Source organism: Podarcis liolepis, assembly GCF_965112155.1.
Source record: "Podarcis liolepis genome assembly, chromosome: 5".
Lineage (NCBI taxonomy): Eukaryota > Metazoa > Chordata > Lepidosauria > Squamata > Lacertidae > Podarcis > Podarcis liolepis.
The window spans coordinates 38650611-38762506 of NC_139556.1; the positions used below are offsets into that span (position 1 = coordinate 38650611).

The 111896-nt window shown below is 42.1% G+C and overlaps 3 protein-coding genes and 2 long non-coding RNA genes across 7 annotated transcripts; 1 reads left to right on the forward strand and 4 right to left on the reverse strand.

Annotated features, from left to right (window-relative positions):
• Positions 1 to 20996: 20996 nt before the first annotated feature.
• On the reverse strand, positions 20997 to 22527 carry CH25H (cholesterol 25-hydroxylase). Its single transcript, XM_083504728.1, has one exon. It carries the CDS (start codon positions 22464 to 22466, stop codon positions 21504 to 21506), a length of 963 nt encoding a protein of 320 aa, XP_083360854.1. The 5' UTR covers positions 22467 to 22527; the 3' UTR covers positions 20997 to 21503.
• A 7640-nt stretch (positions 22528 to 30167) lies between these two features.
• LOC310706921 lies at positions 30168 to 39008 on the reverse strand. The gene is made up of 2 exons (XR_014526247.1): positions 37244 to 39008; positions 30168 to 31768 (listed from the first exon to the last, which is right to left on the reverse strand). It is a non-coding gene; the product is annotated as an uncharacterized lncRNA (long non-coding RNA).
• A 5255-nt stretch (positions 39009 to 44263) lies between these two features.
• Positions 44264 to 64888, reverse strand: LOC310706827 (putative lysosomal acid lipase/cholesteryl ester hydrolase). Of its 3 annotated transcripts, none has more exons than XM_083503162.1 (9): positions 64636 to 64888; positions 63590 to 63707; positions 58832 to 59030; positions 58218 to 58279; positions 54884 to 55023; positions 52447 to 52593; positions 51682 to 51753; positions 49792 to 49863; positions 44264 to 44598 (listed from the first exon to the last, which is right to left on the reverse strand). In XM_083503162.1, the coding sequence occupies exons 1-9, from the start codon at positions 64762 to 64764 to the stop codon at positions 44365 to 44367; spliced, it is 1173 nt and encodes a 390-aa protein (XP_083359288.1). In that variant the 5' UTR covers positions 64765 to 64888; the 3' UTR covers positions 44264 to 44364. The 3 variants fall into 3 exon arrangements, with proteins under 3 accessions (XP_083359288.1, XP_083359287.1, XP_083359289.1); XM_083503161.1 differs by having other exon boundaries at positions 58170 to 58279; positions 64636 to 64887; XM_083503163.1 differs by lacking the exons at positions 63590 to 63707; positions 64636 to 64888 and adding an exon at positions 63075 to 63521 and having other exon boundaries at positions 58170 to 58279.
• LOC310706900 lies at positions 56127 to 57442 on the forward strand. The gene is made up of 2 exons (XR_014526236.1): positions 56127 to 56663; positions 56744 to 57442. It is a non-coding gene; the product is annotated as an uncharacterized lncRNA (long non-coding RNA).
• An 11881-nt stretch (positions 64889 to 76769) lies between the features above and the next one.
• On the reverse strand, positions 76770 to 94358 carry LOC310706828 (putative lysosomal acid lipase/cholesteryl ester hydrolase). Its single transcript, XM_083503164.1, has 9 exons — positions 94108 to 94358; positions 93460 to 93577; positions 90942 to 91140; positions 90061 to 90170; positions 87263 to 87402; positions 83990 to 84136; positions 81407 to 81478; positions 79489 to 79560; positions 76770 to 77416 (listed from the first exon to the last, which is right to left on the reverse strand). Exons 1-9 carry the CDS (start codon positions 94234 to 94236, stop codon positions 77183 to 77185), a joined length of 1221 nt encoding a protein of 406 aa, XP_083359290.1. The 5' UTR covers positions 94237 to 94358; the 3' UTR covers positions 76770 to 77182.
• Between the last annotated feature and the right edge of the window lie 17538 nt (positions 94359 to 111896).

Consider the following 111896-nt stretch of genomic DNA (forward strand, 5'->3'; position numbering starts at 1 on the left):
CCATCCTCTCCCTGCCTGCCTCCTCCAGCAGCCTGGGAATGTGGCGCTGTCAAAACAAAGGCAGAAGGGGGGAAAGCCGCCGGCAAAACACTGCAGCTCCCACCCTTCCCAAGATGACTTGGGGTAGGTGGGAGTCGCAGGCAGGCGGCGAGCCAAATGTCACCCCCCTCAGTGATGACACCCAGGGCGATCCGCCCCCACCTTGCTCCACCCCTGACCAGCAGACTGCCAGATGGCCTTTCCAATGCTAGAAAAATGCAACCTGTGCTGCTGATAGAAATGGTACGACTCATGCAACACATTGGCGACTAATATACATACAATAATTACCAAAATAATTATACATTCTTTAGAAATCTTTTGAGAAAAATACAAAACCTTGTGTAAAGCCACAGAGACTTCTGAACAACCCAACTTAAGATGAAGTTATAATGTCTGGTTTTGATGGATTTTTCAAATGCTTAACTCAGTCTCTTGTTTTCTTTATATTTTTAGGTAAGTTCATAAAGATACCAACAAAGGGTAAGTTCGATGTTGTTCACAATACTGAGAGATGCTAGTGGAGTTGTAGATGGATGTTAATGAAGTTGTAGACAGGGTGCTGGCGTTTTGCACCTGTTTCACCCTGGCAGTCCAAGTAAGGCTGCTGTTCACCCCTGATGGGGCCCTTCTACTGGGGCTTGCAGGTAGCACAGTCCCAAGGTAGTTTTCCGGGCTTCTTCAGTGGTCTAATCTCAAAGCCTTGATATTCAATTTCATAAAGAATACTCTTTCTTGGCTTAAGCTTAAGAGATTGATTTGCTTAGCCTTTCTAAAGCTGACAAGTTCCACAGAGCTCACCAGCATGGGGTTTGCCATAGCATCTTCCAGCCAAAATATCCTGCTTTCTTTATTCAACCCATGAATTTGTTCAGAAGACCAGGGATACGAAAGTCTTTTTAGTGACTTAAGGCCACTTACAGAACAGGGGTTGGAAACCTCAGGTCTGGAGGCCAAACACATCCCTCTATGCCCCTGTCTAGCCCTTGGGATTTGCCCCAGGTTACACCTCCTCTTCAGCCACCCTTCTCCTTCCTAGGCCACATCACTCACCAGCCCTCCTTTGTTCCTTCATTGAGTCTTTTTGTCCTTGAACTCTGACCATGACCCCTGCCTGGATTAAGGATAGAGGGTGGTAAAACTAGCCTACTGTAGAAAGGTCAAGTTGACATTTGTTATTCTTCCCACTTATACCCATGTGTCCCCTGGAAGCTTGCCCAGAAGGAAACATGGCCCTCTGATAAAGATTCCCCACCCATGTTATAGAAGAAAAGGTTGCTTGGATCATGATGGTCACATGCTCCACATAAATGCTCACCTCTTTATAGTCCTCCTTTTTTTATTCAGCTACTTTGAATTATTCCACATCATAAATTCTTCCCCTCTCCGCCATTATTTCATGTATGCAACATCAGTAGGGTTTGTCCCAACATGTAAACTTCCTCAATAAACCACTTATCTGCAATAAAAGTCATCATGACATTGGGCTGTTTGTGCATAAACCCTGTTCTTGTCTGATCTGGCCACGGCCATGAGTGGGAACCTGGACACCACCCAGCTTGCAATCAGTAAGCTGTGGCAAACTTTTTAAAAATGCATTGTTCCGAAAGTCCTTGAAGCACTAAAATACTGGATTTGCTGTCAGAAAAATCACTATAAAAATGACTTTATGTTTTGGCCCTGGGACTTGTTTACTGAACAATACAAATAAAACACACATGAGAAAAGCATTGGCTTGGAGAAGCATTGGCACTGCTTTACTTCTCACATCAGCAAAGTTATCTTCCCAGGAGACTTTAGTGCCAGTTTAGGTAGGACTTTGTGCAAATGTCCTCTCGAAATCCTGCAGCTGTGGCAGCAGCCAGTCATTCCTCCTGAAGCCACTGCCCAAAGCTCTTTTCTTCAGGTAGAGTACAACACTGTGTGTGCCTTGCAGACTGCCCTGAGCCCTGTAAGCTATGCTGCTGTCCTCTGATCTGTTCAACTACCTGATCTGTCCAACCTGATCTGTTCAACCACCCATGTTGGAGTCAAGCTCAAATATCAGTCCAGACAACCTTTGTATGTGGAATGAGGGTGGGGTGCCATTTTGTCCTGGCAAAATGTCTTGGACCAGCCCTGCTTTTAGCTTCTGGCAGAGGGTAGGATATTGGGGAGCAAAAGAATACTACACATAGCAGTTAAATATTGTATAAGCAGTACTTTATCTTTTTGGTAAAAAAAATGAGGTGCCGGTACTCTTGATAAAAATGTCGTGTGTGTCAGCAAAAAAATAGGAGGTGTCAGTACTTTGTGCCATCACAAAAAAAATAGCATTGTGCAGAAAGGAATGGAGGTTTTAGTTAGAAATGGGGGCAATACAAGTGTGTCCCTATTTTTATGAAACACTGGAGGATGCAGTAGTGTATGGTTTCACATGAAAAACTCTGCAATTGGGGGGGGGGAGGAAAAAAAATCTCCAAACTTCCAGTTTGGGGAAGTGGGATTTTAATGAGGGGCTTTAGTGACAAGACACCTGTTTTGCAAGCAGAAGGTCACAGGCTGAATGCCAGGAATCTCCAGGTAGGACAGGGAGAGACCCCATCAGAAAAACCTGGAGAGAAACTGTAAAGTTTCATCAAGTCAGGGTAGACTATGCTGAGCTAGACATTCTGGTTTGGTCTAAAGCAGCTTCTTGGGATGTGTTCTTAAAACCAGAGTTAACAGCCCAAAGGTTGTTTGTGTGACGGTCATCAACCACATAATGATATCACATAATGACTTACTTTAGGCCTACTACAGCTCACATGCAAAGAATGTGTGTAAATTTCCAAGGAAGACGGCAGCAGCTTGCTTCCCGAGAAGAGCATCCATTTCCTGGTGGCAATTGCAATACTTCCCATCTGCTGTCTACTCCTCCACAGGCTGAGTAAGCAGAGGTCAATGGCTCCAAGGGCACGCGAAAGTTGGCAGACGCCAACCCCAACCATATGGTTCAACACACCACTTTCCAACTTATTGCTATTCTTTCACATTAATGCCCTAGGTCCTTTAGAGAGTTTATTTGCCAAGATTTAGGAATGTACACATTAAAAACCGTTCTAAAAAAAACCCAACAACCAATAAAATGGTGACAAATAATCCTAATGATCAAAGCAAATGAGAAACAACCCAAAGGGATTAGCTCTCCAAAATGCAGCAGGTTTTATCTTTCCTCCAGAATGTCACAAGGGAAGAGGATAAACAACAAAACCTCTGCTGCCATGACTAAAAGACCCAGCTTCTTCCACGCAGATTGGAAGAGGAAGCCCAGCTTTTTTCATAAACCTTTATTTTGGAGGAGGTTCATATGGAAGTTATTCCTGGCTTCCACCAGGCCACTGTTTGTTTGTTTGTTTGTATGTATGTATGTATGTATGTATGTATGTATGTATAGAATATTTATACCAGGCCTGCTAACCAGAAGTGGCTCCACTGTCGAGGACAGCAGCACGCAAGAGCAGCTCCCTGAACAGCACATACAAGCATGTGTTCGGGTCTGTAGGGGTTAACTGATTCAGGAACCAGAGCCATCTTGCCAATTCCCTTCCATGTCCTTTGCAGGACAAATGGACAGAATACTGCTTGAATAATTTACCTTAGTGAAGGGGCTAATCTCAACATTAAAATAATAATAATAATGGCAGGAGAGATGTATATTCCAAGAGGGGCTGGTGTCCCATTGACTCCCATAGCTATGGGTATTAAGCATAACTGCAATGAGAAGCTGTATTAGCCTCACTAAGGGCTCTCCCATACCATGTTTCTAGGCACAGGTCAGCATTTGTGTGTGAGAGAGCATTTTTTTTCCTGCACTGACACGAAAACCTGCTGTTTATCGCTGAAAGCTGCCATCTGTGTAAAACCCAAATTGCCGCTTGTTCTGATTCAGTGTTAAAGAGTAGGTTTTCCTGGTGAAAGTAACAGGGCAAAAAAATTAAAAAGTGCTCAGACAATAGAGGTTTGTTTTATTTTATTTTAAAAATAATTTTACTGGTTTTACAAATACAAAATACAAATAAACACAAACTAGTAAAAAACATATCTATAAAAAGAGATTCCCTGAATCTTAAGGCTCCCCCCCATTCCTTCCTTGGAGTTTTGTTTTAAGCATCTATACCTGCATATTCATCCATACTCCAATTTTTATATTAAACCATATTGTCCATAGTATTTTTTCAACCACAAGTGAGTCAAAATCCTGCTCTTGTTTCCATCTGCTTGCAGTGGTCTCCTGGGTATCTTTTAAATTTTTCCCATTCTTTTATAATTTTTTTCTCCTCTTGGTTTCTGAGTTTTCCCGTCAGCTTTGCCATCTCAGCATAGTCCATCAGCTTGATTTGCCATTCTTCTCTGATGGGGATTTTGTCTTCTTCCCAGCTCTGGGCTAATAGCATCCGAGCAGCTGTTGTTCCATACATAAAGAGTCTTTTGTGCTCCTTTGGAATATCGGTACCTGTAATTCCTAGTAAGAAGCTGCTGAAAAAAAAATGCTTAAAATAACTTTTGTTAAGAAACCAGAAGCTTTCACACAATAGAGGTTGAAAGTGTGACCTGTGCCTAGAAAGGGCTGGGTGAAAGATAACTGTGGATGAGCCCTGAGTGACTTGATAACTGGTGTTTTGTACATATATGGTTTTAAAAATGCTTAACTATTACATGCTGAGATGAAAACATACCAGGATTCCAATTGCTGTCAGTACATTGAATGACCTTGTCACAACCCTGACGAGGTTGTGCCGAGGGCAGCAGTGTCTCTCAGCCCATCTTTACTCTGCTGGGACTTTTCATCTTCAGTTGAAGACAAACAACTAGCGTCACCCATGCAAACATTAAATCAGTGTGCAAACTCAGCATCAGTCATCATTTTCTGGAGTTGATTTCGTTTCCAGACAGCTTTCAGAATGAGGCTATGAAGTGGGGAGGACGCTCATGGAACAAAGTGTGTATGTCAGGAAGGTTGATTTTGGTTTTTTGTGTGTTACTCATCTGATCCCAAAGAAATAGCTTCTGTTACAATATGTTATTACCTCAAAATGTCCTTGCTACAACCCTATGTCAGGGATGGGACTCTAGAGGGAGAGATAGACGAGGAGGAATGGTGGTCACATACACCCTTCTCCTGACGCTGCAGGAGAAGAGGGAGACAGCCTTGATTTGCAGCAAGGCTTTGAGGGGTTTGAGGGAAGCCACAGCTCAGAGAGAGACGAACAGAAAAGTTGGGAAGTGTTAGAAGAAGGGACCGGGGGGGGGGCTGCAGCAGGGCAGCCAGATGACACATTGCCACTGGAAAGTATTTCTGATCCCCCTTCTCCCAGAACGTGGCATTCGTTAAGAGTCCAGGGACAAAGGACTCAAAGACATTTGATCACAAGTGGCCACCGTAAGGCAAGATGCTGTTGCTAGGGAGGAGGGAGGAGGAGCCCAGTTTGGAGCAACGCCATGCTAAGGCTTGTTGCGTTCTTTGTCTCTCGCTATTAGGATTGAATAAAACTCATTAAAAAGGTCTCTCCTTGTTTTCTCTGCTCTTGCTGCAACCAGGGAGGAGTAGCTTTCCTGAAGCCGTGGCAGAGCCTTGACACCCTGCGATTTAAGGTAAATCAGTGAAGGCAACTGGGGCTGCATAAAGCAAATCCACCAGCCAAAGAATCCTGGTGACTGAAGTTTACCCCTGATGGAGCCATAAATCCCAGCATTCATATTCAGTTCAAGTGTCCTGTAGATGTTTTAGGCTACAACCCCACAATCCCCTGGGGCTGAAGGGCACAAGATTGTTGAAGGCTGCTTAAGATACTGTTCCAATTCCCACTGTTCTCTTCCTGTTCTGGAACAGGAAATTCTGTCACCTGCTATGTCCATGCATCTAAGACATTTTGGACCGATACATTTAAAATATCTGTTTGGGCAGGTCTTTTAATTGTATGATCCCATGCGCTCAAATACAGTAGGCACCAGCTCTTGCTGATGAATGTGTTTTATTCCACAGGTATCACACAACAATGATTCATAAAGGAAGGCTCAAATGGTGAGAGTAGGAAACAAAATTCAGTCTCGTGCCATTGTCAGGACCGGAGGTGTGGGATGTTGAGAGACAAAAGTAAACCACTGGAAATGATTAACTTGATTTGGCTTAGTAGCTCAGAAGTGAAGAGCTTATTTTATGAATATAATGGAAAACATTCGTAATGAGCTGAACCGAGAAAGAGAGAGCCAACTAGATTCATAATCTGACATCAGCTGAAATGTTGCTTGCTATACCAAGAAAATTCTGCAAAGAAATAAGTTCTGACTTCAAGGTATTGTTTATGCAATACTTTCAGCCTAAATAATTACTTTTTATCATTATCAGAAGTAATGGGCACTCAGGAAACCAAAAGACAGGGCAAATAGTAATCTGAGAGCAAAATTAACTAAACTGCATAAGCCGCCCAACCAGTTGCTTTGGGAAAGCTTTTATAGGAACCAAAGACGAGGTGGGCACTCTAGGAATCCTCAGTAATGTCAGAGAAGATACTGGAAGCAGATCCCTTGTGATGTCAGTGAGCAGGGACAGAGAACCTGTGGTTCTCCAGATGTTGTTGGACTTCAACATCCATCATTCCTGACCACTGACCATGCTGGCTGGGAGTTAAAAATAATTTCTGGAGAGCCCCAGTTTCCCCATTCCTATCAAAGAGAATGCTGGAACAAGGCTCAGTGCGACAAATATCATGAGCCGACTCAGGCTGAGAAACAAACAAAATATATTTCTACTCCTGAGTCATGAATTGCCAGGCATTTTGGTTCTGCCAATTGATTTACTTCAAAGCACCTTCCCTGCTGAACATCCGGCATTTGCTTCAAATGTATTCTTATTCTTATTATTCCAACAGGCTTTCAGCTGAATTTTGATTTTATTGTCTCAACTCATTTCGAGTTTCATTGTGTCGAGTCTCATGTGCAACACTTAGAGATGACAGTGATTAAGAAGTATACAAATCACTAAAATAAAAACAAATGAATTTAAAAGTGAAATACACATTGACTAAGTTCAGTCATAAAGGAAACATAGGAAGCTATTTTACAGTGTGGTGTAGTGGTTAGGAGCGGTAGACTCATAATCTGGTGAACCGGGTTCATGTCTCTGCTCCTCCACATGCAGCTGCTGGGTGACCTTGGGCTAGTCACACTTCTTTGAAGTCTCTCAGCCTCACTCACCTCACAGAGTATTTGTTGTGGGGGAGGAAGGGAAAGGAGAATGTTAGCCGATTTGAGACCCCTTCGGGTAGTGATAACGTGGGATATCAAATCCAAACTCCTACTCCTCCTCCTCCTCTTCTTCTTCTTCACTGAATCAGATCCTTGGTCCATCTAGTTCAATATTGTCTACACTGACTCGCAAAGGCACTCCAGGGTAGAGGGAATCTTTCCAAGCCCTACCAGGAGATGCCAGGTATTGAACTTGAAACCATCTGCATGCAAAACAGGTGATCTACCACTGAGCTATGGCCCTTCCCCAAAGAACAACCAAGCTTCTCTGTTACCGCACTGGCTTGGGACATGTACATCAATACCCACCTGCAAAGTACTTCTTCAGGTTCAGGGAATTAGCCCTTCTAGAACACAACTGGCTGGGGGCAATTTAGCTCAAATGTGCTAGGAGAATTATTTCCCACTGTAACTCTATTCCCTTCCTCCTTTGTGCATGGGGAGAGGAAGTTCAGAACGAGTAGTCTCAAACCATGGTTTCATGTCCTAGTTTTGGTAGCCCAACAAACTAAAGTTGTAAACAAAAACTGCTGTTTTCTCCAAGCTGGAAAAGGAAAAGGAGCATGTGAACCCTAGGCTCACCCTGGGACACTCTCATAATGGGAAGCCACATAGTCATTCAACTAAAGAATATTAGACCCAAATAATCAAGATTTTTAAAAGCACAACATGAAAATAGAGGAAAAAATGCCAAAAATTGTTTGGACAAGTGACATGGGGCCAAGAAGTGAAGGCTTTCCAGTTGGCTCCACTCACAAAACCACATCAAATTGTGCAACATACATCGTAATGCTGTCAACCCATTAAAGACCATTTTCTTGTAAGGATCATGGCTAGCAATCAAAGTTTTGCAATGCTGTGGGTAAATAAGCAGTGATGACAGCCAACCACAAAGATTTTAAATGGATGCAGACATTTCAGATCTAGACTTGTTGCTATATTTTAGGCTATACAATAGAGGGAACTATTGTAAGGTTAGCAAGCAGGATATATAGAAGGAAATAGCGTGATGATCACAACTCTCTGGGGGTGCGTTGAGTTGTTTTAGTTGTGGTTCAATGAAATTTCACAGTAGTTTTTTAAAAAATTGTAAGCTGTCTTGAGGGTCTGTGGTGATGGAAAAAATTAAGAAAAATGAAAGGGAGAAGTTAGACAGCAAGTGGTAGATATTTACGCCAGAAACTTCATTGCTGTTATTTCTATGGGAAGTACTGTGACCTTTCATAATCAACCTACATACTGAAACCCACATTTCTCTGGAAGCATTCAATTGCCAGGGGTAACAGGATCGAACAAGCAACGTGTTAGTCAAAAGCAATGAAAAATTCATTAGTTACATCCATTGTTTCTTCCAGAATTAATGTTGGAAAAACTTTTATACATATTCCAATGAAAACACAATTCACTTATCATATATGTTTCAATGAAAACATGATTCACTTATAAGTAGAGACATTCTGAGTCTATACTTTGAAAGCTCCCAAGGCCATAAAACACCCCAAAATCAAATGAACAAAGATGTATATTACAAGGAAACATTGCTAAAGTAAACCAGGGCCAGACGATTACATGACTCTCTGTTCAGGTGCATTATTGCCTGGAATCTTTATTTGGTTTTATAAAGTGCCCCAAAATAATGTGCTTATAATTTCCTAGGAAATTCCTGGGTTTTAAAATAATCTTGCACATAACAAGGGATAGGGGAGAAATTAAATTATTCTCTTATTTAAAGGAAAACCTACCAAATTTGCACTTCCCAAAACAATACACAAACCAAAGTACAGCCATCCTTCAAAATCCGCACTTATGGGAATTTTGCAATGCAACCAAGTAACGTGTACAAAGATGTATATACTAGGGTTATGAGTGCATGAAAGTGCACATATCAGTGAAAAACAGCATAAAAACATGTGTTATATTAGGGGAAATTATTATTATATTATTTTATTTTTATTTATTAAAATTCTTTTGCACAAATGGGTATATTGGGTCAAACAGCATTTAAGAAGTATGTATTAGAAATTTGCACTAAAGTGCTGATAAACCTTCAGAATGACTTTGCTTTAAAAAAAACAATGTAAATTGATGTGGAGACCTGAATTTAAGATGGAAAACTGAGAAACAGAAAGAACAAAAATTGACAATCTCACCCATTCCTAGACAAAAAAGCAGATTTCCTTTGTTGACTATCAATGTAGTTCTGTTATCTCAGAAATAAATTAAGATTAATGTCAGCAGTGGGCTGGTTTTAAGGTGATAAGGCACCACAGAAGCCCTGCTCAGGTATTGTCAGCTGGTGAGGTGAAAGGAGCAGAGCGGTGCTCTCCCTGACATTACACCCTCACACACAAACTCTTTACTCACATAGTTCTATGCACTCAAAAGTTTCTCCAGAATCTGGAATACTGATTGTTCAGGCCTCTGGATTTTGAGGTTGCCTTGGTGCATTCAGCTATACTAACAAAGGCCCCCTCCTCCTTCTGAATTGTTTGCTATGGGAGCAATGGATTCTGGAATAAGAATGTAAGATTAACCCTGCTGGATCAGGCCAGGGACCCATCTAGTCTGGCGCGGGGCCGTCATAGTGGCCAACGAGATGTCTATGTGAAGCCTGCAAGCAGCACCTTAGAGCAACAGTGCTCTGTCTTCATATTGTTTTCCAGTAACTAGATTTCAGAAGCTTAGTGCCTCCAGCTAGAGAGGTAGAACATAGCCATCAAGGTGAAGTGCCAAGTGGTTGTAATAGGGCCAGACTTTCTGCAGCACTAGGCACTTGAACATTTCCCTCTGCCCTTATAGCAACTGTAACAACATGGGCAAACCAAAGAGCAGGGCTGAACCAGGTAACTTTTGGCAAGGGAGAGTTGTGGTATGGAAGAATTTGGTGAGTCAAATGGTGGATTGAAGCCAGTAGGTCAGTGTGTGTGGTTAAATGTGGAAACAGTTTACTGAACTCACCCCGATTAAAAGTATTCAGCAAAATGATTGATGCTAAAGGCAAAGCTAAGCATGAAGATTGTGCACTGTCTCCTCACATTTTAAACTTTTGTTTCAATGCAGCTGCAGCAAGGCTTTGAATCTGATCTGAGCAGATCCAAGGGGAAGGGTTTTTAAGGCTTTTCCAAGATAGTTTTCTGATTAGAACTGCTCCCGCCCAGCTCTTTCTGTCCTCACTGGAGAAAATGTAGACGGACCCCAGTATTTCTCTCCTTATAAGCAGGAAAACAAGGACAGCGAACAAATGTTGATCAGAAAAATGATCTACAGAGAAAGGATTAAGCACCTCTTCCACACCCGTGCTTCAGTCAAATACACACACACACACACACACACACACACTGTATTAAAGTACAAAGCCAAACTGTCTAGAGATACTGCACATTTCTCCCTCACTACAAGTAGGTAAAATGAGCAGGAAATATGCCTGGTTGCTGGTTAACTTAGAAGCTGGTTATCTGTAGTTCCCAAACATTAAGCTGGTGTCAGTGTTGAACTTCTTCTCTTTGCTGTATTGTTAAGCAGAATAAACCACAAAAATCTTGCTCACCAAGTTTCCCAATGCTCACCAGCAGCTACAAATTATGAGGAGCAAAGACAGGGGAATTAGTTACATAATAAGTTCCGTGCTCAGTGTAGCAATACTGTACTCCTATAGAATTTCTCTGAACTTTGAAGAGAATAAAACAGCTGCCTATGGCCAGACAGAGCCCTAAGTTGAAGCCCCCTCAGAGCTTTTTATTGAGTCCAGATGCCTTGCAGAGGAAGAAGATGCCAGAAAGTTTTGGGTGGGAAACCCCCAACTCCTTGTAGCTTGGTTTTTGCCATCAGCCACACATGTGGTTCATTTGTTGCATTAGTCAGTATACAAAATAAACAACCTATTTGGCACAGCCTCAGAAAGGACTGAGGTTTGGGATGTCAGCCACAAACATGGTGAATAAGTAAATATGCCATAGGCAAACTGAGGAAAGCGCAGCAGATAAAAAAATAAGCGTGCAAATTCAGTCACAGTGGTTATCCACCTAACCAAGACTCATTCCTAAGAAATGCAAGAAACTCAGCAATGGGTAAAGAGCCATCATCATTAAAACCGTATAACAACCTGCTCTGAAGAACATATCTTATAAACGTGAATTCCTCAGCTAAAATGCCTCTACTGTTTCAACCCAAGAGGAAAGCATTTTTTTCTCATGATGGCATTATGTTCAGATCTGGTCTTGTACTTTGGTCCTGCTAAATGCAAAGCTCTACCGCTCATCAAACTCTTTTCCTCTTAGGTTGTGGCTGTTTCAGCTCCATGTCCCCAGGATGCTTGCACATCTTTTTGCTTCGTGTGCTTATGCAATCGCCAAGAGTGATCCATGTCCCACTATGATATGAACAGCCTAGGGCGATGACCTGAATGCTCTCATGCCCAAGGGTCCACATAGCTTCAGAGGTGGGAGTGAGGCTGAGCCACCCAGAGTTACATCACTCCTTGTTTGGAAGGTACAGTCAATTACTTCACAGCCACTCCTATTTCCTGCTGCTTCCAAATGTCCTAAATGAAAGCAACACCCATCTCTGTCAACACCTTGGCTTCAAGTTTCAGCCCTCGGGTTTGCTGAACACATTTCTTTGAGCACATTTTATGGCACCCGGATCCGCTGCACTTCATAACTTCACTCTTTGCTCTTGTACAAAGATACAAAGACACTTGTTTTGAGAAATGATCACAAATTGCCTATAGGCTCATCCAGACTTCCTATTGCACTGTGTCCCCCAGGCACAGGACTGAGGTTTAAAGCTCTGTGTCTTGAGTTGTGTGTGTGTGTGTGTGTGTGTGTGTGCGCGTGCGTGCGTGCGTGCGTGTTGGGCATAGCACTTTTCCAGGGGAAACCCATGTTTTACCACTGAATTGGAGCAAATGGCAATCAGCAGAAAACCCGGCTGCTGTTTGCTCTGATATAGCAGTTAAATGTGGGTACTCCTGGAGAAAGTGCCAGGACAATCAATCAATCAATCAATCAAGGCTCAGACATGAAGCTTTAAATCCCAGCCCTGTGCCTAGAAAGGTGGCACAAAAAGAAGTCTGGATGAGCCCTGTGTGTTTCAGCAGTCATCCAGGAACAGAATGAACTGTGTGAGAATACCTCCTCAATAGACCATTTACTTTTCAGGATTTTATATATTTATGTATTTCCAGAGTGGTGCATATTCTAGTTATCTCCCACTTGGACTACTGCAATGCGCTCTACGTGGGGCTGTCTTTGAAGGTGACCTGGAAACTACAATTAATCCAGATTTGTGACTGGGAGTGGCCACTGAGACCATATGACACAGGTCCTGAAAGAGCAACATTGGCTCCCAGTACGTTTTTGAGCCGAGCACAATTCAAAGTGTTGGTGCTGACCTTTAAAGCCCTAAACGGCCTCAGCCCAGTATACCTGAAGGAGCATCTCCACCCCCATTGTTCAGCCTGGACACTGAGGTCCAGTGCCGAGGGCCTTCTGGCAGTTCCCTCACTGCAAGGTTACAGGGAACTAGGCAGAGTGTCTTCTTGGTAGTGGTGCCCGCCCTGTGCAACACCCTACCATCAGATGTCAAGGAAATAAACAACCATTTGACTTTTAGAAGACATCTGAAGGCAGCTCTGTTTAGGGAAGTTTTTAATGTTTGATCTTTTATCGTGTTTTTAATATTCTGTTGGGAGCTACCCAGAGTGGCTGGGGAAACACAGCCAGATGGGCAGTGTATAAATTCTTCTTCTTCTTCTTCTTCTTCTTCTTCTTCTCCTTCTCCTTCTCCTTCTCCTTCTCCTTCTCCTTCTCCTTCTCCTTCTCCTTCTCCTTCTCCTTCTCCTTCTCCTTCTCCTTCTTCTTCTTCTTCATCTTCTGGTTCAATGTTCAACTAAGAAATCATCATTGGCCACTCTCTCATTTAAGATATGTCTTAAAGACTCCTTTATGTAAATTCAGGCCACATCTGCACTATTCATTTAACACAGTTTCTGAGCACTTTGAACAATCATGACTTCCCCCGAAGAATCATGGGAAGTGTAGTTTGTTAAGAGTGCTAAGAGATGCTAGGAGAGCTCTATTCCCCTCACACATCTACAATTAGCAGAGTGGTTTGGCAATCAGTGTCAACAAACTTCAGTTCCCAGGGTTCTTTGGGGGAAGGCATGCCTGTTTAAAGTAGTATGGTTATGTTTTAAAATGTATTACCTTGATGGAGGCTCATTCCCTTTCCTCCAAGGACCTCAAGGTGTCACACTTGGTTCTCCCTGCTCTCCATTTTATCCTCACAACAACCGTCTTTGGTTGGTTAGGCTGTGAGATAGAGAGTGGCTCAAGGTCACCCAGCGAGCTTCATGGTAGAGTGGGAAATTGAACTCCCAAGTCCTAGTTTGATACAACTAGGTGTTCAGTATTTCTTCTTCTTCCTTCCTGAGTCTTTGAAAGGTCATATGAAAGGGTGCCAATTTTCTCAAAGATGAATGCCAGCACAGGAAGTTTTCTTTTGTTGCTGGTTGGTTCTGTAGAAACTCCCACATTTTTGCTTAGAGAGACTTGTCTCCCCGCCAGCCACACCTTTCCGCCTCAGGATCACATTACAATATTCCTGCAGCCCTTATATGGCATGAGGAAGTGAACGCAAGCAGCAGGCACTATTAGAAGAAACCTTTAGGGTGCAAAAATCAAGCGATAACTGGAGTTCATAATTAAAGGCTTCAGAAAATTTTGACAGTCATAGATCACAAGAGCATTTGCTTTTGCACTTTATTCAACTTTCCTATAAGATTTAGGGCTCATCCAGACTTCCTTTTTTGCCATGTTTCTAGGCACAGGTCTGGGCTTTAAAACTCCACTTCTGGGCAGTGATTGTTGTTGTTGTTGTTTGACCCAGAGCTTTCCCTGAGAAACCCTATGCTTTGCTGCTGAATTGGAGCAAATGGCAATTGGATTTTCTGTGAGTGCCAGGGAAAAAACACTCAGACACGTGCAGCACAAAAGGAAATCTGGATGAGCCCTTAGAGGTAGCCAGGGATGGGAGTTAGGGTTCATTCACAGTTCTGCTTGTGCCTTTAGACAGATGCATTTAGATACTCTGAACTAGTGGCTGATGCCCATTGTGACTGGTAGGGCAGAAAACAGGAGGTAGAACCAGAGCCAATAGCAAGCAGAGACAACTCATTCTAGTTTTGCCACCTCGCTGCTGAATTCTACATGGGCAACACTGAGACTAAGGACGAAGGGGAAGTTGACAGGTGTTGTCAAGTCCTGGGCTGTCTGTATGCAGGCAGGCAGGCAGGCAGGGCTGGCTGAGGTTGGTGGGGCAGTGCCCTTATGTGCCCACATGGACCAGCCTCCACTGCTCTAAACTGAGACCCCCCTGTACACTCAGGCATGCTCCTATAATGGACCTACTTAATCAGACACTTGTGACCAATGCACACACAAAAGCTAGCATCTCATCTTCTTTGTCTTGTTGCATTTCCTCCTTTATGGACATCCATACTATTAAAAGAATCTTGCAGAGAAAAGCAGCAGCTGAAATATTTCCCCCTTCCCTGCTGAGTTCCCTCAAGTCGAATGTAATCACCATTGTTACCTGGAGGAAGTGTTGTCACCCACCATCTGTGCCTGATGTCACTGCTCACTGCGCCCCTTCCCTCATATATTTTTCCCCAACAGGATTTGAACTGCTTTTCTCTCTGTCTGTCTCTCTCTCTTTCTCTGATGTGGCTCAGATGTTGTTCAGCAGCGCATCCTGATTGCTTAGACAAACACACCACAAGCTCCAGTAGTGATGATCCATATAATCAGATTCTGACTTCCTGGTGCCCTTTACAATGAATGGCATTTAGGCAAAAGACACCCATTGAGATCATGGGCAGATCAGGAGTGATTTGTTCTAAAATTACATAGAAAATTACTTCTTGCAATACGTTTCATGTGCAGGTTTTGTATGTGCCCATGTGGTTAGCTTTCTGCATTACTAATTTAGTGCACAACTACTGAGTTAGCATCATGACTGCCTACCACCTGGAAACAGCCTAACTTGTAGCCCTGCAGATGTTATTGGACTACAGTTTCCATGTTCCATGACTATCAGCTGTGCTAGCTGGAGACTGCAGTCTCCACCGTGTCTTCAATTCTCCAACGAAGCACAAACCCCAGGCGAGTGCCTCGGGGCTCTTGCCACCACTTGGCAGAAAGTGTGTGTGGGGGGGGGGGGTGAACTCAACTTTTGTAACACTGTGATAACACTAGAATTATCACAAGTACTGTACAGTGTTTGAATGCACAGGAGTATTGTATTTTTCATTGTGAAAAACAACCATTTTTAAAATGTCATTGAAATCCTGGTAACCCAGCTCAGTTCTAAAAGTAAATATGAACTTTTTGCCCAGGTCAGCTGAGCCTGGGTCTCAGTCCCTAAATCTAATCCTGCTCAAAGCCCTGTGAAAAGTACTAGCTGCATGAAATATTCTAACAATTTTCCATTACCAGGCAAAGCATTTTCAAGGCTCCAGGTCTCGAAACTGTCAAAAAGAAGAAGGCAGAGCAAGATCAAACATGTTGCCTTTAACGTTATATAGATGGTGTGAACTCTCTAGGAGTTTTTATTTCTGATACTTAACTGGATTTGTTAAAAGTAGGGATATATTGGCAACAACAGCATAAGCAATCAAAACTCGAAATCATCGGCACACCCACCAGCTTTGCAGAAAGTGTTCACATTTGGTGAATGACTAGTTACTGAACAAAGAGAAATAGAATAAACTATTACTAAATCTCTGACAGCTTCTGGTTTAAGCATGTCAAACAGGAAGTACCATGCCTATGTGGTTTGACCTATTTTCATAATGTAAATCATTTTCCCCTTGATCTGAAGCTTGGGCATAGGGGAAGACCCATTGGTCAGCTTTCCATCAAAGCTGTGCCTCCTTCACTTACTCTGTGCCAGGGCGGAGGAACCCTCCAGATGTTTTAGGACTCTAACTCCCACCAACCTCATTCAGCATGGCAAATGATCAGGGATGGTGGAAGTTGTAGTCCAGCAGCATCCGGAGTGCCACAGGTTCCCCAGCTCTGCTCCATGTTGAACCAGAAGACACTGCTTTGAGGGAGACTTCAACCTTCTACATGGCAAGCTGTTCCTCCCATGGCTGTGGTATGTATGTGTGTGAAGCACAAACCTATGATGCAGTGGAAGAAGATCTAACTTGCTTTTACAGTAGTACCTCGGGTTACATACGCTTCAGGTTACATACGCTTCAGGTTACAGACTCCGCTAACCCAGAAATATTACCTCGGGTTAAGAACTTTGTTTCAGGATGAGAACAGAAATCGCACGGTGGCAGCACAGCAGCAGCAGGAGGCCCCATTAGCTAAAGTGGTGCTTCAGGTTAAGAACAGTTTCAGGTTAAGAACGGACCTCCGGAATGAATTAAGTACCTAACCAGAGGTACCACTGTACATAGATCCAGGAAGTCTTCCATAGATCCAGGAAGTCACCAACTGAGCAGCTGTGAAGATCAGTAGATAGCTATCTTAATTACTTCCACAGTCCATTTGTAGTCATAAGTGTTGGGTGTATAAGTGTATGTCCTACCTTTCAGTTGTACACCATCAATTAAAACAATATGCATTCCATAAAACAAAAAAGACCAAACCAAAAGAGATTTAAAAAACCAAAAAACAGTACCCATACATTGAAGAGGAAGAGGAATGTAAACCAAGTCAAAGTTGTGGCAGAACAAAAAGATGTTGGCAGCACACCAAAAGAGGGACCAAATGCATTTCCCGGCCTAGGCCCTGTCCTTCACTCCAACCAATCCGACCTCTGATGATGGTTGAAGGGTCTCTGCTGATGAGTGCAAGGGAGGGGCAGACTTGTGAGACAACGCAGTCTGTGTAAGAAGCCAGTAGATCAAAACAGTGATGTACATCGCTCTGTTCCCCCTAAGCCACACTTTATTTCTACCACAAAATTCATCTGCAACTATGAAAACTGTTTTTATTTGCCTCTCTTAGCCTTCCACCTTTACTCAAATACAAAAAAGTGCAACTAGCCGTTCAGTGCTTTGTATCCAGTCATCACTCTTCATGCCTAGGGCAAAAGGAGCTTGCAAGGCCTACTAAGTTTGTTATTGGTATGAGCTTTTGTGTGCATGCATACTTCTTCAGGTACAAAGAAGTGTGCATGCACACAAAAGCTCATACCAATAACAAACTTAGTTGGTTTCTAAGGTGCTACTGGAAGGATTTATTATTATTATTTTTTATTTGACTATGGCAGACCAACACGGCTACCTACCTGTTGCAAGGCCTAGGCAGAGAAAGCTGGGTGGGAATATGAAAGCTGTGTGTGCAGGTCTCCTGTGCCTCGTACAACTCTGAATGTGGTCTCTGATGCAGGTTTGGAAAACAGGGCTCTGGTGAGACCTTTCACATGGGTGCTGCACCCATGTTGCAAATGACTCAGGTCCCATCTATTTTATTTAAATGCTGCCTCCACCCAGGCAATTTTACAGGCCAGTTATACTTTACAGCCACCACTTAAACTTTGCAGCACCTTTTAGAGCTGTCCATGCAGAAGATATAATCACACATGGTGTGCTTTGGCTACTCATGAAGGTAACACCAACCCAGGCATTTGGAGTGAAATGGAGAAAATTGTGCCATCCATGTCAGGGGTGAGCCACAACACTAAAACAGTTAAAAAACATTCAACAGCTGCAATATGGCGCCATTCCTGAAACTTGCTGTACTAAAACAGGAGAAGTGTGTCTAAAGGTCTCATCATCTGATTTATGGCTTGGTGGCAGGGCATATGCTTTGAGATCAAAGGTCCCAGATCCAATCCCAATAATCTCCAGTATAGATGCACTGAGTCCAGTAAGGATATGTTCAGTCCCAGGCATCTCAAGGTAAGACAGAGAAAGACCCTTCCTTGTCTGATACCCAGGAGAACAACAGCTGCACAATTTAGATACAGCATGGAGCAAGATGGGCCTGTGGTCGAACTCAGTATAAGGCAGCTTCCTATGTTCCTAGATCTGGGAATTTCAAAACATAAAGGCTTGTTTTCTTGAAGAGGAACGGATGCATTAGACACTTTCCCATGCATGAGTCAGTGTAGTAACATACCCAGCAACTGGCCTGATAAAATCGGGGCATCCGGTTTTGGGGCACTGTGGGTCTCCAAAAATGCATGATCTTGGAGCCCAAAAATGAATGTGTTCAAGAGAATATGCCGGATCATGACCTTGTGTGAGATCACAGAGCCCCAAAACATGTGTTTTTGGGCTCCGTGATATGGCGTGAGGCTGTGATCCCATGCATTTTGCCCCAAAATGCGTTTTTGAGGCTAGGTGATCTTGCGTGGGTCACATGACTCACACAGGAACAGAGCCATGTCCCAGATATTGGAGGGTTAAAATGCTGGTGGATATGTAGTAAGTGGTTTCAGTGCTGGATTCTGATCATTGCTTCCAGTGGTCAAATCCCCACAGAGCTAGCCATTAACTCATATGAAAACAGCAAACCCATGTCTCCCTGGCTAATGTTTCATAATAAAAACTGCTGGATGAAGGGTGGTATACCATTTTTAACAACAACAACAACAACAACTGCAAAGAGGGGCATACAAACATATCCACCCATAAGTATGTAGATATAATGCCCACCACCCACAAATATCTCATTAGAAATAGAAATTGAAGGGCTGGGTTAATTACAATATTTGTTAATCATTTCTATAGGATGCCTTTCCCCAAACCTTCTACTGCAGGGGCTCTCAGACGTTCTACCCCCACTTGGAAAGGTTGACAAAGACTGAGAGCCCAACAGTCACAGAATTCTGGAGGCAGAGATTGCCATACTACAGCTGGCGGTTACTGACATTTTCTACTGATATCTGATTTGTCTTTGGAAATTATGAAATCCTTCCATTTCCACCCCACCCCCAAACTTCTCTGTCTCTCAGCCATCTTTACCAGCATGCAAGCACTTGCTGGTCCACCCGAAAGACATGGCTAGTGGGGATGGTGCAGGTAAATGAGGAAGCAATTTGTAGGCTGTGGCACTGAGACTCAACTGAAAGTGGCCCAAGTCCCATGTGTGGGTCTCAGCCCAATGTCTGAGAAATTCTGCTGCACTGGAAGTTTCCATTAATTTTTCTTCTATGTTCTGTTATGTTCTGCTATTGCCGGTCCTTTCCTTTTCTCCTTTTCTTTTACTGTTTTGAATTATTTCAGATAGATGATAGAGATAGATAGATAGATAGATAGAGAGAGAGAGAGAGAGAGAGAGAGAGAGAGAGAGATGATAGATAGATAGATAGATGATAGATAGATAGATAGATGATAGATAGATAGATGATAGATGATAGATAGATAGATAGATGATGATAGATAGATAGAGAGAGAGAGAGAGAGAGATGATAGATAGATCTGATAGATATAGATGATAGATGATAGAGATAAATGATGATAGATAGATATAGATAGATGATAGATAGATAGATAGATAGACAGACAGACAGACAGACAGATAGATAGATAGATAGATAGATAGATAGATAGATAGATAGATGATAGATAGATAGATAGATAGATAGATAGATAGATACATAGATAGATACATAGATAGATAGAGAGATAGAGATGAGAGGGGGGATACTGGAAGTTAAAAAGGAACTGTCCCTATAGAAAAATGCTGATTTGGCTTCACCACAATGCTTAGGACAGGTTATAAGCAGCTATATAAGCATCACTGCAACAGCGGTACACCAGCATCGTATGCAAATAAGCCAGCACAAATGTTTAGGAAGGAGGATATTTAGGAAGGAGCTTTTACTGGTTTTTTCCCTTCCTAAAAAGAATATTTTCCAGATTCTGCCACTGATGTAGTCTATATCCCTATGAATGAACTTTAAATGCAGTGTGATTAGCTGGAGGGGATGGCAGAAATCACAGTTTAGGAAACTGAGGATGCTTTTCTTCATGCACTGATCCAAGAGGATCCCATTGAAAATTCATGGGAGCTTACTTCTGAGTAAACATGCATAGGATTACACTGTGAGGCTTGATCTTCACATGTAGCAGAATGACACAATAAGGTTTCAAAGGGGTAGTTGGGCTCTTCAAATTCAGACTACCGATGGAGGGTGGATATCACATGATTTAATGCCCTCCTGAAGCTGCAGGTAGAAGATCAACACGGCAAGAAGTGGGCTGGTTATAATAGGTTGTGTTTTTGTTTTAATTTTAGGAAGCTTTTTCACATATGGAACCCATGCAGTCTAAAGTGGTGTGGTCCACCTTGCCACTTGAGAATTGTATCACCTCTTTCTGCTGTGTATGCAGACTATACATTTAATATGATGTATTTCAAAGAATTCTGGGACCTGTAGTTTGTTAAGAGTGCTAGATATGGTAATTCTGTGAGGCAGAAACTACAGTTCCCTGGATTCTTTGGAGGAAGCCATGTGCTTTAAATGTGTGTTGAATATCCTTTAAATGTATCATGTGGATCTACAACTGAAATCCTAGACACACGTATTTGGGAGTAAGTCAAATGGAAATAAATAAAGGTCACTTTTGGGTTGGCATGCATAAGACTGGGTTGTCAAATTGGTCACCTAGAAAAATCTATTCCATTACTTTTGAAAAATAGTGTGGAAAATAAACACAAAAGGGGAAAATGGAACAATATAAATATTTATTTTTCCAGTATAAAATAATAAAACATAAATAATTCTGACTGAACAAATTATAACAAATCGCATATCCATTAGATCTATTGACAGTCATCAGAAATGTTATCAGGTTAGATGCTTCTTCTTCTTCATTTTTCTTTGTGTGTCCATATTTTATTTCCAATATGAAGCCAAGATATATTCCATAGGAATCATAATAAGCATTCATTTGACTCTCACAACTCATCTTCTCATTTCAGCAAGCAGAAACTCTCTTACATACACATTGAGCATACACATTAGCCTTATAAAAGCTTGGATAGCCAAAAGAAAATGGACTCACAGTGATAGCCTCTCTCCGATGGCTTCATTAAAATTGCTTGTTCCAAACAACCATAGGGCTATGCATACTTCACAAAAACTGTTCCATAAATACATTAATATAAATAAATGCAGTGCAATGGTGTGGGTTTGTTTCCAGATGGTTAATCTGGAGAGGATGGCTGAACTCAGCTTCTGGCCAGCTTCTCTGACATGTCATTTTCTCCGACAGCATGGCTAAGTGTTCCAAAGAGACGGTCCCAGTGAGTAAAGTATGGGGCATAGTTGAATTTGAACTTCAAGTGATGGAGATCGTGGTGTGGTGCTCCTCCATACAGACCAAATGGGACCAGTCTGTGGGTCGACCACGGCAAGTCATAGCCAGAATGATCCTCCACCGCAAACCAGATGTTGGCAATGAAGAATGTCATCTCCGTCAAAGGATGACACTTCAGCAGCATTGGGCTGATCCCTGCAAAAAAACCCAGCCAAAGCAGTTCCCACATGCTGGCGTACTGGGTGGTGAGAGCAAACGTAGAGATGTGCTTGTGGTGGACCTTGTGGAAGGTCTTGTAGAGCCAAGGCACCCGGTGATGGAGCAGATGCCACAGGAAATACAGGAAGTCAAAGAGCAGCAGGCAGAGCGTTATGTCCAGCAAGAGCCTCGGCAAGGCAGGAGCTTTCACTGGCAAACTCACTGGTCTCCAGTACCAATGAGCGACAGTCACTGGGAAAATGCAGACCAGGTGGTGGTAGACGTTTTGAGTCATGCAAAGTGCCATCATACTCAGAGTGGGAGAACTCTGGGGCTGGATTTTGTACTTTCTCAAGGCTGGGACTCGAGTGCTGAAGAAGTCCAGAGCGATGAACGGCAGGCAAAAAGCTGTGTATAGCGTAAAGTTGAACAGCACTGGGAAGAAGGGTGACTTGAGCAAAGCCTCCTGCGTTACGATGAAGTCCCAGACCGGCTGCAAAGTCAGCGTGCCTTCCCTGTCCTCCAGCCCATCACAACTGAGCAGCTCTCTGTTCTGAACACTGGAGTTCATGTTGCCTTGTGCTGCTGCCGCCGCTGCTTGTCTGTCTGCTGCTGCTGCAGCTGCAACCGGGCTCCTTTTAACCAGCCTTCTTTCATCCACTCCTTCATATGACATCACAAAAGAAGGGGGAGGAAATTCCTTTAACTAACCCGTGCAGTTTCCTTTCTTTCTCAAAGTTAAAGAAAGCAAAACGTGTCAAAGGAATTTCCCCGTTGCTTATTTCACCTGTTTCCCATTGGCTGAGCTGCCCTTGGCCATGCCCCCTCTTCTGCACATTCCATTGAATTTTTTCCATTGGACGCAAGCCTGTATAGCCTGTTGCTTATCCAAGCTAGTTTGTGAAAGAAATGACATTCTGCAGGATGCAAAGGCATAGGGAAATAAAAGAGGAATGCATACACAACCTACAGGCAAATGAAATCAGTACAGTCTGACTAGGGTGTGTTTCAAAAACTGGGAAAGAAGTGAATCACATTCTCAGATTCGTGAGACGTATTGAAAGCACGAGAGTCTAAAAGCAAAACCTGGAAACTTAACTTCTGGCTTCTCAACTGTTGGCATGTACTAGAGCAGGGGTAGCCAATGAGGTCCCTCCAGCTATTGCTGAACTTCAATCCCTATCAGATAATAATAATAATAATAATAATAATAATAATAATAATAATAATAATTTATTTATACCCCACCCATCTGGAATAGGGATCAGCACATAACTAGGGCTGCTAGGCAATCGTGTCCATTTTTGTTTCTTTCCCCCATTTTTCCAGTCTTAAGTTTGGCACACTTCATTTCCACATTTGTTTGTGATTTTTTAAGAAAATAGTCCTCATGAAAACTCACCAACATTTTAGTGTGAATTTCTCCTAATTGTATGCAACGTTGCCTAATACAGTCATACCTCATGTTACATTAGGTTCATGTTGCGTCTTTTCGGCTTGTGAATGCGGCAAAAATACATGTGCGCTTCACCACATGGCACTTGCACAGAAGCATTCTGCATGCTTCACACATGCACAGAAGTGCTCTATCGTGCTCTGCGCTTGTGCAGAAGCGCCGCTCTAGTTGCAGACTTTTCAGGGTGCGAACGGCACCCCGGAATGGATTGTGTCCGCAACTAAGGGTACCACTGTATATGCATTCTGCAAAGCCATTTCCCCTGCTACAGTTTATTTTTGCATGTTTTAATTCATGTATGCATTTGTATCAACATTTTACTTTTTTGGGGGGTACACATTAGGCGGGTAGAGAACTGCATTGCAAAATTCGGAGAAGTGTGAATTCTGAAGGATGACTGTGTTTTGGAAAGTGCAAATTAGGTTGATTCACCTTTAAAGAGGAACTGAACTGGATTTCTCCCCCATTTATGCATGCAACCCATGCAAGTCATTCATATATAACACTCAAGTGGCAATCCCATGCACACTTAATTGGGAGTGAATTCCAGTGAACATAATAGGAATTACTTCTTAGTTGCCATGGATAGGATTTTAAAGGGTAATTTAGTCAGTGTGGTGTAGTGGTTAGACTGTTGGTTGAGGACCTGGGAGACCACAAATCCTGGGAGACCACAAATCAAATCCTGCCTCAGCCTGGGTAACTCTGGGTAACCTTGGGGCAGTCACAATCCCGCTGCCTAATCAACCTCATGGAGTTGTTGTGAGAATATGGTGGGGAGGGGGGAGAACCATGAACACCACCTTGAGCCCCTTGGAGGGAACGTGGGCTATAAATGTTAACAGAGACAAAATAAAATAAATCATAATAATAGTACTAGCAGCTGTAGTGCTCTACTGTACTAAGCACTGGCTTACAGTCAAGTTCATGCCACCCCTTTGAGAACCAATGTCCTCTGACAGTTCAAGTCTTCCAGAACTATCCCCACTTCTTATGGTTAAAGACCATAAACGAGGGGAAATTGTGAAGAGCCTTGTATCTCTCCGTCCTCTACACTTGAGGTTATTGGCACAACTGAATCTAGGGGTATATTGCGTCATCCATGACATGACTGTTGGAAGAAATTACCGGAACGAGGCACCACAAATGGTTCAAAACTTTAACTTCTGAAGGGACTGTGGAAATTAGGTGTCACTGCCATCTACTGGACACAATTAAATATGCAGGGCACTCCTTACTAGTGCACGCAGTGCTAATCCTGAGGGATTAGAAACTATTAATGAATTAAAATGATTCCCCCAAAGGGAATAAACTCTACCTTGTCCGTTGTAAGTGCTGTTTCTCACTTCCCTTGGGGCTATAGGAAATTAAGGATGTGTCAAGGATTAAGCACTTCTAATCTTAAAAATCCTCCAAGACACATAACACCTCTGTCATTTCAGGGATTCATTTCATCCAACTCATCACTACCTCCAAGAACTGGTCTAACACCTCAATTGGCTCTTCTTATTCAGATGAGACAGAGAGCTAGAGCTGGGTGTCATTTGTATATTGATGACACTTTATGCCAAATCACAGAGGCTTCCTAAAGTTGTTAAATAGCATGAGGGACAATATGGTACGCTGTGGTATCACAGGACAACTCTCTTAGTGCTGAACTGGAACCTCCCATGACTACATTCTGGAAGCAGCCCTAGAGGTAAGAGCAAAACCACTGATGTATAGGGACTCCAGCTCCCACCTCTCTGAGATACTTGAGAAGGACACTGTGGTACACAGTATTGAAAGCTATGGAGAGATGAAGGAGGACAAGCAGGGTCACACTATCCATAATTCTCACCTGATAAATGTCATCAACAAGGGTGCCCAAGGCAGTTTTAGTGCCATGACCTGGTCAGAAGCCAGACTGGAATGGATCCAAGATGTTTTACAAAGATTCAACAACTTAATGAAATTGCTAGTTCTATTAACTACATTCGTGTTCAGATGTTGTGTCTCTAAATCCTGGATCAGATTAGGGTTACCAGACGTCCTCTGTTCCCGGGGACAGTCCCTGTATTTGCAAATCTGTCCACGGGAAATGTGGCAGTGGCAATCTCAGCAGCCCGGAGCCAACCTGATAGCGCAGTTGGCTCTGGCTGGCTTCAGGAGCTGCTCGCTGCTCCACTGCTGAAGGGGAACCAGGGACGTCCAGCAGTACAGATTTCCTGCCCCCTTCCCCCTTTGTTTTGACAGATCGGGGGAGGCTTGGGAGTCACGGGCAGGCAGGCGTTGCCCAGCAGGGGCACAAGGTGTGTGGTTTCTCTGCCAGGCAAGGTGCAACGCCCTTCTTTTGCACGCTGTGAAACATAAATGTGCAGAGTTTTTTTAAAAAACAACAACTGGGCAACAGCCGCCCACCTGTGACTCCCAAGCCTGCCCTGATCAGTCAGAACAAAGGAGGAAGGGGGAGGAGATTGGGGGAGGCTCGGGAGTCACGGGCGTGTGGCGTGCTGTTGTCCAGTTTTTAAAAAACTGTGCATTTATGTTTCACAGGGTGCGAAAGAAGGGCTTTGCACCTTTATACAATATGCATGTGTGCTTGGGCCCAGGGTCTTTTGCCTCACCATCCCCACTACTGACTCCCTGTTGCTACTCAGCTTCATTCAATCAATCAATCACTCAATCAATCAATAAAAATCTGGTAACCATACCCTAGATGCTGTTGGACTCCTAGTCCCATAATCCCTTATCATTGGCAATGTTGACTGATGGGAGTTGGAGTCCAAAAACTCCTGGAAGGCCACTGGTTCCACCCTGCTGCAGAACTCTAAAGACGTGATGGGGAAACGATTTGGGTGAGCCATTAGATAATACTTTGTGGAAGAGAATCTGGGTAAAGACTGCCTTTAAAGCTGTTTCACTAAGAATCCAGGAAAATGAACTTGGGTATATATACGTCATTGAATAAATACGTCATTGAATAAAATGACGTATGAGCTATGTCAAAATAAATTTAAAAATAATAATAATAAACCCTGTCCAGTAGCACCTTGGAGACCAACAAAGTTTGTTCTGGTATAAGCTTTGGTGTGCATGCACACTTCTTCACGCTGAAACAGAAGTCACCAGACCCTTATATATAGTGGGAGGGTGGGGTGAGGTTTTTCTCAGAAGGGTAGTGGGAGATGGGTGATTGGCTTAACGTGCCTGATTGTGTCAGAATGGGAACAAATGCTGAAAATGTGGCCCTTCTGATGGGTGAAGCAACTGCCGCACCAAACATAACTTGTGAATGAGCTATTGTGTTCAGTAGGTGGGAGGAGATACATCCGAGATCTCAGTGCTTTCCTATAGACCGTGTTTACACACTTTGCTGCCACCTACTGGGTGTACCTGACATGATGCACACTATACAGGCATTTGTGAACAAGGCCCCAAGCTAAAATCTTGTTTTCTAAAAGGTCTTCTGTGTAATATGATTGCACTGGTGGATGTACCGGCTAGAGCTGATCCTTGCATGCTTTTCCATCTTCGCACAAGAACCCACAAATTATTGTCATTCTGCTTAAGCAATCACATTTGTTTTCTGCAAAAGAAGCTACATTAGGGGGTTGGCTAGATATTGGGAATCTTGCTTTCAGGCATTAGCAAAAGGTTTCTTTGTCTCTGGCTCTCTTTGTTTCTGTTTCTCTCTCTCTCTCTCTCTCTCTCTCTCTCTCTCTCTCTCTCTCTCTCTCTTTGATACATGTTGCAAAAGCAGCATCCTCCACCTAAAGATGTTACAGAGCAGTTACAAAGCACCATTTGTAAGAGCCACAGCTGCATCTTTTGATGGCAAATAGCATCAACTCACTTTAAATAGTAGCTTGTTCCAGGAAGGTATCCAAATTAAAGCAAAAAGTGGCAGCACTATGAGATTCAAAAAAGCAACAAAAACTCCTATGTCTAGTATCTTTAACTAATGATTTTGCCATTACAATGAAAGCTACTTAGTAAAAGGTGAAAAGTATATATGATCTGAATAGAAACCAGAGTTTAAGGATTAAGTATGTTGCTCTGAAGTGTCCATATTGTGAAATGTAATACAGGGATTTTAGAATATTTGTGAGGTTTTCTTTCTTTCTTTTCTCTCTCTTCTATGTGTCCTCCTTTTTCCCCTTATCTCTTTCTATACTTTCCCATTTCTTTTTTCTTTTGCCTCTCTCTTTCCTGTTTCCCCTCTCTCTCTTAGTTTTACCATATGCATTAGATAGTAAGAAGGTATACATTTTACCTGATAAGAATATATATGTGTGTGTGTATATATATGTGTGTGTGTGTGTGTGAAATTAAACAATGAGCGGGGGGGGGACCTGCAGAACACTTCCCCCCTTTTGTAAGTGCACTTGCTTGCTATACTGTGTTTGTTGGTACCACTTTTCCATTGGATCACTGCTGGGACAGCTAGAGGTTACATGGGCTAGGAGAAGGCTTAGGGAGGTCTTGATGAAATGGCACTATTGTATGGAGGTTATTATTATTACTATTACTATTATTATTATTTACACTCCACTCATCTGGCTAGGTTTCCCCAGCCACTCTGGGCAGCTCCCAGCAGAATATTAAAAACTCGATAAAAGATTAAACATTAGAAACTTCCCTAAACAGGGCTGCCTTCAGATGTCTTCTAAAAGTCAAATGGTTTATGTCATTGACATCTGGTGGGAGGGCATTCCACAGGGTGGGTGCCACTGTCAAGAAGGCCCTCTGCCTGGTTCCCTGTAACTCCACTTCTCACAGTGAGGGAACCGCCAGAAGGCCCTCAGAGCTGGACCTCAATTTGCTGAACGATGGGGGTGGAGACACTTCTTCAGGAATACTGGGCCAAGGCCATTTCTCAACCCATTTCATTCAATACAGATACATTACATTAATTAACTATACATTCCATCATAATCCCACCAATTTTCTATGGCAGAGGTTGACAGCAAGAGTACTGAGTTAATACCACCCCCAACTCAGAAATGCAGAAGGGTTTTCCATCCCCACCTCTGATTTAAGAATGCACAAAAGAGTTAACAGTGTGAGCTTAGCATCAGAATTACTGACATTTTCTAGGTACCAAAGAACATGTTCTTTACCAAAAACCTAGGTCAAGGAAACCTGATGGAGAAAATGAACAGGCAGTTATTTAAAAGGATGGGGAGGTTAGCAGGTGTAGAGTGGTTGCACAAGGAAATGGGCCATTGTGGTCTAAACCACTGAGCCTCTTGGTCCTGCCGATCAGAAGGTCAGCGGTTCGAATCCGCTTGACGGGGTGAGCGCCCCTTGTTCTGTCCTAGCTTCTGGCAACCTAGCAGTTTGAAAGCATACCAGTGCAAGTAGATAAATAGGTACCACTGTGGTGGGAAGGTAAATGGAGTTTCCGTGCACTCTGGCTTCTATCAGGGTGTTCCGTTGCACCAGAAACAGCTAAGTCATGCTGGCCAGATGACCTGGAAAGTCATCTGTGGACAAATGCCAGCTCCCTTGACTGGACCATCCAAGGATCATTTACCTTTACCTAATATTGATGCATAACAAGGCACAGGGATGTCTAAACACTCCCAAAAGTCTTCCTTTGTAGACAGTGGATCAATGTTTAGGAACTTCCAGGGACTGCCTGGATACTGAGGAGTGGACACTAGGAAATAACTTGCTACTATTTTTGTGTTTTTATGCTGTGAGCTACCCTGTGATCCTCGTATGAAGGGCAGTACAGAAATTTAATTAATTAATTAATGTAAAATAAAAACTCTTGGATCCAAAATTTAAACCACTTGTTCTGAATTGTCAAGCATTTCTGACACAACTGGTTATTCTTATAGACATTCCTGTCATCTGTTTTGAAATTAATGCTACAGAAATTCTGACATTTTGGATACCCAAGTAATTGCATTATTTCTCTCTGGTCTTGTACAGCTTCTTGCTCCATGTGGTTTTTGTGACTAAAAGTGATTGTCTGACCATCTCTTTTTTGGAGAGATCCTTCCAGAGTATCATATCTACAGGAAAACTTCTTCCTTCTTCCTTCTTCCTTCTTCCTTCTTCCTTCTTCCTTCTTCCTTCTTCCTTCTTCCTTCTTCCTTCTTCCTTCTTTTCCTTCTTCCTTCTTTCTTCTTCCTTCTTCTTTGGTGATCACTCGTAGCAGAGTAAGATTGTCTTCCATAAACACGGTTTTAACAGTGAGTCCGTAAGTGACTGTGGGGGCCAATTCTGGATCCATCCCAGCATCCTCCCAAACCCCCCCAAACCTAGAAACATATGCGGCCTAGGACCCACGTACCTACAGGACCGCCTCTCCTGGTATGCCCCACGGAGGACCTTAAGGTCTACAAATGATAACACTTTGGAGGTCCCAGGTCGCAAGGTGGTTAGATTGGTCTCAACTAGGGCCAGGACCTTTTCAGTACTGGCCCCGACTTGGTGGAACACTCTGTCACAAGAGACTAGGGCCCTGCAGGACTTGACATCTTTCCGAAGGGCCTGCAAGACAGAGCTGTTCCACCTGGCCTTTGGTTTGGACTCAGTCTGACCCTTAAGTTTCCCTCCCCTTACAGTTTTGACCTATGGGCTACTTTTAAAATGAGGCTGCATTTTAAATTGCATTCTAACCTGTATTTTAAGTTGCTTTATTTTTTTCCCCTATTATGTTTTTATTGTAATTTTATTGGTGTTAGCTGCCCTGAGCCAGGCTTTGGCCAGGGAGGGAGAGGTATAAATAAACTTACTTACTTACTTACTTACTTATTTTTACTATTATTATTATTATTATTATTATTATTATTATTATGCATAGTGCACAGGTTTCTTCATTATTTCATAACTGCAAGTATGGTTCCTGGTGGGTGTGGGTGTTTATATATATTTTTCTTTTCCCCCCGCTTTATACATTTTTATTAATTTTAAATTAATTTTCCATTGATTATACATATATACAGTCTAGATTACATAAATTGAATATAACATAGCTGTTACAAGAATCATATATATAGTACACAGTTGTTTTAGGCTCCGCAGAGCCTCGGACTTCCCTTCACTTCATTGGTAAGTATCAGATAATGTCTGAAGTTACGTGTTTTATCTCCTTTACATATTTGCCAAACACTGTTAGAGTTATTCTAACCCTGCCAGAGTCATCAAAGTTCTATACTTGTCTCTTATATATGTCAGATATTTATTCCAATTTTCATGAAACTTCTGGTCATCCTGGTCTCTTAGTCTTCCTGTTATTCTAGCTAGTTCAGCATAATTTATCATCTTGATCTGCCAGTCATTTATAGTATGTATTAATTCCGTTTTCCAGCTTTGGGCTAACATAGTTCTAGCGGCCGTTGTGGCATATAGAAACAGATTTTTGTCCTCTTTTTTGATTTCCTTGCCAACTATTCCTAGCAGGAAAGCTTCAGGCTTTTTGGGGAAAGTATATTTAATTTTTTTTTTAAGTTTGTTGTAAATCAGTTCCCAAAAGCCTTTTACTTTCCTGCATGTCCACCACATATGATAGAACTCACCATCCCCCTCTCCACATTTCCAGCATTTCTTAATCTTCAGTTTGTAAATCTTAGCCAATTTCACTGGTGTGAGATACCACCTATAAATCATCTTCCAGAGATTTTCCCTTAGTGCCGTACATGCTGTGAATTTCATATTTACATTCCACAATTCTTGCCACTTTACAAAGTCAATGTTGTAACCAATATCCATGGCCCATTTTATCATGGCCTCCTTCACCTCTTCGTCTTTTGTATACCAATCCAGTAAGAGGTCATACATCCTAGATAATGTTTTGTTTTTACCTTCTATGACTTCCACATTAAATTTAGATTTTTTATCTTCAAATCCCAGTTTCTTTTTATCATCTTTTAACAGATCATTCACTTGATGGTATTGCAGCCACCCCGTAAGTACATTCTTTACCTCCTCATAGGGCTTGAGTTTTATGCCCTGATCAGTTTTATTGATAAGTTCTTCATAGGTGGCTTTTTTCCCTTCCATGTTAGTTTTTTTGACAGTTAAGACATCTATTGGTGAGATCCACCATGGAGTTTTCTTTTCCAGCAGGTTCTTATTTCTTTCCCATACTTGAAATAATGGTCCTCTAATTATATGATTTAGAAAGCCTCTATGAACTTTCACCTTTTCGTACCACAGGTACGAGTGCCACCCGTATCTGTTATCAAAGCCCTCTAAATCCAAGATATCAGTATTCTCTAGCTTTATCCAGTCTTTCACCCACGTTAAACAAGCCGCTTCATAATATAAACTCAAATCTGGTAAAGAAAAACCCCCTCTTTCTTTTTTATCTACCAATATTTTCATTTTTATTCGTGATCTTTTCCCCTGCCAAATGAATCTTGCTAAGATCCTTTGCCAATCTTTACACTGTTTTAGTCCTTTCATTACTGGTATAGTTTGAAACAAAAATAACATTCTGGGCAGGACATTCATTTTAATAACCGAAATCCTCCCTAAGAAGGAAAGTTTCAATCTCTCCCAGATTTCTAAATCTTTCTTGACACCTGTGAGGGATTGATTAGCTGCTTGTGCGTAAAAACGTGCTCCCTCAGAGTTTGTGCAACCCCACAAACCTCCGTGTGTGACGGAGCTCCTCAGACATGTCTGCTCTAGTCACTAGTAGAGTCCGACAGTGGCTGTCTGCGGAAGCGTTTCCAGCAAAGGAGCTCCTTAACGGAAACGCGTCTCCTGGACTCACGGCGTGACAGTTTCCGGCGAGGTGTGGGTCTCCCTATGGGAGACTCAGATACCTCCCCACTGTTCTCGCTGGAAGCTTCCCTGAGCCCTCCCTCCTGCTCGCATTCCCTCAGAGACCCACTCCTCCCCCTGCTGGTCCCTGCTTCAGCTGTTGAGTCTCTTTCTTCCTCCCTGAGTCCCTCCACCACCTGATGCTCCGATGGCAGTTCCCTGACATCCACCTCCCCTCCAGGGCCCCCCTCACCCCTCCCATTTCCTCTCCCCTGGGAGGTGAAGGGCTAAAACCCCGAAACGAATCTTCCTCATCTTCCGACGTCTCGAACAATTCCCTCCATCGATCGTCGTCCTGGCTCGCTGAATCCTCTTCCTCTTCAGAATCTGGGAACCCCTCCAACTCCTCTTCCTCGTCGGTGGTGGCAAAGTATTCCCTTCGGAACCTCGCTACAGGCTGAGGTTTACGTGGGAACCTCTGATGAAAAGTCTCTATTAAAACTTCGTCATTGACATCCTCTGCCCTAACCCAGGTGTTTTCCGACTCCGGTTCCCCTTCCCACATTACCAAATACTCTACTTGATCTCCCTTCCACCTGGAATCGAGGATCTCCGCTACATGGTAGCTGTGTTCCTTCTCCTCCATTGCTGGTCCCCTAGTGACCCTCCCTTCACTGTCTCCTCTATACGGTGACAGCAACGACCTGTGAAAAACTGGGTGCAGCTTCATGTGGTTCGGTAACCGGAGCCTGAAAGCCACTGGATTGACCTGCTGCATGACTTCAAACGGACCCAGCCTTTTGGGTCTTAATTTCTTACAACCTCCTTTGAACGGCAACCCTTGGGTTGACAGCCACACCTGGTCCCCCACCCTGATGCTTTCACCTTCCCTTCGGTTTTTGTCTGCCTGCCTCTTATATTCCTCCTTAGCCCTGTTTAAGTTGAGTTGGAGCTGTCGATGGATCGCTTCCATTTCTTCAACGAACTGTTCTGCAGCTGGAACGCTCCAGTTCTCCCCCTCCCCCCCTGGGAAGGCTCTGGGATGGCATCCGTGATTAGCCAAAAAGGGGCTCATCCCCGTGGACACGTTCTCTGCATTGTTGTAGGCAAATTCTGCCAACGCCAGCTTCTCCACCCAATCATTCTCTCTGTCATTAACATAACACCTCAAATATTGTTGGAGAACCCCATTTGCTCTTTCCGCCTGCCCGTTGGTTTCTGGATGACGGGCCGTTGAAAAATTAACCTCTACATGCAGTAAGCTCATGAGCTTCCTCCAGAACCTGGAAGTAAATTGTTTCCCTCGGTCTGAAACCACCCTCAAGGGGGCGCCATGCAACCGAAACACATTCTCTACAAACAATTTGGCTGTTTCTTCTGCTGTGACCGCATGTGAGCAGGCTATAAAGTGGGCCATTTTAGTTAACAGGTCTACTACAACCATGATGGCTGTTTTCCCTCTAGACCTTGGCAGATCAGTCATGAAATCTATTGCCACTGCTTCCCACGGTCTTTCAGGTGTGGGCAGTGGTTCTAATAAACCAGCCGGCGCCCGCCTCTCCCCCTTGGCTCTTTGGCATTGTTCACACCCTCTCACATACTCCCGCACATCTTCCCTGACCTTGGGCCACCAAAATTCCCTGGTAACCAGCCACATGGTCTTGTGTTGCCCAAAATGCCCTGCTGTGGGGCTATCGTGCAGCTGCTTGAGTACCTTCTCCCTCAATTCCCCTTCAGGTATATATAACGCTCCCTTATAATACAATGCCCCGTTTCTCTCCTCAAAACCACCGGATTTGTCTTCCTCCCTCCTGAGATCCCTGAGTTTGTCCTGGGCGTATGCATCCTGCACCGTACCCTCTACCAATTCCCTTTGCCCCACCAAAGTCGCCCCACACACCCAGCGGTCCTCTGGAATGATATGGGTTTCTTCGGGTGCTCCCTCCCCCTCCAAATATTCAGGTTTGCGTGAGAGAGCGTCCGCCCTAACATTCTCTGGGCCTGGCACGTAACAAATCTCAAAGTTAAATTTGGAGAACTCCTGGGCCCATCTCAACTGCCTTTGGTTGAGCACTCGCGCAGTTCTCCAATACTCTAGATTTTTATGGTCCGTGCACACTTGCACCTTATGTTGTGCACCAACTAGCAGATGCCTCCATCTCCGGAACGCCTCATGAATAGCAAGAAGTTCTCGGTCGTACACCGTGTAGTTCCTCTCGGATTTGTTCAGCTTTCGCGAAAAGAAGGCACACGGTCGCCACTCTGACTCCTCCTTCCCCGGCTGCAGAAGAAGCACCGCCCCTATGGCTCTGTCAGATGCGTCTGTTTCAACCCTTAGCTTCTTTCGTAAATCCACATGCAGAAGTTGTTCTTCAGAGGCGAAGGCCCTTTTCAGCTCCTCAAACGCTCGCTCCGCCTCCGCCGTCCATACAAACTTCTTTTTACTGCTGAGACAGTCCGTGATGGGCGCCGTCAGATGGGCGAAGTTGCGGATGAACTTACGATAAAAGTTTCCAAACCCTAGGAACCTCTGCACATCCTTCTTGGTTTTGGGTGTTTTCCATTCCAGCACTGCCTGTACCTTGCCGGGATCCATGGCCAATCCCTTGTCTGACAGGCGGTACCCCAGGAATTCCACCTCCTTGGTATGGAACCGACACTTCTCCAGTTTGACCCACAGCCTGTTGGCTTGCAGTCTGCTCAACACTTCTCTGACGTCTCTCACATGTTGCTCCTCATTCTCCGAATACACCAACACATCATCTAGGAAAGCAACGCAATTCTTGTAGAGCAAAGGGCCCAGTACGTGGTTCATAAAAGATTGAAAACACGCTGAGCCTGCTTGTAATCCAAATGGCATAACGAGGTATTCAAATGCCCCCAAAGGGGTAAACATGGTGGTTTTCCATTCATCCCCTTTCCTTATGCGTATCAGGTTGTACGCCCCCCTTAGATCCAGCTTTGTAAAAATCTTTCCCTTCCTCACCCTGGTCAAAATATCATCAATTCTGGGCATAGGGAAAGCCACCGGTTCAGTCACTGCATTTAACCTCCTAAAATCGCATACAAGTCTCGGCTTGTCCGCGTTTTTTTTTGTCCACAAAGAACACTGGGCTACCCCCTGCTGCTTTGGACTCTCTGATGAAGCCTCTCTTCAGGTTCTTGTCAATAAACCCTCGCAACTCCTGCATTTCTCTGTCTGACATGGCATACAACTTGCCCACGGGAAGCTGTGCTCCAGGGAGTAAATTGATCTGGCAATCAAAGGGTCTATGAGGTGGTAGTTGGTCAGCTTCCTTCTCGCTGAACACGTCGCTGAGATCTGCATACTGTGGTGGTACCTTCACCTTCTCCATTACTTCAGTCCCTGCTAGGGTGGCTTGGGCCCCTGCTGAACCCTTTTCCCCTTTGCAGTGTTCTAAGCAATGTGCTGAACCAAAGGACACCACTCTTTGATGCCAGCCAACCAGCGGATCATGTAGAGCTAGCCAGCTCATTCCCAAAATAATGGGAGCGCCTCCCAGGGTGGCCACATTAAACGCTATCAGTTCTGTGTGCCTTGCCACCCTCATTATCATTGGGACAGTCTGCAAGCTGACTCCTCCTCCCAACAACTCCCTGCCATCAATCGTGGTCACCTGCAGGGGGTTGCTTAAAGGGATAGTCTGTATCTGGTGTTCAGCAGCAAACTCCTTGCTCATAAAATTGCAGGAGCTGCCTGAGTCCAATAGCGCCTTTATTTTTAGGGGGTGCCCATTTTGCAGCTCTAGCGACACTTCAATCACTAGAGCAGGTCGAGGAGCTTCTGGCACGGGCACTTTCACTGCTCTTTGGCCTGGCTGCAGTGCCCCGATTGTGGCAACCAGGCGTTGGCTTTTACCTGCTCCGTTCCCCCCTGTTCTCCCCCCTCAACAGCTCCCACCATCCCTTGCCATTCCTTCCTCTGGGGGCAGACTCTGGCAAAGTGGCCTGGCTGTTGGCAGAGATAGCATTTCCGGGGGCCCTTTCCCTCCTTCTTAGCCCCCTCGCTGTTTTTTGAAAATGCGCGCGCGCGCGCTGTTCCGATTTCCATCGGCTCTGCCGGCGGGAAAGCTGGCTCAGGAATGTCTGGAATGCGGAACTCCTTCCAACGTTCCCCTCTCCCTTCCCGCCTCTCCAAGGCTCTTGCCTCCTGCCGCGCTCCTATGGTCAGCGCAGATTTGGTCAGCTGATCCATAGACTCCGCCCTGGGGCTCCGTGACAGCTCGTCTTTCACCGCCGAAGAAAGACCTTCTTCAAATAGCATTTGAATGGGTGCCGCCGATAAATCCCAACTCAGTCTGTGAATCAGCATGGTAAACTCAGTCCAGTACTCACGGACAGATCGACTTCCCTGCTTACAAGCCATTAGCTGTCTGCGCACCGCCCCTTCCTCAATATCGCTGGAAAACATGATATCCATTGCACGAAAGAACTTCCTCGTGTCCTTTAGTATGTCATTGTGCGTTGCCATTAGGGGTCGAACCCAGTCTCTCGCCCCTTTCTCAAGATGCCTAATTACGAAAGCAACTCGCGATTCCTCATCAGGGAACTCATCGAACTGCACATTAATGGCATATTGCATCTCTGTCCTAAAGGCATGGTAATCCTTGGGGTCCCCCCCAAATTTTTGCACCAATCCTGGTACCTTTCTGGGGAATTGAGTGGCTCTCCCCTTCTTGTCTGCATCCTGAGCCCTTCTCTCCTCCAGCCTCGCCGTCTGCAGCGCCAGTTGGACCTCCAACGCTCGGTATCTATCTTCCAAGCTTGGACCAGCTCCAGCCCCCGCTCCTCCGGTTCCGGTTGGTTCGCTCATGATGCTTTCTCTTGCACAGGCAGCGTACAGAGACTGTCGGACTGCTGTGAGGGATTGATTAGCTGCTTGTGCGTAAAAACGTGCTCCCTCAGAGTTTGTGCGACCCCACAAACCTCCGTGTGTGACGGAGCTCCTCAGACATGTCTGCTCTAGTCACTAGTAGAGTCCGACAGTGGCTGTCTGCGGAAGCGTTTCCAGCAAAGGAGCTCCTTAACGGAAACGCGTCTCCTGGACTCACGGCGTGACAGTTTCCGGCGAGGTGTGGGTCTCCCTATGGGAGACTCAGATACCTCCCCACTGTTCTCGCTGGAAGCTTCCCTGAGCCCTCCCTCCTGCTCGCATTCCCTCAGAGACCCACTCCTCCCCCTGCTGGTCCCTGCTTCAGCTGTTGAGTCTCTTTCTTCCTCCCTGAGTCCCTCCACCACCTGATGCTCCGATGGCAGTTCCCTGACAACACCCTTCCAAGTAGCCTCATAATTATCTTTGTATAAGTTTATATTTTTTGCTGTGATCCACACTCCTAAATATTTTACCTTCTTAGCAACCGTAATTCCCGTCCTTTGTTCTAGCTCTACTATATCTTCCTTGGTTATATTTTTTGTTATCATTTTGGTCTTATTCCTGTTAAGCTTGAGACCTGCCACTTTTCCGAATTCTTCTAGTTTCTGTAAGGCTTCTTGTAGACTGTTCTTAGGATCTTCCAATGTTAATATCAGGTCATCTGCAAATGCTTTTATTTTGAATTCCTTACTTCCTACCTTAATTCCTTTAACCTCCGGTGTTGCCCTTAACCTTTTATTAAACACTTCCAACACTGTTATAAATAACAAAGGGGATAAGGGACAGCCTTGCCTAGTCCCTTTGGCAATATCAAAGGCCTCCGATATATTGTTGTTTATTATAAGTTTGGCATTTTGCTCTTGATAAATAGCCTCAATACCTTTTCTAAATCCTTCACCAATTCCCATCGTTTTTAAATTTTCCTTCATGAAACGCCAGGAGACGTTGTCAAATGCCTTCTCGGCATCAATAAAGATCAGCGCCGCCTGTTTGTCTATTCTACTATCCAAATATTCAATAATGTCTATCACATTACGTTGTCTTTCAATTGTCTCCCCGGGAGGAAACCCGTTTGGTCTTTATGGATTCTTTTATTTAAGACTTTTTTAAACCTTTCCGCCAGTACGTCTGCGAATAGTTTATAGTCGTTATTTAATAACGAGATAGGTCTACAATTTTTTACCTCTAAGCCATCTGTATCTTTTTTAGGGATTAAGGTGATATACGCTTCTTTCCAGGTGTTTGGAATTCTCCCTTCTTTTAATACATTATTCATGACTTCACATAGCACTGGGGAAAGTTGATCACTTAATATTTTATAATATTTAGCCGAGATACCATCTGGCCCCGGCGCTTTTCCTGTTCTCATTTTTTTTTATTACTTTCCTAATTTCTTCCTCTGTAATTGTCTGATTTAGATATTCTCTTTCTTCAGTCGTGATCTGTTGCAATTGGTATTTTTTCAAGTAATCTTCTATCTCATTATCTATCTCTTTTTCTCTTTTGTATAATTCCTTATAATATTTCTGAAATATCTTCTTTATCTCTTATGGGTCCTCCACTATCCTTTCTCCATCCCTTATCTTACATATCATGTTTTGTTTTTTCCTCTCTCTTACTTGCCACGCCAGGTATTTTCCTATCTTATTTGCTGATTCAAAGTTCTTTTGTTTCATCATTTTGATCCTCCAATCAATCTCCTGGTTCATTATCATAGAAAATTGAGCTTGTAGCATCCTTATGTTTTGTTTTATTATTTCATCTCCTGGTTTAATGGTTAATTGTCTTTCATTCTCCATGAGATGTAATAAGATTTCTTCTTTCCTTTTCTCTTTTTTTCTTTTTCGAGATGCTATTTTTCTGGATTAGGAAACCCTTCGTGACGGCCTTCCCAGCGTCCCACACCATTTCTAGAGATGTTTCTTTATTCAAATTCCACTTAAAATATTCCTCAATTGTCTCTTTTGCTTTATTTACTATCTTTTGATCATTGAATAGATTTTCATTCATTTTCCATCTTAATGTTCTAGTCTTTTCCTTTTACCTCCATATATACTGGATTGTGATCAGATAAGATTTGTGGGAGGATTTCAGTCTTAATTACTCTTTGCGTCAATTCCTTCGAAATCCAAATATGGTCTATTCTCCCCCAGCTTTGATTTGGGTTTGAAAAGAAAGTAAATTGTTTTATCGTGGGGTTTTTAAATCTCCAAGCATCAATTAGTCCCAAATTTTCCACTAATTCGAAGAAGGCTTTCGGTAATTTGCCCTCCCTCATTTCCTGTTTTCTTATTGATCTATCCAAGTTTGGGAGAACCACTCCATTAAAGTCCCCCATCAATATCAATTGTTGGTCCATCCTTTCTAACAATTTGTTACCTAGTTCAGAATAAAATGCTGATTTTTTGTCATTGGGTGCATATATCCCAACCACAATTATCTTTTCTCCTTGATGGGTGATCTGTACTACTATCATTCTCCCCTCTTCGTCTTTATGTATTAGTTTTGGATCAAGTTTTTCTTTTATATATAATACCACTCCTCTTTTCTTGACATTATCCGATGCTACAAAGTCCAACCCTAATTTCTTATTACTTAAAATTCTTTTATGTTTTCTTGTTAAATGAGTTTCTTGTAGACAAATTATGTCAAGGTACTTTTTAAGCAATACATGAGCAATTTGGTTTCTTTTATTTTTATTGTTGAGCCCGTTCACATTCCATGAGGTTATTTTTAGTCATTTTTAATGTACAATCAGTAAGTGGTCGAATCTAAGTTAGATCTACTGTTCCTTGTTATCTGTCTCTTCCTCTTCTTTTTCTTCGTCTAAGTTTTCCTCCCCTTCTCCCTCTCCACTTTCTTCACCTCCACCCCTCTCTTCCCCCATCTGCACCCCTTCTGGTTCCCACCCTCCCAACCTTCCCAGTTCCTTCTCATATCTTCTTGCAAATTTATCCAATTCCAGAGAGCTGGATAGTTTGAATCTTTTTTCCTTGAAATAGAATGAAATCCCTTCCAGGAACTCCCATCTATATTGGATCCTGTTCTTCTTCAGTTGGTTAGTTAGTTTTTTATAAACATCTCTCTTACGAAGAAATCTCGAAGGAATCTCTTTAAATATAATAATTGGCTTACCCTCAATACATAGCTTTTGATTATAGTTTAACTTTAGTATTTCATTTCTCATATCCAGAGAGTTAAACATAACCAGGACATCTCCTGGCAGTTTCTTCCCTCTGGCTTTGGCTGATTTTGTTTTCATCTGAAAAAAAATATGCAACTGAATATCCTATGTCTTCTTCCTTCATATCTAACCAAACTGCCAATTCTCTAACCAATTTAGATCGTTTATTTTCATTTGGTTCCTCAGGGATCCCCCTAAATTTCAGGTTTGATTGCTTCTGTCTCATTTGACTCATTGCCACACTATTCAGTAACACTTCCTGTATTTTATTTATCTCCTTCACCTCTGTCTTAATCCTGTCCATATCTTTCCTATTTTCTTTGGTATCTTTTTGAACCCTTTTCATTGAGTCTTCAACTACTTTGGATCTTAGAGATAAATCTTTTACTTTACCTGTTAGCTCTCCCACCACCCCTTCTAATCTCTTATTCAATGTGTTTAAATTCTTTCCTTATTTCAGCCATCAAATTATCATAGTCCTTAATTTCCTTCCCCTCTTTCCCATTTTCTTGTCTGGATGGTCTCCTTTCGGCAGGCGTTCCTGCCCCCTTTTTCATTTTGTATATCTATTAGTCTTAATTAACTTTAAAAAAGAAAAGAAAAGAAAAGAAAAGAAAGAAAAAGTTTTTTCCCACCCCTAGGGGTTGCTCAACTGTAATTTAGGAAATTTCTTTGTTTTCCCAATGTAGTACATTTCTGGCCCCACACAGTGGCGCTTTACTTGCATTCACCCTTTTAGTTCTTCAGTATGAAGTCTCTCTCCACTCACAACTAGGGGATCAGTTAGATGGATCGTTTACAGTCACAAAAAGCAAATGAAAGGGGAAGAAAGTTCTCGGGATTTAAATCCTAGAGAGTAAATAAAGTAGAGAACGTCAAGACACAAGGGGGAGAAAAGTAGATGGGAAACATCCAGCTCAATACTTTCCAGGAAGTAGGGATGAAGTACGAGGCGGGTTTCAAAGCCGGAGCATAAAAGATGGGGGGGAGTCAAAATTAAACCGAGAGATTGCCACGAAAAGGCAGCAGGATCTAGTGGGAACATAAAATCTTGCCAAGGTACTGTGTTTAAGTCTTCTTTTCTTTTCTTTCGACTTAGCCGTTTACTCCCCGTTTTCTGTAGTGATAGGTTAAATATTTAAGGTGCCAAGGTTATCTTCTCCTAGATGATTACAGCTGTGTGCCACTTTAAAAGAAAAACAGGAAATGGAGCACAATGGCGGCGAGAGGTTCCACTGTTTTCCAAAGTTCTCCTCTTACGGTTCACTTTCTCCTCCCAAACCTCTTGTCGTTTCCGCTCCTCTCAATAACAAACTCAGCTTTCAGTCAATTAAGCACCCCAAATAATAAAAAGAAACAGTTTCAGCTTGAACACATTAGGCGGGGGGAGGTATATATAAAATGCCATAACTCGGAACAAAGTCTCACTTAAATATCCTAAACTGGGTGAAAAATTACAGTCCCTTTTAGTCGCTGGCGTAGCGCGCTCCAACCAGGGCAGAGCAGAAATGTTTCTATCCGCTTTTCAAATATTCAACTGTTTTCAATCAGTCCATTGCCTCAGATTTTTACACTTTGTATCTGAGGTCTCTCCGCAACGCCCACTCGGCAGTTACAGTCTTACTCCCTCTCCTCTCCCAGTCTTCCGTTACACGCCAATTACTCTTACCGCTAAAGCAAATTCCTTCTTCTTTCATATCATAGTATCTTTGTTCCGCTGGTTTCTTTAACTTAAATTCAGTCTGTTATTGTTTTAGTTATGACCCAGCTTCTTAATTGTTGTTGGAGGCTTGCCGCTTTCACTCGGAGCCTGAGGCTTCACAACACGGGGTCTGTTGCTTCCCTTTCATGCTGCAGCTCCAATCCTGTTCTCAAACTTGATTTAAAATGTCCGAAAAACAGGGGAGCATCGGCAGCACCGCCAGGTACCTGTCCCCCAAGATAATCCTCTTGGGGTTTCGAGGTCCACGGAGCCTTCGTGACACCTCTAGACCCCCGCGTTGTTCGAGACCCCCTCCGAAGGGCAGCCTCGCGCTCCTTTCCTGTGGCTGCGGTTCACCGGAAGTCTGGGTGTGGGTGTTTATAGGTGTGTGGGTGTATATACTGTGTTGACCCGAATATAAGCCACACCCAAGTATAAGCCACACCTTTAAAATTCGGGGGGGGGGGAGAGAAAAATACAATACTCAAATATAAACTGCTCCCTTAAAATTCCACAGGCACTCACACTCATTCCGTTTTACCGTATGTCTGTTTCAGCAATCATACCGTAAAAGCCCATTTTTGTAAGCTTGCGAATTTAAGCTGTACGTTAACTTTTCACGGTCAGGATTTGGAAGAAAAGTGAGGCTTATATTCAGGCCAATTCAGTAGATCGATTGTAAGGTGTCATCACTCTGTTTTCATTGGTTGTTATCCAAGGTTCTAATGGTAGGGGTGGGGTGAAGTTGCTCTGAGAAAACAGTGTGACGGTGGGGGCAAGAGAGAGGCAAGCGAGAACAGGTTAATATGGCAATTTTAGTCTGCTGGTAATGGGTGGAAGGGAAAGAGAAGGAACTGGAGAAGAGAATAGTGGAACTGGCTGGGAGTCAAGGGGAAGAGAAAGCTGGAGAGGAGGCGGAATTAAGAAGGGGTCAAGTAGATCTGGAAGGTGGTGTTTCTAGCACTGAGGAGAATAAAGATGAGGCATTGGGAGGAAAGATGAGGAATATAGGTTGGAGGAAGGTTCTCGGGAGCAATTGTGCTTGTGGTAAATGGCTGGGGGGGTTAAAGGAGGGGCTATAGAAGAGAAGGAGGGTGGGAGTGGATGTCACTTTAGGCCCTTGCAGTGGCAATATTTACTGGACTGAATGTAGCAGCACTGCAGAAGAATTATGTGCCCCCTTTGTCTTCCTTGTTGCTTCCATGCTTCTCTTTGCATTTATGGAGAGTGGAAACTTCAGCCGTGGTCCACCGAGGACAACACTCAAATACATGGTCAAATCTTGCATTCCAACAACTAGGGACTGACATCAATGCAATTTTTTAAAAAGAAATAATTTCCAAGTAAATGGTGTTTAGTCCCAAGGTGCCAATTTTTAAGTAAGCGTGACACATCGTGTTGCTTTCAAGACGAAGGTTTATTGCTTTGGAGCACTCTGAATGAGAGCTGGTCTTCCTAACTCTGTTATGGGGAGTGGGGTAGTATCCAACTTGGTCATGTTCATTAATATCAATGAGTCTTCTCTGAGGAAAACCTAGTTGACTACTACCCAATATCTTGTTTCTAAAAAGCTTCCTAAAAGCAGATTTCATGTCACCACAGATGTTAGCAAGGTTTTAACAACCCCACTCTCCATGACAAAATTTGGGAAGATCAGATTTACTTTCATATATACATTATTATGCAAGTTTAATGACTTAAAGGCTTTTTCCTTCATCAGGACTACTGTGATGAGAATGCAACTTAAGTTGCATCTCAATACCCCCATTAAAGATGTAAGGATTTAAATCCTTCTGAGGAGGGCAAAGATTTAATTCCCTTAGGGATTACTAAACTGCACATAGACATCCTAGCAATGGTTGTTTTTTATGGAAGTGTTTTCATGGATAACAAAGGAACATATAGCAGTTCTGTTTCCCATCTTTTCTACGGGTCAGTTACATTTGGTGTGAGACACAGCTGTCATAGGCATTGTGAGTTGAAGGAGAGAGAGAGAGGTGGGGGAGAGAAGGGGAAGGTAGGGAATGCTTTCCAGGGTGAATTTTCTTAAGAAATATGGGAGTGACATATCCCAACAGAGGCTCCTCTGTCATTAGTGCTTCTCTCCCCTTTTCTCTATCCAAAGTGAAAATTAGAGATAAGAAAAACTAACTAGAAAATTCCAGCAATACAACTGCTAACTAAGGGAGGATTCCAATCTAGACAGAAACTAATCAAATTAAAGTTCACAACTCAGCAGCAGAGAGGAAGAGAGAGGGAGAGAGATTAGATCAGAAACTGCTGAGGGAGCTAAGAAAAGGCAGCACTCTATCCCAGAGCAGTTCCTCAAAGGAAAAGACTTGGATTTCACCACAAGAACTTTTTCTACCCTCAATAGTCATGCTGTGCTAGAACAAGAATCTGCTACACAGCATGACAAAGCAAGAGCAGCAAAGAATCTTAGCCGCTCCTAAAACAACAGAGGAACACCCATGGTCAGTGACAGAATTAGAAAAGGCAAGGTTACTAAGCAAATCTTTCTTATAACTGAGACTGTGATGAACCTATATGAGAAATGGAATCTTAAGAAATCTTGTAGTGCTTTTCATCAACACAGATTGACAGTAATGGGTTCTGAAGGAATATTTCACATTCACTTATAAGTCTGCATTAAATCCATTATCTCTATGTACATGCGCTGTGGGGCATCATAGCCTATGATAAAATCCAGATGTTGCCATTCAGGAATATCCTTGTGGTAAACTAAGTTTGGGATCTGAGGCAGCAAGAGGGCCACGTCCTTTGAGTCTGCAACCCAGTCGTTACCACCACTCCAGACAGCTGTTGGAAGAGTCATCCATTGTACGTTGTAGAAAGGCGGTGTTGACTAAAAGACAGAAGATAAAAAAAAGTTTAAAAACAGTCTGCAAAGTCTCCCTGCTCAAACACGCACACTTGCAAAACACAAACATATCTAAGTTGAGGGTTGTACCATTAATGCGCATGTTGAACTATTAATGTGCATAACAACTGGGCATTCATCAGAAGTTGTGCAAGAAAGTGCACATACCCCATCCATGAAGAGGAAATTGTGCAGATTGCCCGGTCAATCTACATCTCAGGGTTTTGGCTTCCAGCCTCATACTGGGCAAAAAAGTCCTGCATTGTAGGGGGTTTGACTCAATGACCCCTGTGATCCTTCCCAACACTGTTATTTGGTGATTCTATGATTTTTTGAGTACCTAAACTTTGTTCTTGTCCTTACTGTTACTAACCAACTGAGCCTAGATAGTAACATCCACCTGTTTGTTTGTTTGTTTGTTTGTTTGTTTGTTTGTTTGTTTTTAATATCAAGTGGCCAAGACCCTGGGCTGTAGGCCGCTCTGCCTGGCTGTAAATCCAGCACTGATTGTCTGGATTTACTGATTGTTCTGTAGGAATGAGATGGTTTTCACGTAACATTAAGCCCAACTATGACTGAGCATGAATGTGCATTCTGCCTAAGAGGATTGCACAGACACTTTGACCCTTCTCTGGTCTCACTACTGCTGCTTTAGCATTAAGGACAAAGCCAGGCTCATGGTTTGTCTCACTCCAAACAAACCACAAGATGGAACCAAAGTTTGTTCTCGTCTTGAGAAATACAAGCCACATCCCTGGGTTGAGCAACTTGCTAAACCAAACTACGGATTAGTGTGCAGAATTGCAACAGCAGGAGAGTCAAGGGAATTGTGAAGTGGCCAGGCTCTCCTCTCAGGAAGAGCCAGGCTCTCCTCTTCCACACCAGCATTCATGGCAAGCTTTGGTTTGGCTTAGCGTTACCTACAAACCAGCTCAGTGTCTTTGACTCATTATTCCCAACAGTCATCATTATTCCCAACAGTGATTCTTCCTACTGCTCCAGTTTTGTTAGCACTGAAGAAACATGATTGCAGTTTCAAGACAGACTCTTCTGGCAAATTTCAAGTATGGCTGTTAGAACCAGACTTATATCTTAGTTAGCTAATGTATAGAGGGATAAATTTGAAAGAAAGAATGGAAGCAATCCTCATGGGTGTGATGTATTGCTTTATAGAAAAATGATCTTCATTATATGACAGGGGAGTGAAGATAGGCACCTGGCATATGGCAAATTTGTCAACAAATTTACATCCCCATATTACATTTGAGATATATTTTTGGGATATGGAAATTAGATATTCTCAAGGGAATCTGGAGACCATTCCCTATAGTAAATGTGCATCAAATTTAAGAGATATTTTGGCATATCCTAAAGTAAATCCAAAACCTCTTTAACCCCCTAGATATTATCAAGCTGCGCCAATTCCCATGTGGGAGTTGTAATGGTGGTAAAAAGAATTCCTTGAGCAATCCTGATTTTAATCAAATTTATCACCTTAATGAAGCATATAACCACAATACTCAAGGGAGTGATTAATGAAGATAATGCCCTCACACATTAGCATGGCCACAATAAAGATTAAGATCTGGACAGGGGAATGCAAAAGTTGCATAAGTACCAAAAAACTCAATGTGTCATTGCTTAAACATTGTATAGAGGAGCAGCGTGATGCTAAATCTAAAGTATTGGTGCTTTGAGAACATACATGGTTCAGAGAAACAATTATAGACAAAATTTAAAAGGAAGGAAATACGAGGGATCTATATTCAGGCAGGTAGCCATGTTGGTCTGACACAGTCAAAATATATAAAAAAATAAAAAAATTGTCCAGTAGCACCTTAGAGACCAACTATATTTGTTCTTGGCATAGGCTTTCGTGTGCATGCACACTTCTTCAGATACACAGTGTGCATGCACAAGAAAGCTTATACCAAGAATAAACTTAGTTTGTCTCTAAGGTGCTATTGGACAATATTATATATATATATATATTGAGAGGAATCTATAGATTAAGAACAGTAGCACCTGGTGGACTTAAGGAGAACATAAAATGGGTGACTGTTATACAACGTTGAAGATGTACTTTTATTGGAAATTATGCCACATTTCTTGACATTCCAGTTATTATTATTGTCACTGTATTGACACAATGCATGGAATTTTTATGAAATGGAGCTAGGTGTTAGAATTTTTCAGCTCCGGCCCATCTGGAGCTGATACGGCTCATCTTGGATCGAGCCCAGCAGAGTATACATCCAGTGTTCGCAACGAAAGGATGAGGCAGGTATGGTGCTACATTGCTAAAAGCTTTATTCCTAAGCTATGCAGAGAGCATACAAATATACATCTTGTCTCTGTGAGAAGCAGAGAGCAACTCCAACAAAGAACGACAGAACAAAGGAAACAGGAAACCAGTGTACGTCACATCCTGTCTCCCTTTCCCGTGGGAACCCAACAGTATCTGGACTGTAGAATGAAAACATAGTTCCATGACTTGCAGCTGCTGCTCAGTGAAGAGGGAAACAGAAACCTGATTATCCATGCAATGGCTATTGTTCATAAAGTAATAGCAGATCCTCTTACGTGAGTTCATTGAAACCACCCATGACCACTGCACTGTCAAATGTTATTTTGGCAAGTTTTTCCATTTGTTGGTGTTTTTGTTTGTTTATTTGCATATGTTCCTATTTTTGAGATATGGTTCCATGTTGTATGCATTGCTTTAACAGATGGTTGCCATTTATTTTATTTTATTTTGTACAAAGCTGTATCAACTGAACATATTGGCTTTTGACTTCACATAAACAAAGGTGCTGTTTGGATCTGATTTGGTGAGCATACTGTGACAAAAGTCAGGTGCCCGTCCCTCCCACTGCCGAGTGGTGGCAAGAGCCCATGGGGTCCCAGGCACCCATACAGGGTTTGTGTCCCTTTGGGGAATAGAAGACATGACGGACACTTCTGTGGCTTTAAGAAATATTATTTGGATTTACATAAACAAATAAGTTAATATATATTTTTTTAATATAATCTTTATTAAATTTTCAAAAGGTTACAGAAATCAAGACAAAATAACAAAAAAAACCCACAAAAAGCAGCAAAAAAAAAAAGTTCCACCTTTTAGATCTCATTTTCAATAACTTCTTTTCATGACTTCCCCACGCCTCCCCTTATTGTATTCCAACTCCAGTTGTTTGTTCAAACACGTTTTTGTCCTAAATGTCCTAATCATAAATTGTTAATTTGCTTAACCATGATTTGTCAATATGATTCTATAATAAAATTTATGTCTTATCATTATTATCCTTGTCCTTAGTTTGATTTATTCAACAATTTTTAAAATGTATACCTTAATCATATATGAAAGAAAAAACAAGAAATATAAAAACAAGAAAAAAAGATACCTTTCCTAAAGTTGCCCTTAGTTCCCATCCACGGATTACCCATTCTTGTAATAATAATAAAAAAAACCATAACATTTTTACACTGCAAAATGAGAATCAGGCCGCCTTTGGACTTCTAAACCCCCACCCTTCTCTCCCCGGTTTCAGTCCCAAACCAAAGTCCAGTTAGTTCATCTTTTTAGCCTGGTGACCTTATGTCCGAGGCTCTCATATCTCTCTCAGTCCCTTTCAGCCGGCTTCTTCGAAAGTCTCTCAAACTAAACATCCAGGGTCGAAAAGGTACCTTCTCAGTGTTGACCATGCTTCTTCCGGCCATGCCTACTTGTTTAAAAATAGAGCTCCAACTCTGCTTCTTGAATTTCTATATCCCAAATGGTCCAACTTTCACCTTTGTCGAATTAAAGTTCATCTTAGCAGGTCTCCGGCTCTCTTTTATCTTCTGTGGCATTTCAGCCACCCCTTCTTTCTGCTCCTCCTATTCAGCAGGTGTCTTTTCCTCCTCTTGGATTTTTGGATTCTTTTCTTGTCCAGCTGCCTGTGTTTTGAGCATCAAGTCCCTTTCCAACTCAAAAGATGTATTTTCTGTTAACTTCGGTTTTGTGGGGCTTGTAGACAAAACATGGCCTCGCTCGTTCATCTCTCGCAGCTTTCCCACGAGAAAAATAAGCTCTTGCAAGTCAGCTCGTATTTCCCAGCCTAGTTCCATTCTTGTAATGTCCAAGAATCCCCTCTAGAGGGATTCTAGTTACTTTGTGTTCTTTTCCCTTCCGACCCACAAGTCAAATTTATTTGTATCAATCTTTCTTTACTTTCAATATTTTGTAACAATATAACCGGTTAAAATTTAAGCTTTCAGTTTTTCCCAACTTTGACAGCTAATTTGACAGCTGTCAAAAGTTTTCTGTAAATCCTCAGCAGGCTCTTTTCACGGGTTACTCCCGGGCTTGAGAAAGGTGGTACTTTATCCAAACAAATAAACTCTTGTCCTCCAGCACACTAGCTTAGTCCTTTAAAACCGTGGAATTTATATTTTTTTGTCCAATCACAACAATTCTTCTCACAACCTTAGATGACAGATCCTTGCTTTAAGCTGTTTACAATAGGGGGGAGATGGACTTCCTTTTTTTTTCACCTCCCCCACTCATAGCAAATCCAGAACCGAATTATTTATAGTCCAATTTCCAAATTACTCACGGGTTGTTGCTCTTGATTTTAAGTCCAAATTTTGGCAGGAAGAAGTCAGCACTCTCCGACAAATGGCATGCGGCTACGCTCGGCAGGGGAAGCAGAAGACTCACAGCACCATGCCACTCCCCGGCACCCGTTCCGTAGCCTTTAAAAAGGCTCCTTCACGAGTCGGGAGGGCGCTGATGGTGCCAGCCGAGTCACCATGTCCACGGGCTCCGTGCCCGTGGTTTTTTAGGGTCCCCGTGACGCCGGCACGGCAAGACCCAGCCCCCTGTCAAGCCGATTCCCTCCGGAGCTCGGAGGGAATCCGCCATTAGTCGATCGCGCTAACCCGGAAGTCCCAAATAAGTTAATATATTTATGGGCACAACAACCGTTTAATTTTGTGTATGTAGAACCTGGTGATAAACTTCATTTAAATCTGTTACCCTTGACTTTTTAATTTTACCTTGGAACTTCATATTATCCACCATGTGTTTTATGGGCAGCAGCCTTTGCCACGAGTACCTGTGGCCAAGCCTTACCAGTATCTACCCTCATATAAACACCTACAGAGAGAAATACTCAATTTGTGAGAAATTCTTACCTGGTTGTGGTGAAGCATGTTTGCTTCCTTGCTTCCCCAGTCAAAGCCTTTGAACTTCCCAGCCTTTGCAATCTGAAAAAGAGGTGTGCCATACTTTGAAAAACCAAATGGGCAAAGCAGGTGATATAGAAGTGTGCTATATGAATAGACCATGGCACCGGCATAAACCGGGATGTTGACTGTGTCAAAAACCATGCAACGATTAAGGCTATGCAATAATGTCTAACTTCATCTTTAGTGAGAACAAAAGTTAATGTAAACATACAAAAAAAGGTACACAAAGCTATTTGAAAGCAGTAGACCTGTTTTTTACTGCTGCTCAAACTTCTACGCCTCCTCAGTTTATCTGATATCTCAAGAATGTTTGACACGTGTCCTACTAGAAATGAAGTGTTACTAAAGTGAATCAGGAAGAGGTTTGCATTGGAATCTGGAAGGAGCACCTTGCAAGGAGCTTTGACATTCTTGACATCCATTAGGATGCTTTGACATCCATTAGGTAATTGACAGATTGGAGGCCCCACCCTGATGTTAAACGTTGCATGTGCAACTGATCCTGATAAGAATCGGGCCTGTGGAGCAAAAAAAGGTTCCCCAGAATTGATCCAAAATAGAGAGCAGGTACAAGGGAAGCAGTGGCTGGGAAGAAACAACTCGATTGTGGGATATATGAGCCTCAAATAACCAGCATGTTTAACCCTAGTTAATTCATGAAGGGTTTAAGACAGTCCAGCCAGGCTTAACTAGGTCATTCCCCCTCACTTTGGAAGGAAGGGCTACCAAAGCCATTATTCATTCTCTTTTCCACCCTGTGAATCCAATCAGAAAGGACATCTTAGCTAGATGCTCCAAGCTTCTATCGTGTGGCTTTAGCAAGCCAACTTTGTGTTTCTATACAAATAATTAAGATGACACTAAGTTAAAGTGCCTGTCTTTTCGTGCACATGGGAAAGCACATGACTCTGTAAATAAACCATTTATAACTTACCAAACATATGCTCTTTTTCTATGCTAAGGGAAAGAAGGGGAGTTTTGGAAGAAACTTAAAGGGAGATATTTAAAAGTTCTAACAGCCTATATTTCCATGTTTTGTGATTTTAAACACCATAGTGTATTTGCCCCAAACCTGGATAAAAACATGGAGGGAATTCTCCTTTTATTCTTTTAAACCATTTACAAACAAGCATTAATATCCAACAGAAATGACTCTCATGAACAAGTCAGGTTCCAATGCGCTTCTACAATGCCTCTTCTACCACAGATAGGAAAAAAACAAACCCATGTTATTTAGTGCTACAAGTCTGTGACTTGTACCTCTTTGTCAGATTGTTCTGTTCTACTGCATTCAAGATCATGTGCTCCCAAATCATAGCACTGCCTTGCCTGCCAAACGATATGAAGACACAACCTTTGCTAGCCTGGAGCCATGCTGATGCTTTGGACTACAACTCCCATCAGCACAAGGCAGCGTGGCCTGGATGATGGGAGTTGTAGTCCAATCAGGTGGGCAAAGGTTCCAGTAGCACTGAGACACAATTCAGTAAAATATCACAGAAATGTAGTATTTTGTCCATCTACATGCAGAGGGACTATTTTGACAATAAAAACAAATCCATTGGGGATATTATTGTATCCTTAGCTTTTGAAATACTCCTGTTTGGAAAAAATTAAACACAATAAAACTCTCTCAGCTTTAAATCCTTTTTCATAAAAACAAAACATATTTCTGGAGTATGTAAAAAGAGAGGCTGAGTTATAAATATTTTTTTTCTTTTCATCGTATTTATTCATTTCATTCTTAAAAGTCTTTGTAAAAGCCTGTCCTGATAACCCATTCTTCAATCAATACAGAAAACTGTTTTTAAACAGAAGAGAGGGTTTTTGTGCCACCTGACTCCAGTGAAGCATGTTCTGGATAGATGTCCCAGCTGGGAAGTGTGATAAATAAACATCGATTCGACTCTGTAAGAAAGCGCAAAGTGATTAGCTGAATTTATCACAAATTGCAACAGCCACTTCCCTTCCATTTAGTTTGTTTGAACAAAAGCAGTGCACCAGAGCTCAACATCGGGATATCACACAGGAATCCATGTTTACATAGTAACTCCACTCCACTTAACACTTTCCATGGGGCAAGCACAGCACACCGTCCGGGGGGGGGGGGGGGGACAATACTTGCCTTGTCTCAGGCACTGGCAACCCATGCTATGTTACTGCTCCTAGTGCAGGAGACACCATGGCATCCACACAGGCTTTTACTAGTGCCCCAGAATCTGAGCAGTGGTGGAGAGGAGTCTCTCTGGCCACTCCACTTAACTCTTTCCATGGGGCAAGCACAGCACACAGTCCAGGGGCTAGGGTGTACAATACTTGCCTTGTCTCAGGCACTGGCAACCCATGCTATGTCACTGCTCCTTGTGCAGTGGCACCCACACAGGCTTTTACTAGTATCCCAGACTCTGAGCTCTCCTTTAAAAAATAAATCTCTATCCATCATAGACACAAAATGATGAGGCAAAATGTGCAGTTATCTTCTGTGTTTTGTCTAAGTGTAATTAAGTTATGGATGGCACAAATAGCAATCACTTCAGAAAAGCCTCCATACACCTACCTTTTTTTAAGAGCACACTCCTATTAAGTAATCAGAAATCTTACCATATTGAAGTTTAGCACATTAAAGCCATTAAACAGGAATAAAACAGTGCCACAAAGATAATCCATTGGGAAACGGTTACACAAGGAAGTAGCACACCATTTCATTGTTCTGTCTTGAGCTAAAAACTGCTTAGTTCCAAACATTTTCTGCCAAAACAAAAACATTAGTACATACACCATTTTGTTAGTCAATTCTTTTTTCCTATGGATACTTCTAACGAGTAGCAACAAAATATTACCAAAAAAAAAAAAAAACTGTTATGAGAATCTTCTGCTCTGACATTTAGGATAGAATACCCATTCAAATCCCACAAGCACTGTCAGACACCCTCCAAGTGTCCCTATTTTCCAGAGGCTATCCCAGATTTACAGAAGCCATCCTGGTTTCTGATTTGATCTGAGAAAGTTCCACTGTTCCTTAGGATGTCCCTATTTTCAGCAGAGAAATGATGAAGGGTATGGAGTTTTGCAGCCCCCCCCCCCCCCAGACAAGGAGATAAGTCACTAGACAACCTTCAGAAGAAATCTGAAGGCAGCCCTGTATAGGGAAGTTTTTAAATGTTTAATGTTTTGTTATGTTTTCATATATGTTGGAAGCCACCCTGAGTGGCTGAGGCAACCGAGTGAGATGGGTGGGGTATAAATAAAACAAAACAAAATAAAAAGATGTCCCTATTTTTTATAGGAGAAATGTTGGAGGTTATGATCCTCTGCAATATTTAAGACACAGACATTGTAATTAGAGCCATCTAAGAGACGTGATGCAGTTCAGGTGCATCTTGCCATGTACACAATGTGCAGCTGGAGTCCTTCTAAAGTGGTTCAGGAACAAGCTAGATGGTAATGGTTCCCACAGCAGGAACACTAGTTCAGTAGGAGCCCAAATATGCAAAAGACATGAGTTATGCAAACATTTTGCCAAATGTCCAGTAGCTAAATAGATGTGCTTGAAATCATTTAATTCTCCAGTCATTTCAGGAAAAGTGCATTACTGCTCTATTGTATGCCTAGTGACTTAATTTAGTGTCATGTCTCCTGACTTCATCCCCAGGCTGAGAAGATGAGAAGTAGCTATTCCTCAAATCTGAAAAGGACAGAAGTGTAGCATAGCAGCCAAGCGTGACTATAACATGGCGGGAAAACTGACTATGCTCCAATGTTGTTTTATGGATTTATAGAGCTAAAAGCAGCAGGGTGGAAGACATAGACAACACAGGAGACCCAAGTAAACAGCCTCCAACATGATCAGCGAGTGTCTCTGAGCCCTAAAAATGGGCGCATGTGCCTGTAAATATGATCAGCATGGCTCTCTTCCCCTACAGCTATTCATTGTTAATAAGGAATTAAGTCCGCAACTTTAAAGAAAGAAAGAAAGAAAGAAAGGTGGAAACGGGGCAGGGTTGCAGGGGAAAGGGCTTTGGCAATCCCACCTGCCATTGAACCCAAAAGGTTTTGACTCTACTTGGTTTTGACGTTATGCAAGATCCCTGGAGCACAGGCTTACTGTACTGTAAATAAAGCAATACTGTTATAAATACATTCCTATGTACCTGTTCAGAATTATTGCTTTAACGACAACTAAGTTACCCACAGGTGTGATCTGCCACCATACCGAAAAGTTTCTCATGACAATTTTATTAAGAACCGTAGAGAATTGCACCAAATTCTTTAATATGGGCACTGGATGCAAACAGTATCCATGAGTATAGGGCACCAACACCTTTCTTTTTCTGTCCACAGCAGAAACTGGAACCCATGACACATACAGCAAGGGAGAAAAGCCAGCCCCTCATTCTTTTTACCCCCAAAAAGTCCTGGCACAGAACAGCCAAAGCGACACTGTGCTATCAAGTTGCAGCATTGGCTAGCTTGAGCTCTTTAGTGGTCTAAGAGCATTATAAATGGCCTCGGGTCAAATGGAAAGGGCATCCCCAAGTACTGTATTTCTCTGTATATAAGATGACCTGTTTTGACCCAAAAATGAGGTTCAAAATTTAGGGTCGTCTTATACACGGGTACTGCTGAGAAGGGATGGGCGAATGGTTTTTTGGCCCAAGCCCGAGACTGTAAGCGGCGATTTCAGCAACACGAGGGGAAACCACCTATCAGCTGCCCGATCGCTGCCAGAGGCTGCCAATCACACTCCTGCTTGCTGTGACAAGGGCAGCTGTCTACTGGCTGCAACAGTGGAATCGGAAGGGCTAGTGGCGGCAATTGGGCAGTGGTTGTGTGCTGCGTTCCGGTGGGTGAGCGATTTTCAGCATTCCCCCCAAATAATCCTCCCCCAAATCCCCTATTTTCTAAATTTGGAGGCCCCCAAAATAGGGGGCGTCTTATACGTGTGGGCGTCCTATAGACAGAAAAGGATGGTACTTAGCTACATCCAGCAATATTTGCATTCTGTTGTTTGAACAAATATTTTGTCCGAAATACGTACTTTGAGCTTAGGTTCAGGAACCATTGCAAGTTTGGTCAACGCCGTGTTGGTCAAATACTTTACAGTGGCTACTGGGGCCAATGCGAAGAATATTTTGATCTTCTTGGCTAGGTGTGGCATGGTTGAAAATGCAATGAATGCTGGGGGGGGGGAGGAGAGAAATGAATAGAGTTAGCAATGTAGTCTTGAAAAAACCCAGTAACCAAATCTTAAACCCGGTTTTCACATAATGCAAAAGCAATCAAGTACACGGAATTGTATGCCCTGCTTTTTAAAAAAAAATCAAAGTGACTTACAAGATTAGTGAAATAAAACAATGACAGCAATAATAGTAGCTAAAACTGAGGATAAGCAAATCTGAAGTTGAGTTCTCCATGTTTCTGCTATTAACTTTTTGTATCTGTAATTTTATGTAGAACTTGTTTGGTTTGAAATAAAAAAATTCCTTCCAGTAGCACCTTAAAGACCAACTAAGTTAGTTCTTGGTATGAGCTTTCGTGTGCACTAACTTAGTTGGTCTTTAAGGTGCTACTGGAAGGAATTTTTTTTATTTTTGACTATGGCAGACCAACACGGCTACCTATCTGTAACTGTTGTTTGGTTTGGTTATGTAGTTTTTAATGTGTTTTATTTATTTTTATGACTACTTTGCTATATTTTTAATTATGTGAATCTTTTCATATTGTAAGCCGCCATGAGCATTGTTTTAACTGTGGAAAGGAGACGTACAAATAAAATGATGGTGATGATTCCCCACCCATTTTTTAAGTGCTTATGAAAATCATTTTAGAGCAATTTTCTTGAAGCTTGCATGATTTGTCTGCAATCTTATCCAGTACTCACAGTTTTGCAAAGCACTTTTTCCAAATATAATGCTTTTTTGTATATATTTCCACTCATGCATTTTTACCCTATATGACTTTTGTGCACATTTCTTGGATGCAGAACTTCTTTTCAAAGTCTAGAGAAGGGTGTATTTGGAAGGATGGTTGTGTTTCAGCTCACATATCGTTTTGCAAAGTGTTAATGAAGTGGAATAGGCGCATGAAATCACAGTGAAAAACTGACAGAATAGAAAGGCCAGAAGTTTAAAAGAGAAGCGGCAAACCAGAACTCTCTAGGATTAGGGTTGCCAGGGCTCTAGGGCTGACCTAGTCTCCAGGTTTGCCCGGTCCCCTCCAGGAGGATTGCAAGCTTCAGCTCAGCAAGAGCTGGCTGTAAATAGTAACATTGACTCTCTTCCCTCCTTCATTCCTACCCTCTCCTCATTAACCTCCATCTCCAGGGCTTTGTGGTGGGAAGGAGTGCAGAGGAAGAAAAGGAACTGGGCTGGGCTCAAGAGGAGAAGAACCGTAAGAGTGTGCATATGTGGTTGACATAAGGTGTATTGCTGCAGAGCACATGAAGAGTAACAGCCATAGCTGAGACTTCCTGCGCCCCCCCTTAAAAAGAAACCCCAGAGCAATTCTTGGATGGCTCTCAAATAAGTCAGAGGAGGCAAAGACAAAAATTGACAGAAGTGGAGACTGGAGAGTCTAGACCAGGAATTGTCAACCTGGTCCCTAGTGGGTCACTAGGTCACTAGTGGGTGTTTCATGATTCCAGGTGGGTGGTAGGGGGTTCTACGGCACAAGCTGAATTCTTCTTCCATCGAACACTGGTGGGTGGCAAGGAAATTTTACCATCAAGAAAGATGCATTAGTGGGTGGTAGATAAAAAAGATGTACAATAAAGACAAAAATTGACAGAAGTGGAGACTGCAGAGTCTAGACTAAAGGAGGTGATTATTATTTAGTTTAGTTTAGTTTAGTTTAGTTTAGTTTAGTTTAGTTTAGTTTAGTTTAGTTTAGTTTAGTTTAGTTTAGTTTAGTTTAGTTTAGTTTAGTTTAGTTTGAAGCAAAGAGAAAACCAAGAAATCCTTTTCAAAACAGAAATCAATGACATGATGGAAGAGGGAGCAGAGTGTTTAAGGAAATGGAGGATTTTACCAAACTAAAATCTGGATTGAAGGCAGAATTACAGTTGCAATTGAAATTATTCAACCCCCATTGCAAATTGGGTTCATTATCAAAATTTAGAGACTTTCAGCTATTTGCAATGAGGAAATTAAAACAAAACGCAATTGAATTGTGGGCCCAGCCACAGAGCTGAAAATGCACCAGTCTCACTATTGTTCAACCCCTTCATAGCAAGCATCTTTAGTACTTCGTGGAGCAAGAGTAGCTGTTCATGACATCACTGGGGTCCACCTATGGGATCATCTTGACCTAGCAACCAGAGGAAGGGGGGTGAGGTAGGCACGGGCCGCCCCGGGTGTCACCACTGAGGGGAGTGACAAAATGCCAGGCTGCACTCACTGCGCGGCCTGCAGTGTGCCCAAGCCACGCGTCTCTCCTGGGAGAAGTGTGGTGTCTTGAGCATGCACAGGCTCCGTGCTGCCCAAACGGTCCACCCGCTGCCTCCCCCCCCCCCAGCTGTAGGGTGACTGAGTGGGAGGAGGCAGGCAGACTCCACCGCTGGTAGCAACCCTACTAGAAATGGTGTATTATAATCCACACATCACAACAGAAAAGGCCCTGCCTTGTTTCTGACCTACTTAAAACTTTATAATGCTGTATATATTTCATCAGTGGTGTAATAATTGTAAATTCACTTGCTTAATACATACTGTAGCTAGTAACAACATTAGTAATAATTTCATTATTTATACCCTGCCCATCTAGCTGGGTTTCTCAAGCCACTCTAGGCTGTACTAAGAACCAATAAAACATGAAGTGACAGTCAGAGGTGAGGTGAATTTCAAACCGGTTTGGTTATAGAACTATGATTTATTAGATCAAGAAGGAGTGTTCAGCCAACAAGTTCTCTTCTCCTCTTGTCTCAGGGGCCTTGAGATATTTCATCTCGGGGTTATTAAACTATAGCTTGCTGTTACATCCAGACTGGGAAACTGTTCCCTAAACTCTGACTGCAAACTAGGCTTGATACTGGTTTGCAATCCAGGATTTTAACAGTTTCTCAGTCCATACAAACCACTTTTTATAAGCCCCTTAACCAATTTGAATCATCACCTATATGGGGAATATCACAAAGGAGGAAAATGCAGGAAACCGAAATGCAGGGATTCTTATTCAAGATGCTTCTCCATGGGTGTCCATAGGTTCCATGGAACATCACTGTACCATGAGCAAGATGTCTCTTGAGTTTAATATACAACAGCAACTGCACATAAAAGTATACAGCTAATAGAATTGCCAGCATGTGTTTAAGAAACTTGCTAACCTACCCATTGTGCTGCCCTGGGAATGACCAACATAAAATAGTTTTTCCTGACCAGTTTTGTTCAAGACAAAGTTTATTGAAGCTGGAAGGTCGTATTTAGCCATTTCATCAAAACTACAAAGAAAAATGAACATGTTTAACAGACATGTATATGCAGTGGGATCTACATTGTGAAAGCCTAAAATGCCCTGTTCTCTGTTCAGTGCAATACAAGAACAAAAAGATTTTTAAAATATCAGTTTCAGGAAGAACAGTATTTATGCTGTGGGCAGGAGAGGACTCTGCTTTCCCTCCAACCCATGTCTGTCTGAGGAGCTTCAAATTCCAGCAGAGATTCAGAAGGACCAATATTGAGTCTCTCCAGATCAAGTCTAATTGCACCTGAAGTTAAGCTGATCTGCTATCATCTATTCCATGGAGTTCACCAAGGCCACATTTCACCAAGGCCATATTTTCCCCAGGAACAAACAAATTGTTTGTTTGTTTAAAGGGACAACTACCAATTCTACTTACTTGGAAATGTACTTCTATACCTCCATATCATATATTATAAGAGGAGGTGGAAAAACATGGCTCCACTAGGAAGAGCTTGACTAATTAAAATTTTCCCCAAAGGGTGAACTAGGAACCAGAAACAATAAATTAGGTTTAAAAAGCTCACTCTACCTGAATAGCCAGAATTCTTGATGCTTCTCAGTATAGTTGATGTGTTTGTTGGACCAGGTGTTACCTCTGGTATCTCCGAGCCAAACATCATAACCAGCATCAGCCAATATAAAGCCCAGGCTGTTGTAGTCCATATTAAGCACCCAGTTACTGCTAGAACCAAGCAAGCCATGCTGCAAGAACACTGCGGGCCTGGGACCTAAAAGTGAATAGTTATAAGCATAGCTACAATAAGTCATTTCAGTGTCTCCATCCAATAAGATGCAGAAGGGAAGGGCAAGGCACAGGCAGCTTGACCCAGAACAGCCTCACGTGGCCAAGCTCTCCTCACATTGCACCTCTTCTCTCTTTCCCAATAATCACCAGTGATGGTGGTGTTAAGAAGCCAGGAGAACAATGATGCCCTGCTTGTTCTGCCTCACTGACCACTAGTGTGTATCACCTACTATAAACGTGGGATGCAGAGCAGCCCAGCAATTTCACATGTCTGGAATTTCAGTCTAGAATGAGTATCTTCTAAATGCAATATGGAAAGCAAGTAGAGGTATTTTTAAGAATCAACATAAATCATCAGTTCAGTATTTGTCACAATTCAAAGTGTTGGTGCTGACCTTTAAAGCCCTAAACGGCCTCGGTCCAGTATACCTGAAGGAGCGTCTCCACCCCCATCATTCTGCCCAGACGCTGAGGTCCAGTGTCGAGGGCCTTCTGGCGGTTCCCTCATTGCGAGAAGCAAAGCTACAGGGAACCAGGCAGAGGGCCTTCTCGGTAGTGGCGCCCGCCCTGTGGAACGCCCTTCCAGCAGATGTCAAAGCGATAAACAACTACCTGACATTCAGGAGACATCTTAAGGCAGCCCTGTTCAGGGAAGTTTTTAACGTGTGATATTTTATTGTATTTTTGGTTTTTATGGAAGCCGCCCAGAGTGGCTGGGGAGGCCCAGCCAGATGGGCGGGGTATAAATAATAAATTATTATTATTATTATTATTTGATTTAAAAGTACTGTATGAGGAATCAGAACACTAGCTTTAATATTGTGAATGATTGCTTTCATCTATCTGGTATCGTATGAATAGCTCAACTATGTAGACCAATCGTAGGTAGCAGTGCTTGTTAAAGTATTGATTAGAGTGTTGATTAAGCTGAAATAATTTACTGCTTGATCTTTGAACCTGATAATGAAGATTAAAGTAGGCAGCCGTGTTGGACTGACGCAATTGAAATATAAATAAAATAAATAAAAAATTGTCCAGTAGCACCTTATAGACCACTATGTTTGTTCTGGTATAAGCTTTCATGTGCATGTATCTGAAGAAGTGTGCATGCACACAAAAGCGTATACGAGAACAAACTTACTTGGTCTATAAGGTGCTACTGGACAATTTATTTATTTATTGACTTATAATGGAGCTTGGCACTGGAAGCAGGAGGCTCAGTGCATCTGCCCTTCCTTCATTGCACCACCTTTGCTGCTCAGTTTTCAGATCATCCTTTAATCAAGCTTAACAAAGGCAACGCCTTCAAGCTCTCCTACCACATTTTCATTGGGCTGAACTTCTCGCCCAAGTAAAAGCTGCAAAGAACACACATAATTACATTGGGAAATTGAGCTGGCAGTGTCTACATTTACCCTGTTAGCTCTCGCCTTTAAAAAAATTTCAATAAATCTGGCAGTGACTCACTCTAGATGGCTGAAGTACATATAGAATCATAGATTTCTAGAGTTGAAGCAACCCCAAGAATCAACTAGTCCAACCCCCTGCAACGTATGCATCCATGACAGATGCCCATCCGACCTCTGCTTAACAATCTCCTAGGAAGGATAGTCTACCACATCTCATGGGACTCTGTTCCCCTGTTCAACAGCTCTTATGGTCAGAAAGTTCTTCCTGATGTTTAGTCAAAATCTGATTTCTTATAATTTGAATCCCTTGGCTTGCTCCATCATCCATGGGACAGCCCTTTAGATATGTGAAGACGACTATCATATATCCTCTCAGTTTCCTCGTTACTAAGCTAAGCCAACCCAATTCCCTCAACTGTTCCTCGTAAGGCTTGTTTTCCAGACCCTTTATCATCTTTGCCATCCTCCTCTGCACACACAGAATAATAGAGGCTAACCCTCATCTAGTCCAACCCTCTGCAATGCAAGAATCTCAAGTAAGGCATCCACGATAGATGGCCATCCAATCCTTACTTCAAAATCTCCAAGGAAGGTCCACCACCTTCCAAAGGAGTCCATTCCACTGTCAAACAGCTCCTACCATCAGAAAGTTCTTCCTGATGTTTAGATGGAATCTCCTTTCTTGTAACTTGAAGCCATTGGTTCAGGTCCTACACTCCAAAGCATTTGTCAATATCTTTCTTAAATTGTGGTGCCCAGAACTGGACACGGTATTTCAGGTGTACTCTGACCAAGGCATAATAGAGCTGCACTATTACTTCCTTTGACCTGGTCACTGTACTTCTGTTGATGCAGCTTAGAATAGCATTAGCTTTTTTTGCTATTTCATCACACTGTTGACTCATGTTCAGCATGTGGTATGCTATGTCCCCTAAATCATTTTCATACGTACCACTGGTAAGCTAGGTTTTCCCAATTTTATATTTGTGCAGGACATGACATTTAAGGTGCTGGTTTTAACCTTTAAAGCCCTATACAGCCTAGGACCCTCATACCTACGGGACCGCCTCTCCTGGTATGCCCCACAAAGAAACTTATGGTCTTCAAATAAAAACATCTTGAAGGTCCCTGGCCACAGAGAGGTTAGGCTGGCCTCAACTAGCGCCAGGGCTTTTTCAGCTGTGGCTCCGATCTGGTGGAACACTCTGTCACAAGAGACTAGGGCCCTGCGGGACTTGACATCTTTCCGCAGGGCCTGCAAGACAGAGCTGTTCCACCAGGCCTTTGGCCAGGGCACAGCCTGACTCCCTCCTTCGGCAATCTTCGCGGAGCTCTGGCCCAATGGTTGCCATTGCCATTGGTTTGATTTGAATTGATTTTATAATGAATGATTTTAGAGTGTTGTGTTGTGTTGTACTGTTGTACTGTTTTATTGTTGTTAGCTGCCCTGAGCCCGGCTTCGGCTCAGGAGGGCGGGATATAAATAAAATGTATTATTTATTATTATTTGCCCATACTGAAATTCATTTCGTTAGGCATGTTAGGATATTTCCGTTCCACCTTAAAAAGGGAGCAGGCTTTGTGAGTCACAGAGTCTGCGTATTTCCTGTTGACAGGAAGTTTATGTTTTCTATTGCTTTCATTTCTCTCTCTCGGTGCCTGAAACACTGAAGCAGGCAGTCATGTTTTTCTCTGTTCTGACTAACGCAGAATAAACTTATAAACAATGCTCTCCTGCGTGCATCTTTCACTGTGCATTATCTGCTGATAAGAGCGTGCATCAGCCCTGGAATGTGGCAAACTATTTCTGGAGCTTCTGTCGCTAATTGCTGATACCGCGTGTCTACGGGAGATCGATGGACGTCCGGAGGCGACGTGGGGCCATGATGGACTTTGTCTCCCTGGCAGTATCCCAACAAGGCATCCACAATAGATGGCCACCCAATCCTTACTTAAAGTTTTGGTCAGTTATCCAATCTGTTAATAGCAACTCAAATCCCAGTTCTGTCTTTAGTGGCATTGGATACCCCTCCCAGTTCAGTATCTTCAAATTTGAGGAACATCCCATCAGTACCTTCATCCAAGTCATTTATAAAGATGTTGAATAACAATAGACCTGGACAGCACTGTACAGCACCCTACTTATCACTTTTTTCCAGGATAATAAAGAACCATTTCTCAGGAGTGTATGCAGGATCCAGACCCTGTGACTGGTAGGGCCTCGCAGGACTGGGGCCTTCCTGAGTTTGGCCTGGAAGGGCAAGGCATGGCCTCACAGGTGAGCCTTGACAGAAGACTCATAGCACCTGGTGGCAAGGGCCGGGAGCAGCATTTCCCTCTGTCTCTTTGCCACAGCAACACGCTACCCACCTAGCTGTGCTTTGGCTTCCTGACTCCTGGTTTCCTGATTCGTGGACTCTTGACTTCCTGACCCCTGGACTGCTGACCTGGACTGCTGATTCCTGTGTCCTGTCTTCTACCCCAGTCCCGACATACCAAGCCGGGACTCCAACTGCCTGTAACTTGGACCGTGACACTGTTAGTTAGCACTCTTTGGGTTTGGTCAGTCAACCAGCTACAAAATCACCCAACAGTTACCTTATCCAGTACAGTCATACCTTGGAAGTCGAGCGGAATTTGTTCTGGAAGTCCGTTCGACTTCCAAAACATTCGGAAACCAAAGTGTGGCTTCTGATTGGCTGCAGGAAGCTCCTGCAGCCAATCAGAATCTGTGGAAGCCCTGTCAGATATTTGGCTTCCAAAAATAGTTCGTAAACCAAAACAGTCACTTCTGGGTTTACTGCGTTCAGAAGCCAAAACCTTCGAAAGCTAGACTGTTCAAAAACCAAGGTACAACTGTATTCATTTTACCAGCTTCTCTGCAAGAATATCAAGGGGGACTTTGTCAAAAACCTTAAACAATGCCCATAGCATTCCTTTGTTCCACCAGACTTGTACCTCCATCAAAAACTCCATCAGAAAAAGAAATTAGATTCAACTGGTATAAGGTTTTCTTGCAATAAGTAAAAAGTTTCCAAAGCAAGAAATTATTGTTTTTCTAACAAAAAATAAATAAAAAGTCCTCACAGTATTTGCATGTAAACATAATATATACCTCAAAAAACACACTCACCCGATTTCCGGTTATTTCGTTTCCCATGAGGAATTCTGTTAATACTCAGGATATACCCATCATCTGTCACCACTTCATATGTCTCACTGGGATATCCTCTGAAAGAAATAATTTCACCCTTGGTGGCAGGGGAGAAAAGAAAGGTTTGGTTGGTGTAAGGCTTGGGTCTCTCCCACACACATGAGATGAAGTTGATTAATTAAGATTTATTGGTTCAACAAAAAGCCCTGGTTGGAACTCCACTAATTTCAGTCTTTCTCCGATGCCACTGTTGTCGGGACTGAGCTCCGCCCCCTTTTCCCCCAACAGGGAAACCCCCACCTCCACTTCCTGTAATTTCATGCTTCTCGGCTAAACTTATGAGTCTACGCGATCAGGGTGAGTGCATTCTCTCTATTTCTGTGTCTGTGTCACTATCAGAGCCTTGCAGATGAATTCCTGCTCTCTGTGTCTCTTCGTCTCTGTGTCTACAAAGGTCAAATTCCTGTGGCTAACTGCTTCTCTCCCCCCCCCCTTCCTCTATGCCTTCTCTTTCGCTGCTTGTCAGAAAGTCCAGTTCTCTGACAGTTGGGACTGTAAAACTCCTGGACACAGAAGACTACATCTTTAATAGTAATGTATCCCAAACTCCACTCAATCCTCTTGGACAACTTGAAAATTGCTGAAGATCTTTGTGGACCACTTAAGGATTTTTCTTCATGCTGTTGAGCAATAATAATGCATAGGGCAAGATGCTAAACTTGCTACTGCTGATACCTAAATGAAGTTCACAGAGCACTGGGGTCCCATGAAGCAAATGTTGGGAGCTACTTTGGGAATGCTTAAAAAAAAAAAAAAAACCTGCAAGCTGCCCTGAGCAATGACGCATTGAGAGGGCAGGGTACATACTTCAAAATCATCATCATCGTCATTTTCTTGCGCCTGCTATCCCAGCATTCCATGAAAAACAAACTTTAGGTATGTGGAATATAGCACAATTAAGCAGCACTAATAACCATAAATGCCTTGAGTTAAACAAATAAAAGAATATAAGATGGATGGCTTACAACATCCATAGTAGCTTCTGGGTGTACAGTTCTTCTTTTCATAAACATTCCTGAAGTAACAAGGGCTTGGACCAATCCTGCCCCCATTATGAAGAGCCACATCCTTGACGGGCATGGAAGCAAATCCATCTTTCAGGGTGAAGTACAAGACTGGGCTCCACAAAGCTGGATTAAAGAATATGAGCTTTAACCTATATCATATACTGGAGAATGAATTGGCATATAGTGTGGCTTAAATAGCTTGCCACTCTTCACCAAGTACAACACGTTCCTGGAAGGAACAGAAACATCCTCTCTAATTGATATCATTGGTTCAGTCTTGCCCAACTCCCGATATCATCTTACGCAAACTTCTCAGAAGGTATTTCCTCTGACTTCCGTGTGACACCTTTCAAGGCAAGTGGGCATGGGACTGCAGTCTCAGTTCAATAAAAGATTAATCAACATGTAACAGATCATTTAGTGCAGCAGTTCAGAGTACAATGATCAATTTGCAGGTAAATTAAACTGCTACTGGTGCAGGGAGGACAAGTGCCAGAGCACAAGGAATCACCGTTTACCTTCTCGTCTCAGTGGTACCTATTTATCTACTTGCACTGGTATGCTTGCAAACTGCTAGGTTGGCAGGGGCTGGGACAGAGCAATTGAAGCTCACCCCATTGCACGGATTCAAACTGCTGACATTCCAATCACCAAGCCCAAGAGGCTCAGTGGTTTAGACCACAGTGCCACCCGCGTCCCAGGCATATGGAGTTAATGTTGGATAGATGAAAAAGAACACTTTGCAAATGTGGTTGACATGCACAATGGACCTTCTCAGAAAGCTGATTACACGACAACAGCAACCACACAGAGAGGCAGCCACCTCCCAATCACTCCATGGGGTGAATCTGCTTCTAGAATTTTCCAGAGAGTTATGGAGGTCACTGGTTCTCCACAGGACTGTAATCAATACAGCAACTACTGGTAACCTCATGTATATTGTATAATGTATAACTCAAAACTACCCAAGAGAGGTGTTTTGAAACACTTACTTACCCTTAATAAATCAGGATATGCACACGCCAAACTTGCCCTTGGCCTTTCCTGTTTAGCATGTAAAGGATTCCAGGATCCAGCTCTTAATGATGCCTTTCAATTACATGCACACCCAGAAAGTGCATGCAATGGCTTCATTTAATGCAAGAATTAGAAGCCATGCTCCTCTATTGCCCCATATCTTCTGACTTATATTAAGTCACCATTTTGTGAGTACCAGCAGGATATGTAGTCCACATGAAGAAGAAGAAGGAGGAGGAGGAGGAGGAGGAGGAGGAGGAGGAGGAGGAGGAGGAGGAGGAGGAGTTTGGATTTGATACCCCACTTTATCACTACCCAAAGCAGTCTCAAAGCGGCTAACATTCTCCTTTCCCTTCCTCCCCCACAACAAACACTCTGTGAGGTGAGTGGGGCTGAGAGACTTCAATAAGTGTCACTAGCCCAAGGTCACCCAGCAGCTGCATGTGGAGGAGTGGAGACGCAAACCCGGTTCCCCAGATTACGAGTCTACAGCTCTTAACCACTACACCACACTGGCTCTCAACTGAGGGAGCAACTGGTGCAACTGAGAATAAAGAAGTGGGTGGGGAAAACATGGCTTCCAAAAGAACACAAAAGCTATAGAACAGGGGAACACAAGTTGGGGAAATTCCAAAAAGCAAAACATGTTTGTTGTACAGAGAAAGGTGGAAACCTGAAGAAGAGGAGTGAAAATCCCAACACTCCTACTTGCTACAGAAAAAACTGCAACTCAACACACATTCAGCAGCATTTGCTGTGGTGCTGATAGTCAACAGGCAGTGCATATGTGTCTGTTCTGATATATTTCTTTTTTAAAAAAAGAAAGTTCTCCTGGTACCTGATTCTGATCTGGAAATGGTCATAACTCTGCCAATAGCAGCAAAATCAGCAACTGCAAACTCTTAGATGAAAACTACAGCATCTTTTATATAATAATGGCTTGATGAAATATGAAAAATCATAACGTTATTAGAACTCACATTTTGTAAAAAAGAGGAGGCTGTGCCTATTAGTAGCTGGATGGAGACATGGTCCTTATTTATTATGGACTGGAATGACACATATTTGGGGAATAAGATTAGATATAATTTAGCTATATTGTTAAACAGATATGAGTGGTTAAGATAATTATCTATGTAATATTTTTCTTTTTTATGTAGTTTGTTATTATTTGTTTCTTTGTCCTCCTTTTCTTCCTTTTTATATTGTGAATATTTATTATCAAAGGGACGCGGGTGGCGCTGTGGGTAAAACCTCAGTGCCTAGGACTTGCTGATCATAAGGTCAGCAGTTCAAATCCCCACGGCGGGGTGCGCTCCTGTCGTTCGGTCCCAGCTCCTGCCCACCTAGCAGTTCGAAAGCACCCCTAAGTGCAAGTAGATAAATAGGTACCGCTTTATAGCGGAAAGGTAAATGGCGTTTCCGTGTGCTGCGCTGGTGCTGGCTCACCAGCTGCAGCTTCGTCACGCTGGCCACGTGACCCGGAAGTGTCTTCAGACGGCGCCGGCTCACGGCCTCTAGAGCGAGATGAGCACGCAACCCTAGAGTCGGACACGACTGGCCCGTACGGGCAGGGGTACCTTTACCTTTTATTTATTATCAAAGTATGGTTTAGATGGCTAAAATAATAAAAATACTTGGAAGCAGAAATAAAAATGAATTATTTTCTCATAATGAAATGAGAACCTGATTGTATTTGTACGGCACAGGTGTCATAAGTCAAATTGCCCTCTGGGGAGGGAGTTGCTTTCTTTCTCTCAGAGTCCCAGCACACCTGTCTCTGCTTTTGAGTAAATGATGCCAACTTGGACCCTGTGGAGGATCCATTGGAAATGGGGCAGAGTTTGAACTTCCGGTTTAAATTCCTATGGCTGATTGAGGTGATCCCATTCCTGTTTCATTTTTCTCTTTGGAATTTTACAGCTTTGCTTCCATTGCTTATGTTCTGCTGTTCTAAGGGAGAGAAAGCGTTCTTCAAAATGTTGATTTTTTAATCAGAGATTGGTTCAGAGAGCCAGTTTAAATATCTGAACATTTATTTATGAGGTTATGGGAAGAGTCAGAATTTATATACTGATGGCTGTGTCAAGGTTTCCTATTTTAATGTATGAGGACTGGGTGGTGAAGAAAAACAGACTATTAAGTGGATTTCCTTCCATCTTCCAATTCAACCTCTGTCATGACATAGACTCCTGTTATGATTTTTACCGTATTTCTCTATAAATGTTTCTTAAAACATGCACACTAGAATTGCACACCGCTCATGGCAAGTCATATAAAATGTTTTCCTGCAACTGTAATTATGCTCCAAGAACACCATCTGAGACAAAGGCATGAAAGGTTATTGAACCACAAATGGTTTAGGCAACACTTTTTAGCTCAGGGCCCTTTGAAAACCTGGGGTGTGGCTATCATTATAGCAGCAACAACCACCTTTCAACAGCCAGTTATGTAGTTACATGACAGGGTGCCAATTAGAAGGAAATAGCAACACCCCAAAGAAACATTAGGAAGACTTTAGTTTGCATCCAACATTGCTGTTCCACTCATGCAACAGACCTGTACTTGCAAAATGGAATTCCATGTACTCTTCTTCCCCCTGCAGCTTCTTGTGCACCCTCAAAAGCTGCTCCAGTGTGTTGCAGGACCATCTGGAACTGATTTGGTGGGAATAAGTAAGTCAAGGGAAGACCTTTTGCATGAGTGGAGCTCCATTTGTGCAGTGTTGGCTACAACTCTTCATGTTTCTACTTAATAATAATACTTTATTCACTCCATCTGACAGACTGAAGGAAGGATAGGAACCTCAAGATCTCTGTGCCTACCTCGAATGGTTTTTACTTGTGTTTTATGCCTTTCAGAAGAAACAGAAATATCAACATATCTGGAATCACACACCATGCTATTTGGCCACAGATGATCAGACAACATATTCAAATCAATTAGCTACTAGTGATATAATTTAAATGATTATATAAAACCTAAAACTGTAGTTAAAGGCAGATTCTCCCAAAGCATTTGTTCTCTCTCTCTCTCTCTCTCTCTCTCCCCCCCCCAAAAAAAAAAATCTGGAAGGCCCTCCAGCCTATGGGAGCTTCCATACAACCGAGCTGTAATGGCTACTCCTTCGGCCGTATTTTCGGAACCCATCCAGGCTCTCCTCCAATGGTGATTAATGACCTAAGCCTTTGAATGAGACTTCAGGCACACTCTCCATACATGCAGAGTATCAGACAGCAGCAGAACGAGCCAGAAATATGTGCTACATTGCTACTTTATTTCTAACTACGTAAGACAGAAAAGAATATGCATCTGCTTTCTGTGAGAGACAGAAAACAAACTGAACACAAAGAAACAGGAAACCAGTAACACCAACATCTGTCTCCCGTGAGACTTCCAACAGTCTGGAATGTCAATAAAGTCTTGTGACTCCAAGAACTGCACAGTGGCATAACAGAAACCTAACACAGCCATCCAGAGCAGATTATGTAGTTGGTAGTGGATCAATCAGCGCTACAGTTTGCATCCTGTATCTCTAACACAGAGATTATTGTGAAGATGATGTTCAACAACTTCACAGAGTTAGTAGTCATGTTAATTAAATTTGAATATTCATACCTAGAATCCATATCCTTTGAAAGCCTAGATCTTGTGGGGGGGGAGGGGGGAGGGGGAGAACTGATTCCTTCATTTCCCAATTGTAAAGTCACCAGAAGCATCTGGCTTACCCACAGAGAAAACATAATACTAGACTAGATGGACCATCACTTTAAACCAGGAGGACTCTTAATAAAAGTAGTGAGCGGCAGAACATATTGGACGACCTGCAGGTGAGAAATCCCCCCTTCCCTGCCATGGGGGCTCACCAGGGATAATTACCCCCACATTATCCCTGATAAATTGCACGACTGGGGAGGGGGGGTGTCAAAAGCCATGGCAATCGCACCAGAAGTCCTACAGCTCTATATTTTGGGACAATGTTAATTTTCATTTTTTAAAAAAACAAAAAGCAAGAGGAGAAGACTGAAGAAGCAGCTACAGCTTGTTATACAGGAGTTTGTGGTAATACTGACCCTTTAACTCTAGTTATAGCATTCCAAAACTGGCCATTTTTTAACTGACTGCAGAATGCTTATGGGAAGCAAGCAACAAGTGGCCATTTACTCATCACCAAAAGAAGATCCAAAGAGAATTCAAGTTTCTTGCCTCTGTGTATACATGAAAATCTTGAAATAATTACTATATTTAGTGCTATTGGTGCACCTATATAATTATATTACTTATTGAGCGCTGGAAATTGCTGTTGTGCTGACATCCTTCTTTGAGGTTTCCTATCGGCATTTGGTTGCCCACTGTAAAAAGATGGTGCTTGACTTAGATGAGCCCCTGGCCTGATCCAGCAGGCTCTACCTCTGTTCTTAATCTAAATGAAATCTATGTCACCATAGTGGGGAAGACAGCTCATTCTCCTGTCCACGTGCTATGCATTGATGGGGCATGATGCCAAGACTCCTGCTGTTTTTTTCTTATTCTTGAAACTGGACTTGGCCCAGGCAGCTTTTCAAACAGAGGAGTGTTCTCTAGAAAGTAAGGCATATGGGCACTCTACTGCCTAGCTGTGTCAAATTGGAAGCAAATGGTGCAAATGTGGTCCTGTTGAGGGATGGGTGAAGAGACTGCCACGCCAAGCATAACATAAGAATGAGCCACCACATATGAAAGTTCTGCCTGGGAGGTGGGGAACCATGCCACCTCAGTGTTTCTCAAATGAATCTTCCTAGGCTTCATATGCTCAGCTGTCACCTATCAAGTGTGCTCTAAATGATTACACTATGCCCGCAGGCCTGAATGAGTTCGAAGGCTTAAAACTTGCTTTTTAAAAGACTTCCTATGAAAAATGCTTGCAGTACTGGAGAAAGCTACTATGTCTGGTACAGTGGTACCTTGGATCTCAAACTTAATCCATTCCAGAAGTCCGTTCCAAAACCAAAGCATTCTAAAACCAAGGCACACTTTCTCATTGAAAGTAATGCAAAATGGATTAACCAATTCCAGACTTCTAAAAACAACTCGCAAAACAGCAATTTAACATGAATTTCACTATCTAACGAGACCATTGATCCATAAAATGAAAGCAATAAACAATGTACTGCGGTGACACAATCAATCAGTAGCTGAACTGAGTTCCACACAGTCACAAAAACAAAACAAAAAAGAGCTGCAAAAAAGAAAGAAAGCAGAATAGATAGCAAAAACAGACAGACCTTGGTGTAACACTCAAATCGGAAGTGTGACACTCAAAAAGGAGCATGTTCGGCTTCTGAAAAAAGTTCACAAACTGGAACAATTACTTCCAGTTTGCAGTGCTTGGGTTCCAAGTTGTTTGAGTACCATGGCGTTTGAAAACCAAGGTACCACTGTAAATGTATGTTTCTGCATCTTCACATAGGAACCCACAAGGTCTTTTCCTTAAGCAAACAAAATGATTGCTGCAAAGGAAGCAACGTTGCAGGGCAGGCTAAATATTGGGAATCATGTTTTAAGACACTTAAAAGGAGGGATGGTTTCTTTCATGTTCTCTTTATGTTGCAAGAACAGCATCTCCCAGCTAAAGATGTAATAAACGAGTTTCAAAGTATCACTCATAAGGGCCACAGCTCCATCTTGTGGCATCAGACTGCATCAACTTGCTTGAAGTGGTAACTCGTTCCAGAAATGTATCCAAACTCAAGCAGAAGACAGCAGCACTCTTAAGATTCAAAAGGCAACAGGATCTTCCCTGCATAGGATCTTCCTAATTATGGATTTTGCACATACTGTATAGTTATAATTAAAGCTGCGAGGGGCTTATGCTCACCACCTCAAAATCCACCTTACAGGTTTCCCGTTTCACTTTTCGCCTATATGGTAGGAATGGTACTTTCTAGACTGGAGAATTTGAAACACATAACATCTCTGTTCTTTCAGAATTTAGTTTTAAAAACTTGATCCACATCCAGCCTGTCACTGCCTCCAAGCACTGGTCTAACACCTCAATGCCTTGTTGTCTCATATTGGATCGTATTGGGAGCTTTATCTACAGCCCCTTTGCTAATAATCCCCAGCATGGAATCCACCTTTTTCACAGCAGCCACAACATCTTTATCAAGCTTTCTACTCTGACCCCATGATCTCATTCCTGGTCCATTACTGCCAGTACAAACCCCATGAGCATATACAGCATGAGCATATACATTTTATCTGCCCCAGTGTGTATCAGTTTATATACTTCAATTATAAAAAAAAATCAAAGGAGGATTCCCCATGTTCCAGGTGGCTAGAGATACTGTCCTCATTAAAGTCTCTGATTTTAACCGTCCTCATCTTCTCAGAGCAATCAGTCACTATGTGGGTGACTCACTATCTTTTTAAACAGTTCCTTATATTATTAATACTCAGGAGGCATTTTTATTCCATATTATTCTCTGTCCAATTATTTTGAAGTGCAGTCCTCTTTCTTTGATCCCTCCTTCATTCGACGTAGTCTTGTTAAGGCTCTGGGCCTCATTTCAAAGTTGAAGTTCATGGCGGCGTATCAACAAATTCTTTCTGATCTCTCTTAATATGCTGGTGTGTCTTTATGTTTCCATTACAATATGATATGATACAATAATCTTTATTGTCATTGTCCCATACAGAACAATGAAATTAAGTACTGTATTGTGGGGTATGCTTTAGGATCTGTATGTTATATGAGAATTATTTCGGTTTCTTCTAAAGGTTGTCCCCTGTCTCATTCCCTTAGTTATTTTACATTTTTCAGTTATAACATTATTCACTATCAACATCGCTTGTTGTTCTGAATACATTGCGTCTATTCCATTCATATAGGTCTGTCCAAAGTCCATCATTTCAATTAATATACGTCCAGGAGACCCTGTCAAATGTCATTCCTCACCTCCAAATATTCTATTACAGCCAATATATTTCTTATATTGTCTTTCATCTGTCGGCCTGGTAAAAACCGAGCCTGATCTGAATGTATCAAATCTGTTGACTTGCCAAATGCAAGATGGTTCTTTTAAAATTAGATTCAGAAGCAATACAAATGCAAGTGAGTGAGAAGATTACAGGTTTTATTCCAAACAGCAAGCAAAATATACATTATCAAGTAGCACTTCAATCTGCCACCGAGAAGCCCTGAAGAAGTGGCGAAGTGACCTCCAGGTAGCCTTTGATGCACAGCACTGTGGCCAACAGTCTATGACAAACTTCTGACTGTGATGCCCCAAAACTAAGATATTTTATAGATGTTGTGTCCTGTTATGTCAGTACATCAAGGACAAAAAGCCAGGCCATACATCAAAGGCTTTTACTGACCAATACTGTTTACCAACAGGCCACATGTCAAAGACCTTTTTACAATGCATAGAGAAGGTAATAAAACATAGATAACCAAAGTTGGTAAGAGATAGACAGGAAGTGTTGACCATGTCGGATCACTATCTCCTCAAAATTACAATAATCTTCTGCATTATCCATACCTCCTTTAAAATAAGTTTTAAACGTTCTACCATTATGCTGGCCAAAAGCTTATACAGTCATACCTTGGGTTGCGATCGCTGCAGGTTGCACGTTTTCGGATTATGGATGCGCCAAACCCAGAAGTACCGGAACGGGTTACTTTTGGGTTTCGACGCTCGCACATGTGCAGAAGTGCTAAATGGTGCTTTGCGCATGCGCAGAAGTGCCCAATCGTGTCACATGCGTGCGCAGATGCAGCACTGTGGGTTGCCAACGTGCCTCCCACACGGATCGTGTTCGCAACCCAAGTTTCCACTGTAATTGTTATTTAGCAGGAAAATTGGTCTATATTTACCCCCCTCCCCGACACACACACTTCAATGTCTTAATCTTTGTTTTTCCCCACTGTATGTAAATGAAATACCTTCTGGATATTCCCATTTATAGCAGAATTTTTTATTTTTTTAATGCACCCTTCAGGAACTTATAGTTATTCCTTTTCATCAATAGTCGTGCTGGAATTTCTTTCAAAATTATCACTCTTTGGTTGTCTATGAATCACTTCATCTCATAATTTGATTGTTGAATCCTGTAATTATCTGGGAGTTTAGGATCACTAAAGAGTCCCCTGCTATTTTTTCCACTTTAGCAAATCTTAATTTTATCCTGAAGATCCCATTTACATATTTCTCCAACTCTTCTTTCTCCACCTCCATCCAAGCTGCCAATTCCATTATTATTTTCCCCTTATCTCTTCATCAATTGTTTTAGTTGAGAGCTCTTTAATTTGTCCTGCCAGCCCTTCCACTGACTTTGTATTACATTCAGTTTGACCCCCATCCTATCCATTTATTCCTCCAGATTTTTAATGTGTTCTGTTATGTTATTTCTCATATCTGTAATTAATTCTGCAAGGTCAATTTTGGTTTCTGGGTCTTGGGCAGACCCTCTCTTCCCTTGTCCTGGTCTTTGTTGCCATATTTCCTTATTTTTCCTCTTCCTTTAAACTTATTTTTACTTTCCTCACTCTTATTTCCCCAGTTAAAACTTCTGTTGCAATTTGCCTCCCTCGACTCCAGGTGTCACTTCTACTCCTTTCTCACCTCCCTCCCTGTTCTCCCTCCTTGTTTAGAATCCTGCTTGGGCTTTCACACACTGTCCACTGCTGAGGCAATCAGGTTTCACAACAAAACACTCTTCTCAGCCAACTCTGCAACTGAGTCCCTGACTCCAAGGTCAGGGACAGGAGGAGGATAAACCATAAGCAACCTCAAAAACGGTGAGAGAAGTGCACACCAAATACATCCCAAATTTTGATCCCAAAATATAGTCTACTCAAAGGGGCTCTGGGATGCTGTCAAAGCTCTGGCACCGCCTTTCCGAAATATAGTCTAAAGCAGAGGCCAAATTTGTAATCCAAAACTTAAGGAGGTAAATAAGGGGTTCAAAAAAATCTTCAACTCTATTCAACCTAATCCCAAATGTCTGCCAACAATACAGAGCGATCTTCACTCCCCAAAATAAACACACCCTTGGATTTCTTCAGTTTCTTCTCTGCCTGATCCACAACAGATATAAAGCATGTAAAGTATATAACCATCAATTTTATTGTAACTAAAGTCAAAAGGGGATATATTTGTATCCAACTTTCACCCGCTAATAGCTGTCTCTATCTACAAATCCAATTCAGTATCTGTTTTGACTCTCCACGGTTGAAATTCTTAAGACTTTCAGTATGTTACATTCCAGTCAGTCCCTTCTGAAAGTTTTAAACAAAATAAATACCTGGGTGGTTTTCGCTATTAAAGAAATATACATCCCATTTAGAACAAAGACTAGATGCAATATGTAGCCACTTTCCCTTTCCTGTTTACCAGAGAGCAGAATTACTTTCAGTTTTAGCCCACCGCAATTTAAAATATCTATATCCATTATCTAAACTCATTTAACCGAATTACACCTTTTTATATTAGCAGTGTGTCTTCCTCAATTTCACATTTATGAACTGTTTCCATGCAAAGTATGTATTGCAAGAAAGTAGCAGGTATCTGTTTTTTCACCCCGTCTCTTTGCCAAATTATCTCTTTTCCAACTGTTTAAAATTTAGTTTATCCAATGTGGCTTTAAATTTGTCACAAAAGGTTGCCATGTCCTGGCCAAAGTTCAAGGCTTCTCACTTGAGGCTGAAGTCTGCTTCTTCTGCTTCTGTCTCTCAACCCCGTCTCTTCTCCCTCTTTGTCTTTTCATGCGGGGGACGGGAGAATCTGCAAAACAGTGCAGCTGAAGCTCCGCACCCAAACTTTCCTTTTGGGCTTCTTTTGGGGACACAGTACCCTTATGCTCTCCCCAGGACTTCTTAAGCGATCAAACCTTTCCCAGAGGTTGAGGCTCCACTTTGCAGCCATTCGCGGCCAACCCCGGAAGCCGATCAGATTTACTTTCAGATATACATTATTATGCAAGTTTGGTGACAAGGTTTTTCCCTTCATCAGGACTAATGTGATGAGAATGCAACTTAAGTTGCATCTCAATACCCCCATTAAAGATGTATGGATTTTTATTTTTTTAATAATTTTAAATTTTTATTTTTTTAATACTACCACTAAATATAATTAAGAAATAAAAATTACATACATCGATATTTAGTTTGTTATTTTGTTATTTACCATCTTATTTCCTCCCAAACATTACATTCAACAACATACATATGTGCAGACACCCACACCCCCACACCCGCACACAAAATGATAATAATGAAAGTAAATATTTTCCCCCTTTTATCTTCCAAAAACTTTTCTTCAACTTTGACTTCCTGTCAAGTCCCTTTGCATATATTTTATCTTACATTTGAATGTACACAAAACAGTAAACCTTTCTATATAATTTTTCTAATACATTCTGAAAACATAATAAATCCTTAATTGTTATCTACCTCCTTTTAGTTCCTTTATCACTCGAATGCTAGCATGGAGTCAAAACTATTATTGTATCTTTGAACATATCTTCTATAACCATCCCATTCTCCTGCAAATTTTTACTTTGAGTTTCCTCTGAGTTTACTAGTCAGTTGAGCCGTTTCCACCAATTCGTGTAATTTGATTTGCCAATCTGTTATTTTTGGAGCCTCGAGGCTCCAAAGATGTATGGATTTAAATCCTTCTGAGGAGGGCAAAGATTTAATTCCCTGAGGGATTACTAAACTGCACATAGACATCCTAGCAATGGTTGTTTTTTATGGAAGTGTTTTCATGGATAACAAAGGAACATATAGCAGTTCAGTTTCCCATCTTCTCTATGGGTCAGTTACATTTGGTGTGAGACACTGCTGTCATAGACACTGCGAGTTGAAGGGGAGAGAGAGAGGTGGGGGAGAGAAGGGGAAGGTAGGGAATGCTTTCCAGGGTGAATTTTCTTAAGAAATAGGGGAGTGACATATCCCAACAGAGGCTCCTCTGTCATTAGTGCTTCTCTCCCCTTTTCTCTATCCAAAGTGAATAATTAGAGATAAGAAAGACTAACTAGAAAATTCCAGCAATACAACTGCTAACTAAGGGAGGATTCCAATCTAGAGAGAGAGAGATTAGACCAGAAACTGCTGAGGGAGCTAAGAAAAGGCAGCACTCTACCCCAGAGCAGATAGATCCCATGGCTGGGAAACAACTGAAATTGGACCAGTTCCTCAAAGGTAAAGACTTGGATATCACCACAAGAACTTTTTCTACCCTCAGTAGTCATGCTGTGCTAGAACAAGAATCTGCTACACAGCATGACAAAGCAAGAGCAGCAAAGAATCTTAGCCGCTCCTAAAACAATGGAGGAACACTCATGGTCAGTGACAGAATTAGAAAAGGCAAGGTTACTAAGCAAATCTTTCTTATAACTGAGACTGTGATGAACCTATATGAGAAATGGAATCTTAAGAAATCTTGTAGTGCTTTTCATAACACACATTGACAGTGATGGGTTTTGAAGGAATATTTCACATTCACTTGTAAGTCTGCATTAAATCCATTATCTCTATGTACATGCGCTGTGGGGCATCATAGCCTATGACAAAATCCAGATGTTGCCATTCAGGAATATCCTTGTGGTAAACTAAGTTTGGGATCTGAGGCAGTAAGAGTGCCATGTCCTTTGAGTCTGCAACCCAGTCGTTACCACCACTCCAGACAGCTGTTGGAAGAGTCATCCGTTGTACGTTGTAGAAAGGCGGTGTTGACTTAAAGAGAGAAGATTTAAAAAAAAGTTTAAAAACAGTCTGCGAAGACTCCCTGCTCACACACACACACTTGCAAAACACAAACATATCTAAGTTGAGGGTTGTACCATTAATGCGCATGTTGAACTATTAATGTGCATAACAACTTCATCAGAAGCTGTGCAAGAAAGTGCACATACTCTATCCATGAAGAGGAAATTGTGCAGATTGCCTGTCAACCTACATCTCAGGGTTTTGGCTTCCAGCCTCATACTGGGCAAAGTTCTGCATTGTAGGGGGTTTGACTCAATGACCCCTGTGATCCTTCCCAACTCTGTTATTTGGTGATTCTATGATTTTTTTGAGTACCTGAACTTTGTTCTTGTCCTTACTGTTACTAAGCAACTGAGCCTAGATAGTAACATCTGCCTGTTTGTTTGTTTGTTTGTTTGTTTTTAATATCAAGTGGCCAAGACCCTGGGCTGCAGGCCGCTCTGCCTGGCTGTAAATCCAGCACTGATTGTCTGGATTTACTGATTGTTCTGTAGGAATGAGATGGTTTTCAAGTAACATTAAGCCCAACTATGACTGAGCATGAATGTGCATTCTGCCTAAGAGGATTGCACAGACACTTTGACCCTTTTCTGGTCTCACTACTGCTGCTTTAGCATTAAGAAGGAACCCAGGCTCATGCTTTGCCTCACTCCAAACAAACCACAAGATGGAACCAAAGTTTGTTCTCATATTTACAACTCATGCAGTGTCTGGAGAAAGACAAGCCACATGCCTGGGTTGAGCAACTTGCTAAACCAAACTAGCGTGCAGAAGAGCAGCGGCAGGAGAGTCAAGGGAAGTGCAAAGTGGCCAGGCTCTCCTCTCAGGAAGTTCTTCCACACCAGCATTCATAGCAAGCTTTGGTTTGGCTTAGCCTTACCTACAAACCAGCTCAGTGTCTTTGACTCATTACTCCCAACTGCCATCACTGTGATTCTTCCTACTGCACCAGTTTTGTTAGCACTGAAGAAACATGATTGCAGTTTCAAGACAGACTGTTCTGGCAAGTTTCAAGTGTGGCTTGAAATTTAGACATATCTTAGAACTAGACATATCTCAGTTAGCTAATCTGTAGAGGGATAAATTTGAAAGAACATACTGGTGTGATGATCTTCATTATATGACAGGGGAGGAAAGATAGACACCTGGCATATGGCAGATTTGTCAACAAATTTACATTTGAGATATATTTTTTGGAAAAGTTGACAGCTATTGTATCAACTGAAGTTATTGGCTTTTGACTTCACATAAGCAAAGGTGCTATTTGGATCTGATTTGGTGAGCATACTGTGACAAAAGTCAGGTGCCCATCCCTCCCACTGCCGAGTGGTGGCAAGAGGCCATGGGGTCCCAGGCACCCATACAGGGTTTGTGTCCCTTTGGGAAAATTGAAGACACGGTGGACCCTTCCATGGCTTTAAGAAATATGCTTTATTTATCTATTTATGCTTTGAGTCTGCCTGGAGGGAGGCCAGATCTTATGGCATGGTCATTTCAAGAGGAAGTGGTGTGGGCAGCCTCCAGCCTGCCTGGTCAAGATGGGTCTCTGTTCTTCTACCTGCTTCTTCATCCCAGCAACCCTTGCTCAAGAACACCCCTTTCCTGTCCCCCTCAAATACACACTCTATCACCTTGGCAACATCTCATTCCCCAGGCTAAAAGCTTTCTATCCCCAATGGGCCATAAACACTTTTTGTCATGTTAACAGGTTTGGTCTTCACTAAGCCTGCCAGTCAGGAATTTTCTGTCTGGAACAGCTCTGCAACTTGTACTTTAATCCACATCCCAGTTAATCAAAATCCTAGCATTTTTTTTTAATTTCTAGGGTTTAGGGAGATCCCTCCCCTAAATCTATAACAAGAACTACAAGAACATCTCATGTGCTATCTAAAGAGTTTCTTTTTAATCTGATTGTTCACACCTTGGAGATGGATTCTTTTGATACATGCTCAGTCTATGGATTTATGTTAACCTACCCAGTATTTACCCTCATACAAACGCCTAAAGAGAGAAATAATGAATTTGTGATAAATTCCTACCTGGTTGTGGTGAGCCATGTTTGCTTCCTTGCTTCCCCAGTCAAAGCCTTTGAACTTCCCAGCCTTCACAATCTGAAAAAAAAGGTGTGCCATACTTTGAAAAACCAAATGGGAAAAGCAGATGATATAGAAGTGTGCGATATGAATAGACTGTGGTACCGGCATAAACAAGGATGTTGAACGTGTCAAAAACCATGCTATGATTAAGACTATGCAATAATGTCTAACTTCATCTTTAGTGAGAAGAACAAAAGTTAATGTAAACATACAAAGAAAGCTATACAAAGCCATATGAAAGCAGTAGAGCTGTTTTTTAGTACTGCTTAACCTTCTACGTCTCCTCAGTGTATCTGATATCTTGAGAATGTTTGAAATGTGTCCTACTAGATATGAGTTGTCTGCCTTACACCTACCTAGAAGCAACTCTCATCTAACTTAGGGGAACTTTAGTAAACACACATAGGTTTGGGCTGAAAATTTCTCTTCAGATCTAATATGAATTCTCCTCTCTGCCTCTGGGCAGGTGGATTAAGTTGGGTGGTTGGATAAGTAGCCCAGGTATCCCATTGCTCAGAAATCAGAATATTGTGCAGGGATCAGGAATTTCCACTCCACAGTCCAACTTAGTCTGCCAGGGGATCCAGTCTCACCCAAACACTTTCCCACAAAGACACCCACTTGCCCATCAGCTGATCTCACTCATTTAAATTCTGCAGTAATCCATGCAAACCTCGTCCTGATTAAGGAAGGAGTTTGCACTGGAAGTGTTACTAAAGTGAATCAGGAAGAGGTTTGCATTGGAATCCAGAAGGAGCAGCTTGCAAGGAGGTTTGACATCCTTGATTGTTCTAATAGGTAATTGACAGGTTGGATGCCCCACCCTGTTGTTAAACTTTGCATGTGAAACTGATCCTGATAAGAATCAGGCCTGTGGAACAAAGGAAAAGGTTCCCCACTTGTGACACAGTCAAAATTGATATAGGCCACTTTAAAATGTAATTACATCTGTCTAATCTTGTCTATTCAGATCCATTCAATAGGACTTATTCCCAGGGAAGTGTTTCTAGAAATGCAGACTAAGTCACAGAATCAGAGATAGAAAACACCAACTCCATCCTAAAGATAATTTCACACAATTGATCCAAAATAGAGAGCAGCTTCAAGGGAAGCAGTGGCTAGGAAGAAACGATTGTGGGATATATGAGCCTCAAATAACCAGCATGTTTAGCTCTATAGGTTAGCATGATGGGTTTAAGACAGTCCAGCGAGGAAGGGCTACCAAAGCCATTATTCATTTTCTTTTCCACCATGTATATCCGATCAGAAAGGATATCTTAGCTAGATGCTCCAAGCTTCTACTGTGTGGCTTTAGCAAGCCACCTTTGTGTTTCTATACAAATAATTCAGATGACACTAAGTTAAAGTGCCGGCCTAGCCTGGAGCCATCCTGATGCTTTGGACTCCAACTCCCATCAGCAAAAGGCAGCGTGGCCTGGCTGATGGGAGTTGTAGTCCAATTAGGCGGGCAAAGCTTCCAGTAGCACTGGGTTCTTCACTGAGACACAATTTAGTAAAATACCACAGAAATGTAGTATTTTGTCCATCTACATGCAGAGGGACTATTTTGCCAATAAAAACAAATCCATTGGCGATATTATTGTATCTGTAGCTTTTGAAATACTCCTGTTTGGAAACATTTAAACACAATAAAACTCTCTCAGCTTTAAATCCCTTCTCATAAAAACAAAACATATTTCTGGAGTATGTAAAAAGAGAGGCGGAGTTATTAAGAATTGTTCTTTCAATCATATTTATTAATTTCATTCTTAAAAGTCTTTGACAAAGCCTGTTCTGATTGCCCATTCTTCAATCGATACGAAAACCCTCTTTAAAAGAGAAAAGAGGATTTCAGTGCTACCTGAACCCAGTGAAGCATGTTCTGGATAGATGTCCCAGCTGGACAGTGTGATAAATAAACATCGATTCGGCTCTGTAAGAAAGCGCAAAGTGATTAGCTTAATTTATCACAAATTGCAACAGCCACTTCCCTTCCATTTGGTTTCCTTGCACAAAAGCAGTGCACCAGAGCTCAACATCGGGATATCACACAGGAATCCGTGTCTACATAGTAACAACACAACTTGACGCTCTAAACTGGTTACTAATCCCAATATGATGTTACAAAAACAAAAAAACAAAAAACCCCAGAAATTAGCTTAGAGCAAGGCATTTCAGTTTTAACTGTCCCAGAACTTAAATGCATTTTTTTTTACATTTTATATATCAAATTACTTGCAGTGCTATTCTATGCACATTTACTAAGAAGCAAATTGTACAGTGTTCAACCAGGCTTCATCCCATGTACCTTTGCATCCCAAGAAGAAGAAGAAGAAGAAGAAGAAGAAGAGGAGGAGGAGGAGGGGGAGGAGGAGGAGGAGTTTGGATTTGATATCCCGCTTTATCACTACCCAAAGCAGTCTCAAAGCGGCTAACATTCTCCTTTCCCTTCCTCCCCCACAACAAACACTCTGTGAGGTGAGTGGGGCTGAGAGACTTCAAAGAAGTGTGACTGGCCCAAGGTCACCCAGCAGCTGCATGTGGAGGAGCGGAGAGGCGAACCCGGTTCCCTAGATTACGAGTCTATCACTCTTAACCACTACACCACACTGGCTCTCTGGTTAGATTACAGCCTAAGTATAATGCTTTTCATCATACAGTACAACTAGAACCAATCCAGGTACAGTTGCTAACAATGATTGATGCAATAGGCATTGCATTGTGTATGTTCCTCCTACAGAACATGAATTCACCCTATGCTGCTTGAGTACCAAACCTGGCCTTGGTGTGCACTTATGGCTTCTCACTTCATGTTCCTGGGCTGATGTGCACCATCTTTCAATGCACACAAATGTTCAGTTCCATTTTACAAGCATATGCACACAAACCCTTATACAAATATTGGACCTAAGTGTGTGATTAAATGATTGCCTGTTTTTTATTGCTGTTTATTGTTGTAATAATAATAATAATAATTGTATTATTTATCTCCCGCTCATTCCGGGCAGCTTACAGCACATATAAAAAAGTGTTGTCGTTTTTTTAAAAACGGTATCCCACCCTGTGACAACCTGATGAAATTTAGAATGTAAATAATGAATAATTTTAGAGGAATATTGCCTGGAAAGGAAGCAAGAAAGGGCAAAGACAAATAAGCAGCCTCATAAAGATCACCCGCAAAATCCACACAAATGTAGTGAGATGTTACTAGTGTGCTTAGCGAGATGCTACTAGTTTGCATGAACTGAGATCATCTGGTGAGACTCACTTGACAACAGTGAGAATCTAGGCCTTTAACGTCATCAGCCCAGTCCTGCAGAATACTCTACCAATAGATACTCAGCAGGCACCTTCTAGACCAACTTTGAAATGCCTGCTGAAAACTTCTCTGTTCTGCCAGTACACCCACCACTATGGTTACTGATCTCTGCTTTTAACTTGTTTTTCACTTTTTATGCTTTTATGAAATGTTTTTAATCTTATTTCTACTGTTGTAAACTGCTTTGATACATTTTGCTGATATAGTGATATCTAAATACTTAAATAAATAATTAGCCATTATGCAGTGCTTACACCAGAGACAAAATCCCAGAATAGGAAGTAATATGCATGAGACTATGAGGTCTACTGAAGTCTTTGTGCTTTTTTTTACAGGAAGCTTTATACGGCCAATATCTTGTAGGCAGTGGAAATGTATTCTGGAACTTTAGCTTTGTACATAAGAAGGGGATTTAGACCCTCCCTTGAGTGGCATATTGTGGGGGGGGGGGACCACAGGGGCAGTTACCCTGGGTGCAAAATTCTTAGGGGTACAATATTTCAACACCCAGCGATGCCTCAGTACAGCTCTGCTCTTCCCTCTCTGGGCTCAGTCGCAAATGGCTTCTCCATGCAAACCAGGAAGTGACCTCTCTGGACAATGGAATGACGCTTCCTTTCTTATCTCTGTGGCTGCAATCTCCTGGATGCCACAGATGTCGTTATGTGGTTGAATGTGCACACATATTCTGTCCGTTTCCCTCCTTCCCATCTCACTTTGTGTGGTCCCTGTTTAAACAACGCCACAGCAAAGGCAAGAAGATGCCGGTCAATGCGCAGGGAGGCCTTGAGGGAGGATAGGCAGTGGTTGCACATGTGTGCTGCTGTACTTGAGCACAGCCATGGGGCTTATTAGGCTTATTATGTCACTGCTCCTAGTGCAAGAGACACCAAGGCACCAACACAAGCTTTTACTAGTGGTGCAGAATCTGAGCTCTCCTTTAAAAAATAGATCTCTCTCCATCATTGATGCAAAAGGATGGGACAAAATGTGCAGGTATCTTCTGTGTTTTGTCTGAATGTAATTAAGTTATGAATGGCACAAGTAGAAATCACTTCAGAGAAGCCTCCATACACCTACCTTTTTTTTTAGAGCACACACCTATTAAGTAATTAGAAATCTTACCACATTGAGGTTTAGCACATTAAAGCCAGTTCCGATGAAGACAACACTGCCACAAAGATAATCCATTGGGAAACGGTTACACAAGGAAGTAGCACACCATTTCATTGTTCTGTCTTGAGCTAAAAACTGCTTAGTTCCAAACATTTCCTGCCAAAACAAAAATATTAGTACATATGCCATTTTGTTAGTCAATTCTCTTTTTTCCTATTGATACTTCTATCGAGTAGAAACAAAATATTACAAAACAAACTGTTATGAGAATCTTCCGCTCAGACATATAGGATAGAATACCCATTCCAATCCCACAAGCACAGTCAGACAGAATGACCCTCTCGACCTTCCAAGTGTCCCTATTTTCCAGAGGCTATCCCAGATTGACAGAAGCCATCCTGGTTTCTGATTTGATCCCAGAAAGTTCCCTATTTTCACTGGAGAAATGATGAAGGGTATGGAGTTTTGCAGCCCCCAAGACAAGGAGATAAGTCACTATACAACCTTTAAAAGACATCTGAATGCAGCCTTATATAGCGAAGTTTTTAAATGTTTAATGTTTTGTTATGTTTTTATATATGTTGGAAGCTGCCCAGAGTGGCTGGGGCAACCGAGTCAGATGGTTGGGGCATAAATGGAATGGAATGGAATGAAACCTTCCAAAGTGGTTCAGAAACAAGCTAGATGGTAATGGTTCCCACAACATGAACACTATTTAGGTAGGAGCCCAAATATGCCAAAGACATGAGTTATGCAAACATAGCCTCTAAGGGCATTGGTTTCTTTATTTTATTTTATAATTTTTTATTATTTTCCATTTTTAACATTATTATAACATCTTATTTCCTTTTACTAATTCATAGCTCTACCAAACCACTCGGCTTCCCTCCATTCCATTATCTGGTTTTTGTATAACAACATCATATTTCCACACATTTATACCATCTCAATCCTACACTTTTTTTCTTGGTTATTTTAGTAATAAAGCACAAGTAGAAAGTTCCTTCCAATGAGCTTTGTGAGATTTATTGCAGTCCTGCAAGCAGTGGCATAGCGTGGGGGGTGCAGGGGGGGGCCGGCCGCACCGGGCGCAACATCTGGGGGTTAGGGTTAGGGGGTGCAAATCCACAGGTTAGGGGGCGCAAATCCACGGGTTAGGGGGCGCAAATCCACAAATCCACGGGTTAGGGGGCGCAAATTACTTGCCTTGCCCCGGGTGCTGACAACCCACGCTACGCCACTGCCTGCAAGTGTCTTTACATGTTTATAATAACTGTCTATTTATTGAATAAATTTACTCCAGTCTCTCTGGAACGCTTTGTCACTCTGGTTTCAGATTTTGCCTGTCAGCTTTGGTAATTCCGCATAGTCTATCATCTTCGTTGATTTCTAGACTTTTGGCGTCCTTCTAAAGTGGTTCAGGAACAAGCTAGATTATAATGGTTCCCACAACATGAATACTATTTCAGTAGGAGCCCAAATATACAAAGCACATGAGTTATGCAAACATTTTGCCAAATGTCCAGTAGCTAAATAGATGTGCTAGAAATCATTCAATTCCCCAGTAGTTTCAGCAGAAGTGTCTTACTGCTCTATTGTATGCCTAGTGACTTAATTTAGTGTCATGTCTCCTGACTTGACCCTAGGCTAAAAATACAAGAGGTAGCTATTCCTCCAATCTGAAAATGACGGGAGTGTAGCATAGCAACCAAGGGTGACTGTAGCATGGGGATAAAACTGACCATGCTCCAACATTGTTTTATGGATTACAGAGCTAAAAGCAGCAGGGTGGAAGAGATAGACAACACAGGAGACCCAAGCAAACAGCCTCCAACATGATCAGTGAGTATCTCTGAGCCCTAAAAAATGGGCGCATGTGCCTGTAATTTGATCAGCATGGCTCTCTTCCCTTACAGCCGTTCCTTGTTGGTAAGGAAGTAAGTCCGCAACTAAGAAAGGAAGGAAGGGAGGGAGGGAGGGAGGGAGGGAGGGAGGGAGGAAGGAAGGAAGGAAGGAAGGAAGGAAGGAAGGAAGGAAGGAAGGTGGGTGGAAATGGGGCAGGGTTTCAGGAAAAAGGGCTTTGGCAATCCCACCTGCCATTGAACCCAAAAGGTTTTGACTCTACTAGGTTTTTCCATTAAACTAGATCCCCGGAGCATAGGCTTACTGCACTATAAAGAAAGCAATACTGTAATAAATACATTCCCACGTACCGTATTTTTCACCCTATAGGACGCACCGACCCATAGGACGCACCTAGTTTTTTGGGGGTAAATAAAGGGGGGGGAATTATTTTCCCCATAGGCGGGGGCTGGGGTGGGGGATGCCCGAGCTTCCCCCGACCCCATCCCCCAGAACAGGCTGCTATCCGCAAGCCTAGGGAGCCTGGCGGGAAGTCCCGCCAGTCTCCCCAGGCTTGTGGATATCTGTCCCCCGAGCTTGTGGGGCTGGCAGCCTCCAAACCAGGTTGGGGAACAGCAGGGTGGTGGCGCTGCGCCTCCCCGCTGTCCCCCGAGCTCAGGGCGGGAGTTCCCGCCGGGCTCGCAAGGCTTGCGGACACCTGCGCGAAGCACGGAGTGCCCTCCGGAGGGCGCCCCATGGTTCAGGCTGCAGGCTGCTGCCCACAAGCCTTGCGAGCCCGCGGGAACTCCCGCCGGGCTTGCAAGGCTTGCGGATAGCTTCCTGAAGCCTGGAGAGCAAGAGGGGTCAGTGCACACCTACCCCTCTCACTCTCCAGGCTTCAGCGAAAGCCTGCATTCGACCCATAGGACGCACACACATTTCCCCTTCATTTTTTGGGGGGGTGGGAAAGTGTGTCCTATAGGGCGAAAAATACGGTAACTGCTCAGCATTATTGCTTTAAAGGCAACTATGTTACCCACAAGTGTGATCTGCCACCATACTGACAAGATTCTCATGGCAATTTTATTAGGAACCGTAGAGAATTAATATGTGCCCCAGATGCAAACAGTGTCCATGAGTATAGAATACCAACACCTTTCTTTTTCTGCCCACAGCAGAAACTGGAACCCATGACACATACAGCAAGGGAGAAAAGCCAGCCCCTCATTTTTTTACCCAAAAAAGTCCTGGCACAGAACAGCCAAAGCAACACTGTGCTATCAAGTTGCAGCATTGGCTAGCTTGAGCTCTTTAGATGTCTAAGAGCATTGTGAATAGTCTCAGGTAAAATGAAACAGACATCCCCAAATACTGTACTAGCTACAATAGGCAATATTTGCATTCCGTTGTTTGAACAAGTATTTTTTCTGAAATACATACTTTGAGCTTAGGTTCAGGAACCATTGCAAGTTTGGTCAAAGCCGTGTTTGTCAAATACTTAACAGTGACTACTGGTGCCAATGCAAAGAACATCTTGATCTTCTTGGCTAAGTGTGGCATGGTTGAAAATGCAATGAATGCTGTGGGGGGGGGGAGAGAAAAATAAATAAAGTTATCAATGCAGTCTTGAAAAAACCCAATAACAAAATCGTGTATATTATCAAAATTTACAGACTTTCAGCAGAGCTGAAAATGCACCTTATACTGACTTCTCCAGTACCACTCTTATTCAACCTCTTCATAGCAAGAATCTTTAGTACTTCGTAGAGCAGCTGTAGCTGGGAACAACCCCTTCAGTTAAGGTTTCTGTCTGGATTTCCAAACAGTAGCTTTTTATGTGAATGACACGCTCTCAGAGACCATGATTAATGTGCCATTTTTCATGACATCTCTGGGGTTCACCTCTCTGACACCACCAAGAGCCACCCCTATAACAACTCCACTAAGTCTCAGGTTTGAGCCCTGAAATCTCAGGATCTGCGATCATTTTGACCTAGGACCCTACTAGAAATTTTGACCTAGGACCTAGGATCATTTTGACCTAGGACCCTACTGACAGTAAGAGCTGTTCGACAGTGGAATTTGCTGCCAAGGAGTGTGGTGGAGTCTCCTTCTTTGGAGGTCTTTAAGCAGAGGCTTGACAACCATATGTCAGGAGTGCTCTGATGGTGTTTCCTGCTTGGCAGGGGGTTGGACTCGATGGCCCTTGTGGTCTCTTCCAACTCTATGATTCTATGATTCTATGATTCTAGAAATGGTGCATTATAATCTACACATCACAACAGAAAAGGCCCTGCCTTGTTTCTGACCTACTTAACGGCTTCGGCCCAGTATACCTGAAGGAGCGTCTCCACCCCCATCGTTCTGCCCGGACACTGAGGTCCAGCGCCGAGGGCCTTCTGGCGGTTCCCTCATTGCGAGAAGCGAAGCTACAGGGAACCAGGCAGAGGGCCTTTTCGGTGGTGGCGCCCGCCCTGTGGAATGCCCTCCCATCGGATGTCAAGGTGATGGACAACTACCTGACATTCAGAAAACATCTTAAGGCGGCCCTATTCAGGGAACCTTTTAATGTATGATATTTTAGTGTTTTTTGGTTTCTGTGGAAGCCGCCCAGAGTGACTGGGGAAACCCAGCCAGATGGGCGGGGTACAAATAATAAATTATTATTATTATTATTATTATTATTATTATTATTATTATTATTAAAACTTTTTAGTGCTGCATATGTTTTTTCAGTGGTGTAATAATTGTAAATTTACTTGCGTAATACATTCTGTGGCTAATAACAACATTAATAATAATTTTATTTTTTTATACCCAGCCCATCTGTCTGGGTTTCTCCAGCCACTCTAGGCTGTACTAAGAACCAATAAAACATGAAGTGACAGTCAGAGGTGAGGTGACTTTCAAACCGGTTTGGTTATAGAACTATGATTTATGAGACCAAGAAGGAGTATTCAGCCAACAAGTTCTCTTCTCCTCTTGTCTCAGGGGCCTTAACACATTACATCCCGGGTTGTTAAACTATAGCTTCCTGTTACATCCAGACTGGGAAACTGTTCCCTAAACTCTGACTGCAAACTAGGCTTGATACTGGTTTGCAATCCAGGATTTTAACAGTTTCTCAGTCCAGACAAACCACTTTTTATAAGCCCCTTAACCAATTTGAATCATCACCTATATGGGAAATATCACAAAGGAGGAAAATGACCGCTACCCGCTTAAAACGGGGGGCGCCCTTTGCGTGGACGCGCGCAGCCCCTAGATCTGGAGCGGCTCCATCAGCATAGGCTTGGCTTTGCCTTCCCTCAGGTGGGATACCTGGAGGTCTCCGCCTATCTCAGTCAGTTGTCCAATCCCACCTGTGGGAAGCCTTGCCAAGGAGATCAGGCCAGGTAGGGGAGGGATTACCTGCCCACACAATAGAGGGAGGATCTTACCTGGGAATCCTCACTTGGCTCCAGAGCTTTTCCCACCCTACCCACCCTCAGTTAATGTCTTATTTTGCAGATTAACTTTTCTTCACAGGTTTTGCATGTTAACTTTTCTTCACAGGTATGCGGGCGCTGCTACGTTAAGGTCGCTGTTAAAGGGCCGGAAAGGAATTTCCCTGCATTGGCAGGTTTCGCCTTTCCCGTAGCAAAACGTCACAACTTTGGCGGTATCAGGCCTTGGGCGGAACCCTTTAGTCCATCTTCCTCTTTGCGGCAGCGATGCCAGGGTTCCCCGTTAAAGGGGTTTCTGAAGGGAGGCTTTGACCGTACACTGAAAGGTTGTCATTGCTCTCCCCTGCGGCGGCGGCGTAATGGGGGCGGCTATCTCTGCTTGAACATATGTTCTCCAGAGCCGCCCCCCCCCCTGATAAGCTCCCTAGGTCCCCGGCTGGGGACTGGGGAGGGAGAACGCCCAGTGTCTGAGCCAAGGTCTACCCACATTTGAAAGTTAATAAAGTTGTGGCCAATTTAATCCCATAGCACGTTGTCTTGAGTCGTTATTCCACATGACGGAGGGGGGGGAACACTCAGGATCTGGGGACTCCGCCTGTCCACGCAATGCAGGAAACCCAAAGGCAGGGATTGTTATTCAAGATGCTTCTCCATAGGTGTCCATAGGTTCCATGGAACATCACTGTACCATGAGCAAGATGTCTCTTGAATTTAATATACAACAGCAACTGCACATATAATTATGTAGCAAATAGAATTGCCCGCATGTGTTTAAGAATCTTGCTAACCTACCCATTGTGGTGCCCTCGGAATGACCAACATAAAATATTTTTTCCTGGCCAGTTTTGTTCAAGACAAAGTTTATTGAAGCTGGAAGGTCGTATTTAGCCATTTCATCAAAACTGCAAAGAAAAGGGAACAGCCTATGTTTAACAGACATGTATATGCAGTGGGATCTACATTGTGAAAGCCTAAAATGCCCTGTTCTCCGCCCAGTTCAATACAAGAACAGGCTTGGATCTGGCAGATCAGAGATCATCTCCTCCATGGATCCATGAAGTCACCAAGTCTATGAACATTTGTGAAACAGTTATCTGAATTAAGCCATGACTCATCTTCCTTATATATTTCCATTTTCACTGTTCACTAGCAAGCAGGACCACACTATGAGCTGATCACTGCAAACTGAAAATGCCCACCAGACAGTTAAGAGCAACCATGTGGCTGCAATGGGGAAACCAAAAACATTTTGAAAAAGTCAGTTTCAGGAGGAACAGTATTTATGCTGTGGGCAGGAGAGGACTCTGCTTTCCCTCCAACCCATGTCTGTCTGAGAAGCTTCAAATTCCAGCAGAGATTCAGAAGGACCAATATTGAGTCTCTCCAGATCAAGTCTAATTGCACCTGAAGTTAAGCTGATCTGCTATCATCTATTCTATGGAGTTCACCAAGGCCATATTTTCCCCAGGAACAAACAAATTGTTTGTTTGTTTAAAGGGACAACTACCAATTTTACTTACTTGGAAATGTATTTCTATACCTCCATATCATATATTATAAGAGGAGGTGGAAAAACATGGCTCCACTAGGAAGAGCATGACTAATTAAAGTTTTCCCCAAAGGGTGAACTAGGAACCAGAAACAAGAAATTAGGTTTACAAAGCTCACTCTACCTGAATAGCCAGAATTCTTGATGCTTCTCAGTGTAGTTGATGTGTTTGTTGGACCAGGTGTTACCTCTGCTGTTTCCAAGCCAAACATCATAACCAGCATCAGCCAATATAAAGCCCAGGCTGTTGTAGTCCATATTAAACACCCAGTTACTGCTAGAACCAAACAGGCCATGCTGCAAGAACACTGCGGGCCTGGGACCTGAAGAGGAAGAAGAAGAAGAATTTATACCCATCCCATCTGGCTGGTTTTCCCCAGCCCCATTGGGAGGCTCCCAGCACAATTAAAACTACAATAAAACACTAGACATTAAAAACTTCCCTAAACAGGGCTGCCTTCAGATGTCTTCTAAAAGTCATTAGTTGTTTATTTCCTTGACATCTGATGGGAGGGTGTTCCACAGGGTGGGCGCCACTACCAAGAAGGCCCTCTGCCTAGTTCCTTGTTTTAAACATAGTTACAATAAGTAACTTCAGTGTCTCCATCCAATAAGATGCATCCTCACCTGGCCAAGCTCTCCTCACCTTGCACCTCTTCTCTCCTTCCCAATAATCACCAGTGACAGTGGTGTTAAGAAGCCAGGAGAGCAACGAGGCCCCACATGTGCGGCCTCACTGGCCCCTAGTGCGTATCACCAACTATAAACTTGGGACGCAGAGCATGCCAGCAATTTCACATGTCTGGAATTTGAGTCTGGAAGGAGTATCTTCTAAATGCAAGGCAGAAGTATTTTGGGGCGCAGCTCACCAGGCCCTGCAGATCTGAATTCATTTAAAGTAGCCAGGTGTTTCCTTACCACCTCTTTTCCTATCTTGGGCTGCAGTTCCATCCTTACATCATTTAATATGTCATCACCAGGTTGGGGTTCACTTTCTTTGTGAGTTAGAGACAGAGGCAAAGGGACTTCTGGTTTATAATCACGGCTTAATGATTTTATGGTCTTTATTGTACACTGTTTACAAAGTCAACACAAGCTCCGGTAATTCACTCCGATTCATCATGTTCAGTTGGCGCGAATGACTTACGACACCTCCCCCAGCATTTCAAGTGTGACAGCTTTACGGCTTTCCTTTTGACCTCCAACCTCTTTGGCGCATGCCTCAAAAGAGCCGACTGTATTCCTCCCCCCCCCCTCCAAGTCTGAACTCAGCCTCAGCGGAACTGTTTGCTCCAGCTGTTTCTTTGTTTCAGCTTCTTGCACTTCTATGTTCAGGAGATCCAACCCCCCCCCCCCCCGCTGGTGCCTGCTTCTTCTTCGTCTCTGACCAGGGTCTTCTATCATGAGCATTAATTCATCCATAATGCCTTTAATTTATATGACTTATTTCCTACAGTTATTCCTCTAATATCATCATCTGCTCTTATATCTCTCACCAGTACCTCTAAGACTAAAATAAACAATAAAGGTGATAGGGGACACCCCTGTCTTGTCCCTTTTGTAATTTCACACTCATCTGCAGTTACATTATTAATTATTAATCTCGCTTGCTGTTCTGAATATATGGCTTCTATTCCTCTTTTAAATGTTTCTCCAAAGTTCATTTCTTCCAGGATATTAACATAAAGGTCCAGGAAACATTATCAAACGCTTTTTCCATATCTACAAACATCATTGCTGCTTGTTTTTCATTTCTTACTATCAGATATTCAAAAATATCTATTATAGTCCTTATATATTCTTTCATATGTCTTCCTGGCAGAAATCCTGTTTGGTCTTTATGTATTATTTGTAATATTATGTTTTTCATTCTATTAGGAGATTGGCAATTTAAATTAATGGAATATGCTGAAATGGCTAAATTAACTGGAAGGAAGTCTAAGAAATCAAAATGACCACAAATATAAAAAAGAATGGGAAATGTTTACTGAATTTTTACAAAGCCATTGTAAAAGAAGTTAATACAATAGCATAGCATAATACAATATAATAGCAGGCTTTTAAAAACACTTGTAATATTTAGAATGTTTTAATAAATTTAATAAATTATAGACATGTATAATATAAGATATTATAAAAGAACCAGGAGAGTAAATGGAGGGAAGTCAAGGGGTCTGAGTAATCCCAAAATATGGATTTACTATGGTGTGAAGATGTTTTATTTTCTATTTCTATTTTTATTTTTATTGAAGTTGTTTCTTATGGTTTATATGATGATAATGTTTAAATGTGAAAATTAATTTAAAAAATTTAAAAAAGAAGACAAAGACAAAGCAGTTCTGCCTTTTCTCTGTCACACAATAGCATATCTCCATATTCTCCATGCAGAGGAGCTAATACCTCAAGAAAGAACTAAACCTAATCTATGGCCTTTTTTGGTATCTTATAGAAAAAATAGGACCAAAACATATAATTAATAAAATCATATTAATAAACATCCATAACCAAACAGATTGTTGAAGTTTTCTTGCAATAAGTAAATGAATTCCAAAGCAAAAACTTATCATGTTTAAATAATAATTTTAAAAGTCCTCACAGTATTTGCATGTATACAGAATAAATACCTCAAAAAACACACTCACCTGATTTCCAGTTATTTCTTTTCCCATGAGGAATTCTGTTAATACTCAGGATATACCCATCATCTGTCACCACGTCATATGTCTCACTGGGATATCCTCTGAAGGAAATCATTTCACCCTGGGCAGAAAGGGAGAAAAGAAAAGGCAAGGTTTGGCTGGGAGTGTAAAACTCCTGGACACTTCTTTTCCACAGAAGACTACATCTTTAATAGCAATGGTTCCCAAACTCCACCCAATCCTCTTGGACCACTTGAAAAATGCTGAAGGTCTTGGTGGACCACTTAATGATTTTTCTTCATGATGTTGAGCAATAATAATGCATAGGGCAAGATGGTAAACTTGCTACTGCTGATACCTAAATGAAGTTCACAGAGCACTGGGGTCCCATGAAGCAGATGTTGGGAGCTACTTTGGGAATGCTTAAAAAACTAAAACAAAAAAATGCTGCAAGCTGCCCTGAGCAATGATGCATTGAGAGGGCAGGGTACATACTTCAAAATCATCATCATCATCATCATCATTTTTTTGCACCTGCTATCCCAGCATTCCATGAAAAACAAACTTTAGGTATGTGGAAAATAGCACAATTAAGCAGCACTAATAACCATAAATGCCTTGAGTTAAGCAAATAAAAGATGGATGGCTTACAACATCCATAGTAGCTTCTGGGTGTACAGTTCTTCTTTTCATAAACATTCCTGAAGTAACAAGGGCTTGGACCAATCCTGCCCCCATTATGAAGAGCCACATCCTTGAAGTGCATGGAAGCAAATCCATCTTTCAGCGTAGAGTACAAGACTGGGCTCCACAAAGCTGGATTAAAAATATGTGCTTTAACCTATATCATATACTGGAGAATGAATTGGCAGATAGTGTGGCTTAAATAGCTTGCCACTCTTCACCAAGTACAACACGTTCCTGGAAGGAACAGAAACATCCTCTCTAATTGATATCATTGGTTCAGTCTTGCCCAACTCCCGATATCATCTTACACAAACTTCTCAGAAGGTATTTCCACTGACTTCCGTGTGACACCTTTCAAGGCAAGTGGGCATAGGACTGCAGTCTTAGTTCAATAAAAGGTTAGTCAACATGTAACAGATTATTTAGTGCAGCAGTTACGAGTACAATGATCAATTTGCAGGTAAATTAAACTGCTACTGGTGCAGAGAGGACAAGTGCCAGAGCACAAGGAATCACCCGTTACCTTCTCGTCTCAGTGGTACCTATTTATCTACTTGTGTTGGTATGCTTTCAAACTGCTAGGTTGGCAGGGGCTGGGACAGAACAATGGAAGCTCACCCCATTGCACAGATTCAAACTGCTGACCTTCCAATCACCAAGCCCAAGAGGCTCAGTGGTTTAGATCACAGTGCCACCCACGTCCCAGGCATATAGAGTTAATGTTGGATAGATGAAAAAGAACACTTTGCAAATGTGGTTGACATGCACAACAGACCTTCTGAGAAAGCTGATCACATGACAACAGCAACCGCACAGAGAGGCAGCCACCTCCCAATCACTCCATGGGGTGAATCCGCTTCTAGAATTTTCCAGAGAGTTATGGAGGTCACTGGTTCTCCACAGGACTGTAGTCAATACAGCAACTCCAGGTAACCTCATGTATATTGTATAATGTATAACTCAAAACTACCCAAGTGAGGTGTTTTGAAACAGTTACTTACCCTTAATAAATCAGGATATGCACAAGCCAAACTTGCCCTTGGCCTTTCCTGTTTGGCATGTAAAGGATGCCAGGATCCAGCTCTTAATGATGCCTTTCAATTACATGCACACCCAGAAAGTGCATGCAATGGCTTCATTTAATGCAAGAATTAGAAGCCATGCTCCTCTATTGCCCCATATCTTCTGACTTATATTAAGTCACCATTTTGTGAGTACCAGCAGGATATGTAGTCCACATGAAGAAGAAGAAGGAGGAGGAGGAGGAGGAGGAGGAGGAGAGAAGGAGGAGGAGTTTGGATTTGATACCCCACTTTATCACTACCCAAAGGAGTCTCAAAGCGGCTAACATTCTCCTTTCCCTTCCTCCCCCACAACAAACACTCTGTGAGGTGAGTGGGGCTGAGAGACTTCAATAAGTGTCACTAGCCCAAGGTCACCCAGCAGCTGCATGTGGAGGAGCGGAGACGCGAACCCGGTTCCCCAGATTACGAGACTACCGCTCTTAACCACTACACCACACTGGCTCTCAACTGAGGGAGCAACTGGGGCAACTGAGAATAAAGAAGCATGTGGGTGGGGAAAACATGGCTTCCAAAAGAACACAAAAGCTTTAGAACAGGGGAACACAAGTTGGGGAAATACCAAAAAGCAAAACATGTTTGTTGTACAGAGAATGTTGGAAAACTGAAGAAGAGGAGTGAAAATCCCAACACTCCTACTTGCTACAGAAAAAACTGCAACTCAACACACATTCAGCAGCATTTGCTCTGGTGCTGATGGTCAACAAGCAGTGCATATGTGTCTGTTCTGATATATTTCTTTTTTTAAAAAAAAAAAGTTCTCCGTGTACCTGATTCTGATCTGTAAATGGTCATAACTCTGCCAATAGCAGCAAAATCAGCAACTGCAAACTCTTAGATGAAAACTACAGCATCTTTTATATAATAATGGCTTGATGAAATATGAAAAATCGTAACATTATTAGAACTCACATTTTGTAAAAGAGAGGAGGCTGTGCCTATTAGTAGCTGGATGGAGACATGGTCCTTATTTATTATGTCCTGGAATGGCACATATTTGGGGAATAAGATTAGATATAATTTAGCTATATTGTTAAACAGATATGAGTGGTTAAGATAATTATCTATGTAATATTTTTCTTTTTTATGTAGTTTGTTATTATTTGTTTCTTTGTCCGCCTTTTCTTCCTTTTTATATTGAGAGTATTTATTATCAAAGTATGGTTTACATGGCTAAAATAATAAAGATACTTGAACAAAAGGCTAAGTTGATCGTAAATAATGTATTAACTGAGGAACTTAAGATAGAAAAAGGAACACGACAGGGGTGCCCAATTTCCCCATTGCTTTTTATTTCTGTTCTGGAGGTCTTGCTGAATATGATTAGAAATGACCAGCAGGTCAAAGGTGTACAGGTCGGAGCTAAACATTACAAGTTAAGAGCATTTGCAGATGACTTGGTATTGACTTTGCAAGAGCCAAACACTAGTACGAAAAAGGTGTTAGAAATAATCCAGCAGTTTGGCCAGGTAGCTGGATTTAAGCTGAATAAACAAAAAACTAAAGTCTTAGGGAAAAACTTAACAGATATGGAAAAGGAGAAATTCCAAGAGGAGACAGGGTTGACGGTGGTCAAGAAGGTGAAATACCTAGGGGTTTATCTGACATCTAAAAATGTGAATCTGTATAAGGATAATTATGAAAAATGTTGGTCAGAAATCAAAAAAGATCTAGAAATATGGTCAAATTTGAAACTGTCAATGTTAGGCCGAATTGCAGTGATTAAAATGAATGTATTGCCTAGGATGTTATTCTTGTTTCAGACCTTGCAGATTCTTGACAAGATGGAATGTTTCAAGAGGTGGCAGAAAGATATCTCGAAATTTGTCTGGCAGGGCAAAAAGCCCAGAATTAAATTTAAAATATTGACAGATGCCAAGGAAAGAGGGGGTTTTGCCCTGCCGGACTTAAAATTGTACTATGAGGCAGCAGCGTTTTGCTGGCTTAAAGAGTGGATGCTCCTCGAGAATACAGACATTTTGGATCTGGAAGGCTTCAACAACGCATTTGGTTGGCATGCATATCTATGGTATGATAAAATTAAGCTGCATAGTGCCTTTAAAAATCATATTGTCAGAAAAGCATTGTTTAATGTTTGGATAAGATACAAAGATCTGTTGGAAAACAAAACCCCTAGATGGGTGTCACCTGTGGAAGCTAAGGCAGTGAAGAAACTCAATATGGAGGTCGGATGGCCGAAATATTGGGAAATTCTGGAACAGGAGGGAGATAAATTGAAATTACAAAGTCACGAGAAAATGAAACATAAGGTACAAAATTGGTTTCAATATCATCAAATAATGGAGTTTTTCAAACAGGATAGGAAAATTGGCTTCCAGGTGGAAAAATCAAAACTAGAGACTGAACTGCTAGAACCCAATACTAAGAATTTATCAAGAATGTATAACTTGCTGCTGAAATGGAATACACAGGATGAAACAGTTAAATCGGCTATGATTAAGTGGGCACAGAATATTGGTCATAACATTATGTCTGCTGACTGGGAATGGTTATGGAACACCGGTATTAAATTTACGGCATGTAATGCCTTAAAGGAAAACATTATGAAAATGGTATATAGGTGGTACATGACCCCAGTTAAGCTGGCAAAAATTTATCATTTGCCCGACAACAAGTGTTGGAAATGTAAAGAGACTGAAGGTACTTTCTATCACCTTTGGTGGACGTGCCCGAAGATTAAGGCTTTCTGGGAAATGATTTATAATGAAATGAAAAAGGTACTTAAATGTACATTCCCTAAAAAACCAGAGGCCTTTCTCTTGGGCATTGTCGGCCAATTGGTGTCAAAAAGGGACAGAACTTTCTTTATGTATGCTACAACAGCAGCAAGAATACTTATCGCAAAATATTGGAAGACACAAGATCTACCCACTCTGGAAGAATGGCAGATGAAAGTGATGGACTATATGACATTGGCTGAGATGACAAGCAGAATCCGTGATCAGGGAAAAGAGACGGCGGAAGAAGAATGGAGAAAATTTAAAAGTTACCTTAAGGACTATTATAAACTTGATGAATGTTAGAATGTTGAGGTTTTCAGGAAGAAAGGGATACAGTGTTAAGAGATAAGACTACAGAAAAGATTAAAATGACAGAGGTTGGAAAAGTATATTTAGAAGTTGCTAAAAAATACTTTGGTCATTGGGATGCAGAAAGGGGGGGTATGGGGGAGTCCCGGAAAAGAAGTTTATGAAAAAATGCTATGAAATTATACGTGTTTGTATGTCTTTTTATGTGTTTGTTTGTGTTCAAAAAATCTGTAAAACCAATAATTTTTTTTATAAAAAATAAAATAAAATAAAATAATAAAGATACTTGGAAGCAGAAATAAAAATGAACTATTTTCTCATAATGAAATGAGAACCTGATTGTATTTGTACGGCACAGATGTCATAAGTCAAATTGCCCTCTGACGAGAAGAAGAAGAAGAAGAGTTTGGATTTGATATCCCGCCTTTCACTCCCCTTCAGGAGTCTCAAAGCGGCTAACATTCTCCTTTCCCTTCCTCCCCCACAACAAACACTCTGTGAGGTGAGTAGGGCTGAGAGATTTCAAAGAAGTGTGACTGGCCCAAGGTCACCCAGCAGCTGCATGTGGAGGAGCGGAGACGCGAACCCGGTTCCCCAGATTACGAGTCTACCACTCTTAACCACTACACCACACTGGCTTTCTTTCTCTCAGAGTCCCAGCACACCTGTCTCTGCTTTTGAGTAAATGGTGCCAACTTGGACCCTGTGGAGGATCCATTGGAAATGGGGCAGAGTTTGAACTTCCAGTTTAAATTCCTATGGCTGATTGAGGTGATCCCATTCCTGTTTCATTTTTCTCTTTGGAATTTTACAGATTTGCTTCCATTGCTTATGTTCTGATGTTCTAAGGGAGAGAAAGCGTTCTTCAAATAGTTGGTTTTTTAATAAGCGATTGGTTCAGAGAGCCAATATGAATATCTGAACATTTATTTATGAGGTTATGGGAAGAGTCAGAATTTATATACTGATGGCTGTGTCAAGGTTTGCTATTTTAATGTATGGGGACTGGGTGGTGAGTAGGGAACTAATGGAAAACAGACTATTAAGTGGATTTCCTTCCATGTTCCAATTCAACCTCTGTCATGATATAGACTCTTGTTATGATTTCTACCGTAGTTCTCCATAATTTTTTTTAAAACATGCACATTAGAATTGCAAACCCCTCATGGCAAGTCATATAAAATGTTTTCCTGCAACTGTAATTATGCTCCAAGAAACCATCTGAGAGAAAGGCATGAAAGGTTAGTGAAGCACAAATGGTTTAGGCAACACTTTTTAGCTCAGGGCCCTTTGAAAACCTGGGGGGTGGCTATCTTTATAGCAGCAACAACCACCTTTCAACAGCCAGTTATGTAGTTACATGACAGGGTGCCAATTAAAAGGAAATAGCAACACCCCAAAGAAACATTAGGAAGACTTTAGTTTGCATCCAACATTACTGTTCCACTCATGCAACAGACCTGTACTTGCAAAATGCAATTCCATGTACTCTTCTTCCCCCTACAGCCTCCTGTGCACCCTGAAAAGCTGCTCCAGTGTGTTGCAGGACCATCTGGAACTGATTTGGTGGGAATAAGTAAGTCAAGGGAAGACCTTTTGCATGAGTGGAGCTCCATTTGTGCAGTGTTGGCTACAACTCTTCATGTTTCTACTTAATAATAATACTTTATTCATTCCATCTGACAGACTGAAGGAAGGATAGGAACCTCAAGATCTCTGTGCCTACCTTGAATGGTTTTTACTTGTGTTTTATGCCTTTCAGAAGAAACAGAAATATCAACGTATCTAGAATCACACACCATGCTATTTGGCCACAGATGATCAGACAACATATTCAAATCAATTAGCTACTAGTGATATAATTTAAATGATTATGTAAAACCTAAAACTGTAGTTAAAGGCAGATTCTCCCCAAGCATTTGTTCTCTCTCTCTCTCTGCCCCGCCCCCCAATCTGGAAGGCCCTCCATCCTGTTGGAGCTTCCATACGACCGAGCTGTAATGGCTACTCCTTCGGCTGTATTTTCGGAACCCATCCAGGCTCTCCTCCTACGGTGATTAATGACCTAAGCCTTTGAATGAAACTTCAGGCACACTCTCCATACATGCAGTGTATCAGACAGCAGCAGAAAGAGCCAGAAATATGTGCTACAGTGGTGCCCCGCAAGACGAATGCCTCGCAAGACGAAAAACTCGCTAGACGAAGGGGTTTTTCGTTTTTTGAGGTGCTTCGCAAGACGAATTTCCCTATGGGCTTGCTTCGCAAGACGAAAACGTCTTGCAAGTTTGTTTCCTTTTTTGTAAAACCCTTAATACCCAGGGTGCATTGCTTGAAGAGGTGCAGTTGTGACTTGACTTCGAGGAGCAACTCATAGCAGTGTGGTAGCCTTTTTTGAGGTTTTGGAAGACTTTGGTGATTTTTGAAGCTTTTCCAAAACTTCTTTTGCAGCCATTTGGTAAGTTAAACTTTTAAAACTTTTTTGGGGGGTTTTGGATTTTGGGTTGGGGTGTTTGGAATTCAAGGACTTGGTGTTTGGGAGGGGTTTCCTATGGGATTTCGTGCTTTGCAAGACGAAAAATTCGCTAGACGAAAAAACTCGCGGAATGAATTAATTTCATCTTGTGAGGCACCACTGTACATTGCTACTTTATTTCTAACTACGTAAGTCAGAAAAGAATATGCATCTGCTTTCTGTGAGAGACAGAAAACAAACTGAACACAAAGAAACAGTAAACCAGTAGCATCAACATCTGTCTCCCGTGAGACTTCCAACAGTCTGGAATGTCAATAAAGTCTTGTCACTCCAAGAACTGTACAGTGGCATAACAGAAACCTAACACAGCCATCCAGAGCAGATTATGTGGTTGGTAGTGGATCCATCAGCGCTAAAGCTTGCATCCTGTATCTCTAACACAGAGATTATTGTGAAAATGATGTTCAACAACTTCACAGAGTTAGTAGTCATCTTAATGAAATTGGAATATTCATACTTAGAATCCATATCCTTTGAAAGCCTAGATTTTATGGGGGGAGGGGGGGAGGGAGGGAGAGAGAGAGAGAACTGATTCCTTCATTTCCCAATTGTAAAGCATCTGGCTTACCCACAGTGGAATACTACTAGACTAGATGGACCATCACTTTAAACCAGAAGGATTCTTAAGAAAAGTAGTGATATTGGACGACCCGTGGGTGAGAAATTCCCTCCCTTCCCTGAAGGGGGGGGGGTCACCAGGGATAATTAGCCCCATATTATCCCTGATAAATTGCACGACTGGGGGAGAAAGTGTCAAAAGCCATGGCAATCGCACCAGAAGTCCTACAGCTCTATATTTTGGGACAATGTTAATTTTCATTTTTTAAAAAACAGCAAGAGGAGAAGACTGAAGAAACAGCTACAGCTCGTTAGACAGGAGTTTGTGGTGATACTGACCCTTTAACTCTAGTTATAGCATTCCAAAACTGGCCATTTTTTAACTGACTGCAGAATGCTTATGGGAAGCAAGCAACAAATGGCCATTTACTCATCACCAAAAGAAGATCTAAAGAGAATTCGAGTTTGCAAGTACTTGCCTTTGTGTATACATGAAAATCTTGAAATAATTAGTATATTTAGTGCTATTGGTGCATCTATATAATTATATTACTTATTGAGTGCTGGAGATTGCTGTTGTGCTGACATCCTTCTTTGAGGTTTCCTATCGGCATTTGGTTGCCCACTGTAAAAAGATGGTGCTTGACTTAGATGAGCCCCTGGCCTGATCCAGCAGGCTCTACCTCTGTTCTTAATCTAAATGAAATCTATGTCACCATAGTGGGGAAGACAGCTCATTCTCCTGTCCATGTGCTATGCATTGATGGGGTATGATGCCAAGACTTCTGCTGTTTTTTTTCTTGTTCTTTAAACTGGACTTGGCCCAGGCAGCTTTTCAAACAGAGGAGTGTTCTCTAGAAAGTAAGGCATATGGGCACTCTAGTGCCTAGCTATGTCAAATTGGAAGCAAATGGTGCAAATGTGGTCCTGTTGAGGGATGGGTGAAGAGACTGCTACACAAAACATAACATGTGAATGAGCCGCCACATATGAAAGTTCTGCCTGGGAGGTGGGGAACCATGCTGTCTCAGTGTTTCTCAAATGAATCTTCCTAGGCTTCATATGCTCAGCTGTCAACTATCAAGTGTCAACTACCAAGTGTCCCCTAAATGATTACACAGCATGAGTTCAAAGGATTAAAACCTGCTTTTAAAAAGACTTCCTATGAAAAATGCTTGCAGTACTGGAGAAAGCTACTATGTCTGGTACAGTGGTACCTTGGATCTCAAACTTAATCCATTCCAGAAGTCCATTCCAAAACCAAAGCATTCTAAAACCAAGGCACACTTTCCCATAGAAAGTAATGCAAAATGGATTAACCGATTCCAGACTTCTAAAAACAACCCCCAAAACAGCAATTTAACATGAATTTTACTATCTAACGAGACCACTGATCCAGAAAATGAAAGCAATAAACAATGTACTGCGGTGACACAATCAATCAGTAGCTGAACTGAGTTCCACGCAGTCACAAAAACAAAACAAAAAAGAGCTGCAAAAAAAAGAAAGCAGAATAGATAGCAAAAACAGACAGACCTTGGTGTAACACTCAAGTCGGAAGTGTGACACTCAAAAAGGAGCATGTTCGGCTTCTGAAAAAAGTTCACAAACTGGAACAATTACTTCCAGTTTGCAGTGCTTGGGCTCCAAGTTGTTTGAGTACCATGGCGTTTGAGAACCAATGTACCACTGTAAATGTATGTTTCTGCATCTTCACATAAAAAATTCACTGAAACCTTAAACGTGTTCATGCTTATAAAAATAAACTTGATTATTTGTTAATGTTAACAACTGTCTGGACTCTGTGTGTACCCGAGGGAAATGGGTTGGTGGCAGCGAAGAGGCAATCACAGTGGTGGCACAGGGATCAATAGACTGTCAAACGTCCGGGGACCCTGGGTGATCGCCACAGTCTTTTCCTTAAGCAAACAAAATGATTGCTGCAAAGGAAGCAACGTTGCAGGGCAGGCTAAATATTGGGAATCATGTTTTAAGACACTTAAAAGGAGGGATGGTTTCTTTCATGTTCTCTTTATGTTGCAAGAACAGCATCTCCCAGCTAAAGATGTAATAAATGAGTTTCAAAGTATCACTCATAAGGGCCACAGCTCCATCTTGTGGCATCAGACTGCATCAACTTGCTTGAAGTGGTAACTCATTCCAGAAATGTATCCAAACTCAAGCAGAAGACAGCAGCACTCTTAAGATTCAAAAGGCAACAGGATCTTCCCTGCATAGGATCTTCCTAATTATGGATTTTGCACATACTGTATATTTATAATTAAAGCTGCGAGGGCCTTATGCTCACCACCTCAAAATCCACCTTACAGGTTGCCCGTTTCACTTTTCACCTGAATAGTAGGAATGGTACTTCATTTTTGTACTTTCTAGACTGGAGTATTTGAAACACATAACATCTCTGTTCTTTCAGAATTTTGTTTTAAAAAGTTGATCCACATCCAGCCTGTCACTGCCTCCAAGCACTGGTCTAACACCTCAATGCCTTGTTGTCTCATATTGGATCGTTTTGGGAGCTTTATCTACAGCCCCTTTGCTAATAATCCCCAGCATGGAATCCACCTTTTTCACAGCAGCCACAACATCTTTATCAAGCTTTCTACTCTGACCCCATGATCTCATTCCTGGTCCATTACTGCCAGTACAAACCCCATGAGCATATACAGCATGTGAAATTAAGATTTTATCTGCCCCAGTGTGTATCAGTTTATATACTTCAATTATAAAAAAAAAAATCAAAGGAGGATTCCCATGTTCCAGGTGGCTAGAGATACTGTCCTCATTAAAGTCTCTGCATTTTTCACTATTTTCATTTTCATAACTCTGATTTTAATCGTCCTCATCTTTTCAGAGGAATCAGTCACTATTTCTGTGACTCACTATCTTTTTAAACAGTTCCTTATATTATTAATACTCAGGAGGCATTTTTATTCCATATTATTCTCTGTCCAATTTCTTTGATCCCTCCTTCATTTGACAAAGTCTTGTTAAGGCTCTGGGCCTCATTTCAAAGTTGAAATTTATGGTGGCGTATCAACAAATTCTTTCTCATCTCTCTTAATCTGCTGGTGTGTCTTTATGTTTCCATTATGATATGATACGATACAATAATCTTTTTTGTCATTGTCCCATACAGAACAATGAACTTAAGTACTGTATTGTGGGGTATGCTTTAGGCTCTGTATGTTATATGAGAATTATATGAGAATTATTTTGGTTTCTTCTAAAGGTTGTCCCCTGTCTCGTTCCCTTAGTTATTTTACATTTTACAGTTATAACATTATTCACTATCAACATCGCTTGTTGTTCTGAATACATTGCATCTATTCCATTCATATAGGTCTGTCCAAAGTCCATCATTTCAATTATTTTTTTAATATACGTCCAGGAGACGTTGTCAAATGTCATTCCTCATCTCCAAATATTCTATTTCTTATATATTTCTTATATTGTCTTTGATCTGCCGGCCTGGTAAAAACCGAGCCTGATCTGAATGTATCAAATCTGTTGACTTGCCAAATGCAAGATGGTTCTTTTAAAATTAGATTCAGAAGCAATACAAATGCAAGTGAGTGAGAAGATTACAGGTTTTATTCCAAACAGCAAGCAAAATATACATTATCAAGTAGCACTTCAATCTGCCACCAAGAAACCCTGAAGAAGTGGCGAAGTGACCTCCAGGTAGCCTTTGATGCACAGCACTGTGGCCAACAGTCTATGCCAAACTTCTGACTGTGATGCCCCAAAACTAAGATATTTTATGGTTGTTGTGTCCTGTTATGTCAGTACATCAAGGACAAAAAGCCAGACCATAGATCAAAGGCTTTTACTGACCAATACTATTCACCAACAGGCAACACATCAAAGACCGTTTTCCAATGGATAGAGAAGGTAATACAACATAGATAACCAGAGTCAGTAAGAGATAGGAAGAGTTGACCATGTCGGATCACTATCTCCTCAAAATTACAATAATCTTCTGCATTATCCATACCTCTTTTAAAATAAGTTTTAAACGTTCTACCATTATGCTGGCCAAAAGCTTATACAGTCATACCTTGGGTTGCGATCGCTGCAGGTTGCACGTTTTCGGATTATGGACGCACCAAACCCAGAAGTACCGGAACGGGTTACTTTTGGGTTTCGACGCTCGCACATGTGCAGAAGCACTAAATCATGCTTTGTGCATGCACAGAAGCGCCCAATCACATCACATGCGTGCGCAGATGCAGCACTGTGGGTTGCCAACATGCCTCCCACACGGATCATGTTCGCAACCCAAGGTTCCACTGTAATTGTTATTTAGCAGGAAAATTGGTCTATATTTACCCCCCCCCAACACACACACTTCAATGTCTTAATCTTTGTTTTTCCCCACTGTATGTAAATGAAGTACCTTCTGGATATTCCCATTTATAGCAGAATTTTTTATTTTTTTAATGCACCCTTCAGGAACTTATAGTTATTCCTTTTCCTCAATAGTCGTGCTGGAATTTCTTTCAAAATTATCACTCTTTGGGTGGCTGTCACCGATGGAAGCCAAAGCACAGAAAAAGCTCAATATGGAGGCCAAATGGCCGAAATATTGGGAAATTCTGGAACAAGAGGGAGATAGACTGAAATTGCAGAGTTTTGAGAAACTAAAAAATAAAGTGCGAGATTGGCTTCATTATTATCAGATAATGGAGGCATATAATTCAGACAAGAAAATTGGTTTCCAGGTGGAAAAATCAAAATTAGAAACAGAACTGTTAGAACCCAAAACTAAGATTTTGTCAAGGATGTACAATCTGCTGTTGAAATGGAATACTCAGGATGAAAAGGTGAAATCTGTTATGATTAAATGGGCACAAGATGTTGGACATAATATCATGATGGCTGACTGGGAACAGTTATGGACCACAGGTATGAAGTTTATGGCATGTAATGCCTTAAGAGAGAATATTATGAAAATTGTATACAGGTGGTACATGACCCCAGTCAAGCTTGCAAAAATCTATCATTTGCCTGATAATAAATGTTGGAAATGTAAAGAAACTGAAGGTACATTCTTTCACCTTTGGTGGACGTGCCCAAGGATTAAGGCTTTCTGGGAGATGATCTATAATGAATTGAAAAAAGTATTTAAATATACCTTCTTGAAGAAACCAGAAGCCTTTCTCCTAGGCATAGTCGGCCAATTGGTGCCAAAGAAGGATAGAACTTTTTTTATGTATGCTACAACAGCAGCAAGAATACTCATTGCAAAGTATTGGAAGACACAAGATTTACCCACTCTGGAAGAATGGCAGATGAAGGTGATTGACTATATGGAGCTGGCGGAAATGAGTGGCAGAATCCGAGACCAGGGAGAAGAGTCGGTGGAAGAAGATTGGAAGAAATTTAAAGACTATTTACAGAAATATTGTAAAATTAATGAATGTTAGAATGATGTTGGATAGAAACTAAGTGGTTTTTAGCTGCAATACTATAAGGGAATAAGAAAAATGGATTACTAATAGGTAAAGATTTAATGTTACAATATTTTAAGATTAAAGATTAGGATAAACAATGAGGGGAAGGATTTGCTGAACCAACAAACTGAATTGGAATACAAAAAAGGGAGGCGTGAGGAGGTCCGGGAAACAAGCTAATGAAAAATAAGTAATGGAAAGATTGAGTTGTTTTTAATTACTTTTATTTTGTATTTTTCTTTTTTCTATTTTTCTTTTGTAATATTTTGAAAATCTTAATAAATATCTTACTAGAAAAACAAAACAAAATTACCACTCTTTGGTTTTCTATGAATCACTTCATCTCATAATTTGATTGTAGAATCCTGTAATTATCTGGGAGTTTAGGATCACTAAAGAGTCCCCTGCTATTTTTTCCACCTTAGCAAATCTTAATTTTATCCTGAAGATCCCATTTACATATTTCTCTAACTCTTCTTTCTCCATCTCCATCCAAGCTACCAATTCCATTATTATTTTCCCCTTATCTCTTCATCAATTGTTTTAGTTGAGAGCTCTTTAATTTGTCCTGCCAGCCCTTCCACTGACTTTGTATTACTTTCAGTTTGGCCCCCATCCTATCCATTTATTCCTCCAGATTTTTAATATGTTCTGTTATGTTATTTCTCATATCTGTAATTAATTCTGCAAGGTCAATTTTGGTTTCTGGGTCTTGGACAGACCCTCTCTTCCCTTGTCCTGGTCTTTGTTGCCATATTTCCTTATTTTTCCTCTTCCTTTAAACTTATTTTTACTTTCCTCACTCTTATTTCCCCAGTTAAAACTTCTGTTGCAATTTGCCTCCCTCGACTCCAGGTGTCACTTCTACTCCTTTCTCACCTCCCTCCCTGTTCTCCCTCCTTGTTTAGAATCCTGCTTGGGCTTTCACACACTGTCCACTGCTGAGGCAATCAGGTTTCACAACAAAACACTCTTCATAGCCAACTCTGCAACTGAGTCCCTGACTCCAAGGTCAGGGACAGGAGGAGGATAAACCATAAGCAACCTCAAAAACGGTGAGAGAAGTGCACACCAAGTACATCCCAAGTTTATGATCCCAAAATATAGTCTACCCGCAGGGGCTCTGGGATGCTGTCAAAGCTCTGGCACCGCCTTTCCGAAATATAGTCTAAAGCAGAGGCCAAATTTGTAATCCAAAACTTAAGGAGGTAAATAAGAGGTTCAAAAAAATCTTCAACTCTATTTAGCCTAATCCCAAATGTCTGTCAACAATACAGAGTGATCTTCACTCCCCAAAATAAACACACCCTTGGATTTCTTCAGTTTCTTCTCTGCCTGATCCACAACAGATATAAAGCATGTAAAATATATAACCATCAATTTTATTGTAACTAAAGTCAAAAGGGGATATATTTGTATCCAACTCTCACCCGCTAATAGCTGTCTCTCTCTCTACAAATCCAAATTAACCCCCTTTGGTGGTTTTCGCGTTTAAAGAAATATACATCCCATTTAGAACAAAGACCAGATGCAATATGTAGCCGCATTCCCTTTCCTGTTTACCAGAGAGCAGATTTACTTTCAGTTTTAATCCACCACTATTTAAAATATCTACATCCATTATCTAAGCCCAATTTATCCAAATTTCACCTTTTTATATTAGCAGTGTGTCTTCCTCAAATTATTTCACATTTATGAACTGTTTCCATGCAAAGTATGTGTCAGGGAACTGACATCGGAGCCAGAGGCGGAGGGAAGGCTCTCAAGTGATGCTGGAGAGGGACCCAGCAGGGAGAGAGGCAGCTCATCTGCTGGGGAAGGAAATCAGCGCAACACCAGGGATAAAGGGGGGCAGATGGGGGAATCGGCGAGAGGGCTCCAGGACTCTTCGCTGGACACCAGCGGGGAGAGCACAGGTCCTCCGCTACCCACACCCTCCCTGCACAGAAGACTTCCGCGCACGGAGAGTAGGAGGAGACTTGGCATCAAACAGCTTTTATGCTAAAAAGGTTTAAGAAACGCCCACTGACGGATTCTGCTAGCGACTGAGGCAGCCACCAAGTGAAGGGCTGTCCAGACAGGAAAGGTTTTACAAGCCAACTTAGCCAGGAGTGGCGGCAACTTACGCACGAGCAACCCCTATATTCATCACAGTATGTATCGCAAGAAAGGAGCAGGTATTTGTTTTTTCATCCTGTCTCTTTGCCAAATTATCTCTTTTCCAACTGTCTAAAATTTAGTTTCTCCAATGTGGCTTTACATTTGTCAGAAAAGGTTGTCGTGTCCTGGCTAAAGTTCAAGGCTTCTCACCTGAGGCTGAAGTCTGCTTCTTCTGCTTCTGCCGCTCAATCCCGTCTCTTCTCCCTCTTTGTCTTTTCATGTGCGGGGGGGGGGGGGGGCGGGGAGAGACGGGATGGGACAGGACGGGAGAATCTGCAAAACAGCACAGCCAAAGCTCTGCACCCAAACTTTCCTTTTGGGCTTCTTTTGGGGACACAGTACCCTTATGCTCTCCCCAGGACTTCTTTAGCAATCAAACCTTTCCCAGAGGTTAAGGCTCCACTTTGCAGCCATTCGCGGCTAACCCCAGAATCCGATCAGATTTACTTTCAGATATACATTATTATGCAAGTTTGGTGACAAGGCTTTCCCCTTCATCAGGACTACTGTGATGAGAATGCAACTTAAGTTGCATCTCAATACCCCCATTAAACATGTATGGATTTAAATCCTACTGAGGGCAAAGATTTAATTCCCTGAGGGATTACTAAACTGCACATAGTTGTTGTTGTTTAGTCATTTAGTCGTGTCTGACTCTTCGTGACCCCATGGACCAGAGCACACCAGGCACTCCTGTCTTCCACTGCCTCCCGCAGTTTGGTCAAACTCATGCTGGCAGCTTCGAGAACAATATCCAGCCATCTCATCCTCCGTGGTCCCCTTCTCCTTGTGCCCTCCATCTTTCCCAACATCAGGGTCTTTTCCAGGAAGTCTTCTCTTCTCATGAGGTGGCCAAAGTATTGGAGCCTCAGCTTCATGATCTGTCCTTCCAGTGAGCACTCAGGGCTGATTTCCTTAAGAATGAATAGGTTTGATCTTCTTGCAGTCCATGGGACTCTCAAGAGTCTCCTCCAGCACCATAATTCAAAAGCATCAATTCTTCGCCAATCAGCCTTCTTTATGGTACAGCTCTCACTTCCATACATCACTACTGGGAAAACCATAGCTTTTACTATACGGACCCTTGTTGGCAAGGTGATGTCTCTACTTTTTAAGATGCTGTCTAGGTTTCTCATTGCTTTTCTCCCAAGAAGCCTGTGTCTTTTAATTTCATGGCTGCTGTCACCATCTGCAGTGATCATGGAGCCCAAGAAAGTAAAACCGCTCACTGCCTCCATTTCTTCCCCTTCTATTTGCCGGGAGGTGGTGGGACCAGTGGCTATGATCTTCCTTTTTTTGATGTTGAGTTTCACACCATATTTTGCGCTCTCCTCTTTCACGCTCAATAAAAGGTTCTTTAATTCCTCCTCATTTTCTGTCATCAAGGTTGTGTCATCTGCATATCTGAGGTTGCTGATATTTCTTCCGGCAATCTTAATTCTGGCTAGGGATTCATCCAGCCCAGCCTTTCGCATGATGAATTCTGCATATAAGTTAAATAAGCAGGGACACAATATGCAGCCTTGTCGTACTCCTTTCACAATTTTGAACCAATTAGTTGTTCCATATTCAGTTCTAACTGTAGCTTCTTGTCCCACATAGAGATTTCTCAGGAGACAGATGAGGTGATGAGGCACTCCCATTTCTTTAAGAACTTGCAATAGTTTGCTGTGGTCGACACAGTCAAAGGCTTTTGCATAGTCAATGAAGCAGAAGTAGATGCCTTTCTGGAACTCTCTAGCTTTCTCCATAATCCAGCGCCTGTTTGCAATTTGGTCTCTGGTTCCTCTGCCTCTTCTAAATCCAGGTTGCACATAGACATCCTAGCAATTATTATTTTTTTATGGAAGGGTTTTCATGGATAACAAAGGAACATATAGCATTTCTGTTATCTGTCTTTTCTACAGCTCAGTTACATTTGGTGTGAGACACTGCTGTCGTAGACATTGCGAGTTGAAGGGAGGAGAGAGAGGTGGGGGAGAGAAGGGGAAGGTAGGGAATGCTTTCCAGGGTGAATTTTCTTAAGAAATATGGGAGTGACATATCCCAACAGAGGCTCCTCTGTAATTAGTGCTTCTCTCCCCTTTTCTCTTTGTTGTTGTTTAGTCATTTAGTCGTGTCCGACTCTTCGTGACCCCATGGACCAGAGCATGCCAGGGACTCCTGTCTTCCACTGCCTCCTGCAGTTTGGTCAAACTCATGCTTGTAGCTTCGAGAACACTGTCCAAGCATCTCGTCCTCTGTTGTCCCCTTCTCCTTGTGCCCTCCATCTTTCCCAACATCAGAGTCTTTTCCAGGGAGTCTTCTCATGAGGTGGCTTCACGATCTGTCCTTCCAGTGAGCACTCAGTACTGATTTCCTGAAGAATGGATAGGTTTGATCTTCTTGCAGTCCATGGGACTCTCAAGAGTCTCCTCCTGCACCATAATTCAAAAGCATCAATTCTTCAGCGATCAGCCTTCTTTATGGTCCAGCTCTTACTACTGGGAAAACCATAGCTTTTACTATATGGACCTTTGTTGGCAAGGTGATGTCTCTAGTTTTTAAGATGCTGTCTAGGTTTGTCATTGCTTTTCTCCCAAGAAGCAGGCTTCTTTTAATTTCGGGGCTGCTGTCACCTTCTGCAGTGATCATGGAGCCCAAGAAAGTAAAATCTCTCACTGCCTCCATTTTTCCCCCTTCTATTTCCCAGGAGGTGATGGGACCAGTGGCCATGATCTTCGTTTTTTTGATGTTGAGCTTCAGGCCATATTTTGCGCTCTTAGCCCTTTTGTCTATCCAAAGTGAATAATTAGAGATAAGAAAAACTAACTAGAAAATTCCAGGAATACAACTGCTAACTAAAGGAGGATTCCAATCTAGAGAGAAACTAATCAAATTAAAGTTCACAACTCAGGGG

Excerpts from the sequence above, each read along its gene's own strand:
- CH25H (XM_083504728.1), bottom strand. The coding sequence starts at position 22,466 with ATGTCATATGAAGGAGTGGATGAAAGAAGGCTGGTTAAAAGGAGCCCG.
- LOC310706827 (XM_083503161.1), bottom strand. The coding sequence starts at position 64,764 with ATGGATTTGCTTCCATGCCCGTCAAGGATGTGGCTCTTCATAATGGGG. Across the intron at positions 59,031-63,589 it reads ACGAAATAACCGGAAATCGG|GTCCCAGGCCCGCAGTGTTC; the intron begins GTGAGTGTGTTT and ends ATTCACTTTTAG. Across the intron at positions 58,280-58,831 it reads CAAGAATTCTGGCTATTCAG|TTTTGATGAAATGGCTAAAT; the intron begins GTAGAGTGAGCT and ends TTTTCTTTGTAG.
- LOC310706828 (XM_083503164.1), bottom strand. The coding sequence starts at position 94,236 with ATGGATTTGCTTCCATGCACTTCAAGGATGTGGCTCTTCATAATGGGG. Across the intron at positions 91,141-93,459 it reads AAGAAATAACTGGAAATCAG|GTCCCAGGCCCGCAGTGTTC; the intron begins GTGAGTGTGTTT and ends CTTCCTCTTCAG. Across the intron at positions 87,403-90,060 it reads TTCCGAGGGCACCACAATGG|CATTCATTGCATTTTCAACC; the intron begins GTAGGTTAGCAA and ends CCCCCCCCACAG.